Here is a 132,029-nt window from a genome sequence, read left to right as displayed (position 1 = left end):
CAAAACCTCAAGACTTTCTTAAAGTTAGATTCTGGGCACCAGCTGTAATTTACAAATAGACACAGACCACCACACCTTGTCTTACCCAGTGCCGCTGTTCTATCTTACCGATGGACCGAAAACCCAGCCAGCTGTATGTTATCCATGTCATTGGTAGAATAGTCTTGATCGGAGCTCATCCATTTTGTTATCCAATGATTGCACGTTGGCTAATAGGACTGCATACACTTTACTCAAAGCCAGTGTCATGTCATTAGTAAAGATTTTAAAAAGTAAGGGGTCTAGACAACTGCCCTGGTGAATTCCTGATTCTACCTGGATTATGTTAAAGAGGCTTCCATTAAAGAACACCCTCTGTGTTCTGATAGACAGGTAACTCAGGGGGTGTAAAGCCATAACACATACCTTTTTCCAGCAGCAGACTATGATCGATAATGTCAAAAGCCACACTGAAGTCTAACAAAAAATGTTATCATCAATTTCTCTCAGCCAATCATCAGTCATGTGTGTAAGTGCTGTGCTTGTTGAATGTCCTTCCCTATAAGCATGCTGAAAGTTTGTTGTCAATTTGTTTACTGTAAAATAGCATTGTATCTGGTCAAACACCCTTTTTTCCAAAAGTTTACTAAGGGTTGGTAACAGGCTGATTGGTCAGCTATTTGAGCCAGTAAACAGGGCTTTACTATTCTTAGGTAACGGAATGACTTTTGCTCCCTCCAGGCCTGGGGGCACATTCTTTCTAGTAGGCTTAAATTGAAAATATGGCAAATAGGAGTGGCAATATCGTCCGCTATTATCCTCAGTCATTTTTTCATCCAAGTTGTCAGACCTCGTTGGTTTGTCATTGTTGATAGACAACAATCCTTTTTTTTCATCTTTTCCACACTCACTTTACGGAATTCAAAATTACAATGCTTGTCTTTCATAATTTGATCAGATATACTTGGATGTCTAGTGTCAGCATTTGTTGCTGGCAAGTCATGCCGTAGTTTGCTAATATTGGCAATGTAAAAATCATTAAAGTAGTTGGCAATATCATGGTTTTGTGATGAATGAGTCATCTTATTCAATGAACAATGGAGCTGAGTTTGCCTTTTTTCCAAAAAATATAATTTAAGGTAATTCAAAGCTTTTTACTACCATTCTTTATGAAATGTATCTTTGTGTCATAGTGTAGTTTCTTCTTATTTTTATTCAGTTTAGTCACATGATTTATCAATTTGCAATACGTTTGACAATCGGTTGTGCAGACAGACTTATTTGCCATTCCTTTTGCCTCATCCCTCTCATCCATACCATTTTTTAATTCCTCATCAATCCACTGGGATTTAACAGTTTTTACAGTCATTTTCTTAACAGGTGAATGCTTATTAGTAACTGGAATAGTTACGTTCTAACTATTTCATCGAGATTTGTGTCATATTGATTTAGATATGTCGGTAGGGATATTTGAAGTTAACATTGAGTTTCACTTCTTATGAGTGGCAGCATGGTACAAGCAGCTGTGTTGTTGCCGAACAACCAACCCGGTGTTAAGACTCGAGTTTTGGGTAAAAAATGCACAAAAAAAAGGTAGCACATGGTTGGTTCTTAACGGATAGAAATTAGAATGTGAGAGTGATAAATAATAAATGCAATAAAAACTGCTGCATCTACAAATTTAGTCAATTCTGCTTTTTTAAAATCCAATGGTCACTGTATGGACGCTACAGTCTCTGTTTAAACCAGCGTTTAGAATTTGAGCTTGGTCGGCGCCAGAAGACGCTACAGTCTCTGTTTAAACCAACGTTTAGAATTTGAGCTTGGTCGGCGCCAGAAATATTCTTAAAAATATTGAATCAGGGTTAGTTTGGCAGCTGGGCTGATAGAGGAGCGATTACGATAGAGTAAACCAAGTCTATATTTAACCTTAACCTGCAGCTATGATATGTGCTGAGAGAAGGACAGTGCACCATCTAGCCATACACCCAAGTACCTGTATGAGGTGACTTCCTCAAGCTCTAATCCCTCAAAGGTAGTAATCACACCAGTGGGGAGAGGGGCATTCGTTGGGCCAGTAACTGAAAGGTTGCTGGATCGAATCCCCAAGCTGACAAGGTAAAAATCTGTTGTTTTGCCCCTGAACAAGGCAGTTAATCCACTGTTCCCCAGTAGGCCATCACTGTAAATAATAATTTGTTCTTAACTGACTTGCCTAGTTAAATAAAGATTACATTTTTTTTTAAATCATCGGCTAGTGCTATCAGGGATCCTTGGGACGGCCCTTCCTTACTTTAATCATTTTAAATGTCAACTTCAATGGGGTAGGGACATCCCAAGGACTCCGGACCAATATTCATCCAGTGCCCACAGACTTCTAATTCTGAAAAGTGAAAGCATACCTGTGAGAGGGGTTACCCTGGTAGTAGTTGTAGGTTTTTATACAGTACCCAAGAGTTAATTTGACCAGAGCTACTGCGTAAATACTGCAATGCGGGTTGGATTGAGCACTTAATCTTCATTTTCAAGGTGATTATTGCACTTTTCTTAGATGTCAGGAACTTGGCGCCTTACCACAGTGAACTAACTGTCCAGAGCCGTATTCACTTGCGATGCACATCATTTTATTACTAGAGCATGCTAGTGGACTTCTGGTAGGTATGCTTTGGTGAGAAAGTGATGGGATCAGATACAACTGTGTTTACCCACCCCCAAAATGAATATTTATGAGCAATTCCTTACACCCACAATTTCTCAACTGAATGCATTTTTACTTTATTTGAAGGGGTTGGACAAAGGCTGAAACTGGGGTTGAGTGTTACCCTTTAAAAACAGCAGGCTGGTTTATCCCTGTTTTCAACGCTTTCCGGGTATCCTGGAAGGATAGAGGATGCCTGGTTATTCTTTAAAAGTGCCTTCCTCACCATCTTAAATAAGCATGCCCATTTCAAAAAATGTAGAACAAGGAACAGATATAGCCCTTGGTTCTCTCCAGACCTGACTGCCCTTGACCAGCACAAAAACATGCTGTTAGGCAGTTAGGAAAGCTAAGGCTAGCTTTTTCAAGCAGAAATTTTCATCCTGTAGCACAAACTCAAAAAAGTTCTGGGACACTGTAAAGTCCATGGAGAATAAGAGCACCTCCTCCCAACTGCCCACTGCACTGAGGCTAGGAAACACTGTCACCACCGATAAATCCACTATAATTGAGAATTTGAATAAGCATTTTTCTACGGCTGGCCATGCTTTCCACATGGCTACCCCTACCCCGATCAACATCCCTGCACCCCCCACAGCAACTCGCCCAAGCCTCCCCCATTTCTCCTTCACCCAAATCCAGACAGCTGATGTTCTGAAAGAGCTGCAAAATCTCAACCCCTACAAATCAGCCGGACTAGACAATCTGGACCCTCTTTTTCTAAAATGATCTGCCAAAATTGTTTCAACCTCTATTACTAGCCTGTTCAAACTCTCTTTCGTATCGTCTGAGATTCCCAAAGATTGGAAAGCTACTGCAGTCATCCCCCTCTTCAAACGGGGAGACACTCGAGACCCAAACTGCTATAGACCTATATCTATCCTACCCTGCCTTTCTAAGGTCTTCGAAAGCCAAGTTAACAAACAGATTACCGACCATTTCGAATCCCACCGTACCTTCTCCACTATGCAATCTGGTTTCAGAGCTGGTCATGGGTGCACCTCAGCCACGCTCAAGGTCCTAAACGATATCATAACCGTCATCGATAAGAGACATTACTGTGCAGCCGTATTCATCAACTTGGCCAAGGCTTTCAACTCTGTCAATCACCACATTCTTATCGGCAGACTCAACAGCCTTGGTTTCTCAAATGATTGCCTCGCCTGGTTCACCAACTACTTCTCTGATAGAGTTCAGTGTGTCAAATCGGAGGGCCTGTTGTCCGGACCTCTGGCAGTCTCTATGGGGGTGCCAAAGGGTTCAATTCTAGGGCTGACTCTCTTCTCTGTATACATCAATGATGTCACTCTTGCTGCTGGTGATTCTCTGATCCACCTCTATGCAGACGACACCATTCTGTATACCTCTGGCCATTCTTTGGACACTGTGTTTACTAACCTCCAGACGAGCTTCAATGCCATACAACTCTCCTACCGTTGCCTCCAACTGCTCTTAAATGCAAGTAAAACTAAATGCATGCTCTTCAACTGATCACTGCCCACACCTGCACGTCCGTCCAGCATCACTACTCTGGACGGTTCTGACTTAGAATATGTGGACAACTACAAATACCTAGGTGTCTGGTTAGACTGTAAACTCTCCTTCCAGACTCACATTAAGCAAAAAAAATAAAATCTAGAATCAGCTTCCTATTTCGCAACAAAGCATCCTTCACTCATGCTGCCAAACATACCCTCGTAAAACTGACCATCCTACTGATCCTCAACTTTGATCCTCAACCCATACTGTATTTATTTATTTATCTTGCTCCTTTGCACCCCAGTATCTCTACTTGCACATTCATCTCCTGCACATCTACCATTCCAATGCTTAATTGGTATATTGTAATTACTTCGCCACCATGGCCTATTTATTGCCTTACCTCCCTTATCCTACCCCATTTGCACACACTGTATATAGACTGTTTCTACTGTATTATTAACTGTATGTTTGTTTACTCCATGTGTAACTCTGTGTTGTTGTATGTGTCAAACTGCTTTGCTTTATCTTGGCCAGGTCGCAGTTGTAAATGAGAACTTGTTCTCAACTAGCCTACCTGGTTAAATAAAGGTGAAAATAAATAAATGTTTCTCAGAATTTGATTTTGTTTTTGTTGATCATGGATTTTAGAACACATGCTGATCTCTTATGACGTAAAAGAGAATGCTGTGCTTCACAATACCAACCAAAATTCTGAATTCCAGAGAATGGTTCAATTCTAAAATACGAGTGATTACTTTGCTACACCATGACAACCAGGGCGCTACAGTCTAGTAGCATTATCATGGCAATGTGATGTAATCGTACTGTAATGTTTCCATCATATGAGTTAGGCCTTAAAATAACTTTATCCTTTATTAATCTTGTTTAGGCTACAGAACAAAAGTGATCAAATGAGATTTTAAAGTACATTTTTCAAAGGACAGCTCCCTAGCAAATACAACAGTTTGCTCAAGTCAGACTTTGGTCTACATTTTACCCAAGAAAAGTTATAGGAGTCTCTCTGGTGTCAATTCCTTCACTAGCCCGATGGCTACGCTACTCGATCGCGCCTAAACGTCTGGATTAAGGCTTTGTAATGCGAGGATGCCGTCAATTATTGTTGGGCTACAGTTGAGTGATTCATGTTCTCTTGGTACATTTCTTTCACACACACACACACACACACACACACACACACACACACACACACACACACACACACACACACACACACACACACACACACACACACACACACACACACTAGAGGCTTTAGAATGAATACCGTGCAAGGAGAACATTACTTCTGACTTGAGCTGTTTTTGTTAACATGTTTTGCCTCATGTAATGTTGTGCCAGTAGAAGCCTTTGAAGTGAATGTTGTCTTATTCAGTACCATGTTGTCTTCTTCAGTACCGTGTTGTCTTCTATAGTACCGTGTTGTCTTCTACAGTACCGTGTTGTCTTCTACAGTACCGTGTTGTCTCCTACAGTACCGAGTCTTCTATGTGTTTCTTCCATTCTTGGTGGGCGACTAGAGGTGAGCTGATTTTAATAATCCAGTCTGTCATTAACTATCAAAGTGGATGGGCTGGGCACACCTTTAGACCTCCTAGCAAATCCCCCACTCTCAGGCAATCTAAGAGATCCCTCTTTGTGTGAATAATATCCCTAATCGCACACCAGTCTACTTACTGTTACGCCATTTCTTTTAAACCAAACAATAATGCCTAACATTAGTCAGTTACTTCAAACATGCCTTTTATGTTCAAACATGCCTCCATCTATGTTGATATGCTGCAAGGACCAGACGGTCTACTCTACTGTATACAATAAAACAACATCACTATCTTGAATATGTATAGCCAGAGAGACAAGAGGGCTAGTGATCCCAGAGGTTCAAGTCCCAGATGAGGAACACATACTTGAGGATCAAAAGGGCATTTGAGGCCCCAATAATCTCTCCAGATGTTGAGTGCTCTCTGGGCCCTGGTCAAAACTAGTTCACTATATAGGGAATAGGGTGCCATTTAGGACACAAGCCTTAGTCTGCTGCCTGTGCCATTGTGTTGACATGCATGGTAGCTATCTGTGAGCTACTCATTACCCCTGTGACCAGAACTCAAAAGGCCTCTCTGTGACTCACCCTCAGTTACCCATTAGTCACTCCAGATACCCATTACCAACACCTCACTCAGATAATCACCAGTAGAAATGCTCAATAAACGTTAAAACAGGGAAGAAATCAAAGAAGTGCGAAGTATCAGGATAAAATGACAAGGAGTGGTTGAACCTTTGGATACAGTATCATTACAATATGCCAATTCTTCACAATTGTGTCCTTTTCTTTTCTCTTTACTCCTCCCTTCTTAGTATCACTGTGAGAAAAGTATTTTTGGCCTGGCATCAAAGTGTACATAGAGGCAGTGCCATCAGGGTAACTGAGATTATGTCCACACCTCTAGACTTCAATTCCTGGCAGCCCACTAGATAGCTGTTGTGTTAAAAGCTGTTTTAGGGAGGAGAGCAGTGGCCAGTCTGGATGTGCCTTGTGCCAATACTACAATGGTGGAAAAAGTACCCAATTGTCATACTTGAGTAAAAGTAAAGATACCTTAATAGAAAATGACTCAAGTAAAAGTGAAAGTCACCCAGTAAAATCCTAAAAAAGTCTAACAGTTTTTGGTTTTAAATATACTTAAGTACCAAAAGTAAATGTAATTGCTAAAATATACTTAAGTATCAAAAGTCAAAGAATAAATCATTTCAAATTCCTTATATTAAGCAAACCAGACGGCACCATTTTCTTGTTTATTTATTTATTTACGGATAGCCAGGGGCACGCTCCAACACCCAGACATAATTTACAAACTAAGCATATGTTTAGTCCGCTAGATCAGAGGCAGTAGGGATTACCAGGGATGTTCTCCCCTCAGGGGTGTGTACTAAGTCCCCTCCTGTACTCCCTGTTCACCCACAACTGCATGGCCAAACACGACTCCAACACCATCATTATGTTTGCTGAAAACACAACAGTGGTAGGCCTGATCACCGACAACGACAAGACAGCCTATAGGGAGGAGGTCAGGACAACAACCTGTCCCTCAATTTGAGCAAGACAAAGGAGCTGATCGTGGACTCTAGGAAAAGGCGGGCCAAACAGGCCCCCATTAACATCGACGGTGCTAGAGTGGAGCAGGTCGAGAGTTTCAAGTTCCTTGGTGTCCACATCACCAACAAACAATCATGGTCCAATCACACCAAGACAGTCGTGAAGAGGGCACAACAACACCTTTTCCACCTCAGGAGACTGAAAAGGTTTGGCATGGGTCCCCAGATCCTCAAAAAGTTCTACAGCTGCACCATCGAGAGCATCCTGACCGGTTGCATCACCGCCTGGTATGGTAACTGCTCGGCATCTGACCGTAAGGCGCTACAGAGGGTAGAGCGTACGGCCGAGTACATCACTGGGTCCAAGCTTCCTGCCATCCAGGACCTAAATAATAGGCTGTGTCAGAGGAAGGCCCAAAAAATTGTCAGAGACTCCAGCCACCCTAGTCATAGACTGTTTTCTCTGCTACCACACGGCAAGCGGTACCGGAGCGCCAAGGACCAAAAGGCTCCTTAATTGTTTCTACCCCCAAGCCATTAGACTGCTGAACAATTAAACAAATGACATTCCCCCCCCCCCCCCCCCATTTGTTTTGTTCACTGCTGTTACTCGCTGTTTATTATCTATGCATAGTCACTTCATCCCTACCTACATGTACAAATTACCTCGACTAACCTGTACCCCCGCACATTGACTTCCTCAAGCATTCCTCATGAAGCTGGTTGAGAGAATGCCAAGAGTGTACAAAGCTGTCATCAAGGCAAAGGGTGGCTACTTTGAAGAATCTCAAATATAAAATATATTTTGATTTGTTTAACACTTTTTTTGTTACTATATGATTCAATATGTGTTATTTCATAGTTTTGGTGTCTTCACTATTATTCTACAATGTAGAAAATAATACAAATAAAGAAAAATCCTTGAATTAGCAGGTGTGTCCAAACTTTTGACTGGTACTGTATGTCTGGCAGATTGAAGCCTGGAATATTCCGGAAAAAATGGGTGCAAAGAGTGATACATCCACATGTGTACGTACCACTGCCAACCTAAACTCTGGAATACAGTTATATCCAACCCATCTTCTAATTAGTCTTGTTTACTTTATACCAGGGGCAGTCTGAGTCTGCGCCAAATGGCACCCTATTCCCCGTACAGTGCACTGCTTTTGACCAGAGCTCTATGGGGCCTGGTCAAAAGTAGTGCACTATATAGGAAATAGGGTGCCATTTGGGACACAGATGCTATTCGGCTCATGTCTGGGGTTGAGTTGGACGACCTTGATGCAGAATGTGTGTGGAGGGAGGAATGTTTGATGCAGGCCAAGATCCATCAGCCTGTAGGTATCATCTGAGATGTGTTCATCTACAGAGTGACCTCCAAGTTCTTGAATTATAGATAAAGGTGTTGAAGTTCACCTAATCTCATCCAAATGTAGAACCTAGGAATTGTGAAATATATTGGGGAAATTGCCGGTGCTATAGAAGAGGCTTTCTTCTCTTATGAAAATGGTCTTAGACAAAACATGTGTGTGTTAATTCATTTATACATTAGGTTGGCAAATCAGCAGAAAATAATAATGGTTCTTTAGCTGCAAGAGTGGCAGAGTACCAATAGGGGGCATCTATACCCCAAAAACTCACATCTCAAGCGAGTTGTTCTGTACTGATTTATCAGATTCAATAATCAGAATAATTTACATACCTCCAAAAGAAAAACAGCGTAAAGTATTAGAACTATGAGTGATTGGTTGATAATGAATAGAAGGAGTTGTGTACCTTTAAATATATCTCCTAAATCTCTCTCTTGCCAATGCTCTTTGCCAAAGCACATTAGTGGCTTAATGAGAGTGTGTTGACTCAGTAGGTCAGAATGGGTGCTGAGGAGAGGTTGGGATAGGTTCATTATCAGTTGGCATGGGGTTGGGGGGAGGTCGAGAGTTTCAAGTTCCTTGGTGTCCACATCACCAACAAACAATCATGGTCCAATCACACCAAGACAGTCGTGAAGAGGGCACAACAACACCTTTTCCACCTCAGGAGACTAGTGGGGGGGGGGGGGTACTAGTGCAGTGTGTCCAGCATTGCATTCCAAAGGTGCTGAATCATCCGATGACATATATACCTGAACTGAGCTGTGCCCACCTAACATACACCTGTTCTTTCTTTGTGTATGTGTGTCGAAAAGAGAAAGATAAAGAAATACAAAAGGATAGAGAGAGAGAGAGAGAGTAAGAAAGAGAATGAGAGAAACAGGGTGCAGGCTCCAGCCTTTACAGAGTAACTGATTAGTACATAACTGAAGAGCACTGGCACTCAGAGGTCCTCTCCTTTATCTATCAACCATATGATGACCTTTTAACTAAGACCAGTGTGGCATGATTAGGCTATAGGCAAAGACAGATCATTCTCAAACAAGGTCTTGTTCAGTAAGCACGAATAGGAAGAAAGCGTCTTTAAACTGACTGAAACGAGGAGGCTATATCTGAACTTGCCCAATTAGAAACATTCGTTTTTTGTTTTCCGTTGCTACGGTGTGCTGTCGTGAAAACAACTCAGATCCAGGGTCACCAAGCAACTCTGAGAGGATGACCTGTAATGAAAGCTTTGGTCACGGCCAGGCTATACAGAGGGAAACTCCAGGCTCGTCTAGACAGCAATACAAAAGAGAAGAGGGTAAAGAAAGGTGAGGGGTCAGAGGTCACCACTAGCCAATGAGAGCAGAGAAGGCTGAAGGAGTGAGAACAAAGCTAACATGACAGAGACAAAAGGTACGGGTCGTAAATGTATACTCCTACATGTTATCCAAACAAGAGTTCCAATCAGTCAAACTCAGTGTCCACTACCATTCAAATGTTACTTTTTTTAAACACTTTGTTAACATAGGGTCATAAAACCCAGTATCCTGGGCACCTATAATTGCGGACTCCGACCGCACCTAAACAAAACAACAACAAACCCCCCCCCCCAATAAAAACAAAAAACAAAAGGGAGGGTAGGGTGGGTAACTACTGTCTATGGCGGCTCTGGTGCAGTACACATAACCTTCTTATCCCGCGGATCCTCCAACAGAGGAGGTGGCTCCGGTTCGGGGCGTAACCCCCGCTCCACCTGCTGATCACTCTGCTTCTGTGCCACCGGACCGTGGATCATCGCCGGAGGCTCTGTACTGCAGACCGCCGCTGGAGGTTCCGGGCTGCAGGCCGTCTCAGGAGGTTCCGGGCTGGGAACTGTCGCCAGAAGCTCTGGACTGGGAACTGTCACCCGGAAGCTCCGGACTGGGAATGCGCACTGGAGGCCTGATGCGTGGGGCTGGCACAGGTGGCGCCAGACTGGTAACACGCACCTCAGGGCGAGTGCGAGGAGCAGGAACAGGACGTACCAGGCTGGATAGACTCACTTGAGGCCGGGTACGTGGGACAGGCACAGGATATACTGGACCGTGGAGGCGCACTGGAGGTCTTGAGCGTATAGCTGGCACAACCCGTCCTGGCTGGATGCTTACTTTCGCCCGGCAAACGCGGGGAGCTGGCACAGGACGAACTGGGCTGTGAATACGCACTGGCGACACAGTGCGCATCACCGCATAACACGGTGCTTGCTTCTTCACTCGCTCCCCACGGTAAGCACAGGGAGTTGGCTCAGGTCTCCACCCTGACTCCGCCAATCTCCCCGTGTGCTCCCCACCCCAATTTATTTTGGGGGTGCCTCTCGTGCTTCCGTCGTTACCGTGCTAGTTCCTCGTAACGTTGCCGTTCCTCCCTCGCTGTCTCCACCTGCTTCCATGGCAGGGTCTTGTCCCCTGCCATTACCTCCTCCCAGGTCCAGGACGTCCTCCATTCTTTCCTCTCCCGGGTCCAGGATCCCTGCTCCTCCTGGGCACGCTGCTTGGTCCTTTTGTGGTGGGAGATTCTGTCACGCTTGTCGAAAGGAGGAGCGGACTAAAGTGCAGCGTGTGTGTCGTTCCACATTTTATTTACACTGTGAAACTATGCAATACATATAAACTTGAATAACAAAAAACAACAAACCGTGATGCAAAGGTGAAACATACACTGACTCAAAAACAATCTCCCACAAACCCAGGTGGAAAAAAAAACCTACATAAGTATGATCTCCAATTAGAGACAACGAGGACCAGCTGCCTCTAATTGGAGATCATCCCAAACAACCCCAACATAGAAATACAAAACTAGAACCTGAACATAGAAATCGAAAACATAGAAAAACACCCCCTGTCATGCCCTGACCTACTCTACCATAGAAAATAACATCTTACTATGGTCAGGACGTGACACCTCCAGGTTTTTCTATATTTCGGTTCTCTCCCTCAGGAGATGTCTTGATTAAATAAATGAATTTGAAACTGAAGCCACTGGTTAAATAAATGTTAAATAAATGAATTTGAAACTGAAGACACTTGACTCCTTGGTGGACAGATATTAAGCCATCCACCCATCCACCCAGTGGATACTCTGAAGCTATCAGTAGGTAGAGGAGGCAATGAGTAGAATGACTGAGGCAGCATATGTAACATACAGTGCCTTCGGAAAGTATTCAGACCCCTTGTCTTTTTCCAAATGTTGTTGTTACAGGCTTATTCTAAAATTGATTAAATACATTTTTTTAACTGAAATATCACATTTACTAAGTACTTTGTTGAAGCACCTTTGGCAGCGATTACAGCATCGATTGTTCTTGGGTGTGACGCTACAAGCTTGGCACACCTGTATTTGGGGAGTTTCTCCCATTCTTCTCTGCAGACCCTCTCAAGCTCTGTCAGGTTGGATGGGGAGAGTTGCTGCACAGCTATTTTCAGGTCTCTCCAGAGATGTTAGATAGGGTTCAAGTCCAGGCTCTGGCTGGGCCGCTCAAGGACATTCAGAGACTTCACCCGAAGCCACTCCTGCGTTGTATTGGTTGTGTGCTTACGGTTGTTGTCCTGTTGGAAGGTGAACCTTCACCCCAGTCTGAGGTCCTGAGCGCTCTGGAGCAGGATTTCATCAAGGATCTCTGTGTACTTTGCTCCGTTTATCTTAGCCTCGATCCTGACTAGTCTCCCAGTCCCTGCCACTGAAAAACATCCCCACAGCATGATGCTGCCACCACCATGCTTCACCATAGGTATGGTGCCAGGTTTCTTCCAGACATGAGGCTTGGCATTCAGGCCAAAGAGTTCAATCTAGGCTTCATCAGACCAGAGAATCTTGTTTCTCCTGGTCTGAGAGTCTTTAGGTGCCTTTTGTCAAACTCCAAGCAGGCTGTCATGTGCCTTTGACTAAGGAGTGGCTTCCGTCTGGCCACTCTACCATAAAGGCCTGATTGGTTGAGTGCTGCAGAGATGGTTGTCCTTCTGGAAGGTTCTCCCATCCCCGCAGAGGAAATCTAGAGCTCTGCCAGAGTGACCATCAGGTTCTTGGTCACCTTCAACTGTGGAACCTTATATAGACAGGTGTGTGCCTTTCCAAATCATGTCCAATCAATTGAATTTACCACAGGTTGACTCCAATCAAGTTGTAAAAACATCTCAACGATGATCACTGGAAAAGCTCAAAAGCTCAAATTCGAGTCTCATTGCAAGGGTCTGAATACTTATATAAATGAGGTATTTAAGTTTTTTATTTATAATATATTTGCAAAAATACAAAAAACCTGTTTTTACTTTGTCATTATAGGCTATTGTGTGTAGACTGCTGATGATTAAAAAAAAAAAGTAATCAATTTTAGAATAAGTCTGTAATGTAACAAAATGTGGGAAAAGGCAAGGAGTCTGAATACTTTCCGAAGGCCTTTGCCTGGTCAAATAAAGAATGTACAGACAATGATAATAAGCTACAGTATTTGACATGTCCACACTGATAATATAGTTTTATTACACTGAGTCAGTCAGATGACATAACATAGTAACAACATATGTACCATCACTATTTTCATGGACGATCCCTAAACAGTGGTTCATATATACGCTCACACTGCACTGACAGTGAGGTCAATGGCATATTAATGGCCAAAAGTCATGGATTTACAAGCCATTTAGTTACCAATAGGAACATCTAGAACACTCTAATAGTTAAGGACGTGAACTTGCTAGCTCCAGGTGTTCAATGACTGTACAGTATCTATTGTTTGTACTGTGCTGTACCTAGAACGATCACCTGTCATACAGTATACATACACACACATTTACCACAGTTAAATCCTACATATAGAAGACACATCCACAGAGGTGTTAACCTTTATCATTTTTGTACAAAAGGCAGTGGTTCAGTCACTGAAGTTGATTGGTCGTTGTTGTGGCACCACTGCTCAGTTCGGGCATTATTCTATTGGACCGACCATTTATTTAGGCTCATTTTCATAATAAAAGGCATCATAAAAAATATAGTACAGCTCTTATAACATTTATTTGAGCAAACATTCATATCTGTCCATTGCTGGCCTGATCATTTATAACATAACAGCAGCCATAGTAAAAAAGACAAACGCTTCACAAAGGAGAGGCAAAATGGTCCCGTTTTAACTTGAAGTGGTCTTTCAAAATGTCGACGTAGCAGTATGCACCAATGCCATGATGAAGTCATGATTGACAGTAAAAACACTTGTTCCAACTGACGTAGTACTATGATGCCAAAAACCATCAAATGTTCCAACATGTCTCCAATTTCCCCCGCTTGACTCTCTGAAGTCTAAAACATGATTACGTCAGTTGTTTTCAGGCTGAGCTTGCATGAACTGTTACGACACATGCTATGTAGACATTATGACAGGCCGGTTCGGGTCAAAGTGTTACCAACCGAAAGGCAAAAAAAAACACCTTACAACTGGGAAACATCTGCAGATTCCTAAAAGGTGAGTCACTCACAGCAATGAAGCAGCGAGATGTTTTGAAAGAAGCACATCAAAAGAGAATCGTCAAAGATAATTACACACATAAAGAAGTATCCAGTGTAGCCTACTGCACACGGGCAGCAAATTGTTCCTTCTGCCAGCCAATCTGCACTGCCACCTCGGTTAGTGAGAACATCACCTGGAGGCTGGAGCTGGGACTTTCTTCATTCAGTCCTAGTGCTTAGGGATGCATGCGAGGAGAGGTGGGAAGAGAGGGGAATTCAGTGGCAGTGCGGATGATGGTGTAAAGAATTTTATGCCGAGGGGGAAAAAAACCTGGAGGCCCTTCACCATATCGCCATAAACATGCTACCCATTAACAAGCGGAAATGTCTCCAAAAATCATCCGGTCTCTCTTTGGCACGGGAGTTGTTGAAATGTTGGGCGAGTCACAATGTGCTTCTATAGAATTCTATAGGCTTTGTTCATTGAAAAGGTTCTCCTATTTCTCCAAATTGTATGTGGTAGAGAGAGACGAGAAGCCTGACCTCCTGAAGTCAGGCTCCAAGGGCATACCAGGGTAAAAGGTCATGGGAGGGTCTAGAGCAAGTTCTAGGTTTAAGAGCAGAGGGAGGCCAAGATCGACCTAACAGTTCATACAGGCCTCAGGCGTACAGTGATGTTTGTTTGGTTGGTCATTGGTCAGTATACATACATTACACACACGTGAAGTAGGCACGGCACGAGTCAGTGTCCTTAAACTGTCTTTTCTCAGCCAGCGTACACAGAGTTTGTCCAGTGTCTATCTGTCAGTCACATACAGTTCCCAAGCGACCCAACGTCTTCGCCGCCTCAAGCCCACTCTTTTCTCCCTCTTTCTTACTCTGTCAACCTCATTCTTTTCCTACCCTCCTTTCACCCCCTTGTCTTCAATCTCTCCCCATTCCCTCTCCTTTTCTACTTAACTATTTTTCTTTCATCTCTCCCTCTCTCTCTCTTTCTTTCCCTCCATCGCTCCCTCTCTCTCAGGTGCAGCAGTCTCGCTCCAGGGGGTGGTCCTGAGGGGTGGAGCAGGAAGAGGAGGATGAGGAGATGAGGGAGGGGTAGGGGCTCATCTTGTCTATGTTGACATAGGTGGTGTTGAGAAGGATGTAGTGCTCTCCGCTGAAGCTGGAGAAGATGGCGTTGATAAGGGACACCAGCTCTGAGAAGGTGGGCCTCCTCTCCGGCTTGGGGTGCCAGCACTCGACCATCACGTTATACCTGGGGTGGGAGATAAGGGAGGGGAGGTGGTTAGGATTAAATGTTGATGCATGGATAAGCCTATATGCAGGTGAAATACAGTTATGTACATAGGTTTTGCTCACTTAGATATTTAGTAGCCAAATTTATTCTGAACAAAAATATAATGTCATATGCAACAATTTCAACAATTTTACTGAGTTACAGTTCATATAACATTTTGTTACACCCGCAATTACATGTGCTAAATATGTGTATGTGACAAATCAAATTTGATTTGATATAAGGATATCAGCCAATTGAAATTAATAAATTAGGCCCTTATCTGTGGATTTCACATGACTGGGCAGGGGCACAGCCATGGGTGGGCCTGGGAGGGCATAAGCCCACCCACATGAGAGCGAGGCCCGCCCACTGGGGAGCCAAGCCAAGCTAATCGGAATGAGCTTTTTTTCCCACAAAAAGGCTTTATTACAGACAGAAATACTCCTCAGTTTCATCAGCTGTCCGGGTGGCTGGTCTCGATCCCGCAGGTGAAGAAGCCGGATTTGGAGGTCCTGGACTGGCATGGTTACACGTGGTCTGTGGTTGTGAGGCTGGTTGGACATACTGCCAAATTCTCTAAAACGATGTTGGAGGCGGCTTATCGTAGAGAAATGAACATTCAATTCTCTGGCAACAGCTCTGGTGGACATTCCTGCAGTCAGCATGCCAATTGAACGCTCCTTCAAAACTTGAGACATCTGTGGCATTGTGTTGTGTGACAAAACTGCACATGTTAAAGTGGTCTTTTAATTTTCCCCAGCACAAGGTGCACCTGTGTTATGATCATGCTGTTTAATCAGCTTCTTGATAAGCCACATCTGTCAGGTGGATGGATTATCTTGGCAAAGGAGAAGTGCATACTAATAGGGATGTAAACCCATTTGTGCACAACATTTGAGAGAAATACATTTTTTGTGCATGTAGAACATTTCGGGGATATTTTATTTCAGCTCATGAAACATGGGACCAACACTTCACATTGCGTTTATATTTTTGTTCAGTGTAGTTTTGACCGTTTTGCCACAGGGCCCCTTTCATTCTGGAAATACTGTATGTCAGTGAATGTTCATGAATAAAGACTCATATGAATGGTTATGGATCATTCCGTTTTGCTCTCCGCTTGGCTGAATCTATACTATGATTTACCCCTCACCTGAAATCTCCCCCTGACTTGCGGAGATTAATAGGGAGATAGTATTTTATTTTCACTTATTTTCACGAAATAATCGTAGTTCGTATTTGGAAACGTGTTGTTTTACAGATTGGGGGAGATTAAGGAGGATCTCATGTCTGTAGTGACCTGATTGATTCAGTAGTTATATATGCTTTATAGTTTACTCCCTCCCCTCCCTCCCTCCCTCCCTCCCTCCCTCCCTCCCTCCCTCCCTCCCTCCCTCCCTCCCTCCCTCCCTCCCTCCCTGTCTGCATGTCTGTCTGCATGTCTGTCTGCATGTCTGTCTGTCTCAGTCTTTTTCTTCAAGCAGATCATGCAGTATGTAAGGGTAGTGTTAACAATGGGCCTATGTTCATCTCAATGTCTCTGTCAAGGACAAGCAGCACTGAGCCATCCCTATGTACATTGGTCAAGGTGAAAGACACAGGAGTGTGAGTGGGCATATGTGTGCGTATGAATACACTTTTATTAGTAATGAAAGCATCTGTCTGCACATTATATTTGGGAGTGGTTGGGTATTAGCTTGATGGGTGTAAGTATATATGTGTGTTTGTTTATGAGTGTGTGTGTGTGACCAGGACACACACACACATACACACTTTCCACTCACAGTGTGTGTGTGTGCACTACCTGTGTGTTTGTGTGTGTGTCTGTGTGTGTGTGTACAAGCGTGCATGCGTGATGTGCGTGCGTACTGTATATGTATGTGTGTTTGTGTGTGTGTTCACTCACAGTGGGTCAGGGCAGAACTCTGGCTGCAGCAGCCGTCTCCCTTGCAGTAGGAACACAGTGATGTCGAAAGAGTTGACGTCAGAATACGGCGGGGCTCCCCGGGTCATCAGTTCCCATAGCAACACGCCAAATGACCACTGAAACATTGAACACCAGCTGGACCAATTACACATCAGATCACATCACAGTACATCACAGGCTGCATCTGAAATGGCACTCTGTTCCCTATGGGTCCTGGTCAAAAGAAGCGCACCATATAGGGAATAGGGTGTCATTTCGAACACAGGCCAAGTCAGTCCTAATGAGATTATTTCTGGCCTTCAGTGAAGAGAGCAGCCAGCCAGGAGGAGTGTTAAAATCAGCTAACCTTAGTGAGATAACAGACAGATACTGTAGCAGAGAGAGACAAGCTAAACCTATATACCTCAACCAGAGAGGGAACAGTACAGTGGTGGTTTGTTAAGGTAGAGTGCAGTTCGAGGGGTTGAGAGGATGGAGCTCTGATTAAGTTCCAAAGAATTAAGTTTGCTACTTATTTATCACAGGTTATCATCGTGTGTGTGTTAGAATAGACGGGAGAGTGATTACGTAATACTGTAAGTGAATGAAGGAGTGAGTAGTAGCGTATATACAGTACCAGTCAAAAGTTTGGACACAACTACCCATTCATTTTTTTCTTTATTTTTTACTATTTTCTACAAGTGAAGACATCAACACTATGAAATAACACATATGGAATCATGTACTAACCAAAAAAGTGTTAAACAAATCAAAATATATTTTAATTTTAGATTCTTCAAAGTAGCCACCCTTTGCCTTGATGACAGCTTTGCACACTCTTGGCATTCTCTCAACCAGCTTCACCTGGAATGCATTTCAAACAGTCTTGAAGAAGTTCCCACATATGATGAGCACTTGTTGGCTGCTTTTCCTTCATTCTGCAGTCCATCTCATCCCGAACTGTCTCAATTGGTTTGAGGTCGGGTGATTGTGGAGGCCAGGTCATCTGATGCAGCACTCCATCACTCTCCTTCTTGTTCAAATAGCCCTTATACAGCCTGGAGGTGTGTTGCGTCATTGGCCTGTTGAAAAACAAATTGTCCCACTAACCGCAAACCAGATGGGATGGCGAATCACTGCAGAATGCTGTGGTAGCCATGCTGGTTAAGTGTGCCTTTAATTCTAAATAAATCCCTGACAGTGTCACCAGCAAAGCACCCCCACACCATCACACTTCCTCCTCCATGCTTCACGGTGGGAACCACACATAGGAGATAATCCGTTCACCTACTCTGCGTCTCACAAAGACACAGAGGTTGGAACCAAAAATCTCAAATTTGGACTCATCAGACCAAAAGACAGATTTCCACCAGTCTAATGTACATTGCTCGTGTGTCTTGGCCCAAGCAAGTCTCTTCCTATTGGTGTCCTTTAGTAATGGTTTCTTTGCAGCAATTCGACCATGAAGGGCTGATTCACACAGTCTCCTCTGAACAGTTGATGTTGAGATGTGTCTGTTACTTGAACTCTGTGAAGCATTTATTTGGGCTGCAATCTGACGTGCAGTTAACTCTCATGAATTTATCCTCTGCAGCATAGATAACTCTGGGTCTTCCTTTCCTGTGGCAGTCCTCATGAGCACCAGTTTCATCATTGTGCTTGATGGTTTTTGCAACTGTTCTTGATGGTTTTTGCAAAAGTTCTTGAAATGTTCTTGATTGACTGACCTTCATGTCTTAAAGTAATGATGGACTGTCGTTTCTCTTTGCTTATTTGAGCTGTTCTTTCCATAATATGAACATGGCCTTTTACCAAATAGGGCTATATTCTATATACCACCCCTACCCTGTCAGAACACAACTGACTGGCTCAAACGCAAAAAGAAGGAAAGAAATTCCTCAAATTTACGTTTTACAAGGCACACCTGTTAATTGAAATGCATTCCAGGTAACTACCTCATTAAGCTTGTTGAGAAAATCCAAAGTCTGCAAAGCTGTCATCAAGTCAAAAAGGGTGGCTACTTTGAAGAATCTCAAATATAAAATATATTTTAATTTGTTAAAAAAAGTGGGTTACTACATGATTTATTATGTTATTTCATAATTTTGATGTCTTCACTATTATTCTACAATGAAGAAAATAGTAAAAATAAAGAAAACCTTTGAATGAGTAGGTGTGTCCAAACCTTTGACTGGTATGGTACATGCATGTGTGTGCCTGAGTGTGTGTGCCTGAGTGTGTGTGCATGACTATCGCCTCGTAGCACTCACCTCTGTCATCATGAATTGCTTTGAGAGGCTGTTTAAGGATCATATCACCTCTACCTTACCTGACACCCTAGACCCACTTCAATTTGCTTACCGCCCCAATAGCTCTACAGACGATGCAATCGCCATTGCACTGCACGCTGCCCTATCCCACCTGGACACGAGGAATACCTATGTAAGAATGCTGTTCATTGACTATAGCTCAACCTTCAACACCATAGTACCCTCTAAGCTTATAATCAAGCTTGGGGCCCTGGGTCTGAACCTCGTCCTTTGCAACTGGGTCTTGGACTTCCTGACGGGCTACACCCAGGTGGTGAAGGTAGGCAACAACACCTCCACTACGCTGATCCTCAACACTGGGCCCCACAAGGTTGCGTACTCAGATTCCTGTTCACCCATGACTGCATGGCCACACGCACCTCCAACTCAATTGTCAAGTTTGCAGACGACACAACTATAGTAGGCCTGATTACCAACAACGACGAGACAGCCTACAGGCAGGAGGTCAGTGCCCTGGCGGAGTGGTGCCAGGAAAATAACGTCTCCCTCAACGTCAACAAAACGAAGGAGCTGATTGTGGACATATAAAAGCAGAGGGAACACGCCCCTATCCACATTGACGGGCCGCAGTGGAGAATATGGAAAGCTTCAAGTTCCTTTGCATACACATCACTGATGATCTGAAATGGTCCACCCACACAGACAGTGGGGTGAAGAAGGCGCAATAGCGCCTTTTCAACCTCAGGAGGCTGAAGAAATTTGGCTTGGCCCCTAAGACCCTCACAAACTTTTACAGATGCACAATTGAGAGCATCCTGGTGGGCTGCATCACCGCCTGGTACGGCAACTGCACCGCCCACAACTGCAGGGCTCTCCAGAGGGTGGTGCGATCTGCCCAACGCATCACCAGGGGGAAAACTACCTGCCCTCCAGGACACCTACAGCACCCGATGTCACAGGAAGGCCATAAAGATCATCAAGGACATCAACCACCCGAGTCAGAGCCTGTTCACCCCGCTATCATCCAGAAGGCAAGGTCAGTACAGCTGCATCAAAGCTGGGACCGAGAGACTGAAAAACAGCTTCTATCTCAAGGCCATCAGACTGTTAAATAGCCATCACTAGCCGGCTACCACCCGGTTACTCAACCTTGCACCTTGCTCTTGCTGCCCTATATACATAGACATGGAATCACTGGTCACTTTAATAATGGAACACTAGTCACTTTAATAATGTTTACATACTGCTTTACTCATTTCATATGTATGTACTGTATTCTATTCTACTGTAATTTAGTCATTGCACGTCTTAATATTTATATATTTCTTAATTCCATGATTTTACTTTTGGATTTATGTGTATTTCGCCACACCCGCAATAACATCTGCTAAATATGTGTATGTGACCAATAACATTTGATTTTATTTTGATTTGATGTGTGTGCTTGGGTAGTCTCTCACCACATCTGACTTTGGGGTGAACTTGTGTGTCTGCAGGCTCTCCAGGGCCATCCACTTGACAGGTAGTTTGACTCCACTCTTGTTGTGGATGCTGTAGTACTCCTTATCGTACACATCCCTGGCCAGGCCAAAGTCTGCCACCTTCACTGTGAAGCTTTCATCCAGCCTAGGAGAGAGAGGGATGGGGTCAACAACAGCTTTACAGTATACAAACAGCGCTAGGGAAACTGACAGCCATGTTGGATCCGAACATTCTTATATTATCTTGTAATGGTTGGAGCCAAAGTGGCGTCTTTTACAATGCGGAATCTCAAAGTATGCATGACTGTATGCCTCTCTCACTACAAAGATGAGTACACTTTCACACACTGACTGTTTGAGATTGCATTTGACAGTTGGTTCCAGATCTTACATGCAGTTCCTTGCGGCTAGGTCTCTGTGGACAAACTTCTTGCTGGCCAGATACTCCATGCCCCGGGCCACCTGAAGACCAAAGCCCATCAGGTCCTTCACTGTGGGGTTCTAAAGAAACAAGGAAGAGGGTGGAGGTGAGATACACATCCCAAATGTATCCACTGGTGTTGGGGGAAAAAATACTTAATATAGGAAGTAAAACACACAAATACAGAAAGAAAAGCTCACACACGGAAAATACTGCTTCTGCGCTTTATTCCTGTGTGTGTGTGTGTGTGTGTGTGTGTGTGTGTGTATCGTACATGTGTCTCGTCCCGTATGAAGTTCCTGAGGTCTCCGTGCTTCATGTATGGCAGCACCACCAGAGGAGAGCCCTCAGTGGGCAGACAGATCCCCAGGAGAGACAACACGTTGGGGTGGCTGAAGTCCTTCATGATGATCCCCTCCTTCAGGAACTGAGACACCTCCTCCAGGTCAGTGATCCCTGACAACCGGCAAGATATTACAGAATGACTTGTTTACTTATTGCCTTTATTTAACCAAGTTACTGAAAAGAGAACACATTCTCTTTTACAAAATCCTGACATTAAAGTCTGTATTATAATCATGCATTGCTTGATGGGCCACCAACAAAAATGCAAATAAAACAGGCCCTGAAGCCATCAACCTAAATCTCTTTACCGTGCCATCTAAACCTTAGTTATCTACCGCTGTTAGCAGCCCATGAGGAGCCAGTCTTCAGGCTGTCTGAGCATTGGGACTGTGACCCTAAACCAAACCTATAGGCAACCACTACGCAACACTCCCATTACCCAATCGAATCAGTGCTCCTGGTGTCACTGCTCTTTCCCCCTCCCCTCTCTTCTAATCTCGTTTAAAACGGAATCTCATTTAGCTAAGATAAAACAGCTGATTGCCCTTTCACTGGAACTACCAGATGACGACACACTCAAACGGAGAAAGAAGACTTGCCATTTAATGCGGAGTTAAAAAAAGAGGACAATAAGGCTGTTAAGCTGCAAGAGTTTAATCTACACTTTTATGTATTGCAGAAACAACATGGTGACATCACCTACAATATTCACCGAAAGCACTGTGTCTTTGCCATGACAGTGACAAAGTTCCCCAGGGAACTTCTTTTACTTTAAAGTTCCCTGGGGAACTTTAGGTCACTGTAAACTCAATGAGAAGGCCAAGGCTCAGAGAACAACGTCTAAACGAAAGGCAGAGGCAACTCTATCGCTATGGGTTACCAGCCGAGTGCCCTCAATCGCTATGGGTTACCACCAGTCCAGCGGCAGATCTCACCAAAGCCTTATCAAGGACATTAATCTCTCAGGGTAAAGTGACAGGTTACACGATTAGAGACAGGGGGACCCTAATGTCATCCTCGTCGCCAGGAGCCCATTCATCTCAATCATCCTTCCACAGGCCACACCGCTGTGGCTGTGTGTGTCATTGTGTGTGTCATTGTGTGTGTGTGTGTGTGTGTGTGTGTGTGTGTGTGTGTGTGTGTGTTGTGTGTCAGCCCAGCTGGAATGAGATAAGGCCCTCTAATGTTATTGTGGCATTGCGTTGTTGCTATGATATCATATCATATCACATCATAGCTATGAGATTTGAATGAATGAATAGGGGATGGCTGAGGTTGGATTCTGCTTAGATGGTTGAATTGTGGACATGGTTAGTCAGGTGTGTTTCAAATGGAATCCATGGTGTAGCTCCTCTTAGCATTATTAATGTATCTTCGGCCATGTTCAAGACAAAGATCTGGCCTTTCTTGTTTTTTATCATCCAACCACGTCCAAGTCGGAACCCCTTAGCTTCAAAAGGTTTTCTCTCGTTTTGTGTCTAAACACAACCTGGTCAAGTGACTTTGTGATGTGGTTCTTTTGGCCATGCTGTGGTCTGTACTCACGGTTGAGGGACTTGATGGCACAGTGCTGTTTCTGACCGTCAGCCTCTAACAAGGTCCCATGGAACACACAGCCAAAGTGACCTGTGAAGAAAAAAGAGAGAGAAACATAAGAATAGATGAAGCTCAATTGGGGGTCAAAAATAAGCTAGAAAAAGAGTACCCGCTGTTAAAGGAATGCTTGATGCTGAAACCCTTGTTTGTTTATGGACATATTTCTTTAGACCAGTAAGTCAATGGAGCAATTTTTATTTATTTAATTTAACCTTTATTTAACTGGGCAAGTCAGTTAAGAACAAATTATTGTTTACAATGACGGCCTAGGAACAGTGGGTTAACTGCCTTGTTCAGGGGAGTCAGGCAGGCTGAAAAGCTAGATTCCCCTTTGTTGAAGTCTAGATTACTTCTATAAACCTCTACTTGAGGTGCCCATTCATTCAGTTTAGCTCAGTAGGGTTCATTAGAGGCTATATCTCCCCATATCTGAGTTACTGTGGCCTTTATTATATGTGGTCTGGAGGGCTCAGTGCAGCTTTGCAGGGGTGTTGGGCTATTAAAGCTAGGGAGTGTAGAGAACTCTGAGGTGTTCTCCCATCACGATCCTTGCAGATGCACTGAGGGCTCGGGTTACACCACACGGATAAACAATGGTGCTCGGAATTCTACCCGGGAATAAATCATCCCACGCCACCCCATAATCCTGCTTCGGAATCTCCAGGCTTCCCTGAGGGCCGAGTCAAGGGGGAGGGGGGATTTTTTGGGGAGCATTGTCCTTGAACATTGTGCGGATGTTAATAACAGAGAAAGGCCTTTCTCCTTTTTCTGTTTTTATATCTGAATGTCAAACCTGGTGGTTTGATAATGTTGGTCAATAAGCTCTAACATGGTGAATACTGTATTTAGGTGTATGCCCTATGGGGATGGATTCTGATATTACCATGGTTGAGACCTACAGATCCGCTAAAGTCTTTATAAGTGTGTCTGAGTATACACTACTTGGCCAAAAGTATGTGGACACTGGCTTGTCGAACATTCCAAAATCATGGGCATACATTTGGAGTTGGTCCGCCCTTTGCTGCTATAACAGCCTCCACTCCTCTTCTGGGAAGGCTTTCCACTACATGTTGGAACATTGCTGCGGGGACTTGCTTCCATTCGGCCACAAGAGCATTAGTGAAGTCTGGGACCGATGTTGGGCGATTAGGCCTGGCACACAGTCAGTGTTCCAATTCATCCCAAAGGTGTTCGATGGGGTTGAGATCAGGGCTCTGTTCAGGCCAGTCAAGTTCTTCCACACAGATCGCGACTAACCATTTCTGTATGGACCTCGCTTTGTGCACAGGGGCATTGTCCTGCTGAAACAGGAAAGGGCCTTCCTCAAACTGTTGCCACAAAGTTGGAAGAACAGAATCGTCTAGAATGTCATTGTATGCTGAAGCGTTAAGATTTCCCTTCACTGGAACTAAGGGGCCTAGCCCAAACCATGAAAAACATTATTCCTCCTCCATCAAATGTTACGGTTGGCACAATGCATTCGGGCAGGTAGCGTTCTACTGGCATCCGCCAAACCCAGATTTGTTAGTCGGACTGCCAGATGGTGAAGCGTGATTCATCCCTCCAGAGAACGCGTTTCCACTGCTCCAGAGTCCAATGGCGGCGAGCTTTACACCACTCCAACCGACGCTTGGCATTGCGCATGGTGATCTTAGGCTTGTGTGGGGCTGCTCGGCCATGGAAACACATTTCATGAAGCTTCCGACGAACAGTTCTTGTGCTGACCTTGCTTCCTGAGGCAGTTTGGAACTCGGCAGTGAGTGTTGCAACTGAGGACAGACAGATTTTTACACGCTATGATCTTCACCGCTCGGTGGTCCCATTCTGTGAGCTTGTGTGGCCAACCACTTCACGGCTGAGCCGTTGATGTTCCTAGACATTTCCACTTCACAATAACAGCACTTACAGTTGACCGGGGCAGCTCTAGCAGGGCAGAAATTTGATTTGACAAACTGACTTGTTGGAAAGGTGGCATCCTATGACGGTGCCACGTTGAAAGTCACTGAGCTCTCCAGTAAGGCCACTCTGCTGCCAATATTTGTCTATGGAGACTGCATGGCTGTGTGCTCTATTTTATACACGTGTCAGCAACAGGTGTGGCTAAAATAGCCGAATCCACTCATTTGAAGGGTTGTCCACATACTTTTGTATATCTAGTGTACTTTGACTTAAACTATGACTTATTGCCTTAAATCGTTGGGCAACATCATGGGTAAGCTCAGGGAATCTTTCAGCTGAAAACATTTGAAGGGGTGACCAGATACTTTTGGCCATTTGGTGTACGTTAAGGTAATGTGTGTGTGTTCATGGATGTGGGCGTCTTTTCATGTATCAAAGGTATGTATAGTAGACACAGTTCCAACCCCATCATCAAGTTCGCTGACGACATGACAGTAGTAGGCCTGATTCCCCAAAATGATGACACGCCTACAGGGAAGAGGTAGGACCCCAGCCACCTGAGCCATGGCCTGTTCTCCCCATTTCCATCACTCAGACGTTGGCAGTATAGGAGAATCATGACAAAAACTGTCAGAGTGGCCAATAGTTTCTACCCCCAGACCATCAGACTGCTGAATAGCCACCACTAGGCAGCTACCTGCTCCCCCTGTCCCCTTCCTGCCCCCTGGACTATCCATCCATCCATCCATCCATCCATCCATCCATCCATCCATCCATGTATCCCTGTACATGTCTATCCATGTATCCCAGACACATGTATGATCATCCCACTCACCTCTGCCTATGACCTGGTTTAGGTGTAACAGCAGGTGTTCCCTGGCGATGACCACATGTTGAACCTCCTTCAGCAGGTCAGGGTGCAGCTGGGACGTGTCGATGTGGACCGAGGCCGACAGGAGAGGGGACACCAGCTCCCTCTCCACCCCCAGACCTATCCCCATCCCCATTCCACCCAGCCCCAGCCTGGGGGACAGGAGTTCCCCATGGCCCCCGTAGATGGGGGGAGCCCCCCTGCACGACTCTGGCCTCTCCACGCCCTGGTCTGAAACAATATAGCCAAAGGTCAATTACTACAGGGGTCGGGGGTTAGAGGTCAACGTTAGGTCATATGATCACAGAGTGATGCCAGAGAGAGTCATGGTTACAGAACGGACGAGGGAGAACTTGAGCCCTGCCCATTACATGCAGAGGAAAGTGAGAAAGGTAGTTACGTTACTTTTTTCCCTTTATGTCAGTGTTGCTCGAATGAGTGGAAACAGTTAGGGTTATACTGAAAGAGGTTCATGCAGGGATGGACAACTCTAGTCCTTAGAGGTTGCAGCCCATCTCTGGGTTATGAACTTACGAGTTAGAAGTTAAAGGGGCAATCTGCAGTTGCTACATCACATTTGTTTTGTTATAAATGAATGATATGTACCTATTGATTCTTGAAGAATATAATGTATAAATACTTCATAAGCTTTGCTCAACTGTCATAACCCAAAATAGAAACTTGTTTTACTCCAGTGTTTATAAGCAAAGCAAATGTAAACAAACACTGTACAGCCTCAAAACATGGTTACATCTGTAACGTTGAGATCATGGATGGTCTGCCAATGCATCCATAGCTCTGACTATGAACTTGAGAGTCGTTACATTCCTCCAGCCCCATTCCTCAACTTTTTACCGAAACAATGGCAGTCGAGTACAATTTGGAATTGTTTCAAACACAAATTGCCACTTTAAGTTTAGGAAAGGAAAGCGGGCATTGTTAGTACAGGGTTATAAGGTCAGCGGTAGTGTTAGGACAGGGTTAGTGTTAGGATTAGGACCATGGTGTTTTGTTCGGGAAACGTACCCTCCAGCAGAGTGGTTCTATAGTCCACCGACTCGTGGGACACCATTTCGTTAGTAGGGCTGACGCTTCGGGCGTTTGCCAACATGTCCAAGTGCTGAATGTGAGCCCGGCCATCATACCAAACCTTACCCTCAGCCAGATCTAGAGACCAGAGAGATGGAGAGGGGGAGAGGAGGGGGTGGGGGGGTGAGAGAGAGAGGGAGGGAGGTAGGTAGAGGATTGGATGTAGGGAATGTGATGGGATGTAGGGAAGAGAGGGGTGGCAGAGAGAGGTGAGAGATAGGGAAAGATGGGGTAAAGGTAGAGGGAGAAGGTAGGACCAGAGAAAGGGAGAGAGGGAGTGGTGGAGGGAGAGAGAGAGAGAGAACACAGTCATTGAAGGAGAAGGACAGAGCGCTCCACCATTTCTCCCATCATGACCAGCCAGTCAGCACATCTCCAACAACCCCACAGCCATCCCAACCCCAAAGCCCAACACAGCTGGTAGGAGGTGGACACACATGCAAACGTACACGCGCACACAAAACCCACGCAAACAAAAACACAGTAAATCCTGTATATCACATTTATATAATTACACACGTACCGTCAATGTGCTTGTTCCTCCTTTTCCAGATGAATAGAGCGAGCAGCAGAAGAAGTAACAGGCTGACACAAACACAGCCAGCTATCAGACCTCTGTAATCCTGTTCATGGGCCAACATCACTCTTCCCAGACTCACTGAAGACGATGCCTGACGCCACTACACACATAATACACACACACAGAAAGGAGAGGAGAACAGTGAGTGAGATGTACAACTATTATTTTCGAAAGCAAAGATAAGAAACTCTTATCACCAACGGCAAATGTTTGCATTTTGTTATTATATTTAACTAGGCTACCTGTTTTGATTATGAGCGATACATGAGTCATATATTACCCATTTGCACAAAGCTACTACTGCGAGACTTCAACCATTAGAAACTGTTAGTGTGCACACAATGTTTACAAATGAGGCCCCAGCTCAATGTTGCTGTAACGTTTAAGGGTTAAATCATGTGGAAAGTCAAACGTTTATGGTTAACAATCTATTGTTATTACATTCATAAGCATTTTATATGTGAAATAAATAGTATTTGAGTGAGATCCACTTTTTGTGAGATACTGGAAGTCTGAGTTGAACATTCCAGTAAAAGTTGAGGTGTTGATAGAATGCCAGGAGAAATGCAGAGATATCCGTGGATTTACCCGCCTAGTGGTAATAAAATGCCAGACAGCAGAACGATAAAAATGACTGTATGATCTATCAAAGCAGGGACTGTCAATACAAACACTCAGGATGCACACACGACACACACACATGCTTCAAGCACACACGCTTGCACGCACAACGCCGTCGTCATGGACACATACACAAATGCACGCATGCACGCACGCACACACCACACACAGAGCCCTCTCTATGGATGCAGTGGCAGCCCAACCGAGGCCTTTATTGAGCTGTGGAGTGGGGGCTGCTAGACTGGGGGGGGGGGGTCTGTGGTGGTCTGAAGTGGTCTCTGTAGACAAGGGGCTGTTTCAAGTGAAGGGTTGAAGTGGAGGGCTCAGCGATCCAAGGGAAGGTAGGGGGGGGGGGGGGGGGGGTCTCACTAATGTTTAACTAGGGGTGATGAGGGGACTCAGTGGAAACCTAATGGAACCAGTTTGGAAATGTTCACTGAGAGTTTAGCTGGAAGGGAGTGTATTTTTGTCCATGTGTCTGTACTGGGTCTCTCTCTTTCTCTCTGTCTCTCTCTGTCTATGTGTGTGTGTGTGTGTGTGTGTGTGTGTGTGCCTGTCCTCACCTCCACCTCCAGTTCATTGGTGGCATCCCGTAGCTCCATGGGGACAGTACACTCCAGGGTGTTACCCACCACAGTCACACTCTCACAGGTCCTGTTCGACACCTTCAGCAACTCCCCCTTCATCGCCTCCACATCCACACGACCTGGCACCTGGAAATGGGGATATGGAGATTTAGAAAGAAGGGGAAAGGGATAAATGGAGTCAGTATAAAATCCTATGTACTACATTATCCCCAGTGAGTCCTACAATATCCACACAGAGACATGCATGCAGGCTTGCTCAAAAACTGGTTCCAGTGGAAGTGACTGAGGCACTGGTTGTGGTGTCACTACTGTTATTGTGACCCCTCTCTCCAGGACAGGGACAACAGCCTCTCTGCATCTGCATACAAAATAACTAACCCTTTTGTCGATGAGGGCTCTTCAGACGGGAAGAGAGGATTTTTGAAGGAAGGAATCTCACCCTCACCCGGACTGCCTTGGCTACTCTCACATGCTCTGACACTCCCTCCCTCACACACATTTCACTTGGCTCTAGGACTGTAAAATGGTCTGGTTCCTTCAGTCTCTAATGTTACTGTCTCAACTTCAACACTGTCGCCTGATGGTTTATTCTCAAACTGCTTGGTTGACACACACACACACACACACACACACACACACACACACACACACACACACACACACACACACACACACACACACACACACACACACACACACACACACACACACACACACACACACACACACACACACACACCTCAGTTGCCTCTCACTCTGCCTGGTTGTGCTGTATGAGTATAGCAGAAGGCAATAAAAAGAATGATCACATTCCTCGCGTGACAGCCTGGGATTTTCAGATTTGACACAGAGTGGAGGGCCGCACCTGTTCCCAAACCTCACTGTGTATATGCGTCAACTAGTGCAGTGCATGTGAACACACACACGCACACACGCACACACGCATGTTCTTTTATCCTCGTGGGGACATAAAATGTATTTCCATTCAAAATCCTATTTTCTCTAACCCTTAACCCTAAACTTAACCCTTACTACAACCCTAACCCGTAACCAAAACCCTAAACCTAACTCCTAACCCCAACCACTAACCCTTACCCTAATCCTAAACTTAAAATAGCCTTTGTCCTCATGGGGATGTGGGAAATGTCACCACGAGGGAAAAGGTCCTTGTTTCACAATCCCCCCGCATACGCACACACGACCACTGAGACAATAACAAACTCTAATATCAACAGTATTTTAACATATACAAAGCATATTGCATAATATGTACAATCTCTCATCTCATCTCAACACGTGTCATCTCATGTCTGTACTCTGAGGTTGTGTGTGACATTTAATGTGTGGTTACGAGTCATTGAAAGCAACATATCCCATAAAGAGAACAACTATACAATTTCTGCCAGGCATCAAACAGTCTATCAAAACAAACAGAGTGTGTGGTGCTAATCTGGGCTAAGATGCTTGTTACCTTCCCATGGAATGATCTGTAGGGATAAGAGCTCTACACCAGCCAAGACTAATAACATTATCAGTAGCCTTTACTGATTGGCTGACATTTTGGGGTAAAGATATCAGATGGCCCCCAAATGTACCCTATAACAGTGCAACCCAGGGCCTTCGGTGTCCCTGGGGTAATGGGGGCTCATGGGAGCTCATCTGGGACCTAGATGGGGGTTGGAAGGTTACTGAGAGGGAAAGGAGGGGCAGGGGCTGGATTAAGCCATGGGGCCAAGGTCATGCCTGGGAAAAAAGCCGACCCAGGATCCTGTGAGACCTGTTCCACACAGCTGTCACTAACCATCGGGCCGCCTCAGTAAAAAAAAAAAAAAAAGCTATAATTGTTTTCATTGTAAAAAAAAATATATGTTTTTCTACCCAGAAAAATTAGGTTGCACATTTGAAACACGCCATTAATATGTCAAGGGCTTTGACCTCGGGAACCTGAGACAATGCAGTGAGATGGAGAGAATACACAGAGGAGAGGGATCGGAGGAGTGAGTGAGGGAAATGTAGGGGGTGAGCGATGGGAAACGGACTCCTTTTCCTGTTTTCTTTCAGTATACAACCCCCCCCCCCCGCCCCCAGTATTGTTTCCTTCCCACCTCAGACGGCGAGGGTGAGTCAGTGGAAGGGTGTCGAGGAGAGCAAAGTACAACAAGCTACAATCAGGGTTCAATTCCATTTCCATTCAGGAGGTCAACTGAAACTCTCTTCCAGAAGAGAAACTGCAAGCGCCATTTGTTTTAAATGAGGAATTCTCCAATTTTAATTCATTTTCTGAATGGATGCATTGGTAATTGCACTGACCCCAACCTTAATAATTATTATCATGGCAGGGCTTTACAGTGCGACCCTTTTACTTGCATATGCGCCTTCATATTGTTCTGTGCTTTATTACCTCAAATTTTTTTCATTGAGCTCTTACATTTCTTTGTGTGCAACTACTGTACATTTTTCAACTTAGGCACACACGTGGTCCTTGTCAAAAAGGTAATCATAGAGCCTTGCATGGAGAGGTGGTGGTGGGGAAAGGGACGAGGGGGAATGGGGATGTGGGAGAAAGGACCTCACGTCTCACCTTAATATTGTCCGAGTCAATTCCCCTTAAATTCAGCCAGTTCAGGAGCTCAATTGAAACCCAGTTGGGGAACAAAAAGGTGCCATGACTTTTAATGATCTGACATCTCTCACCTTAATCTCTAGGATGCTCTTGTTGCCTTTGGATGTGACGGTGGGTCTCTGGAAGTCCTCGAAGCGAGGGTCCTCTACATAGAGTAGGTCAAACTGGGGCACGGTGAAACCATCCAGGACGAACGCCACCTTGGTGACCACAGGAGGCTGCAGGCCCAGGTCCTTCAGGGAGGGAGTGGTACACAGGATGGTCAGCCTGTCCTCACCCTGCGTACAGCTCTGGAGAGAGAGCGCGCACATAGCGTAAGTAACACACACACACACACACACACACACATAAGACATTGTCCTTTACTGCATTAACGATGGCAGTTACAACGTGCACACACATGTACGTATGTACACATGCTCGCACACACCGCAATTGTGTTTTAAGGAGAAACGCTCCTTACAAATTCCTTCAGCATTTCCCTTGTTCCCCTGTCACATGACAAGGACACATACTAATCCGTCACATGGCAGATGCTTTCATCCCAGGGCTAATTATACGCTTTCTAATTGTACACACTATCCATTTATTGCTCCATACAGCTTCAGTGGGGTTTAAGTGCCTTGCTCCGGGCACAACAGCAGTGTGTGTATACCACCCTGGATTCAAACTAAAAAGCCTCCCATCACTAGTGCTTTAACATAAGTGCTATTGAGCTAGACGCCAACTTGAGAAACACATAAGAGAAAGCATTATATGAGTCTCTTTTCACCTCTTATTTTTGAAATGTATTATTTAAAAAAAAAATATATATATATATATCCAGCACCTGCTCAGAGACAATGAATGTGCACATGTAATCATTTCCTGAAACATTCCCTTCCATGCAGATGATTAGTTCCAGATTCCAGCAGGTCATAATAAGCCAAAGTATTGACAGAACATCAAATACTGTATAGAATCCAAACCAGCATCTGCTGCAATACCAGTGCCTGTTACTATTATATTGACTGTTTCAAATGTAAGAGTCTATCCAGTAAGATATACCGGCGTGCTGAGTGGAACAAACTATACCGACCAGAACTTATTTTAAAAAGAATGTCAAAAGCTGGCTGATGACTGAACCATATAACCATTTTCAAGTCTGAATCTCCACTGAACAAAAATATAAAACGCAACATGAAACAATTTCAATGATTTTACTGAGTTACAATTCATATAAGGAAATTAGTCAATTGAAATAAATAAATTAGGCCCTAATCTAAGGAATTCACATGAATGGTTAGGGGTGGGCCTGAGAGGGCATAGGTCCACCCACTTGGGAGCCAGGTCCACCCAATGGGGAGGCAGGCCTAGCCAATCAGAATGAGTTTTCCCCCACAAAAGAGCTTTATTGTACACAGAAATACTCCTCAGTTTCATCAGTTGTTCAGGTGGCTGGTCTTAGATGATCCCACAAGTGTGGAGGACCTGGGCTGGCGAGGTAACATGTGGTCTGTGGTTGTGAGGCCAGTTGGACGTACTGCCAAATTCTCTAAAACGACTTTGGCATATGGTAGAGAAATGAACATTACATTTTCTGGCAACAGATCTGGTGGACATTCCTGCAGTCAGCATGCCAATTGCACGCTCCATCAAAACTTGAGCATTGTGTTGTGTGACAAAACTGCACATTTTAGAGTGGCCTTTTATTGTCCCCAGCACAAGGCGCACCTGTGTAATGATCATGCTGTTTAATCAGCTTCTTAATATGCCACACCCATCAGGTAGATGGATTATCTTGGCAAAGGAGAAATACTCACTTAACAGGGATGTAAACAAATTTGTGTACAACATTTGAGAGAAATAAGCTTTTTGTGCGTATGGAATATTTATGGGATCTTTTATTTCAGCTCATGAAACATGGGACCAACATTTTACATGATTTTTGTTCAGTATATGTAATGTAATGTAACATGCACTTTAACTTTTTAAGGTATAGGGGGCAGTATTTTCACTTTCGGATGAAAAGCGTGCCCAGAGTAAACTGCCTAATACTCGGGCCCAGAGTCAAATATTTGCATATTATTAGTAGATTTAGATAGAAAACACTCGGACGTTTCTAAAACTGTTTGAATGATGTCTGTGAGTATAACAGAACTCATATGGCAGGCAAAAACCTGAGAGAAATCCAACCAGGAAGTGTGAAATCTGATGCTTGTAGTCTTTTCAAGTCATTGCCTATCTAACACACAGTGACTTAGGGTTCATTTTACACTTCCTAAGGCTTCCACTAGATGTCAACAGTCTTTAGAACCTTGTTTCAGGCTTTTGCAGTGAACAGAGAGCAAACAAGAAGGCCGGGAAGTTGGTGACTGAAATGAGTTCAGTGGCGCGCGTTCACGTGATGAGGTAGCTGTGTTCCATAACATTTTTCAAGACATTGGAATCGTCTGGTTGGAATATTATTGAAGTTTTATGTTAAAAAGGCCCTAAAGATTGATGCTATACAACGTTTGACATGTTTCTACGAACGTAAATATAACTTTTTTTGACTTTTCGTCGTGAAATTTTTGGCGCACTTCCTACATTTGGAGTAGCTTACTGAACGTGCAAACAACAAGGAGGTATTTGGACATAAATTATGGACTTTATCGAACAAAACAACATTTATTGTGGACCTGGGATTCCTGAGAGTGCATTCTGATGAAGATCATCAAAGGTACGTGAATATTTATAATGCTATTTATGATTTTAGATGACTCCAAAATGGCGGGTATCTGTATTGCTGGTTTGGTTTTCTGAGCGCTGTACTCAGATAATTGCAAAGTGTGCTTTCCCCGTGAAGCTTTTTTGAAATCTGTCACAGCGGTTGCATTAAGGAGATGTTTATCTATAATTCTTTGAATAACAGTTTAATATTTTATCAACGTTTATGATGAGTATTTTTGTCAATTGTTGTGCTCATTCACCGGAAGTTTTGGAGGCAAAATATTTTATGAACATCACGCGCCAATGTAAAATGGGGATTTTGGATATAATTATGAACTTTATCGAACAAAACATACATGTATTGTGTAACATTGAGTCCTAGGAGTGTCATCTGATGAAGATCGTCAAAGGTTAGTGCTTCATTTTAGCTGTATTTCTGGTTTTTGTGACGCCTCTCCTGCTTGGAAAATGTCTGTGTGGTTTTTCTTGTTTAGGCTCTGTCCTAACATAATCTAACTTTATGCTTTCGCCGTAAAGCCTTTTGAAATCGGACAATGTGGTTGGATTAAGGAGAAGTGTATCTTTAAAATGGTGTAAAATAGTTCTATGTTTGAGAAATTTGAATTATGAGATTTTGTTGTTTTGAATTTGCCGCCCTGATATTTCACTGGCTGTTGATAGTGTGTACCGCGGGTGGTACGCTAGCGTCCCACGTAGCCCATAGAAGTTAAGGAAGTACCAGTGATGTGCTCAATTCGGAAGTGGTCCGATGAAGTGGATGCTAAGTTACAGGACTTTTTTACTAGCACAGACTGGAATATGTTCAGGGATTCATCTAATAACATTGAGGAGTTTACCACATCGGTCACCGGCTTCATTAATAAGTGCATCGACGTCGTCATCCCCACAGTGCTCGTACATTTCCCAACCAGAAGCAACATCCGCACTGAGCTAAAGGCTAGAGCTGCCGCTTTCAAGGAGCGGGACACTAACCTGGACACTTATAACAAATCCCACTATGCCCTCCGACGTACCATAAAACAGGCAAAGCAACAATACAGGACTAAGATCGAATCCTATTACACCAGCTCTGACGCTTGTCGGATGTGGCAGGTCTAGCAAACTATCACTGATTACAAAGGGAAACCCAGCCACAAGCTGCCCAGTGACACAAGCCTACCAGATGAGCTAAATGCCTTCTATGCTTGCATCGAGGCAAGCAACACTGAACCATGCGTGAGAGCACCAGCTATTCCGGAGGACTGTGTGATCACGCTCTCCGTAGCCGAAGTGAGTAAGACCTTTAAACAGGTTAACATTCACAAGACGGCAAGGCCAGACGGATTACCAGGATGCCTACTCAGAGCATGCACTGACCAGCTGTCAAGTGTCTTCACTGACATTTTCAACCTCTCTCTGACCCAGTCTATAATACCTACAGTGGATATAAAAAGTCTATACACCCCTGTTAAAATGCCAGGTTTTTGTGATGTAAAAGAATGAGACAAAGATAAATCATGTCAGAACTTTTTCTACTGTTAATGTGACCTATAATGTGAACAATTCAATTGAAAAACAAACTGAAATCTTTGAGGGGGAAAAATGAAAAATAAAAACCTTACAATAACCTGGTTGCATAAGTGTGCACACCCTCTTATAACTGGGGATGTGGCTGTGTTCAGAATTAACCAATCACATTCAAACTCATGTTAAAATAGAAGTCATTACACACCTGCCATCATTTAAAGTGACTCTGATTAATCACAAATAAAGTTCAGCTGTTCTAGTAGGATTTTCCTGACATTTTCTTAGTTGCATCTCAGAGCAAAAGCCATGGTCCGCAGAGATCTTCCAAAGCATCAGAGGGATCTCATTGTTGAAAGATATCAGTCAGGAGAAGGGTACAAAATAATTTCCAAAGCATTACATATACCATGGAACACAGTGAAGACAGTCATCATCAAGTGGAGAAAATATGGCACCACAGAGACATTACCAAGAACTGGACGTCCCTCCAAAATGTATGAAAAGATGAGAAGAAAACTGGTCAGGGAGGCTTCCAAGAGGCCTACAGCAACATTAAAGGAACTGCAGGAATTTCTGGCAAGTACTGGCTGTGTGCTACATGTGACAACAGTCTCCCGTATTCTTCATATGAATGGGGTAGGGTGGCAAGACGGAAGCCTTTTCTTACAATGAAAAACATCCAAGCCCGGCTGAAGTTTGCAAAAACAAACAAGTCCCCCAAAAGCACGTGGGAAAATGTGTTATGGTCTGATGAAACCAAGGTTGAACTTTTTGGCCATAATTCCAAAAGGTATGTTTGGCGCCAAAACAACACTGCACATCACCCAAAGAACACCATACCCACAGTGAAGCATGGTGGTGGCAGCATCATACTTTGGGGCTGTTTTTCTTCAGCTGGAACCGGGGCCTTAGTCAGGGTGAAGGGAATTATGAACAGTTCCAAATACCAGGCAATTTTGGCACAAAACCTTCAGGCGTCCGTTAGAAAGCTGACGATGAGGAGGAAGTTCACCTTTCAGCACGACAACAACTCAACGCACACATCCAAATCCACGAAAGCATGGCTTCACCAGAAGAAGATTAACGTTTTGGAATGGCCCAGCCAGAGCCCAGACCTGAATCCAATTGAACATCTCTGGGGTGATCTGAAGAGGGCTGTGCACAGGAGATGTCCTCGCAATCTGACAGATTTGGAGCGCTTTTGCAAAGAAGAGTGGGCAAATATTGCCACATCAAGATGTGCCATGCTAATAGACTCCTACCCAAAAAGACTGAGTGCTGTAATAAAATCAAAAGGTGCTTCAACAAAGTATTAGTTTAAGGGTGTGCACACTTATGCAACCAGGCTATTGTGAGTTTTATTTTTTATTTTCCCCCTCAAAGATTTCAGTTTGTTTTTCAATTGAATTGTTGACGTTATAGGTCACATTAAATGTGGAAAAAGTTCTGACATGATTTCTCTTTCTCATTATTTTACATCACAAAAACCTGGCATTTTAACAGGGGTGTGTAGACTTTTTAAATCCACTGTACATGTTTCAACCAGACCAGCTCGCCCTGTAGCACTCACATCTGTAGCCATGAAATGCTTTGAAAGGCTGGTCATGGCTCACATCAACACCATCATCCTAGACACCCTGGACCCATTCCAATTTGCATACCACCCCAACAGATCCACAGATTACGCGATCTCTATTGCACTCCACACTGCCCTTTCCCACTTGGACAAAAGGAACACCTACGTGAGAATGCTGTTCATTGACTTCAGCTCAACGTTCAACACCATAGTGCCCTCAAAGCTCATCACTAAGCTAAGGTTCCTGGGACTGAACACCTGCCTCTGCAACTGGATCCTGGACTTCTTGACGGGATGACCCCAGGTGGTGAGGGAAGGCAACAACATATCCGCCACGCTGTCCTTCAACCCAGGGGCCCCTCAGGGGTGTGTGCTTAGTCCCCTCCTGTACTCCCTGTTCACCCACGACTGCATGGCTGCACATGTCTCCAACACCATCATTAAGTTTGTAGACGACACGACGGTGGTAGGCCTGATCACTTACTACGATGAGACAGCCTATAGGGAGGAGGTCAGTGACCTGGCAGGACAACAACCTCTCCCTCAACACCAGTAAGACAAAGGAGCTGATCGTTGACTATGGAAAACGGAGGGCCGAGCACGCCCCCATTCACATCAACAGGGCTGTAGTGGAGTGGGTTGAGAGCTTCAAGCTCCTCGGTGTCCACATTACCAAGGAAGAATCATGGTCCAAACACACCAACACAGTTCGTGAAGGGGGCTTGACAACGACTCTTCCCCCTCAGGTGGCTGAAAAGATTTGGCACGGGCCCTCAGATCCTCAAAAAGTTTTACGGCTGCACCATCAGGACCATCTTGACTGGCTGCATCACCACTTGGTACTGCTTGGCATCCGACCACAAGGCACTACAGAGGGTAGTGCATACGGCACAGCACATCACTGGAGCCAAGCTCCCTGCCATCCAGGACCTCTATAACAGGCGGTGTCAGAGGAAGGCAAAACAAATTGTCAAAGACTCCAACCCCCCCAAGCCAAAGACGGTTCTCTTTGCTATTGCATGGCAAGTGGTATCAATGCACTAAATCTGGAACCAACAGGACCCTGAACAGCTTCTACCCCCAAGTCATAAGTCTTCTAAACAAGACTGCTAAATATATAATCAAATGGCTACCTGGACTACCTGCACTGACCCTTTTTTGCACTAACTAATGCAAACACACAGGACTCTACACACAATCCCACACATACCCTGCAGGCCTCGTTTACACACACACACACACACACACACACACACACACACACACACACACACACACACACACACACACACACACACACACACACACACACACACACACACACACACACACACACACAGAGCTTCTACTGTCTATTATCTATCCTGTTGCCTAGTCACTTTACCTATATGTACAGTACATAGCTACCTCAATGACCTCGTACCCCAGCATATTGACTCGGTACTGGTACTCCCTGTATATAGCCATGTTATTTTCTACTCCCTATATACTGTACATAGCCATGTAATTTTTACTCATTATTTTTATTTGTTATTCAATGTGTATTTATTCCTCGTGTCACTATTTATATTATTATTATATATTTTTTTAATCCTATCTTTAACTCTTAATTGTTGGAAATTGTAAGCATTTCACTGTTAGTCTACAACTGTTGTCTACGAATCATGTGACAAATAAAATTGGATTTGATTTGGAAGGGACCACAATTGAAATAAGTCCTTGACTTTATTGTGTTATCCCTGACAAGTTTTGAAAATGCTGTACTGTGTGTATGTCTTTTTTTTTACTGTCAAATAAAATCAATCAATCTACAGTGGCTTGCGAAAGTATTCACCCCCTTGCCTTACAACCTGGAATAAAAATGTATTTTTGGGGGGTTTGTATCATTTGATTTACACAACATGCCTACCACAATATTTTTTATTGTTAAACAAACAAGAAATAAGACAAAAAAACGGAAAACTTAAGCGTGCATATCTATTCATCCCCCCAAAGTCAATACTTTGTACAGCCACCTTTTAAAGCAATTACAGCTGCAAGTCTCTTGGGGTATGCCTCTATAAGCTTGGCACATCTAGCTACTGGATTTTTGGGCAAAACTGCTCCAGCTCCTTCAGTTGGATGGGTTCTGCTGGTGTACAGCAATCTTTAAGTCACACGAGAGATTCTCAATTGAATTGAGGTCTGGACTTTGACTAGGCCAAACCACTTGAGTGTTGCTTTAGCATTATGCTTAGGGTCATTGTCCTGCTGGAAGGTAAACCTCCATCCCAGTCTCAAATCTTTTGAAGACTGAAACAGGTTTCCCTCAAGAATTTCCGTGTATTAAGCGCCATCCATCATTCCTTCAATTCTGATTAGTTTCCCAGTCCCTGCCAATGAAAAACATCCCCACAGCATGATGCTGCCACCACCATGCTTCACTGTGGGGATGGTATTCTCGGGGTGATGAGAGGTGTTGGGTTTGCGCCAGCCATAGCGTTTTTCTTGATGGCCAAAAAACACAATTTTAGTCTCATCTGACCAGAGTACCTTCTTCCATATGTTTGGGGAGTCTCACACATGCCTTTTGGTGAATACCAAACATGTTTGCTTATTTTTTTCTATAAGCAATGTCTTTTTTTCTGGCCACTCTTCCATAAAGCCCAGCTCTGTGGAGTGTACAGCTTAAAGTGATCCTATGGACAGATACTCCAATCTCCGCTGTGGAGCTTTGCAGCTCCTTCAGGGTTATCTTTGGTCTCTTTGTTGACTCTCTGATTAATGCCCTCCGTGCCTGGTCCGTGAGATTTGGTGGGTGGCCCTCTCTTGGCAGGTTTGTTGTGGTGCCATATTCTTTCCATTTTTTAATAATGGATTTAATGGTGCTCTGTGGGATGTTCAAAGTGTTGTATATTTTTTTATAACCCAACCACAACTTTGTCCCTGACCTGTTTGGAGAGCTCCTTGGTCTTCATGGCGCTGCTTGCTTGGTGGTGCCACTTGCTTAGTGGTTTCAGAACAGGTGTATATATACTGAGATCATGTGACAGTTCATGTGACACTTAGATTGCACACAGGTGGACTTCATTTAACTAATTATGTGACTTCTGAAGGTAATTGGTTGCACCAGATCTTATTTAGGGGCTTCATAGAAAAGGGCAAAGGGGGTGAATACATATGCATGCACCACTTTTCTGTTTTATATTTGTTCTAAGATATTTTTTGCATTTCACTTCACCAATTCGGACTATTTTGTGTATGTCCATTACGTGAAATCCAAATAAAAATCAATTTAAATTACAGGTTGTAATGCAACAAAATTGGAAAAACGCCAAGGAGATGAATACTTTCGCAAGGCACTGTATCCAACCCAGTAATGAATATGGTACAAAGGGTGGTTGAGTGACAGTTTTACACCATTCCATACTGAGAGATAACATTTTTGTCCAGCCTACTCATGATAGTTCAACCAGTCTGTGAAGGCAGGGTCAGGTGCAACACCTGTAACTTTTCCTCCTGTAATTTCTCCATTTGTTTGTTATCCTCTCTGGGGTATGTGGGACGCTAGCGTTTTAAAGATACACTTCTCGTTAATCCAACCACAGTGTCCGATTTCAAAAAGGCTTTACGGCGAAAGCATAACATTAGATTATGTTAGGTCAGCGCCGAGACAAGAAAAACCACACAGCCATTTTCCAAGCAAGGAGAGGCGTCACAAAAACCAGAAATACAGCTAAAATGAATCACTAACCTTTGATGATCTTCATCAGATGGCACTCATAGGACATCATGTTACACAATACATGTATGTTTTGCTCGATAAAGTTCATATGTATATCCAATTTTTTTTTTACATTGGCGTGTAATGTTCAGAAATGTTTTTCCTCCCAAAACTTCCGGTGAATGAGCACATCAATTTACAGAAATACTCATCATAAACGTTGATAAAATAAACAACTGTTTTTCAAAGAATTATAGATACACTTCTCCTTAATGCAACCGCTGTGTCAGATTTCAAAAAAGTTTTACTACAGATACCCGCCATTTTGGAGTCAACAGAAGTCACAAATAACATTATAAATATTCACTTACCTTTGATGATCTTCATCGGAATGCACTCCCAGGAATCCCAGTTCCACAATAAATGTTTGTTTTGTTTCGATAAAGTCCATATTTATGTCGAAATACCTCCTTTTTGTTCGCGCGTTCAGTCCAGCATTCCAAATGCACTGTGCTCTCGCAGTAAGTTCAGACGAAAAGTCCAAAAAGTTATATTACAGTTCGTAGAAACATGTCAAACGATGTATAGCATCAATCTTTAGGATGTTTTTATCATAAATCTTCGATAATATTCCAACCGGACAATTCCATTGTCTTCAGAAATGAAAAGGAACACACCTAACTCTCACGGGCGCGCGCCTGTCTGAGCTCATGTCATTTTCTCAGTCATCTGATTCCAATGGCTCTTATTCTCTCCCCATTCACAGTAGAAGCATGAAACAACATTCTAAAGACTGTTGACATCTAGTGGAAGCCTTAGGAAGTGCAAAATGACCCCACAGACACTGTATACTGGATAGGCAATCACTTGAAAAACTACAAACCTCAGATTTCCCACTTCCTGGTTGGATTGTTTCTCAGGTTTTTAATATATAAGTTCTGTTATACTCACAGACATCATTGAAACAGTTTTAGAAACTTCAGAGTGTTTTCTGTCCAAATCTACTAATAATTTACATTTACATTTAAGTCATTTAGCAGACGCTCTTATCCAGAGCGACTTACAAATTGGTGCATTCACCTTATGATATGCAGTGGAACAACCACTTTACAATAGTGCATCTAAATCTTTTTTTTGGGGGGGGGGGGTTAGAAGGATTACTAATAATTACTAATAATATGCATATCCTTCCTTCTGGGCCTGAGTAGCAGGCAGTTTACTACGGGCACGCTTTTCATCCGGACGTCAAAATACTGCCCCCTACCCCGATGAAGATTTAAACAATATCGGATTTCATGGCACGTCCCTTTCACATGTTGAGCTTAAATTTCACACGTGAAACTATATTTTCACATGTATAAAACCACCGGAAAACAGAACAATCAATAAATGGGTACAAAACCCGACGCACACCAGACATAACATGCACAAGCACTTACAATAAACAATACCGGACAAGGGCATGGGGGGGAACAGAGGGTTAAATACACAACATGTAATTGATGGAATTGAAACCAGGTGTGTGGGAAGACAAGACAAAACAAATGGAAAATGAAAGGTGGATCGGCGATGGTTAGAAGACCAGTGACGTCGACCGCCGAACGTCGCCTGAACACGGAGAGGGACCAACTTCGGAGGAAGTCGTGACAGTGAATTGCATTTTCACGTGTGCAATTTGCGGTTTCACATGTTAAAAACTTTGACATGTGAAAATCACATTTTCCGTTTCACATTTAAGAAAAATCCACATGTGAAAATCTAATTTAAACATGTCGAATTGCAAGTTAACATGTGAAAAACAATCACGTGAAAATGTAATTACCAGTTTCACATGTACGAAAACACCAACTGTAAAAATCTCACTTTCACATGTGGAATTGCAGATTCAAATGTGGGGTTGAAATAATGTTAATGGATTACGTTCAAATGGCGACATAATGTAGTTCTGCTGTATGAAGGTCACTGGGGGAAATCCTTAGTTGCTACATCCATTTTTGGACTTATAAATGAATGATATGTATTTATTATTGAAGAATATAATGTATAAATGTCTCATGAGCTTAATTCAAACTGTCGTACCCCATCAGAACCCAAAATATAATCTTGTTTTACTCCAATGTTTGTAAAGAAAGTAAATAGGAACAACCACTAAAAACATGGTTAAAACTTTAATTTGATATCATGGATGGTCAGTCCTTGCATCCAGCGTTGTCTATAGATTTGAGAATGGTTGCATTTCTCCAGCTTGAGAGTGGCTGCATTTGTCCATCCCCATCCCCATCCCTCAAATCTTTACTGAAACTGTGGCAGGGAATAACAGTGTAAGAGAGTAAGTGTATTTATGTGTTGTAATCCTCTAGTGAGTGAGGTACTTTTGTGCCATAAATATCAAGAAAAACTTCTGACGTCAAGAATAAAATTGTTAGTATTGCAAACAAAAAGAATAATAATGATATTGAAAGCAAAACATAAACCCAAAGGTATTGATAGCAAAACCAAATAATGCAAGGAAACAATTTCAAAATGTTATTTATTTTTCAGTGAAACATTTATGATAAATAAAACGCCTCCCTCTTTCCTGCAATTTTCCCTATCTTTGGTTATGTTAGCCTGGCCTTTGCTTTCGCTGCCTTTTTTCCAGTTGCAGGTTTTGGAACATTTATTCAAGCAACATACTGTAGCACCCTGCATCCCACTGCTAGTTTGCCTCTGAAGCCTCTGAAGCTAAGCAGGGATGGGATAAACATGTTCAAATTAAGCATGTGTCCGAAAACCAGATGTGTTTCTTTTCACATTTTATTTTGTAAGGGTACCACTACCCTAAAAACAAACTTAAATACATTTAGCTGACAAGGTAAAAATCTGTCGTTCTGCCCCTGAACAAGGCAGGGGCAGTTCCCCCTGTAGGCTGTCATTGTAAATAAGAATTTGTTCTTAATTGACTTGCCTTGTTAAATGTAAAAACAATTAAAATACCTGAACTAACTTCCACCACTTTAGCTCTTAGACTGTGTCCCAAATGGCACCCTATTCCCTATATAACTGTTGTGAAATGGTTAGTGGGGTGCATGCTAAAAGCGCTTCAATTGGTGACTTCACTTGCTCTAAGACCTTGAAGTAGTTGTTTCCGCGGCGTTTGTGGAGCGATAGGTGACGGTGCTTTGAGGGTGACTGTTGTCAATGTGTGCAGAGGGTCCCTGGTTTGAGCCCAGGTAGGGGTGAGGAGAGGGACGGAAGCTATACTGTTACATTGATGCTGTTGACCCAGATCACTGGTTGCTGTGGAAAGGGAGGAGGTCAAAAGGGGGGTGAGTGTAACCGGTGTGAAATGGCTAGCTAGTTAGCGGGGTGCGTGCTAATAGTGTTTCAATCGGTGACGTCACTTGCTTTGAGACCTTGAAGGGCCGTGGCTTTTGTGGAGCGATGGGTAACGGTGCTTCGAGGGTGATTGTTGTCAATGTGTGCAGAGGGTCCCTGGTTCGAGCCCAGGTAGGGGCGAGGAGAGGGACGGAAGTAGAACTGTTACACCTATATAGTGCGCTATGGGCCCTGGTCAAATGTAGTGCACTACAGTAGATAGGGAATAGGGTGTCATTTGGGACTTTACCTTTATTCTTCTGTTCTGGATGAGGGCCCTTGTTTCACTCCTACTAGAATGCAGCCCCTTCTTTTCTCTCTGTTTACCATTATGTCAGACTAGAAAAGATGGAGGATGCATTTCCAGAAAAGTGATTGAGTGTGCTCGGGGATTCAATCCAGCAACCTTTCGGTTACTGGGCCAACGCTCTAACCACTTGGCTACATGCCGTCCCTGTATCCTCCGGCATCTCTTCTTTTTCTCTCCTCTTTCCCCTCTCGGCGTCGACATGGCACTTCTGTCCTCTAACACAACTAGCGTAGAGAGAAACTGGCCCAGATTTCTGCTATGGTTGTCATTTCCGGCTCTTCACGTCTAACTGGAGATTTGGGAAGTGGTGCGAACGAGTTCTAGAAGTGTTTCTTGATGTGATAATGGAGTCAGTCAGTCCCCATGCTTCCTATATATAGCAATCTGGTGTTCCTTACGGAACTTTTTGTGTGTTTTCAACAAAGGCCTCCTGAAAGTGCACCGGCAGCAGATACTTCGAAGCCTCCTGGTGCACACACAGCTGTGGCATGGACAAAACCAGTTTAACTCTGCCCAGAGTTGACAGCCAAGTGTAAATGTCTGTTGTGTGTTTAGGGGCCATTGATATTGTATATTTATCTAGTTGGCCACTAAAGCAAACACATCCTTGAGTAAAGACATCCTACACAGACAGACATCAAGCCCAAAGTACCCATGGCCCCCAAAAATGACCCTAAACACATGTTTCTAGTGGCCTTTCTGCACCACAGTCACATGTCCTTTCTGCTAAAGCATTTTATTAGGTGGCAGGTTTTTACATATCACGGCAGGAGTGGAATATATATCAATCAATGAAATGTATTCATAAAGCCCATTTTCATCGGCAGTTTCAAGTGGTATTAGTTGTATGTACGGGGGTACAGATGGAATACATCGTACAGTTGTCACAACGTGCATTTACAGTAACCTGGTCTGGACCCCAAAGGGCAAGCAGGAGCAGAGGCAGACGCACAGTGGCCAGACTATTTTGCTCCACGCTCAACTTTTATGGAACTTGGAAGTGTTTTAATAAACCTTTCAATGACTCGTTAGTACTTTGGCTCTAACAAAGTGATTGAACTCCAATTCCCATGAGCATCATTGTTGCTAATCACAGTAGCCATGGGTGGAATAGCAGGGCTGGTTTTAAGTGTTACAGAAACTTCCTGTTAGCAGTTCAGTTCCCCTGGACAGACTTCCAAACTCTAGTCCGTGTTGAGCAATAACCCAGATGGAGTGCAAACACACACACACACTCTGGCCCTGCAGGCCTCGTTTACACACACACACACACACACACACACACACACACACACACACACACACACACACACACACACACACACACACACACACACACACACACACACACACACACACACACACACACACACACACACACACACACACACACACACACACACACTCTGACCCTGCAGGCCTTGTTTACACACACGCAAGCATGTACACACACACAAATGCACGTTTGCATGCAGTCACGCACACACAGGCACACACACACACACACACTCTGACCCTGCAGGCCTTGTTTACACACACACGCAAGCATGCACACACACACAAATGCACATTCGCATGCAGTCACGCACACACAGGCACACACACACACACACACACTCTGACCCTGCAGGCCTTGTTTACACACACGCAAGCATGTACACACACACAAATGCACGTTTGCATGCAGTCACGCACACACAGGCACACACACACACACACTCTGACCCTGCAGGCCTTGTTTACACACACAAATGCATGTTCGCATGCAGTCACGCACACACAGGCACACACATACACAGGCCCTGTTCACTCACACACAACCTGCACTTGATGATCGAACAAAAGCAAGCAATCACAATTGAGTCTGGCGAGTGTGTCTCTGTGTGTGTGTGTGTGTGTATGTGTGTATGTGTGTGTGTGTGTGTGTGTGTGTGTGTGTGTGTGTGTGTGTGTGTGTGTGTGTGTGTGTGTGTGTGTGTGTGTGTGTGTGTGTGTGTGTGTGTGTGTGTGTGTGTGTGTGTGTGTTCACTTTTCGACAGGGAGCAACTAAATGGGTCTAGAAGGTAAAATGGTGCCCTGGAGAGGTTAGACAAATATCCTGTGAATTAGGGGAAACCTCAGTCAACCACTACTCATTATATGGCAAAGATTCATTGTTTCATAAATGTCTCCTCTCGCTTGGCCTGTGTTGGTAGACTTATCTGAATGACCGTGGGTTGGGAGGGAGCAACTGTGAATACAATTACTTGTTAGTTGATATGGTAGCAGAAGAGGTGGGTAGTTATTCTGATTATCACTGAACTGGCAACCCTGTACTCCCAAGATGGAGACAGCAACCATAGTGCAATTGTACAATTGTAAACTCTCTGGAACGTGTTCAGTATCCTGACCAAGGGCTAACAATGCCAAACAAAGCTGTCTTATAAGATACTAAGTGTTACCAAGAAGCTAAGGACTCAAGCTGTACATACATGTTAGCTAAGATAGAAAGATAACACCGACAAGTGTAGCTGTATTGGGTCACAAAAAAATCTTTAACTAGCCAGGTGGAAACGGAAGGCCTCATACTTGCCCCTCTCAGGCATCCCCTCAAGCTGGGCTTTGGCCATGCTGCTAAAAGGGTAAGAGATGGGAAAGGCAGACCAGACCAGGTCTTCAGTTGACATGGAGCACCCCCGTGTATGAATTCCTCCAACATGTGTCTGGCTGGTTTATGGATCGGTAACACTTTCTATGAGGCGCACACACATAACACCGTAGTGTATTTATAATGATACTTATGATACACGTATACTGCATTATAACACAGGGGATGGGAAAGGCAGACCTGGGCTGTGTTGACATGGAACTTTATGAATCCTTACCAACCGGTGTCTGGCTAGTCTAGTGGATCCTCTAGTCAAGCTAACCCTGTCCAACCGCAAACGCCACTTCCCCATCAACCTCTCCACACAAACACTTGGCAATCTCACTCGGCTCCCTGGCCCCCTGTACTGGATGTGAATGGGCCCTGGACGTAGTAATGTGAAAATTCACACTAACTCAGATCTATTGCTCCATCCCTCTTTTTTCTCGGCTCCTTTGGCTTTCTGACCATGCCAGCTTTTCCCTGCAGATCGTAAAAGAAAAAAAAACATTCCTTTCATGTTTGTGGGAAAGCTGAGATTACTTGAGCCTCGGCTTTACTCCAGATCTGAGAAACAGATATCAAGTCAATTCTGGACATTTTTTTTCTTCTCTGTCTCCTTTCTCTCATGCTGTTGTCGAGGCCCCAAATCACATTGTTGGTCTATGGAAGATTTGTTTTTCTTCTCTTCTAGACCTTGTTGGTATGAAATCTATGGAAAGAGGATCACGAGTGTGTGTGTTTGTACTGTACGTGCCTGCAAGTGTGTGGTTGTGCATGTGTGCATGTCAGCATGCGTACTGTATGTGTACAGTATACTGCATATGTGGAGTATATTATGGACTCCTATTTCAACCACAGTCCTACTATATTTTACTGGCTGACAGTCAGCTAGGGGTCTGTGCAGTCAGGTTACCCAAAGTCAGGAGATGAAATTGTACACGGATCAAAGTTTTATTTTCCTCTTTCCCTTTTCTCTACTGAACAAACACAGAGCTGCTGTGGTGGTGGATGATGACAGGCCCGCTCAAATTACTGCTCGGGCATTCATATATCCAGGGGTGTTCTCTTTGGAAACAGTGATCCCTCTCTCTCTATCTCCCTCTCTTCTCCGGCGACCCCATGTTGTGGGTCAAGATAATACTGTGCCTCATACTGTCTCTTCCTAGAGAATGCCTCATCTCATCCTGGTTACTGTAAAGAATTTAAGAGGCAACAGCTGGAGCATTAGGGGACTAGAGCATTATCCCCTATACTAAATCATTAGAAATTATACCCCATGTGGTTAAACACAGTACAAGTCCCTGTCTTGTCTTGCCTGGTGCACTGTCATCCAGTCAGTATTCTCTGGGGCTTTAGGTATTAGATTAATGGTTGGAATGGAAAGGAAATAAGATTGTTTGAAAAGGGACAAACTCAGTGCATGCGTTGAACCATGCTTATTTGATCTATAGTTGTACCAAGGTGGATCCCATTTCTATGCAAGTCTATTGAGAAAATGCGCTGAAATTCTAAGCACAATAAATTCCATGGAACATTTTCAAAGTCTCCAAATCGAAACCTTCAAATCATAAACGTATAACAATGTTATTGGTAGTTGAATTGATACTGAGGCATATTATGAGGACACCTTCTACATGTGTCCTTTTTCCTTCCTCATCCCCATCTGATCCCTCCTCTCCTGTTGTCTCTTCTAACCCTAGCCCTCCCTGAGGCTCTATAGAGCACCAACCTCATCACAGGTCACACCAGGAGGGGGTCAGTGAAAGGGAAACTGAAAGGCGAGCTGGTGTGTGTGTGTGTGCGTGAGTGCGCTTGATGTCAGGGGGTAGGGGTTGGTTGTAGCTTAGCTGATACAGATACAGTGGTCTGGTGTAGAGGGGGTGGAGAGGGATAGAGAGGGATTTTGTTTGGTTGAGATATGAGATAAAGTGTTAGAGCAGTGTGTGTTTTGCTTGAGTGTGCGTTTCTCCAAAGGGAGTCATGACTAAACCTCTGTGCCTTGCTATCACGTTGAAAGATAACACCATAACAAAGCACTACCTGTCCACATAACATCAGAGGCCACTTGTGTGTAAAACATATTTGTTGTGGTTCATAGAGATGACAAGATGGCGCCGATAAAGATGGAAGCTTCGCTTCAAGTCCTTAGGAAACTGTGCAGTATTTAGTTTTTTTAAATGTATTATTTCTTACATTGTTAACTCAGAAAACCAACACTACGACCAGGAATGCGACTTTCCCAAAGCGGATCCTTTATCTGCACCTCCCAGGGCATTTGAACTGATTCCAGAGGCCGACTCAAAACAACGCCGTCGGAGGAGAGGGTGCCGGAGCAGTCTTCTAGGCTTCGGATGCTCGCACACCACCCACCACTTCTGAGTATATTACTCGCTAATGTCCAGTCCCTAGTTAACAAAGTCAACAAAATTAGGGCAAGGGTTGCTTTCCAAAGAGATATCCGGGATTGTAACATACTCTGTTTCACAGAGACATGGCTAGCTGGGGACATGCTGTCGGAATCTGTACAGCCAACGGGATTTTCAGTGCATCGCACCGACAGGAACACACATCTCTCTGTTAGAAGATGGGCGGGGGACAATCAAATGCCGACCGTATTATCTCCCAAGGGAACTCTCCTTGGGTTATTGTCACAGCCGTGTGTATCCCCCCGCAAGCGGATACCAAGATAGCCATCAAGGCTGTCTTGGTATCTTTATGCACACTGGAAACCATATATCCTGAGGCTGCATTTATTGTAGCTAGGGATTTTAACTAAGCTAATCTGAGAACAAGGCTACTTCAATTCTATCAGCATATCGATTGCAGTACACGAGCGAGTAACACACTCGACCACTGCTACTCTAACTTCCGCGATGCATACAAGGCCCTCCCCCACACTCCTTTTGGCAAATCTGACCATGACTCCATCTTGTTGCTCCCCTCCTATAGGCAGAAACTAAAACAGGAAGTGCCCGTGCTTAGGTCTATCCAACGCTGGTCTGACCAATCGGATTCCACGCTTTAAGATTGCTTTGATCAAGTGGACTGGGATATGTTCCGGGTAGCCTCAGACAATAACATTGACATATACGCTGACTCGGTGAGCAAGTTTATAAGGAAGTGTATAGGAGATGTTGTACCTACTGTGACTATTAAAACCTTCCCTAACCAGAAACCGTGGATTGATGGCAGCATTCGCGCAAAACTGAAAGCACGTACCACTGCATTTAATCATGACAAGGCGACTGGAAACAAGACCAAATACAAACAGTGTAGTTATTCCCTGCGTAAGGCAATCAAACAAGCAAAGCATCAGTGTAGAGACAAAGTGGAATCGCAAATCAATGGCTAAAACACGAGACATATGTGGCAGGGTCTACAGACAATCACGCATTACAAAAAGAAAACCAGCCCCATCGCGAACATTGACGCCTTGCTCCCAGACAAATTAAACAACTTCTTTGCACGCTTTGGGGACAATACAGTGCCACCGACACAGCCCGCTACCAAAGACTGTGGGATCTCCTTCTCCATGGCTGACGTGAGTAAAACATTTAAACGTGTTAACCCTCGCAAGGCTGCCGGCCCAGACGGCATCCCTTGCCGCGTCCTCAGAGCATGCGCAGACCAGCTGGCTGGTGTGTTTATAGACATATTCAATCAAACCCTATTCCAGTCTGCTGTCCCCACATGCTTCAAGATGGCCACCATTGTTCCTGTTCCCAAGAAAGCTAAGGTAACTGAACAAAATGACTATCGCCCTGTAGCACTCACTTCTGTCATCATGAAGTGCTTTAAGAGACTAGTCCAGGAACATATCGCCTCCACCCTACCTGTTATCCTAGTCCAACTTAAATTTGCTTACAGCCCCAATAGGTCCACAGATGAGGCAATCACCATCACAGGTATGAAACATCTCCACTCTGCTGATCCTCAACACTGAGGCCCCACAAGAGTGCGTTCTCAGCCCTCTCCTGTACTCCCTGTTCACCCATGACTGAGTGGCCACGCATGCCTCCAACTCAATCATCAAGTTTGCAGACGACACTACAGTGGTAGGCTTGATTATCAACATTGACGAGACAGCCTACAGGGAGGAGGTGAGGGCCCTCGGAGTGTGGTGTCAGGAAAATAACCTCTCACTCAATGTCAGCAAAACAAAAGAGATTATCGTGGACTTCAGGAAACAGCAAAGGGAGCACCCCCCTATCCACATCGACGGGACAGCAGTGTAGAAAGTGGAATGTTTTAAGTTCCTCTGTGTACATATCACCGACAAACTGAAAATGGTCCACGCACACAGACAGTGTGGTGAAGAAGGCGCAACAGCGCCTCTTCAACCTCAGGAGGCTGAAACAATTTGGCTTGTCACCAAAACCCTCACTAATTTTTACAGGTGCACAATTGAGAGCATCCTGTCGGGCTGTATCGCCGCCTGGTACGGCAACTGCACCACCCATAACCGTAAGTATCTCCAGAGGGTGGTACGGTCTGCACAACGCATCATCGGGGGCAAACTACCTGCCCTCCAGGACACCTACAGAACCCGATGTCACAGGAAGGCAAAAAAGATAATCAAGGACAATAACCACCCAAGCCACTACCTGTTCACCTGACTTCCATCCAGAAGGCGAGGTCAGTACAGGTGCATCAAAGCTGAGACAAAGAGATTGAAAAACAGCTTCTATCTCAAGAACATCAGATTGTTAAACAGCCACCACTATCACAGAGAGGCGGCTGCCTACCTACAGACTTGATATCATTGGCCACTTTAATAAATGGAACCCTAATCACTTTAATAATGCCACTTTAAGAATGTTTACATCTCGCATTACTCATCTCATATGTATATACTGTATACTGTATCCTTCACCATCTATTCTTTATCTATTGCATCTTAGCCGCTCTGTCACTGCTCATCCATATATTTTATACTTATATATTCTCATCCCATTCCTTTACTAGATTGTGTCTGTTTTGGTTTTGTTATGGAATTGTTACATACTGTATTACCTGTTACATACTGCTGCACTGTCGGACCTAGAAGCACAAGCATATCTCTACACTCGCAATATCATCTGCTAACCATGTGTATGTGACCAATAACATTTGATTTGATTTGGGAACAACATGTCACAATGTGGGCCAACTCAAAGTCAAGCAACCACCAACCCCAACACTAAGGTGTACCAGTTTGTTTCAAGACAGAGGGTAACATTAAAAAACAACTGCAATGAAACCTACATTTCTATCTAGTTATCAAGGGTTCCTTATAAAAGTGGAACGAACGGAGAGTCAGGTCAGGGTTTCTTTAGTGCTGTGGTAACCATGATAGTGCCTGAATACATGTGTATGCACCACAGCTTTCTTAGAATAAGGAGAATCAACACAGATTGAAGAGATTGAGGCAATGGTTGTGTCCCAAATGTTACCCTATTCCCTTTGTAGTGCATAATAAACCATGGTTGTGTCCCATAGAGTTTTGGTCAAAAGTAGTGCACTAAATAGGGATTATGGTGCTATTTGGGATGCAGAAAAGATAATCAACCCAGATTGAGCAGATTGAAGCCAGATAATAAACCAAGTCAGCTACCGTAACATTACTGTGTGACTCAGAGGTGATGACTCTATCGCATATGGAGCGTAGATTTTCCATTTCCCCTCCATCCATTCGTACAAATCTATCTAGCACTGTTCCCCTAATATTTCACTTATTTCTCCTCTTTTCAGGGGGGCTTAATGACAATAACAGCCACACGGTTTGTGTGACGGGCGCCTGGAGGTATTTCGTTTTTGCACAGGCTGGAAGATCTCCGGTTGGTCGCCTCAACAGACGGACAGACACTCAGTGGGAAAGAGGTCTTCCTAAACCTCAATCCTAGTTCAATAAAGGTTCAGACACTCACCACAGTGAAGACCTTGCCGTCCTGGGCTGTGGGGATGAGCACCATCTGAGGCGGGGAAGCCGAGTGAAGGTAGAAGCCCTGGGCCACCACCGTGCTGCCTCCACTATTGGTGACACAGAGAAAGTAGGCATGAATAATGACAAAGTGTGGTCTCCATGGAAAAAATGGATGCTAGGGATTAGTCACTATCAATAAAACATCACAATAAGGCGCAGAGTGTTAGATTTGCCTGCTGCAAACATCTAAAACAATTTTCAACTGCATGCCGTTTTCAAGGGATTGTTAAATAAATGTTAACTGTCCTACAAAAATCATCACCTCTTGAAGAACACAGTCATAACTACAAATGCATTAGTATTCCATGCAAAACAATTGCGCACATTTGGCTCTATAATCAGCGTTATACAGCAAGTACCTGCATGCTTTTAATGATCATTAAAAATCAATTCATCCTGTAATATTGGCCACCATTAATTGGATATTTGAGTGATATACAGTCAAATAAAAGTGAACTAATGTATAAGTGACAAGTAGGCTATGAGTGTTTTACGTTCATTTCCCATCTTTTGTGAGATCTGCCTGTCAAGCAGCAGAAGGGCGTATTTGACGATATAAACTGTAAAGGTTGGCTAGACATAGACGTAAGTAGACCTAATGTACTTTTCCCCCCCAACCAACGTAGGCCTTCCTAGTGAAGTTAGCTAACAAGATCCCCTTTTCAATTTTGTTTTTAAGAGTGTTTAATCACGATTGCTGCTGACAGACATTTTAGGCTCCATTTATTGATGGACCACGTCAAATTGGCTAGCTAGCTAATAACAGTTAACAAAGCTAGAAGGCTCTATCCAAATATTGTTTGATTTGCTTGCTATACTGGTGATGATAGTAATCCGACTGACAATGTTACTAAGTCAAAGAAATGCCGATGTCAAGCTCTTTCCAAAAGCCTAGTCTCTGACGAAGCAAGCTAAATGGCACATGTTGTTTGCTTAGCTAGCTACATGCCAAATCGATAGGCTACCCTCACCTGTCTGAAAATACACGCTCAATCGATGTTTTCTGATCATAAAAAGTATGCAGTTACTTACTGTATAACTCTGATGATTGATGTGGAATAATCGGAAATGTGTAGTTCTGACTATGCTCTTCGAGAGGTGATGATATTCCAACCAAATAGTTAGAACATTTATTTAACAATACCTTGACAACGAAACATAGTTGTCAATGGTTTTAGCGGAGCTGGGGGTCTCTTTGCCCACCAGCAGCCAAACAGATTTTTATTTAATGTGTCCCTCTTCACCCACTTATCTTTTATGAATGTCTCTCTCACTTTCTCTTCTCCTCTATATACCACACACTGCTACTTGTTCTTTCTCTCTGTGACTTCTCTGTTTCCATAAACTCCCCCTACAATCTTTCATTCTCTTCTCTGACACCTGTGTCCTATGGAACCTCTTCCTATGGATAATAATAGCGATATCTATTTCCCTAGCTGCCTCTGTCGACACCTCCTTATTACTCCTGTTATTGCTCTACGGCCTGCCTTCCTCCTAACTAACGGACGAACTAGCAAACGAATATCAAGTACCTGATGAAGGATCGTGTGGGCTGGATGCTGGAGATGAGAGGGTCCTCGTTGTAGGTGAAGAGTACAGGAGCCTCTCGGACCACAGAGTCCACCCTCACATACACCGCCTGGAGGGACGGGGCCGACTGGGGAGGGGTTCTGCACATCAGCATGGTAACTGACATACTGGAGAGAGACAGAATACACATCGGCATATTAATGAGAGTACACACACACACAACACAATTCCTCACATTTGGATAATTACCCAAACATGTTAAATACAGTGTGTATTGTCCGCATGTACAGTGGGGGGAAAAAGTATTTGATCCCCTGCTGATTTTGTACGTTTGCCCACTGATAAAGAAAGGATCAGTCTATAATTTTAATGGTAGGTTTATTTGAACAGTGAGAGCCAGAATAACAACAAAAAATCCAGAAAAACGCATGTCAAAAATGTTATAAATTGATTTGCATTTTAATGAGGGAAATAAGTACTTGACCCCCTCTTAATCAGAAAGATTTCTGGCTCCCAGGTGTCTTTTATACAGGTAAGGAGCTGAGATTAGGAGCACACTCTTAAAGGGAGTGCTCCTAACCGCAGCTTGTTACCTGTAAAAAAGACATCTGTCCACAGAAGCAATCAATCAATCAGATTCCAAACTCTCCACCATGGCCAAGACCAAAGAGCTCTCCAAGGATGTCAGGGACAAGATTGTAGACCTACACAAGGCTGGAATGGGCTACAAGACCAACGCCAAGCAGCTTGGTGAGAAAGTGACAACATTTGGTGTGATTATTCGCAAATGGAAGAAACACAAAAGAACTGTCAATATCCCTCGGCCTGGGGCTCCATGCAAGTTCTCACCTCGTGGGGTTGCAATGATCATGAGAACGGTGAGGAATCAGCCGAGAACTACACAGGAGGATCTTGTCAATGATCTGAAGGCAGATGGGACCATAGTCACCAAGAAAATAATTGGTAACACACTACGCCGTGAAGGACTGAAATCCTGCAGCGCCTGCAAGGTCCCAAGGCTCAAGAATACATTTACATGCCCATCTGAAGTTTGCCAATGAACATCTGAATGATTCAGAGGACAACTGGTGAAAGTGTTGTGGTCAGATGAGACCAAAATGGAGCTCCTTGGCATCAACTCAACTCGCCGTGTTTGGAGGAGGAGGAATGCTGCCTATGACCCCAAGAACACCATCTCCACCGTCAAATATGGAGGTGGAAACATTATGCTTTGCGGGCATTTTTCTGCTAAGGGGACAGGACAACTTCACCGCATCAAAGGGATAATGGACGGGGCCATGTACCGTCAAATCTTGGGTGAGAACATCCTTCCCTCAGCCAGGGCATTGAAAATGGGTTGTGGATGGGTATTCCAGCATGACAATGACCCCAAACACACAGTCAAGGCAACAAAGGAGTGGCTCAAGAAGAAGCACATTAAGGTCCTGGAGTGGCCTAGCCAGTCTCCAGACCTTAATCCCATAGAAAATCTGTGGAGGGAGCTGAAGGTTCGAGTTGCCAAACGTCAGCCTTGAAACCTTAATGACTTGGAGAAGATCTGCAAAGAGGAGTGGGACAAAATCCCTCCTGAGATGTGTGCAAACCTGGTGGCCAACTACAAGAAACGTCTGACCTCTGTGATTGCCAACAAGGGTTTTGCCACCAAGTACTAAGTCATGTTTTGCAGAGGGGTCAAATACTTATTTCCCTCATTAAAATGCAAATCATTTTATAACATTTTTGACATGCGTTTTTCTGGATTTTTGTTGTTGTTATTCTGTCTCTCACTGTTCAAATTAACCTACCATTAAAATTATAGACTGATCATTTCTTTGTAAGTGGGCAAACGTACAAAATCAGCAGGGGATCAAATACTTTTTCCCCCCACTGTACACACACACACACAAGCATTTTTACTCGAAGCAGAAACATTATGTACTCACCTCAGGATCTCACAGGTTGCGTTCCCAACAGTGACCTGTCTGGTGTTGCCACTGTCTAAGAAAGAGCCTCTGATGGTGAGCACGGTGCCTCCTGACTTAGGACCGAATGCAGGGAAGATCTCCCTGATTACTGGGATCTGTGTGAGCGAGGCAGGAGGGGAGTAGAAACCACTTCAAACCCAACAACAACCATAATTACAGTTCATATGTAAATCAGTCAGTTACTGTAAGTAATCAATCTGTCCATCCATCTGACATACTGTACCTACAGTGCCTATGACAGTGGGCACCAACTGTAGTCGTGGAGAGCTAGAGAGAGAACCAAAGCCTGCATTTTTAGCTCTCCAGGACCAGGGTTAATGACTACTGTCTACTGAGTTCATATTGTGATTGTGAGTGGAGACAGCATTCAGTTCTTACCACAAAGGTGAATCCCTGTGCTTGGGACATCTCCTTGCCACTGTGGACCTTCACCACACTACTAGCCAGAGACGAGTTCACAGGAGACGCCGGAACACACACCAACCTACACACACAGAGACGTGTACACACACACAATTCAATAAAACATGATTTATCCCACAAGAGAGGCACAAGAACACCAACAACAAACATTGTGTGCTCGCTCTTGTTGGGGTAAGCAAGAGGTTAACCTAATTTGATGATGACTTTACTACGCTGCAGAAAAGCACAAAGAGGCCATCTTTCGGGGGGTTCAATCTTCTACACAATGAGTTGACTATAAGAGGGGGGGATGTTTGGTAACATGGGCTTTTGAGTTAAACGCTGCTGTCTGGCATGGCCTCTTGGATTGGAAAGAGTGAAATTCTGTACACAGCCATTCTCCCACCAATTTAACACTTAGTGAAATCATGAGCAGAATGCAATGCAATGTGCGAATGCGCCCCGGCACTTGGAGTCCTCATTCTATGGCGCCATTTCCTTAACATTCTTCATTCAACTGTCTAACCCTCTCACCCTTATCCCAACGCATGATTAAACAGTACACACACAAACACAACCCCACACCCCCCACCCACTGACTCAACCACAAGCATGCATGCACTATTCCCCCCCCCCCCCCCCCCCCCCGCCTACACACACACCCCAATCCCAGTTCGTCCTCCCTCACCTGTTGCTGTTGCTCTCTCGTTTCAGTAGTTTACAGGGTGCTCCGGCCACGTCCAGGCTGATGAGCGTGTGGTCAAACCTCTCCGTCTTGTTGAAGCCAAAGTTCCTCCCACACACCGTCACCTTGGTGCTCCCTCCCAGGGGGCCGTTGGCTGGGGAGATCTACACGAACACAATAACAACCCGAAGACAACCTTCAAACAACCTCCAAACTAATCAGATAACAAAGACAGAGAAAACCCTGTACTTCTAGTTTCAGGTGCTGGTTTTAGCAGAGACAACTAGTATCCAAAAACAAGTGTAAAAACCACACACGAGAAACGACAGGCGACCATACAGACAACCTTTAAACTATCCTTAGACAACCTTTAAACAACAATGGAGGAGTCGCTTACAAGCTCTCCAGTAAAAACATGACTAGCTTGTTCACAGCCAAATCCCACTCTGTCACTGTGTAATGTATCCAGGTTACTGGTGGGAGCTTTGTTTCTATACTTGCCAAAAGGGTATATGGCATATAGTATACTGTACAATTAGCTACAGGTAACTGCCAAAATAATTGTACAAATTTGTGTAAATGAGGGATACAAAGTATATTGAAAGTAGGTGCTTCCACACAGGTGTGGTTCCTGAGTTAATTAAGCAAGTAACATCCCATAATGCTTAGGGTCATGTCTAAAAACGCTGCATAGGCCATTATTTTTGACATTATTCTGGTTACCATGGCTATGCCCCCATAGGATGACAATGCGCTCATCCACAGGGTCACTGAATGGTTTGATTAGCATGAAAACGATGTAAACCACATGCCAAGGCTGTCTCAGTCACCAGATCTCAACCAAATTGAACACTTATCGGAGATTCTGAAGCGGTGCCTCAGACAGCGTTTTCTACTACCATCAACAAAACACCAAATTATGGAATTTATTGTGGAAGAATGGTGTTGCATCCCTCCAATAGATTTCCAGACACTTGTAGAATCTGTGCCAAAGTGCATTGAAGCTGTTTTGGCAATTGGTGGCCCAACGCCCTATTAAGACACTTTATGTTGGTGTTTCCTTTATTTTGGGAGTTAAAGGTATGGCCTCAGATGACACTAGTCACTAGCAGCTTGTCTTTGTTTATGTATACACTCTCACAGTATCGCAATAAAGACCAAAACAACAACACAGTCCCAGTATTTTGGTCAGAGGGAGTGACATAGGGGGTGTTGTGAAATGTTGTGCTTGTGGACAACAAAGCTTTTTTTTAACTTGAACTGGCTAGTTACCGTGGTGATGACGGGAGGGCAGGAGTCCTGGGTCCAGAGGGATGCTGGGTGACACTGGGCTGCCCTGGTGCAGCGACCGTCACACCAGCCACATCCCATAAAACCTGGCGCCAGCAGGCAGGAACTACACATCCACTGCTGCTCACAGCCAGGACCAATCAGAGGGACCTTGGTGATCTGGGCGTACACATGACAGCCAATCAGAATACAGACTAAACAAAAATAAGTTTGTTTTGTACATAAGAATGCTGTGGGTTTGATTCCTGCATTGATCACATAACAATATGACACTTTGGATAAAAGCATCTGCTAAGCTAAAATACCATATCATTACTATTATAATATTATATAGTTATGCATTACTTCATTGTAAAAACATCATACTGTACAGTGCCTTCGGGAAGTATTCGTACCCTTGACTTATTCCACATTGTGTTGTGTTACAGCCTGAATTCAACATTGATTAAGTAATTTTTTTCTCACCTATCTACACAATGACAAAGTGAAAACATGTTTTTTGAAAAATGTTGCAAATCAATACATATTAGAACCATCTTTGGTAGCGATTACAGCTGTGAGTCTTTCTGCATGTCTCTAAGAGCTTTGCACACCTGGATTGTACATTATTTCTATCTACTAAACGGACATATGGAATTGTTTTAAGATGGTCTTACCATGGATCATTTAGCTATTTGATTTAGAATTTTAGGACCCCTTTAGGTATCAATTAATATTATTTTTATTTGGCCTTTACTACTATAGCCCATAGAAACACATTGAATAACACATTCATAAATGTAAAAAAAAAGTCAAATAGTTAAAAAATAAACAATAGAGAATAAGGTTATGAAGTATCTGTCTTATATCTACGAGATAGAAGAAAGCTCAGGAAATATATATATATTTTTTTGACAAATATTTATCCTCTTATTTTTGGTGGCACAAAACTACATCCAAAACAGAGAACATCATGTTCGTGAGAGTCTACCCTTTCCACAGTGGGGTCATACTCGTTTGTAGGCTAAACCATTCGGAAGCTACAGACATTTTCATAAGAATAACTATTTTCGGAATTTCAAGGTCTGACAAACACCGCAGATGTGGAAGGCCGACATAGGCGGATGTCCATGCTACTTATTATGTGACTTGTTAAGCAATGTTTTACTCCTGAGAGTATTTAGGCTTGCCATAACAAAGGGCAATACTTATTGACTCGAGACATTTCAGCTTTTCATTTAAAAAAAAAAAATAATTGTAAAAACGTTGAAAGAAAGAGAATTCCACTTTCACATTATGGGGTATTGTACGTAGGCCAGTGACAAAAAAAATCTAAATGAAATCCATTTTTTTATTTCTCTGATCAATGTGGGAATACGGGGAAAACATTTATTTTCAACTGTTGGCTGAACTGTTGTGGGACATTGATGTCAAGCTTTCAGGACATCGTTTCCAACTATTTGTTGGCTCTGGTCAGTGTTGAACACTGTGTCTTAGTGCCAGGGGGCTGTTGTTTCCATCAAACCAGTAATGTAAAGAATGTCTGCTATGAATATAAAGTATGTGTGTGTCGATACAGTGTGCGTGTGTGTGTGTCTTTGAGTGTATCATTACACACTGTGTGTCTTTGTGTGTGTGTGTGTGTGTGTGTGTGTGTCTTTGAGTGTATCATTACACACTGTGTGTCTTTGTGTGTGTGTGTGTGTGTGTGTGTGTGTGTGTGTGTGTGTGTGTGTGTGTGTGTGTGTGTGTGTGTGTGTGTGTGTGTGTGTGTGTTTCTTCATGTCTTTTGATACTCCCTCCCCTGTGTCTACTGTCTACCCACCTTATTTCCTGTCACCAACAATAGTGAGCCGTCCTGGCTGCGCTGGGGGGAGCCGTCGTGGCGCTGGGGGGACAGGAGAGCCACCTCGGGGGACACGGGGCGCGAGTCATCCAGACGGAAGTCCACATGGGGCGTGCTGCGTTTGGAACGGGAAACTACCACCTGGGTATGACAGAGGCCTGGCCAGCTCAGTAAAACACAGAGTTAAACCATTTAATAGAAGAAAAAAACACATCCCTGTCTACCGGAGATGCCACACATACCTCAGTTATTAAGAAAGCAATGTAATAATGTCGAAAGGCACTGTGGGGTGCTGTACTTGGGCAGACTGCCTAAGCGTTTCTTCGGGTTGCGTAAGTCCATAGAGTGTAGAAAGACATTTTCGTGAAAAACTCTGTCAGTGTAAACTTAAACGGCGAAAACCAAATATAAAGTAAGTAGAAAAGATAATGGACCTAGATATTTTTGAAGGTCCAACGCAGAAGTTTTTATCTCAATATCAAATCATTTCTGGGTAACACTGAAGTACCTTACTGTGATTGTTTTCAATCAAAATTGTCAAAAATAAACAAACATAGCTTGTTAGCTAAGAGCAATTTTGAAAGCAAGAATGTTGATAGGACTGTCTGGGAGTGGTCTGAGTGGGGAGGGGAAAACTGAAAAGTATCTGTTATTGGGAGAGGTTTGGAACTCTCTTTCTTTTTGGTCAATTAACTAATCTACCACCTGGTGATGTCCTCAGGCAGGCTAAAACTCCATCCCACCAAAACAGGCAGACATTTTCTCTCAGCAGCACAGCAGAATGTGTAGAATTGCAGGAAATTAGCTTTCAAACTGCAAACATTTCTCTCAGCTCCATGGAGAAATTAGTAAAATTGCAGGAAATTGGCTTAAAAATTCGAAAACGTCTCTACACCACCAAGATAACGGCCTCTAAAATGTTATCTGAAATTCAGCCAGGCTGCCAGGCCGACCGCGCCCCTACTACAGACCCTACCACGGCCCCTTCCAAGCCTTTTTGATCCAGAAAAAAACTTGACATGAACTTGGACATGGTGATTTCGTAGGACCTTTTAGTGCTGAGTCAATCTTCTGTTGTTTCTACTAATCGGGTGCCGTACAAGATTGAAGGTTGCAATAGAATAGAATACGGTAACGTCCTGGAATCTCGTGCTGCAGACCAGGTTATCTAGTTGTGAAAAGGGACTATTAACACAGTAACACTGAACTATATCTCACTTCACATGCAAAGTGTGTTTTTTTCCATTGGCATTGTATGGGCCCGGCGAGCCACTCCCACTACTGTGTGGAGGGTAATAATGCTGCTATATTGAGAGTGAGATGACAGATTGGCAGATTAGAGCTTAACCACCATTGAGGTGGAGGGAGCTACAGTGAGACAAAAGACATTGCCCGCAGGCAGAAAGAGCAGCAAGAGAGCATCTTGTACCTGGACATGTCAGGAGGTGTTTCAGAAGTTTTATTCACACACACACACACACACACACACACACACACACACACACACACACACACACACACACCACACACACACACACACACACACACACACACACACACACACACACGCCGACGTAGGCACGCATTCATACACATACACACACACGCGCGTACGCACACACATACACACACATAAACGCATGCACGGACATACACACTCCTACACACAGACGCAGTGCAGCGCACGCCTGGAGTAACATACATCATCGGTGGTTACGCTGCAATTACAGGCTTGGAGCTCAGAACCGGTTGGGTTGGGGTGAAACATAACAGTGGGCTGTAATAGAGCGTGGTTATGTCCTGGTGGACATAGGAACACTTTGGTTATATCATCCACTGTATCACCCACCCACCCCTCCTTCTATCTCCCCTTATCTCTTCATTGACTATGGTCCTCCGCCAGGTATGTGACTGCAAGGTGTGTACATGCGTGTCAGCTTTACTCACTTTAAATGACCATTGCATTTCCGTAAAGAGTATGAGGGGGGCTGCTACCCTCTTAGTCTTAAGTAATGTCAGATAGTCAGATGAGGACACTAACGCCTGCTTTCAAGGTCCTTTGTTGACAAGGCACCTTGGAGCATTGAAACACTGACGCTGAAAACCAATGTCTTCTTTGTGACAGACTTCAGCCAGTCAATGAATGGCATGTCTCCTTTCTCATAGGGAACACTATTTCCTGCTCCACTCTTCAGCTACAACCAAAGACTGAATGGCCTAGTCTCTTTCTCCAGAGGTAATAGTGGTGTGAATTACAGCTTATTGTATTAGACAGGGGAAGTTAGCCTATAAACACAGCCACTGTGCTATATTCTCAGTGATATTGAACCATTGGGAGAGATTTCCTGAGCCAGAATGGAGAGACCACGGGGACACAGCACAACACAGCACAGCGTTCTCTTTCTTTCTCCTATCCTCTCTCTTTTGTTCTCTCCATTGGGGCTAAGAGCATTTTTCCTTGGGAACAAAGGGTAAACAGAAAGAAAGGCAGTTGACAGAGGCCTTTCCTAGGATTCTAATAAGCTAGAAGCAATCGTTCAACCTTACAACCTCTCTCCCTCCCTCTTTTTTCTACACTCGGTTCCATATTTCTCTCTCATGCTACAACTCTTCCATTCTACCAATCTTTCCCTACCTTCACCTTGTCTCTTAGTCTCTCTCTCTCTCTCTCTCTCTCCCCCCATGAGGTCCACTGCATCCCTCTCTCAGGACAGCTGGTCTCCTGCTCTCTCCTTCCCAGACCCCCATCCCGAGACAATGAGGTTAGAAATTTCACCACCAACAAAAAAAGAGTGAGAAAAAAAACATGCCAACAGCTGCGGGGACTCGGTGGAGAGAGAGAGAGAGAAATGCTGTGTGAGGGAACGTGTCATCGAAGCTCGGCGCTTGCCATTAACGGGCAGTTCGGCTCATAACCCTGCTTCCGCGCAGCTGTCGTCGCCTTTTCGCCCATTCCCATCGTTCTTCCGTGACTTTTTTAACACAGTTTTTCTGAAAGTACTCATAAAACATCAGAGAGAGTTTGAGGCCAAACAGAGCTTCCTTTACAGGGACATGCAAGACAGAGCAACACTCAAAAGCTCTTATCCGTCAGTGTTCCACTTCCACCTGACCTGACTCAACCTAGCCTGGTCCAAGATCGGTTATGCATTATGCATGTAATTGGGCAGGATGTTGGCTGATCTGGGACCAGGCTAGACTGAGCCATCTCCTGAGTAAATCCTGTCTCTATAGGAGACAGTGAGACCGCTGCTGAGGGCCTACAAACACAAATGGGAAGCGGAAAGTGAAATCCACCATTGGCTGTACTTGTCATTGATAGGCAAAACCAGACGTGGTTTGTTTGCTCAGATGGTACATACGGCGGAACGCAGCAGGAGGGTTTGTGGAAGCATGGCGAGGCAAGGTCAGGGGTCATGTGTTGAGCAAATAGGAAGGAAGCCGCCCTCCTCCCAGCTGTGGTGTTTCCTAACCTGCCCCTGTACTGGTTGCCACCTGTGTCTCGGCTCCTTGTGTTCCCAAAATGTCTGGTTTTACTGGTCACGTACCAACATCCTGCCCCATTTACATGCACAATAAGAAAGGGAGACTGTGCTGCCTGGCCACGGCACCAACAGGCAGTTTTGCAGGTTTGAGCCTTCTGTATACACTCAGGAGCTCAATTGACTTTTTGTTTATGAATAATTCAAAGTTAGGTTTGGTTTCTTCCTCTTCCTTTTTCTTGGGTAAGCAGGTTACAGCACCAACCCTTTGCTGTTCATGGAACTTTTTGGACTAAAAGGGCTCATTCATGCTCCCTCCTTTGCATTGAGTGAGTGTGTGATTTCACACTCACACTGCTCTCCCTCTCGTAAGACGGTTTAAGTAAAGTGTTACAGTTCCCCTTTCTTTGCCAGTACTCCCTCTTGCCCCCTGTCCCCCTACCTGTATGAGGCGTCCGTCTGCGGTGCCCAGGCTGGCCACGGTCTGCTCCTGTGCGGTCGCCACGACAATGGAGGTGAGCAGGACGTTGCTGAACTGACCGCTGAAGTAGTCTAGTCTGGCCATGGTACTGGTCACCTCCAGACGGTAGCCCTCCTCATGCTTCCCACAGCCAAACGAGTCGTCTGACGAACTCTACACGAGGAGGAAAACACATACAACATAAGATATGTGGATCACATGAAATACGTCATATACAGCCAGTGGTTTTTAACTTATTACATTCAGAATGTCACAGTACTTCCCAAGACCCCTAACCTCCCCCAATGCCCCTGTCAGATGAGGGTAAATGGGAGGGAGAGGGATGGAGAGCAGGGCTCCCTAAGCCTCCTCATCTGCTCTTTCATCGGACCCTGCTCGTAATGGAGAGCTGAGTTGTGGCTGGCACAGTGTGTGTGTGTGTTTGTGTGCGTGGCAGGAATTCATGGGAAACACATTGGGAATGCATGCCAGTGTGGCTGCCATAACGTTACACACGCTCCCTGCTCTCTCTCTCTCTCTCTCTCCTTTTGCTTTTCTCTCTCCCTATTTGTCTCCCTCTCTCTAGCTCGCCCAATAGGCATGCAAGAGTCTTCTCCATTAGTAATAGAGTAAAAGTCCACCCTGTAAGTGTGTTTTCGCCTGGCCTATTTTCACTCGGCCACTCTCCAGAACCACTGTCTGGCAATGGCAACCCTGTGCAGGTGTTCACTTGGCCACCCTACTCTCTGCTTTGAAAGTAACCTAAGTCGTCATCATTAAACCATTAGAAGAGGTCACCAGCCATTAAAGTGGAAAAAGCTTGGGGTAGGGTGAGAGGGGATGGAGTGGTCAAGCTAGACAAGCTCCCCCCAGTCGGTCATCAATAGTTTATGAAACCCGAGGCTGGCAGGCGGGGGCCGTGACTAAACAGGCGGGGCCAGCTACAGAGTTTAGGGTGCCAGCTACAGACTACAGAGGCAGAGGGTTACTGATTAAGAGATCCAGGCTGGGGCCCCTAACACTAACTCCACTTGGCCGGGCCTGGCAGCATCTACTGTTTCACTGTACGCTCCAAAGGGCCCAGACACAACACTCAGTAAGGAACACAACACTGGCCCAAAACCCATATGGGAGGAGAGGGAGAGGAAGAGAGAGAGAATGAGAGAGAGGGAGAGAGAGAGAGAGAGTAGTGTATACAATGATGCAGGTCAAGAGGGTCATTTATTTTCAAATGATCTTAAAACCTGGTTGGAATTAGTGTCAACTGACTCACCACACTGACTGATGGTAGCTGTGTATCAGGGAGGGATAGCCAACTAACTAAGCACCCAAAGAGAGACTCTCTGTAAATGAAGTACTACATGTGAGGACTATGTCAGGGTGACTTGCTTGCGATGTGTAACACTGAAATGTCTGGGGTAAACCTCAAAGGTGAGCTTTGAAGCTGAGGAGAACAATGGGAGAGTAATAAATCAAGCAAGCAGCTTTTCTCTAGCAGCCATTACAGACAAAGTAGAGTAGACCAAGGTTTAGCTCCAAGGTGAAAAGACAGTCCTGGCTGGTAGACAAACAAATAATAGTACAGCTTCAAAGCTACGATATACCTGTATGTATCATAAGCCAAACCAGGTTGGACTGGCTACAACTAGCTCCAAGGCTATAGCAAGGGTAGAATAGATAGAGAGACAACTACAGAGGGAAATCCAGGGTAAAAAACCCCACAAAATCTTCAAGGCTCAGGCTGGCCAACATCTCTGGATGTACGTAATGCCAAAAGCCACAGCTGTACTGCAGAGGGCCAGCGGTGCTGAGCTGTCATGCCGGAGTTGATTCACTCTACAAGAACCTCATCTTTCTTTCAGAAGAGAAGAATAATATCTGACGTCTGAGAAGGAGAGAGGACTGAATACCTAGAGTGAAAATAGATCAGCTGGGTAAGATATAGTGTGCGTGTGTGTGTGTGGGGGGGGGGGGGGACACAGATGACGGATGGACCGTCTTTCATGTGTCTACAGTGTGTGTGTGTGTGTGTGTGTGTGTGTGTGTGTGTGTGTTTACTTTTGCCCGGAATCTCCAGGCCAACAACTTTGATCCATCATAACTCCCGCTGTCCGCACCTCTAGATACGAGTCTCACGCAAGTAAACCACATGAGATACAGTCCATGGGAAGTGGTCCGAAGTCTGGGACCTCTCTCTCTTACTATTCCCCGAGATTGAGGTGTCATCAAGCCAGGATACTATGGAGATTACCACAGAACCGCTGCAAAAACAGGTCCAGGGGAGATTATTTTGATAGCAAACAAACAGGGTCCTATGGAGTGTTTGTAAAAGCAACGCTGAGCGGGAGGAAGGAGAGACGAAGAAAGAGAAAGGGTTCTGGAGCATTCCATGGAACTCTGTGAAGGTAACGCTGAGGATCAAGGGGACGTAATTGGACAGTGGAAGGGTGTTTTGACAAGTCGTGTTTGAAGCCCCATTGCTATTATCCTAGAGAACTAGGGATTTTCTTTGGCACACAGTAAGACAGTCTTGAAGAATAGTCACGCTGTTGTCATGGCAAACCATTTCCTTAGCGAGGTTAACTATGTTCTCTACTCTCTCTCTAGCTCTCGTTTTTTTTGTTGCTCTGATTTGAAATTGAAAGAGACATTTTAAAAGGTAGGTGAACTCCCAACTGGTTTCTGGTCTCCAAACTTTTCCCAAGTTTTAGGAAGATGTTTTTGTCCAGTAAAACAGAAGCCGAGGGGATATGTGAGACACTGTACACCTTTCCCCCCCCCCCCACACTTAACCACCGGCCATTGTCTGCAACACAACGGCCAGGCGATAGAGTTACTATGGCAGCAGCGGCTCAGTGTTTAGCTGCTCCGCGGGGCCCGCTAGCGACCCATGTGAGTGTGTGTGTGTCTACATGAGTGTGTATGTGTGTGTGAGGCCTGCCAGAGTCAAGAGGGGTGTGTAATCTGCATGCTGGGTACAGACAAGGTGCAGAGAGAGGTCCAATGTCCTTTTCATACTCCTACTCTGACCCTCGGGCCACGCTCCCATAGAGTAGACACACCGGTGGCTCTAGCAACACAAAACCACTGGGCTGGGGCTGTGTTACTATTTATTATTTTAGTTTATTATTTAAAAAAATGTATCCCCTTTTTCGTAATATCCAATTGGTAGTTACAGTCTTGTCCCATCGCCGCAACTCCCGTAGGTACTCGGGAGAGGCGAAGGTCGAGAGCCGATCGTCCTCTGAAACACAACCCCGCCAAGCCGCACTGCTTCTTGATACAATGCACACTTAACCCGGAAGCCAGCCGCACCAATGTGTCGGAGGAAACACCGTACACCTGTCAACCGTGTCAGCGTGCATGCGCCCGGCCGCGATGGGACAAGGACATCCCGGCCGGCCAAATCCTCCCCTAACCCGGAAAGACGCTGGGTCAATTGTGCGTCGCCTCATGGGTCTCCCTAACGCGGCCGGCTGAGACATAGCCCGGTATCGAACTCGGATCTGTAGTAATGCAGCAAGTACAGCGATGCAGTGCCTCAGACCGCTGCGCCACTCGGGAGGCCCAGGGCTGTGTTACTATTAATAGTAGACACACACCTACACACTTACTTCACTCAGTCATTAAAATACACTGGGGGCTACTGCTTAGAGTAGGCAGAGACACACACACACACACACACACACACACACACACACACACACACACACACACACACACACACACACACACACACACACACACACACACACACACACACACACACACACAGACTTTGTTATTGCTGATTTCTTGAGTGGGGCAGCAAAGCTCTCCACAAAGTCAGCTGGCCTTTTACTAGAATAGCACAACTCTGCCCACTGACAGCTTGCACTGACTGTTGCTTGTGTGTGTACTTATTAGGGAGCAAGTGTGGTTGGGTTGTAATGGGGGTGTGTGTATATGTATGTTTTGTAGAGTCTGGAAGGGGTGTTGATGGGTTATGTGCGAGTAATTACGCATGTACGTATATGTGTGTTTGTGTGTGTGTGGAGGCCCCCCACACAATATACGTAGCTTGTTTATATTATATTTGTATGCATGGGGTAGGGGCACATACTTATGTTCTGAGAGTCCCACGGAGGACACCTGGGCTAAGGGAAGGCACGTGTGTGTGTTTGTGTATGTGTGTATGGGTATGTGTGTGTGTGTCAGGGGAATTAGAGAAGCTGACAATAATGTTGGATTAGACCCTGGCGCTCCGAGGGCAGCTGGTCTGGGGGCGACGCGTGCCCTCCAGATGCCAGGCAGAGTTAGGGGTTAGTGTGTGAGTGTGTGTGTATGGGTTAGGTATGGTGACCCAGGCTGGCATGGGTGCATTGAGCACGGACAGATAACAGCTTCACACGTCATATAAACAGACGCCAGAGGAACTCAGTCAGGCTGAATAATATTCACCTCTGTTTCGGAGTGTAAACCCACCCTTCGTTGGGAACGAGCGTTTCAGTTCATTGAGGGAGAAAAGTACAGGGTCTAAAAGCCCCTGTTGGTAAGAGGGCCCACTCTAAACTTCTCTCTAACCCTCTCTCCCTTTACCCCGCTTTCCTCTTTCCCTTCCTCCCTCTCTCACCCCCCCTCCTCTTTCCCGTCAGTCTCTCCCCACTCTCTTCACCCTTAACATTCCCATTGTTTCTTCCTCCCCTCTCGCTCCCTGTCCACACTCTTCTCCACCTGTCACCCTTCCCTTCCCTTCTCTCTCTCCTCTCATTCCACTCACTCACTCACTCACTCACTCACTCACTCACTCACTCACTCACTCACTCACTCACTCACTCACTCACTCACTCACTCACTCACTCACTCACTCACTCACTCACTCACTCACTCACTCACCCTTCTCTCTTTCTTTCTTTCTTTCTTTCTTTCTCTCTCTTTCTCTTCCTCTCTCTATCTCTCTGTCACTGAGGCACAACTTGGTGTCTGTGGCTCATTTGAATAGTCAAATGATCTGTCAACGCAGACCGGGCAGCTGTGGGGGCCTTTGTGAATCCTGCTGGGGAACAATGCAGCTACCCTTGGGTACCACACTCTATATAGTCACACACAACACACTGGCTGAATGAATGATGAGTGAACGATGACCCAGCACCTCTCTCCCGCTCTCCCTAAGCTGAAGAATGCAGTTACTAATAATTTGCTCCTTAAGCTTGATCTCGTATAGCAAGAGGAGTGCAGTGTAGAGATGTAGAGAGTTTGGGCCAAAGATATTATTTGTGGTCGTACTGTGATGAACTTCTATCCTCAGAGCTCTTTTTCCAGCACGTAGCTACGCTCCATCATCTAAACAATGACTGATATCTGACGATGGGAGGGAAACAGGGAACATCATGGACCTATAGAACATTCTTCACTAGCCCAAGACTTTCTCTTTTCTGTGACCGATAGTCCAGCCAGTCCATACAACATATTTACTGTTGCATGGCAGGCAGCCGCCAGCTTAGCATGTTAATTCAATTAGACCAAACAGACCAACGCAAATTGAGGATAATTTAGTGTTGGGGCAGCGGGACGTGCGGAGTTAGCGCCCATCATTTACCCGCCATGCATTATTAGCATTACCGCTTATCCACTCGTATTCATTACCAACCACCGACAGACAGAAGGGGCTTCGAGGGGGAATCCTTTCCACCATGAACCACCCCCCTGTCTCCTACTACATTACAGTAATGGACTCTGGTATAAGGAAAAGGAAATGCCCAGAGCAGAGTGCACTGGAGAGGAGTTGTCAATGGCCAATGCTCCCTGATGAGTAATAAGGAAACATATCCAACTTGGAATAGGGAACATGCACGATTCCAAAGGAGCGTAACTGCTTTTCAAAGATCCAAGATCCAAACTGACATGCTTTAAAGCCCTTTCCTGCCAAACTAATTGAAACGGAATTCCTGGTTCTCAGTCAGTAGTAGTCTGGACTAATCAATTCCACCCGGGCCAGCGAGCAGCAAAACCTTTGGCAGAGCCTTTTTAGTGACGACTTCACAGTGAGTGAAGTTAAAAGTCTGAAATCCTGCTCCTTCCTTCAGGCCATTCCGCTACCACTTGCATGGTGTGTTTAGGGCTCTCAGTGTGTGTCTGTCTGTCTGGTCTCTCTCGCTCTCTCTTTTTATTTTTTTGGAGGACCAACGCAGAGCAAAGGGAGAAGGATTTTCCACACACCGAACCATTAAGACCTTAGCTAACTGTATATGAGACAAGGTGGGGAAACACAGAAGGACCACAGTACCAGTAGCAGTTCCAACAGTAGGGACTTTTAGATGAACCAGATAACCAAAGGTTGTAAACAGGGCCAGGAAACTATACACTGTATCTTGGCTCTGGGTCTGACAGCGTTGCTTATCAGTGTACATTGACGCAGGGCCTGGGGAGCACTGGGGAGCATCAATATTCTGTGTGCATGCCTAATTTATTTATCTTAAAGGCCCAGTGGACTCAAAAACATGTTTTTCCACACTATGAGGTTGGAATAATACTGTGAAATTATAAAAATTATGATAATGCCCTTTTAGTGTAAGAGCTGTTTGAAAAGAATGCCTGAAATGTCAGGCTGTTTTGGTGGGATGGAGCTTTGGCCTTCCATGGTGACATCACCATGCAATACATTAGTTAATAGACCAATAAGAATGAGTTTGAAACCTCTCTGCTAATAACAGCTAATAAATGTTTTTTCTGCTCCCCACTCAGACCACTCCCAGACAGTCATAACAAAATTCTTGCTTGAGAAATTGCTCTTAGCTAAGAAGCTATTTTTGTTTCTAATTTTACCATTTTAATTGAAAACAATCACAGTAAGGTACTTAATTGTTACCAAGAAATGATTTGATATTGAGATTTAAAAAAAACATCTGCATTGGACCTTTAAAGTATTATTTTTTCCCAGCATTGGTTATCTTATCTTAAGTATGGGATGTGCATATCACCTTTGTTTTCTTAATTGACACAGGATCTGAACATAGCTAGTTCTTCCCTTCTTTCGTCTGTCGTACTGCCAGATGGTGAAGCGTGATTCATCACTCCATAGAACGTGTTTCCACTGCTCCAGCGTCCAGTTGTGGCGTGCTTTGCACCACTCCAGCATACGCGTGGCATTGTGCATGGTGATCTTAGGCTTGTGTGTGGCTGCTTGACCATGGAAACCAATTTCATGAAACTCCAGATGAACAGTTCTTGTGCTGACGTTGCTTCCTGAGGCAGTTTGGAACTCGGTAGTGAGTGTTGCAACCGAGGACAGACGATTTTTACGCGCTACGTGCTTCAGCACTCGGCGGTTCCCTTCTGTGAGCTTGTGTGGCCTACCACTTTGCGGCTGAGCCATTGTTGCTCCTAGATGTTTCCACTTCACAATAACAGCACTTACAGTTGACAGGAGCAGCTCTAGCAGGGCAGAAATTTGACAAACTGACTTGTTGGAAAGGTGACATCCAATGACAGTGCCACTTTGAAAGTCACTGAGCTCTTCAGTAAGACTGCCAATGTTTGTCTATGGAGATTGCATGGCTGTGTGCTCAATTTTATACACCTGTCAGCAACGGGTGTGGCTGAAATAGCCCGAATCCAGTCATTTGAAGGGGTGTTGACATACTTTTGTATATATAGTGTACTTTTGTTTTAACGAGAACGCAGGTTTAAAAATCAACACAAACTTGGAGAGAAGAAACACAACCTTATCATACGTATGATATTCCGATATATTTCATGACAACTTGCAGGTGGTGGTGGCTTTTAGTATTTTTTTGTTGTAACGATTTCTGCACCAGCTGAATACTATAATGTCTGTAAAACAAAAAACACACAACAAAAGGCAAACTAACAATGGGCATAGCCCCAGTCCAGAGAAATGGGCGGCAGTGCAACAATGCATCATTGTACTGCCTTTTCGCACTCATAAACTCCTGGAAGTTGGCATCTCCACACACACACACACACACACACACACACACACACACACACACACACACACACACACACACACACACACACACACACACACACACACACACACACACACACACACACACACACACACACACACACACACAGATTATGTGAGAATAATTCATGATGATCTAAATACTGTACATCTGGTTGATTTCTCCAGGGCACAGATCCAGGAACACAGTTAATGCTGATCTTGGATCCGTTTTGCCTTGAATCAAAATGAATAAGGGGGGACGTGATCCTAAATCAGCACTTCTCTGGGACACTTTGTGACCGGCAGTACTGTTAATGCCAGAGGAGAAATCTTCAAACAGGATAGGTTTTTGTATTAGACTGTAAATGTATTATAGCAACATATAAACAGGAAATTGTGTGTAATGAATCACCTACCTTCTTACTCTTCTTCTGAAACATGACTGAACATTGTCACAGTCCCGGTATGACGACTGCCAAAAAAAAGCTCAAGGGTTCATTGTCGGAGAATATTGTAGGATACGTCAAGCCAGTCATTGCTGGTTGTTTTTATTTGTTATTTAACCTTTATTTAACTAGGCAAGTCTGTTAAGAACTAATTCTTATTTACAACGACGGCCTACCCCGGCCAAACCCTAACACGGGAGCCAACTTTAAAAACAAAATCTTTCTCTTTTGACACAATCCCTGATGCACAAAGACTAAGTTTCCTTGGCAGTGAATTGGGATAGTCCATTAGATTGCATGGCCAAATACTGGGCTTTCTGACCGTAAAATACACCATTCAATTCCAAGAAAAACAGCTCATGCTCACTCAGGTGTGAGCTTGCCCTCCCTTCCTTTTCCTCCTCCGACAACAATATGATTCAGCCAGAGATCACCAATCCCCAGTGGGGTGGATAACATCAAAGCCTTCTGCCCCAATCTGAATGGTGTCCTGGGGATTTGGCTAGATAGCCTAGGTCTCTGTTTGTTGGTGCATTGTATGGGAGCGCGACAGGGTGATAAAAACCACACAAGCGTTGAGAGGATAGGGATTGAGACGTTGGAGTAGGAGGGTGGGGGGTGTCTTTCTATTCTATCCCCTCCATACTTGAGTACACATTCAGACACAATCTCTTGGCTCCATTGTGTGTGCCTTAGTATAGCCGAATGGAATGGCCGGGGGTTTAGCATCAGCTGATGCCAGAGTCAGATCATGCCTTGGCCCGGAAGGACTTTAAATCCCCTTCCACTTCATCAAGTTATCTCAACTAAGGTTTAGATGTATTCAAGATTCATCTAAACCTAACCCTGAAACAGAAAATCTCTCACATTCTGTCAATGTATCATCAGTTCACTGTTGACCGGTCTGGATGTGCATGGACACTTCTGTCAATTTATCCTCTGCATGGTGGACTGGCTCAAGGCCTGCTTTTGTCCATATGGCTAACGGCAGGACCAACTATACGGACACAAACCTTTTATAAGGCATTTATAATGCATTTACAAACAGTTTGCTCACCATTTATTAATCCTTATTCCCATATTTGTAAATGTTAGTAAGCTATTTATTCACACTGAGTACCACTCCTCATATTTTCAAGCATGGGGGTGGCTGCATCATGTTATGTGTATGCTTGCCATCAGCAAGGACTAGGGATTTTTTTTTTTACATTTACATTTTAGTCATTTAGCAGACGCTCTTATCCAGAGCGACTTACACTAGTGAATGCATACATTTCATACATATTTTTTTTTCTGTGCTGGCCCCCCATGGGAATCAAACCCACAACCCTGGCGTTGCACACACCATACGCTACCAACTGAGCTACAGGGAAGGATAAAAATAAAGTACAGGAAAGATCCTAGAGGAAAACCTGGTTCAGTCTGCTTTCCAACAGACACTGGGAGACAAATTCAACTTCAGCAGGACAATAACCTAAAACACAAGTATCAGCCCTGATCTGTTTCACCTGTCCTTGTGCTTGTCTCCATCCCCTCCAGGTGTCGTCCATCTTCCCCACTTATCCTCTGGGTATTTATACCTGTGTTTTCTGTCTGTCTGTGCCAGTTCGTCTTGTTTGTCAAGCTTACCAGCGTTTGTCATGTCAGCTCTTTTCCCAGCCTCTCTTTTTCTCGTCCTCCTGGTTTTTGACCCTTGCCTGTCCTGACCCTGTACCCGCCCATCTGACCACTCTGCCTGTCCCTGATCCTGAGCCTGCCTGCCATCCTGTACCTTTGCTCCACCTCTGGATTACTGAACTCTGCCTCTCCCTGACCCTGAGCCTGCCTGCCGTCCTGTACCTTTGCTCCGACTCTGGATTATCGACCCCTGCCTGCCTTGACCTGTCGTTTGCCTGCCCCCGTTGTTACATTAAAACATTGTTACTTCACACGGGCTGCACTTGAGTCTTACCTCGATTGCTGATAAAGGCCAGATCTACACTGGAGTTGCTTACCACAACGACATTGAATGTTCTTTGTGGTAAGTGGCCTACTTACAGTTTTGACTTAAATCGGCTTGAAAATAAATGGCAAGACTTGAAAATGTCTGTCTAGCAATGACCAACAACCAACTTGACAGATCTTGGAGAATAAAACAATAAAAAAATAGCAAACACTGTACAATCCAGGTGTGTAAAAACTCTTAGAGACACCCAGAAAGACTCACAGCTGTAATCACTGCCAAAGGTGATTCTAACATGTATTGACTCAGGGGTGTGAATAATTATGTAAATAAGATATTTCATTTTCATTTTCCAAAAAATTATAACAAAACCAAAAAACATGTTGTCACTCATTATGGGATATTGTGTGTAGATGGGTGACATCTATTTAATTCCATTTTGAATTCAGGCTGTAACACAATATCTCAAAGAGTATGAATACTTTCTTAAGGCACTGGATATTGATACCTTGACTAGTAGTTTAGACTTGGTAGCGCTTTCCTGCAGTCCAATGTTACGTTTTGTATGGTTACATAAGACAGATGGTTACTTAAGACAAAAAAAAAAAAAAAAAGTAGGGTGGTTGGTCGGGGTGGATGGTGGATGGGTCGTCTTGGATTTATGTACGGAATAATACGAAATGCTCTGAGACCAGGTTGCATAACTATGTGTGTGAGGTGTATACATTTGTTTCTAATTAAATGTATTTAAGACTTCCATGAAACACTCTGTGTGACCCTGATTTAGTCGTCTGCAGTAAAAGGTACCAAAAAAATATATGGAGAGATTTTTTGTTGCTAGGTAGTGTTAGCTAGTGCTAGTTGGTTGTAACTGCGCCAAAACTCTGGTATTGTTCATCCTATAGCTTGTTCTCCATCTTCTTTTTAAATAGTGAGCCAACGTGTTTCTCTGGAGCAGACATTTCTTCTCTCTCTGGAGGAGACATATAAGTGAGAAATATTTTTGGAACATGAAATCGCAATAAAATCTGAGTATCGACTCACAATACATGTAGAATCGTGAGAATTGCAATACATATTGTATTGGCTCCTAAGTATTGTGATAATATCGTATCAGGAGGTCCCTGGCAATTCCCAGAACCTAATATATTTCCACATACTGCGTGGCACGCTTATTCTTTTACTCAAAACATGTATAAAGTATAAAGTATATACTTTATTGTTCACTGTTATTGTATTGTTCACTGTTATTGTTTACTGCTCACTCAAAACATGTATAAAGTATAAATAGTGCTCACTTTAGACTGGGGACTGCAAAAAGACTTAGTGAATGTTTTTTAAATGTGGGAGTTATTATTAATAAATGGTGAACAAACAATTTCTAAATGCCTTTATAAATGGTTTATTACGGACCCCTAAAATCAAGTGCTAGAGACATATGCAACTGCATGGCGAAGTCCAGAAGTCCATAGGTCTGTAGAGTCCACCATGTTAGTCTGTCTGAGGTCCATGCTGGGGCGCTGGCCTGGGCTCCCGTGTCCACAGGGTGGAGTAGACCGGCTGGCCTAACACATAGGGTTGTTTCTGCTCCACTGCTCCACCCCTACACTGACCTTGTTGATTAAAACCTGGGCCATCCATGAAGCCAGCTCAGACTGGTAGCGAGACAACGCTTTAAGAAGGGATGAGGGGGGAGGCGGGGGGGGGTTTGAGGTAAGGGCACTGGTCAGGAGGGTGCCTCGTGTATGTGTGTGCATGCTGAAAGACGAGTGTGTACACATAGCACCTATTCCACCAGGAAGCAGGATGTCACTGTGTGGAGGTCGAGGCAGAGAAGTAAAGGAGTAGGGGGAACGGCAAGTGACTGATTAGAAAACCGCTCTGGGCCCTTGACTCATAACTAAGCTCAACTGAGCAAAGCTCCTTTACTCCACATCACACACTAAACAAGTGTATCATGTGGAGTCTTAGGGACTATTGGCAAAGACCTCTTAGAAGCATTAAAGTAGCCAAGTTTTTGTAAAATCCCTGCTTAGATGTGTGGAAGACAAAATGGAAGATATGTGATTTGAAGAGAATGTATATAATTTGTAACAGCATGTCGAAAAGAGAAATTGACGAGGACAGGAGCGGTGGACAGCAGAGATCAGTGTCAGGGCTATGGCAATTCCAGTATGTGCTTTCCCTCTGGGAGACAGACAGGTTGCAAGCGGAGGGAGACGTTTCCACTAGTTACTGCTCTTAGATAAGGTAAGGTGTGCACACAATTCCAACCTCACAAACAGACAAGAAGCACACACCTATACTACGCAATGTTGTTTTTTCCCAGAGAACTGGGACTGGAGACCCCTCACTAATGATTAACTTAATGCTAAATATAAACTATCATTTACCATAGAAAACAACCCGATTATTACCAGGAAATACCTGCATATGTAAACTGAGAAAACACACCAGCCCTGGAGAATTTCTAACAAACAGCAAACACGCTAACCCTGGCAAATTTTGAACAAACAGCCGGAGGCGGCTCGCCCATTAGGGAGTTAGGGGCAGCGCCACACTTGTGATTGGTCAAAAAAAGACCTTATATGGATTATGTTTTAAATGCTCATAAAAGTGCAGTAAATGTGTAATTTGCCTGTTTCAAAAGTATATTGTTAAAAACGAGATGTTCAGTTACTTGCCCCACAGTGACTGCCAACATTGTGCGAACATTGCTTGGATTGTGTTGCCAGCTATTTTCTATGAGGGGGAACAGCCCCAATGAAATAGAAGGATTTCATAGCATGAATTATAACAGCACAAAGTAAATAGACCGTCCTGGGGTGTTCAAATGTGCGTCCGTTCAGTCAGATCTTCTGGGTCTGCTCTAGTCTCCTCCTCCCAAAAAGTATCTTGCGCCAGACAGCTTGTGAGACTACAGTAGAACTTCTCTATCAGGTACAGATGGCTCTAAAGTAAAAAGCTAATTGTAATTAACTTGCAAATAAATAATCGTAACAGTCACAGGAGCCTGGGACCTGATAAACCGGACAACTATATCCAACAAGAGTTGAAGGACAGAGGGATACACTAGCTAGAACCTTCTCATCGCGGATCTGGTAGGACATAAAAGCGTGGGCAATTTGATTGTTTGCCCCTAATGTTGTTTATCAGGTTCTATTTTAGGTGACAGGGCGACATGTTGTGTGGACTAAAACAGCATAAAACCGGGTGTATCACAAAGCATGATCAAATTATTTAGCCAGGTACAGTAATTTTGAGAAACGTTGAGAAATAGATTGGTACATTTTTAGCTAAAACTAACCAGTTATCTACCTTTTGATATAGCTAGCTGGGTGCCTGCTAGCTAGTTAGCTCCCATGCCAATTTCAAGTCTTTCTAAACTCATATCTGACTTACTCGGAAATATGAAGTTATTTCAGAATGAACGTTTACTAGCTAGCACATCATACTTTGTCACATTATGTTAGCCAGCTATCCTCAGTTAGATCATGTGTTTTCACTTATTGCATTTGTATGTTTGTTGCATTCTTCCTGGTGCACTTGTTCGTTCATGAGCTGGCTGCTTATTCTAAATAGTAGAATCTGATCTGCTCAAAACAGAGGCAGCATGTGCAGCATTGGTCATTTGGTTTTTGACATGCAAAAGTGACAAAGGTGTATTTATGCTGTTGTTCAAATGCACAGATCGCTTTATATATATTCTCAAAGAAACTACCGGTAGTTTCTGTCATGCTGCTTTGTTGACAACTCCAACTATCTCACGCCCCAGGTATTCACCAATCAACGGACAATGCTGCAAACTGCAAACACACCAGCTTTGGAGAATTTCTAACTAACAGAAAACATACCCGCCTTGAAGAATGTCTTAAATAATCAGCTTTTTAAACATATCTGTTTTCATTCATTGAGAATCAAAGTCCAGTTTGATAATGTCATCATCGATTGACCAAAAGGACAATCTTATGTAATCACGACTCAGTCGCAGAATATTGACCCACTGCTCTTCTCTGTATATTGCACAGTTAGTGTTGGTCAATGCAAGTTTATAAGCCTACAGCCTGGTAAAGTAAGTAAGGTTTTCCATTACTTTCTATGGGCAAGGACCTAATACATCATGTGAAATAGTGAACTGTGCCATTATAACATAGTGTTTACGTGACATAGTGTTTCTATTTTGTTTCTATTATTTTCTTCTCTATTTCTATAACATTTATTCTACCCCACAGACAAGTGCTGAAGGCAATCAGTCAGCAGCTGGATGCCAGGTGGCCAGCGTGCCAGTCAGTCAGTCTCTGGTGCCTGGTGGTATCTAGCTGCTGTTGCTCAGCCTTTCCTCAAGCATGGAGCCTGTCTGGGCACGGACAATTCATGACACACTGTACTGGTCTGAGCTCATACTGGGATGGAGTCACTGAGCTGAGGGGGTGGAGGTGGAGGTGCCTGAGAGAGTATGCAGCTGCAAGGTCTCTCACCCAACTCTTACCACATATTCATAGGGGTTAGGCTGGTGAGTGTGTGTGGTTTTGTGAAACAGATGCAGGTTGAGGAAAACAACCACAAAATCTCAAGCTAAACCTCACACAGTTCTTGACTTATCTGATACCTTTCTCAGTTCCTCTTACTATCACTAGCACACTCACACATACAGCAGGCATACACACCTATCCTACCTTATCAAAACCCAATATTGTGAGATTATTATGGATTTGAACAGGACAGGGCAGGAACAATCCTGTATTTCATTATTTTGTTCATTTCACCAGTAAAGTGATGTTGAGCCTCTCCCTCCCACCAGGCGAGCTGTGACCTAAAACACCGGGGCATATTCAGTAGTTAAAATGGAAAACATTTTGCAACAAAAACTAGAGATTTGCAACAAAAACTAGAAATTCTTATTGGACAATTTTGGTTAGTCCCTCAATGTTTTGGTCCGTTTTCTTCTGTTTGGTGTCTGGTGAATACAACCCTGGGTTGGTTCTACCACAACATCCTAGTGACAGCAGGCAGGCAGGGCACCAACATGCTCTGGCACGTGGGACCATTGAGATCCTATTAAATTAAATACAGTTTATACAGGTTTTATACGCATTTACTGTATAAATAGCCTATAACATATATGTAAACAGACCATAAAAGTCCAAATGTTAGTTTTCTTAGAAAGCTGTGAGTGCTATTACAACCAGGTAAAAACAATGCGACCTACGAAGAGCCCTAGCTTAATGGCTATTTGGCGTGGGAGAGTGAGAAATTGTGGGGAGCCGGTGTCCAAGTAGGGTACACGTAGCTAGCTACAGTTGAAGTCGGAAGTTTACATACACTTATGTTGGAGTCATTAAAACTTGTTTTTCAACCACTCCACAAATTTCTTGTTAACAAACTATAGTTTTGGCAAGTTGGTTAGGACATCTACTTTGTGCATGACACAAGTAATTTTTCCAACAATTGTTTACAGACAGATTATTTCACTTATAATTCACTGTATCACAATTCCAGTGAGTCAGAAGTTTACATACACTAAGTTGACTGTGCCTTTAAACAGCTTGGAAAATTCCAGAAAATGATTTCAGAAGCTTCTGATAGGCTAATTGACATAATTTGAGTCAATTGGAGATGTACCTGTGGATGTATTTCAAGGCCTACCTCCAAATGCAGTGCCTCTTTGCTTGACATCATGGGAAAATCAAAAGAAATCAGCCAAGACCTCAGAAAAAATATTGTAGACCTCCACAAGTCTGGTTCATCCTTGGGACGTGGTCCTTGGGAGTACCACGTTCATCTGTACAAACAATAGTACGCAAGTATAAACACCATGGGACCACGCAGCCGTCAGTCTCCTAGTGATGAACGTACTTTGGTACAAAAAGTGAAAATCAATCCCAGAACAACAGCAAAGGACCTTGTGAAGATGCTGGAGGTAACAGGGACAAAAGTATCTATATCCACAGTAAAACGAGTCCTATATCGACATAACCTTAAAGGCCGCTCAGCAAGGAAGAAGCCACTGCTCCAAAACCGCCATAAGAAAGCCAGACTACGGTTTGCAACTGCACATAGGGACAAAGATCATACTTTTGGAGAAATGTCCTCTGGTCTGATGAAACAAAAATAGAACTGTTTGGCCATAATGACCATTGTTATGTTTGGAAGAAAAGGGGGGATGCTTGCAAGCCAAAGAACACCATCCCAACCGTGAAGCATGGGGGGTGGCAGCATCATGTTGTGAGGGTGCTTTGCTGCAGGAGGGACTGGTGCACTTCACAAAATAGATGGTACCATGAGGGGGGAAGATTATGTGGATATATTGAAGCAACATCTCAAGACATCAGTCAGGAAGTTAAACCTTGGTCGCAAATGGGTTTTCCAAATGGACAATGACCCCATGCATACTTCCAAAGTTGTGGCAAAATTACTTAAGGACCTCAAAGTCAAGGTATTGGAGTGGCCAACACAAATCCCTGACTTCAATCCTATAGAAAATTTGTGGGCAAAACTGAAAAAGCGTGTGCGAGCAAGGAGGCCTACAAACCTGACTCAGTTACACCAGCTCTGTCAGGAGGAATGGGCCAAAATTCACCCAACTTATTGTGGGAAGCTTGTGGAAGGCTTTTTACTAGGATTCAATGTCAGGAATTGTGAAAAACTGAATTTAAATGTATTTGGCCAAGGTGAATGTAAACTTCAAACTTCAACTGTATGTGTGTGGAAAACATTTTATATGTGCCTTCTCGAAAATAGAATTAGAATCTATAAGAAAGACTAAGATATTTGGGGGTTGGAATTGGAGTATGTATTACATTTAAAAATGTAGAGGTGAGGTAGCAACTTTTGACAGACTGGTTTCGTCCGGACAAACAAAAAATGGTTGTGGAGTGAAAAAAGTCCCAAAATGTGCATAATCGTTGTGAGTAGAGGATAGCTGTGAGGGTGATCGAATAAGGATCAAATCCACTATTATCCTTAAGCACCTTAATGATAGAATGTTCATATTTGAAGAGGAAAGGCCAGTCTCTTTGGCACACAACATGGAGTACATGGAGTGGGTTAGCTAAAGAGACTGGTTTCCAGGCGAACAAACATACAGTTCAGATAAATTCTTCAAATTCATTATTTTACACCATATCTTATGACAGCACTGGCAAACAATGGTTGACCAACTCCCTGAACAAAATGGCTGACCTTTATACAATCATAAGAAGGTTAATGGCCATTCTAGTATTCTAATTCCAAATTCTGTGTGGAAACACAGTGCGTGCATCTCAAACAGCAGCAGGAGCCCCTTACCGTAGCACTCACTCAACTGTTGAATGGACACTTTTTAAAAGTATATAGTGATGTGTTCAATGCTGGATATATAAGGACATATATCCTTGTTGCATTTCATAATCAGAAATTATTATTTATTTTTTGTTCTTAAGGCCACCCTTTAAAACCTGTTCATTTAAACAGTACTGCTAATTACAATGACTGTCAATCAAAAGGCTCTTCCATTGGAATTATATTACATACGTACAATCAATCAGGCTTCAGATTAAATTTAAAAGCAATCAGCGTCGGGTGGGTTTTCACAGATCAATGGTAATCTAATAATAATTTTGACTTTAAATGTGGCTGTTTGTTATTTTTAGAGCCCAATTGTCCCCCTTGCCTCTCTCTCTCTCTCTCTCTTTCTCTCTCTCTCTTTCTCTCTCTCTCGACTCAACTTATGATAATGGTCACAAAGCCTGTTGGTGACGTTCCAAGTCTGAACCATCTCTCACTCTCTTCCATTACACAGCAAAATGTGTAGTGTTTCTTTTTGTTGCCAATAACATTGTCAAGCCAAAATCTCCTGTCTAATCCAATCAATAGTTTCCAGAGGCTCGTTGAACTTTGTGTGTATACAGTAAGTCTATTGAGGGGACAAGTTATTAGTCTTTCATTAGTATTCTAGATGATTTGTGTTTCTGGTAACTAACAAACGGCCCCCATGAGACCCATAATAAGCCTGCAGTGAGAGAGGCAATGAGCAGCTACTGAAAAGAGACTGGCTCTAGCCTATAGCACATGAACGAGACGACAGAGACACCATTGTATCATTTATCATATCTGGCTCCCTACACTACTTGGGCACATCCTAAATGGCCCCCTATGCCCTACATAGTCCACTACTTTTGACCAGAGCCCTATGGGCCCATAGCCAGGAGTTAAGAGGCTCGGTGGAATTGACAACCACCATTTACATCATCAAACATGCTCTTGCATCGGCTCACTTCTCCAACCCTCCTTTAAATTCATATTCCAGGTGAACTACAGGAGTTTAGTTGACCAGATGATAAAGAATTATGTAAAGTGCGCTGAAGCATGCCTCATACGTTTACAACTTTTTACTGTAGTTTTATGGCCTAGATTATCTGGTTCTCTAACTATGCGATAAGAGAGAGGGCCTACTTGACATATGCCACTGAATACGACCCACACATTCATTAGACAACAACTGGGATGAGATCCTTCTTCAGGCTTTAAAACAAAAACAGGGTAAAACATTGGGACGGTTGGTCATTTATTGTACGTTCATGCTCATTAGTTCTTTACTGCCTTTCCCGAGATAAAAAAAAATGTGGTGCTTTAAAGTTTAAATGACTCGTTGTTTAGACTCGAAAGCACAACGGAATATGTTTGAATGACTGTTAAAGTCATACGTAAAAAGAGAAACCCTTTTAGCGTTTACCTGTCGCGTAACGTTAAAAGCTCTTTTGGCTGCAGCAAATCAACACAACATTTGATAATCGACTAGATGGATTCAACTGTATGACATTGTCTGAAGCAGATACACGCACAAAACCAAAATATTTGAAATAGCAGATTTGAGTGATGAATGTTTGAGAGTGTTCAGAGTCAGTGAAAGAGAGACTGAGAACAAGAGCAGGGGAGACTGTACACCACTAAACCCAAAACAATAATAATGGGGTTTCTGACACGCAACAGCTGCCAAGAAAGATGATGTAGGCTATAAAAATGTAGCCTACTTACTTCTGACTGTGGAATTATTAAAAGGTGTTACACATTATTACACTTTATAAGTGTAGAGAACCCTGCACCTCAAGGCATCTGACGTCGCTCTCTTGTCTGTCAGTAGTGTACTTAGTCAAGGAAAAATATTATCTGATAAGATTGTGCACCGCAGTGCTAGCTGCATTACTACAGATCCTGGTTCGATACCAGGGGCAGATACCGGGCTGTGTTGCAGCCGGCTGAGACCGGGAGACCCATGAGGCAACGCACAATTGGCCAGAGTCGTCTAGGGTGGGGGGGTTGGCCGGCCGGCCGGGAAGTCCTTGTCTCATCGCGCTCTAGCGACTCCTGTGGCGGGCCGGACGCATGCACGCTGACACAGTCGCCAGGTGTACTGTGTTTCCTCCGACACATTGGTGCGGCTGGCTTCCGGGTTAAGCGTGCATTGTGTCAAGAAGCAGTGCGGCTTGGCGGGGTTGTGTTTCAGTGTAGAATAGAATAGAAATATAACTTTAGAAGTAGCTTGATGTGCACTGTTATTGATTGGCTTCATGCTATATCTAGACTAACACAGTTTTCTCTTTCCCACAGATGGAATCAGATGTAGGTGGGCATGTAAAGGGAAAGCAAAGAGATAACATTGACCATCAGTAGTCCAGAGTTCTGATTCTCTATTTTAAGACACTTGGGGGTATCACAGAAAAATAGATACAATCCTTGTGATGGAGAGGAAATTTACCCTCATGCAAAACTATTTTCAAGAGCGAGTGAGAGAGAGAAAGAGAGAGAGAGATTCTCATTAGCTGCCTCTGCTCTGACAGGCATAGGGATGGGATCCTCTTCCTCCCAGCAGCTGCTGAGACCCTGTTATTCTACCACAGATTCATCGTGGCTCACTAAGAGTCAGAAATGCATTCCATGATTCCATTTGTCCCCTCTGCATTCTTCTCTGCAGCCCCCTCCCCTTCTCTCCTCCCTCTGTATCTGCACTGTAGCTACATAATCGTTAAAACCTATTAACATCCTTATTCTGTGGGAGTGGACCTGAGTTATATACTGACGCAACATTACATGGTGACCAGACCTATAGGTTATATGGCTGCAGGTTAGGTAATGATTCAGTCAGGCCTACCTGGAATCAAATACTACTTGAAATCTTTCAAATATACATTGAATGTTTGCTTAAGCAATTCTTTTAAATTGTATTTGAACCCAGGTATTGATGAAGTCAAGGGAGGATTTTTAGTGCTGCTACATATATTGACAGGACTATGGACAGGACCTCTGGAGAGGTCGTCAGCAGTTAAACTCATGTCACTATTGATCAGATGATTTAACCGATTGATCCCATCAATGATGACGGATGGATGGAGAAGACAGAGAAGAGGAGAGGCGTGAGGCCAGTGAGGCCAGACAGTTGACTCCCTCCCATAATGATTTATCCCTGAATTATTGTGCCTCGCTAGATCTCCTTAATCCATGTTTAATTCAAGTCAACTTCATACCATATTTACTGCAGTAGCTAATTCTCTAACTCTAAAATCCCGAAAATAACCTAATAACTGTAATACCCTTGAAGAGTACTCTCACTACATCTACAGTGCAGTCAGTTCTATAACACGGAACTTTTATAGTGCATTGTTGTTCAGTTCTTACCCCGTTGTAGCAGCGCTTCTCCTCGGAGCCGGTGAAATGGTATGGCTGCTTGGTGTGGCACTTCTGGATGAAGTCCTTGAAGAAGTTGTTGACATCTGCCAGTGAGATGACGCAGACGGCCGAGTTTGTACTGGGTTCCGGGGAGTCTGGCTTGGACCGGGCAAAGGCGGCGAACAGCACGTCCTCCCCTTCCTTCAGCCCCATCTCCTGCCTCAGCTCGCGGCCCGCCTTGGCCACATGGGCTGCCTGGAGGACATTAAACACCTCGATGCTGGCTGAGCGCCGCCGCCTCCTCCTCTCCGTCAGGATGCACTCGAATGGCATCTCCACATAGCGCCGCAGCTCCGGATCCGTGCCGCACATGCGGACGATGCGGGTGTGGTAAACCTGCGAGCTGTGGCCCTCGCGCTGCACGGTGAGGAAGTAGGCGTGGTAGCCACTCTGGAAGGAATAGACATACTGGAGGTGGTGGTCGCCGCGGAGGGCCGGGGCCAAATTCATGTAGGACTGGTCGGAGAAGAAGCGGAAACCATCTTGGGTTTCTTTCATCTGACGCACTGAGATGGTGTGGTATTGTGGCTGCTGGGCCTGGGGGCTGGAGATCATCCGGGATGGGCTTCCAGGGATCTCCGAGTTTCCTACGAAGAATCGCACCACGCCTCCGCTCTCCACGTTGAGCACACGGGACCCCAGGGGGCTAGTCACGCAGTCGGGGCAGCCGTGCCGTCCTCCATTATCTGTCTTGGGTGAATACATGCACTGTACCTCCCCATCCACCTTCTTTCTCTCCTCCAGCAGGTGGCGACGGCAGACACCGGCATCCGCTGAGCCGCAGCTGAACAGCTCATCATCATAATAACGCTCCACTAGCAGGGCCATGTTATAGTTGTCCACCACAGCGTTGGTCTTACCACAGGCTCCATGCTGACAACTAGGACCACACCGCCTTCTGACAGCGTCTTCAGTCACGGGCCCGGTCCGGTACTCTGACAGCTTGGTCAGGTTCTCTGACAGCGCGTAGATTCGGTTCACGGCACCAATGTAGACGGTCCCCTCGAAGGTTACCAGGTTCTGAATGGCGGAGTTGGCCTCAAAGCTGGGCAGGTCGTAGGTCACAGACAGGTTGAGCTTGGAGTTCTCAGCTGCCTCATTACACTGACCCATCACCATTGACCCAGAGAAACACAGAGCCCAGCCGATGATCACAATATGAGCGATGTCCAACAAGCAGATATTCTTCATCCTGTTCCAAAAATAAGTAAAACAATGAGTTAAAAATTAGGAATGACTTATTCAGAACAGTCACTAACACAAAGAAAACACCATCCATTTTTTAAATGTCTTCCTCGATTGCCATACTTGATCAGACAGAGCTACAGTTGAAGTCGGACATTTACATACAATTAGGTTGGAGTCATTAAAACTCGTTTTTCAACCACTCCACAAATTTCTCATTAACAAACTATAGTTTTGACAAGTCGGTTAGGACATCTACTTTGTGCATGGCACAAGTAGTTTTTCCAACAATTGTTTACAGACAGATTACTTCACTTATAATGCACTGTATCACAATTCCAGTGGGTCAGAAGTTTACATACACTAAGTTGACTGTGCCTTTAAACAGCTTGGAAAATTCCAGAAAATGATGTCATGGCTTTAGAAGCTTCTGATAGGCTAATTGACATCATTTGAGTCAATTGGAGGTGTACCTGTGGATGTATTTCAAGGCCTATCTTCAAACGCAGTGCCTCTTTGCTTGACATCATGGGAAAATCAAAAGAAATCAGCCAAGACCTCAGAAAGAAAAGTCTGGTTCATCCTTGGGAGCAATTTCCAAACGCCTGAAGGTACCACGTTCATCTGTACAAACAATAGTACGCAAGTATAAACACCATGGAACCACGCAGCCATCATACCGCTCAGGAAGGAGATTCGTTCTGTCTCCTAGAGATGAACGTACTCTGGTGCTAAAAGTGAAAATCAATCCCAGAACAACAGCAAAGGACCTTGTGAAGATGCTGGAGGAAACAGGTACAAAAGTATCTATTTCCACAGTAAAACAAGTCCTATATCGACATAACCTGAAAGGCTGCTCAACAAGGAAGAAGCCACTGCTCCAAAACCGCCATAGAAAAGCCAGACTACGGTTTGCAACTGCACATCGTGACAAATATCGTACTTTTTGGAGAAATGTCCTCTGGTCTGATGAAACAAAAATAGAACTGTTTGGCCATTATGACCATCGTTATGTTTGAAGGAAAAGAACACCTTTGCTGCAGGAGGGACTGATGCACTTCACCAAATAGATGGCATCAGGAGGATGGAAAATTATGTGGATATATTGAAGCAACATCTCAAGACATCAGTCAGGAAGTTAAAGCTTGGTCGCAAATGGGTCTTCCAAATGGACAATGACCCCAAGCATACTTCCAAAGTTGTGGCAAAATGGCTTAAGGACAACAAAGTCAAGGTATTGGAGTGGCCATCACAAAGCCCTGACCTCAATCCTATAGAAGATTTGTGGGCAGAACTGAAAAAGCGTGTGCGAGCAAGGAGGCCTACAAACCTGACTCAGTTACACCAGCTCTGTCTGGAGGAATGGGCCAAAATCCACCCAACTTATTGTGGGAAGTTTGTGGAAGGCTACCCGAAAAGTTTGACCCAAGGTAAACAATTTAAAGACAATGTTACCAAATACTAATTGAGTGTATGTAAACTTCTGACCCACTGGGAATGTGCTGAAAGAAATAAAAGCTGAAATAAATCATTCTCTCTACTATTATTCTGACATCTCACATTATTAAAATAAAGTGGTGATGCTAACTGACCTAAGACAGGGAATTTTTACTAGGATTAAATGTCAGGAATTGTGAAAAACTGAGTTCAAATGTGTTTGGCAAAGGTGTATGTCAACTTCTGACTTCAACTGTATATGGAGAAAAAGGACCATTCTCTTGCTAAAAATAGAGACCATTAGAAACACAAGAGAGAGGGACAAATTGCTTGCCAGCTCGGCATACATATGGAACTATGTGTTGGGGTTTAAAGCCATGGTTTACTCACTCCACCACAGCATCACATTAGTAATATCACTGTTGCTGAAAGCTGATATAGGAGCATTACAGAGCCCCATTTCAATATCAAACACATCAGCACTTCTACTATGACTCGTTATTATTGTGAACAAGCCAATCAGTGACACTCATGAGGGACTGGAGTATTGTTGCTGATGTGCTGACTGAGGGACAATAAAGTTGTAGGCTATTGAAGTAGCGTGCTGCTGTGTTGACCGAGCACCACCAAACACTGTTGAACACCACTTCTGTGGTTCCAAATTCCATCCACAGTGCGACCCAACATGGTGAATCATGGTGGAGTCGTGGACACAGCAGCCCTCCCTCTCTGCAGGGCGATGCAACCAACCACGGCGCTAAGTTTAGAAAATGCCTCCAAGGGAGTGGTAGATAGAACTCAATTAAAACAATGCAGGGGGACTGTGAGTGGTGCGCTGTACAAAATGATAAATAGTTGGTGCAGGCCACTTAAATGGCAATCCACTGGGGAATGCTTTTAGGGTCTGTCAGAGTGTCAGAGAAAGAGGGAGTGTGGAAGAGAGAGAGAGAGAGAAATGGAGAGAGAGAAATATAGAGAGAGAAATAGAGAGAGATTTTAGACCCCATGCATGATAGTCATCAGATCATTTGCAAGTATGATCCATATCATATCTGAGATGGTGGTTCAGCACATTTTTAACAAGACAACAAAAACAGCAGGAGAGAAAGCCCAACAGAACCCCTCAGCATTCACTTAATGTCCTCAGAGTACTATTTTTTTTAGCTTATATTGTCGATTCTCAGAAAACCTAATAAATGTAACTGGTATAGAAAGTTATGTTGTTGATATTTTCAGACAATTTATCCAACTCATTGTCATATAAAATGGTTGATTCCCCAGACATCATGTAATGGGCTATGGAAATGATGTTTCTATTATATGATGAATGATACAGTATGTGCTTAATTACTGCAAACAAGTTATTGGTTAACCCTCTGGGATTTCTTTAGGATATTAACTGCCCTAAAACATAGAATCATTACAAGATTGTAAAAAAACGAAACAATAATAATGTTTTCTTGTCACATACACCAGATAGGTGCAGTGAAATATGTTGTTTTACGGGGTCAGCCATAGTCGTGCAAATTACAATCTAAATAAATCAGTGGGAAGTGCAAAATTAAGCAATTAACATGGACCATCACCAGTCCAGTTCTGACTACTATACTATTTTCAAGGATGGATGGGAGCCAAAGTGGCAGGTGTGCATTCTGGTCAAGTGACTAGTTTGTTTTTTACTTAAAATGATGAGTAAGAGTGAGGAACAAAAACACATTTTCTTGACTCCCCATTCTACCACGCACCTGCTCCAGTCTAATTCATCCCCTATAAGAGGTGTTATTGCAAGGAACAATTACTTATCCTAAGTAAATACAGCTTTGAGAAACAGAATACTTGACGATATATTTTGATTTAAAGAGAGGGAAATGACTCATGGGAGAAATTGCTCTGTGACGGAAACACGCGGACATTTCTGTGAGACTATTCTGGAGATTTTGGTTAACGTAGGCTATAAATTCTTAGCATATTATAATGCATGTATTGCAAAACATAGGCTATTTGGACAATCTTATTTTCTTTAATCATTGAAAGTATTCAGCAATGGCCATTGTGCGCAATTGTTTTGTTTTTGCATGGAAAAATCTGACATGTGTAGGTCTGATTATGCTCTACAAGAGGTGATGATATTTCAACCAAATAACCAAATAACCATTTATTTATCAATCCCTTGAAAACGGCACGCAATGGTGTCAATGGTATTAGCGGAGCTGTGGGTCTTGCCCCAAAGAAGGTAAATCGAACGCTCTACACCTTATTGCGACGTTGTACTGAAAACGACCTATAAAGCATTGACGAGTGTTTCGTGAATGAGTCAAAGGCTACAAAGTCATTCAAAGTAAAGCAAACATAAATAATAGAAAGGCAAAAATAGAACTTACCTGTCAGTTAGGCAACTATCTCAGTTATGTTTTGGTTTCTTCTTTCAAATCATAGTAGCCTACAAAACTCAGGATTCCTCACGCATGCATCAACGTTTGACGGCTAAAGAACAAATTGATGCGCAGAAGATGTTTGACTTTGAATACTCTTATCGGACGTTTTCCCTTTCTTTTCACAAAGAACACAGCCGTTTTCCCGTTTCTCATACAAAGTTCGACTCTTTCTGACTCCGATTCACAAGCTGCGGACCTGTGTGACTCAGGAGACACTGTAGATGTGTAGGTCACACACACTGGCATTCAAACCCCCTGCGTATGTTTGTCCCCTTTAGCGCGCAGCGCTCCTCCTCTCGACTACTGTACTGCGGGAGGTTGGAAGGCGCGCGATTACACTCAGGTGAGTTTACAGGTTTCATCGATAGCAACGCTAACCTTTATCAGTATCGTTCAGTCTTTAGCTTAGTCCCAACATTGAATGTTAATTCAAAATTATCTGTGTCATAACAAGTAAATGAAATAGCCTATAACTCGCTATAGAACCACCTTTCCTTCACACTAGAAAAACTATCCAACATTCCACCTGACTTCCCCCAAGAAAGACCACTGACTCAGTATATTCTTAATTATTGGTTGTCAAGTTAAAAAGGCTCCCTTAGCCATAAATAAAGAGGCAAGTTCTAGCAACAGCTCTGGTGGACATTCCTGCAGTCAACATGCCAGTTGCACACTCCTTCAAAACTTGAGACATCTGTAGCATTGTGTTGTGTGACAAAACTGCACATTTTAGAGTGGCCTTTTATTGTCCTCAGCACAAGGGGCACCTGTGTAATGATCATGCTGTTTAATCGGCTTCTTGATATGCTACACCTGTCAGGTGGATTCATTATTTTGGCAAAGGAGAAATGCTCACTAACAGGGATGTAAAGACATTTGTGCAAAGATGTTTTAAAGTGACTGGGATCGCACAATAAAGTTGGGGACTTATTTCCATTGTGGTCTCTATTTTTTTTTTTTTACATAAATAGATTTATGATTACATAGATACAGACACATTACATAGATACAGACACATTACATAGATACAGACACATTACAGAGATACAGACACATTACAGAGATATAGACACATTACATAGATACAGACACATTACAGAGATACAGACACATTACATAGATACAGACACATTACATAGATACAGACACATTACATAGGTACAGACACATTACATAGAAACAGACACATTACATAGATACAGACACATTACATAGAAACAGACACATTACATAGATACAGACACATTACATAGGTACAGACACATTACATAGATACAGACACATTACATAGGTACAGACACATTACATAGAAACAGACACATTACATAGATACAGACACATTACATAGATACAGACACATTACATAGGTACAGACACATTACATAGAAACAGACACATTACATAGAAACAGACACATTACAGAGATACAGACACATTACATAGAAACAGACACATTACAGAGATATAGACACATTACATAGATACAGACACATTACATAGGTACAGACACATTACATAGATACAGACACATTACATAGATACAGACACATTACATAGAAACAGACACATTACAGAGATATAGACACATTATATAGATACAGACACATTACATAGATACAGACACATTACATAGGTACAGACACATTACATAGAAACAGACACATTACATAGATACAGAGACATTACATAGATACAGACACATTACATAGAAACAGACACATTACATAGATACAGACACATTACATAGATACAGACACATTACAGAGATATAGACACATTACAGAGATACAGACACATTACAGAGATACAGACACATTACATAGATACAGACACATTACATAGATACAGACACATTACATAGGTACAGACACATTACATAGAAACAGACACATTACATAGATACAGACACATTACATAGATACAGACACATTACATAGAAACAGACACATTACAGAGACATAGACACATTATATAGATACAGACACATTACAGAGATACAGACACATTACATAGATACAGATACAATAACATAGATAGAGACACATTACATAGATACAGACACATTACATAGATACAGACACATTACATAGATACAGACACATTACATAGAAACAGACACATTACATAGATACAGACACATTACATAGATACAGACACATTACATAGAGAGAGACACATTACATAGATACAGACACATTACATAGATAGAGACAGATTACATAGATACAGACACATTACAGAGATACAGACACATTACAGAAATACAGACACATTATATAGATACAGACACATTACATAGATACAGACACATTACATAGATACAGACACATTACATAGATACAGACCCATCCTCCTCCATGCTTCACGGTGGGAACCACACATGCAGAGATCATCCGTTCAACTACTCTGCGTCTCACTAAGACACGGTGGTTGGAACTTAAAATCTCAAATGTGTCCATTGCTCGTGCTTCTTGTCCCAATCAAGTCTCTCCTTCTTATTTGTGTCCTTTAGTAGTGGTTTCTTTGCAGCAATTCAACCATGAAGGGCTGATTCACACAGTCTTCTCTGAACAGTTGATGTTGAGATGTGTCTGTTACTTGAACTCTGTGAAGTCATTTATTTGGGCTGCAATCTGACGTGCAGTTAACTCTCATGAATTTATCCTCTGCAGCAGAGGTAACTCTGGGTCTTCCTTTCCTGTGGCGGTCCTCATGAGAGTCAGTTTCATCATAGCGGTTGATGGTTTTTGCGACTGCACTTGAAGAAAAAAGTTATTGATATGTTCCGTATTGACTGACCTTCATGTCTTAAAGTAATGATGGACAGTTGTTTCTCTTTGCTTGTTTGAGCTGTTCTTGCCATAATATGGACTTGGTCTTTTACCAAATAGGGCTGTCTTCTGTATACCACCACTACCTTGTCACAACACAACTGACTGTCTCAAATGCATTAAGAAGGAAAGAAATTCCACAAAGAACTTTTAACAAGGCACACCTGTTAATTGAAATGCATTCCAGGTTACCTCATGAAGCTGGTTGAGAGAATGCCAAGAGTGTGCAACGCTGTCGTCAAGGCAAAGGGTGGCTACTTTGAAGAATGTCAAACATAAAATATATTTCTATTTATTTATCACTTTTTTTACCTACTACATGATTCCATATGTGTTGTTTCATAGTGTTGATGTATTCACTATTATTCTACAATGTAGAAAATATTAAAAATAAAGAAAAACCCTGCAATGAGTAGGTGTGTCCAAGCTTTTGACTGGTACTGTAAAAATGTGTTCTTACCAGATAGACTCATATTTAAAACAGTGAATATTAGAGTCTCTGGCTCTGGTATTATGCTGGTGGACATCTTAAACAAATGAAAAATTGTTGGATAGGTACCTGGGGGCTGAGTCCGTGATAATTCTGTGGACCAGACTAAGTTGAATTAATATGACTATATTTTCCAAAGATAGCAAGGCTAGCTGCTTAAAATGCTCGACCTCTAGACGAGTATGCAAGGGGAAATTTAAGTACAATTCTCATAAGCTGGTCTGTAGCTTATTCTTTCGATGCTTTGGGCTTCTGGTGAACCATGATGTGCAGGCATAATCAAGGTGACACTGGACTAGCGCACTTGCCAGAGTCCTTAGGGTGTCTATAGCTAGGTTTCCATCCAATTGCCAGATTTTCATGCAAATATAAAAAACTGCATAAAAACAAAATGCGCATTTTCCCGTCAGAGTTGTGTTTCCATCAAATTCTATGGGTAAAATACGTAAATACATAGTTAAATGGGTTTCCATTCATTTTCAACTCTAGGCCTACTGATGGTTTTGTCACAAAAAACATTTGCTAGGCATAGCGAATTAGTGCACTCTGGTATTGGTACTTGCGCTCTAGCCAAATGCTTGGAGATACAGTCAAGGTATAGCCTACACGATGAGATTATTATGGACAAAAAGCGAGAGAGTATTTTTATTTGTCAAACGGCAGCCAAGTATTGATCGTCATGTCACCAGAATAAGACCCTCAGAATGTATTGAAAGGACCATCAAGCTCATCACTGTGCACTTTCACCACCCTGTGAACTTCATCATAACATATTTCATCTGGCCTAATAAAGTAAATGCTTTGCCATGATGTCATGTAATTTTTTTACCCAACATGTATCTTTACTCGCATAAAAAGGTCGGATGGAAACATGGTTAATGTCAAGCCATTTTGAGGATGCTGGAATTCTATTTTCGGCAAACGTGTGAATGCCTACAGGATACTTTAGAAGTAGCCTAATCAGATTCAAACCATTGTGACATATAAAAGGTAATTTTAAAGTTAAATGACAAATATTTAGGCTATATTGAAGCGTTCCTTGCCGCTCGGATTGGAGAGGAGGCAGAGCATGTTAAGCTTTCCTGAATACCTGGGCCTGCCGAGAGCATATGTGGCTCCATTATTATAGGACGATTTGGGAGAATGATAAAATGCAACAGAAAGCGCATCTCAGTATCAGACGTAAAATTACAGCCAGACTGGCCTGCTACTGTGCTTTTCTAGACCTTATAAACTGTTGAGAGTGGATCCACAACTGATCCAAATGGAATGAAACATTCAAATCACAGGGCACAAATCACTTTTTCGCCATTATTCAAATGACACTTTCACTGCAGCCTAGGATAGAATGTTGTACTCACTTGAAAACAATAACGCAATTATTCATTGCGTTGTGGTGTTGTAGGCTAGTTTAGGTAGATAATTGTATTGTCCCTAAATAAGATCAAGAGGGGAGCTTTTTAAGCTGAGTGCCTCATGTTTTCACTGTTCTTTCATGAGCAATGATGCACCTGGCTTCTCTGCTGCCTATCAGCCTGTCCTATTGGTTCTTGTGGATTCATATTGAAAATGAATGCTCATTTGAATGGTTTTATGTGTGATATGATTCTTAGTTAGCCTAAGATCTGTACAAACTATCCACCCACCACTATTGTCACTATGAATGGTGGATAGAGGACAGGTTAGACAGTTAGACTGGTAGACTCTACTATATATATACCTGTGGTATAGTTAGCACATGGAAAAGCGTAGTGCGTAAGGGAAGTAACAAAACACATTTATAATGGGGAGGCACATTCAAGCAGTTGAGGAAATGTGGCTAGGATGAAAGAAATTATATAGTAAAACCTGCAAAAGAGCAAATGTAAAACAGGGATAAAACACACTACCCTCCCTTGTGCCCAATAAAACACCACACAACTCTCCCCTATTTTGGACTCCCCCCCCACCACAGTAAATTTCAAACTGGTCCTAACCCAGCTGAGTGTGTCACCTATGAATCACAGTGTTCAGCACAATAATCACTTTGTCCCACTTCCTGAAACCAGGCTATTGAAGTGAAAGGGAGTTGGAAATCAAGATAATAGTGTAACGTTGGAGAACATAAAATGAGCAGGCACGCTGGTCAGTAGGAGACTATTCACTTTCTACAGTGACTGCAAAAGTGACTGTAACCTTTGAATTCTGAGGGAGGTAGACTTCTTTGAGACTGTTGAGTGAGTTGGAACAAGTGACAACAGTACGCGAGAACAAGTAACATAAGTGCCCTTCGTATGACTTGAATCTAGCGACTGGTGAACTGGTGAATGTAACATGCGAATCAGGTGCCATGTGTTTGGGCGATGTGCACCCTTACCATAGTAACCCACTTGGCAACAGTGGTTGTAATAATCTGTCACAAGAGACATTATCTGGTTGTAGCCTATTTGAGAGTGTTCTGTTCAAGTGCACATAGATCCTGCTCATGTTTCTGTGAGTCAAAGCTCTACCCTTATTCTGTCAACAACCGTTACGTAGTGTGGAGGATCCTCGCCTGTTACTCCTCCCTGGTTGGTTTTATAGTGCGTGTCTCATGTCTGTTTGCTCTGTTTTGCAGTACCTCAGGGCATCTACAGTATGTCTAATGCAGTAACCAAGGGGTGCGTCTGCTCTGACAGAACGGTGTGTGTGTGTGTGTGCCTGAAGGGTGGAGGTGGTGGCTCGTGGCTCTTGTGGCGGTGGACTCCATTCCAACTGGGGCATTTTTCCTCAACAGCAGCTGAGGAGGGAAAGTTCAGTTGGGTGGTGGTCGGGTTGGTTAAGCTTACATCCTCGCGCTGTAGTCACTGTTGTTGTTGGTATGTGAAAAACTCACTGTATGACTCGCTACAAGAATGATCTTCATCCACCACTACACCACAGTTCTGATAAACAGAGATATTTGTAGTGCCGTCCTGTATGTATAGCAATGATCCGATTTCCACAGATTTCATGGGTTACGGCATAAACATTTTACGTTCATTGAACATAATGTGTCCCAAAAGTAATCCGGACCAGCGTAGGCTTGACTGTTCCATGAATGTTCTATAACTGTTGTTGCCATCTAGTGGAGAAGAGTTTGAACAACTAGGCACTGTTTCCTCCTGGAATTTGAACAGAGATTGTGGCAGTCAGAATAAACCGAGGCTAATGAATGACAGGCAGAAAAGAGAAAGGCAAAACAAAAAAAACGGGAGAAATAAACAGAGAGAGTGACTTACTTGACTTAATCCTCTGAGCCACCATGACTCTTTTTTTACCTCACAGAGTGGAGTGGAGTGGAGAGTGGAACAGTGATAATCCTCATCTCCTCAATCTTCATTTAGCAGTCCCCAAGTCATCAAGCAGTGGTAAGTCCAGTAGAGATAGTGTATTTATCACCTGGCAGGTCAATAGAAACCTGAAGTAACCGCGGACCATAGAGATCTATCCTCCATTCTGTTACTGTAAACTCTGATTGATGCTTGACCCTGCTGTGGCCCTGACCCTGCTGTGGCCTGGGCTGGGGGAGGGGGGGGGGGGGGGTCGCTCCATAAGTTGATCACTGTAACAGACAAACCGATAGACAGGGATTTAGTGATCCCCTCTCCTCTCAATCAATCAGTCACTAACCACATATCCTCAATGAATTGGATGGAGATGGAGGCCTGTAGGCCAGTGACCGAGAGTCATGTCCAATAATAAAGCATCTTGGCGATAAAAACACAATGTTTGGTTGGTAACAAGAGAGACATAAATGTGTCATATCACAAGATGGAGGTCAGAGGAAGAGTACATTGTGTCAAGATGAGTGAGGGTCAGGTGGACGTGCTCGTCTCAGAGACAGTCTGTTTGTAGCGTCATCAGCGTGATCGTAATAAAATAGGAAATCAAAAGATCCCAATCTGGGAGTTGTACTATAAGATAACTACATCTGAGAGTGAAAAAGTGTCAATCAATAAGACTCTGGCATCCTCTAATCTCTCCTTGTGTGGCCATTATCGGATGAAATCTCATTGTCATTGTTCATATTTGCGGCACAGCGTCTGTAACAAAAGCAATATGAAACAAAATGGTGTCATCTGTGGAATATTGGAAACATGAACTGAATCCAAATTCAGAAAGGCATACTATAACATTTAGCTGTGGTAGATAAATCCTCACTTAGCGTTTAAATAAAACCTTCTCTTAAACTTTTCTTGAATTTGTTTCAGGGGGAGCAATAGATCCAGATTCCCATTCTCTAATCAACCGTCCCAAATTAAAACATTTACTACAATATGTTGAATTTTAAATTACATTTTTTAGCGGAATGCTCTCAAGTCTAGTTAAAACGTTTACATGGTTTCTTGAAAGAGCTATTAAAAATCCTCTTGGCTTGTTTACCCGAGGAAGCGGACACAAAACAAATCACGCTCAAGTGGAGCCTGGTTCTTCAGACTCAGAGCAGCTCTAGTACTATTCTACCGGCTCACTTGCCCATCTGGGAGAAGCCAGGTCATGGTTCGGATTACAGGGCGGCTAGAGGGGACTGGGCACGACCGTAACAATTCAGGACCTGCCTGCAATGAGAATTTCATATTTGTAAGGTATGGAACTCTTCCTCCTTCCTTTCTGGCTTCTCTCCCCAAGCTGTGGATTAACAGCATATATGTTATAGAGAGGAGGACTGCTCTGTTTAATGGATGACAAATCCATACATACAGTATGTACAATTGAACATGTGGACGTCAGTACTTCTCTGAATATATATCTTTCCTGACTCGTTTTCCACCATGCAGTAAAATTGTGTTGTCAAAAAGACAAAACTGGAACGCTTAAAGACAAATAGCTATGTGAGAGGATGACTGGTGGTGTGGAGAAGAGAAACCTGGTGTGCTACAGGGAACATCTGTAAGGGGTGTAGTTCTTAGACACTGGGGCTGGAGGAGATGGCCCACCGCCAGTCTTCCTGTGTGATGTCAGTGTCATCACCATCATCACTATTCATGGTGGATCAAGCCAAGATATCTAGACTGGACTGTGCCCCCAAAAAGCATGGGTCCAAGACCTGTTCTCCCTGACCCATTGTAGAGGTGTAGAAGAGAGGAAGAGAAAAAAGAGAGAGAGAAAAAGAGAATAAAATGGAAACAGGTCTATGTCACCTTACCTTATCTTTCCATTGTGTATGATGACTAATCCATCATTGGATGAATCATCCCAGGGAGAAGGAAGGACACCTCCAAGGCACCAACTTATTGTCTTGTTCAATGAAATGAGGACGTAACAAGTATTTTTTTCCCCCAGAAATGGAATATGTCATTGAGTTGAGTGGATTTACTCAGAAACCATTTGTAGCCAAGGAGAGATGTGTGTACTCTATGCAGGTTTAATCTATTATCACCTGATGGCGCCACTGTACTGTTTCATTGGTAGGCTACATGACCAATCACCTAACAGTCACTCCAACAGAAAAATGTGTTTAACGTCACATTTTCTTAACTTTATCCAAACTCTAGTACTAGATGTCTGATTCTCTATGTATGCCAGAGGGCTATGGCGTGAGGACTGTTGGTCATTGTGCCAAGGTAACACTGATGTCTTTGTGTTCTGTCATCCTCCTGTTATATCTCCTTTGGGCTTGCTGTGTGAAGCTCTGGATGGAAATTTCCCCCCTGGAGGAGTCTGAGAGGTTTTCCCCCTCACTACTGTAACCTACCTGCGGCTTGGAGTCTGGACCGACTGAAGCCTTCTCCACCTCTCCACAGCTCTAGTAGTAGTTTTCTGGGTCGTGTATTCATTAGGTCACACCGTAGCAAGACGTAATAAAACGTTTTGCAATGGAAATGGAAAATGAGCATTTCTTATTGGACATGTTCAAGTAGTTCCTCCCTGTTTCATTCAGTTGTCTTCCGTTTGGTGCCTAGTGAAAATGACAGTGTTGTGCTTAATGGACCATGGTCCAGTCAGGCCTGGCCTGCTGTGTTTATGCTGTGTGTGCTTCAGTGGTTCCACACCCTCTCTGAAAGGTCCAGGGAGGTCCGTTGGCTTGTCCTGGCCATAGAATTAGAATCGCTAGAAGGGACAGACCACACTATCACAGAACGTTGCATTGAATGTGAATGTCTGTGTGTTCTAGTCATTCTAATGGTTGCTTAGCGGATTTGGCAACTAACAGACAATAAGCATGATGGACAATGTGAAAGAGGAAGCTAGCCTTAGTGCAACTTTAAATCCCTTTAAACTGTAATTAGGCTACTGATATTGAGGCAGTGAATCAAGATACTGTTTAAACAGATACACTACATGACCAAAAGTATGTGGACACCTGCTTGTCAAACATCTCATTCCAAAATCATGGGTGTTAATATGGAGTTGCCCTCCCCCACTATGCTACTATAACAGCCTCCACTCTTCTGGGAAGGCTTTCCATTAGATGTTGGAACATTGCTGTGGGGACTTGCTTCCATTCAGCCACATGAGCATTAGTGAGGTCGGGCACAGATGTTGGACAATTAGGCCTGACTTGCAGTCTGCGTTCCAATTCATCCCAAAGGTGTTCGATGGGGTTGAGGTCAGAGCTCTGTGCAGACCAGTCAAGTTCTTCCACACCGATGTAGCAATTAGATTTCCCTTCACTGGAACTAAGGTGCCTAGCTAGAACCATGAAAAACAACCACTGACCATTATTCCTCCTCCACAAAGGGGTGTCCACATACTTTTGTATATATAGTGCGTATGGAGTTGCTTGCCTCAACCTGTAATTACTGTAAATTACGTGTTTTTTGTATAAATCAAGACTGAGATAGATCCTGTTTTCTCAAACATTATAGTGTATTACTCAACTGTTTGTTTCACTGTTTCTGGTTACCATGGTGATGTTGTGCAACCTACAGGGGAAAAATAAGCAACGTTGAAGAGATGGGCATAAGGCCTCATTGATAAATAACGCTTGTAATATAGTATGACTCGCTTACCACATTCAAGTCAGGGTGGAGACAGATGGCACTGTGGCAAAAATGTTTACTCTCCTGTCTACTCTCGTTAAATAGTAGAATGGAATTCCCTTAGCTTTTCGTATGATTTAACCTTCTACTGCAGTGGGTTAAATCAGGGTCACACAGAGGGTTTCTTGGTAGTCTTAAACAAATCTACTTTGAAGCAAAAGTATACACCTCACATTTTCAGCTTGGACACCTTGAATAGGAAGGATTCTAATAATGGCGCCGGAGGAGATGGCTGCCATTTTACGGTCCCCTAACCAATTGTGCTATTGTGTGTTTTTTTTTGCATTATAGATATTAGGACAGCGATTGCTAATCCCATAGTGGAAGAAGATTTTTTCTTTAACAAGTTGGACACTAAGGATTTACTCCAGACACCCGACAAGGCCCTCATCCCCGTCATTCATAGGAGAAAGAGTTGGAGATATCAGGGATGTAGGTCTGGGTGCCTTGTAAGGATCCGACGGCGAGTGGGTAATCTGCCCTTACCATCGGTCCTATTAGCCAACGTGCAATCATTGGATAATAAAATAGACGAACTATGAGCACGTATATCCTACCAACGAACATTAAAAACTGTAATATCTTATGTTTCACCGAGTCGAGGCTGAACAACGACATGAATAACATACTGTACAGCTGGCGGGATTTACACTTTTTCGGCAGGATAGAACCCCTCTGGTAAGACAAGGGGTGAGGGTCTATGTATATTTGTAAACAAAAGCTGGTGCACGAAATCTAAGGAAGTCTAGAGGTTTTGCTCACCTGATGTAGAGTATCTCATGATAAGCTGTATACCACACTATTTACCAAGAGAGTTTACATCTATATTCTTCATAGCTGTCTATTTACCTCCACAAACCGATGCTTATAAGACCGCACTCAATGAGCTGTATACAGCCATAAGCAAACAGGAAGACGCTCATCCAGAGGCACCGCTCCTAGTGGCTGAAAACTTTAATGCAGGGAAACCTAAATCCTTTTAACCTAATTTCGACCAGAGTGTTAAATGTGCAACCAGAGGGAAAAAACTCTAGACCACCTTTACTCCACACACTAAACACGTACAAAGCTCTCCCTCGCCCTCCATTTGGCAAATCTGACCATAACTCTATCCTCTTGATTCCTGCTTACAAGCAAAAACTAAAGCAGGAAGCACCAGTGACTCGGTCAAAAAAAAGTGGTCAGATGAAGCAGATGCTAAGCTACAGGACTATTTTGCTAGCACAGACTGGAATATGTCCCGGGATTCTTCCGATGGCATTGAGGAGTATACCACATCAGTAACTGGCTTCATCAATAAATGCATCGATGATGTCGTCCCCGCAGTGACTGTACGTACATAACCCCACCAGAAACCATGGATTACAGGCAACATCCACACTGAGCTAAAGGGTAGAGCTGCCACTTTCCCGGAAGCTTATAAGAAATCCCGCTATGCCCTCTGACAAACTATCAAACAGGCAAAGCATCAATACATGACAAAGATTGAGTCGTACTATACGGGCTCCGACGCTTGTCAGATGTGGCAGGGCTTGCAAACTATTACAGACTACACAGGGAAGCACAGCCGCGAGCTGCCCAGTGACACAAGCCTACCAGACGAGCTAAATTACTTCTATGCTTGCTTCCAGGCAAGTAACACTGAAACATGCATGACAGCATCAGCTGTTCCGGACGACTGTGTGATCACGCTCTCCGTAGCCGATGTGAGTAAGAACAGGTCAACATTCACAAGGCCGCAGGGCCAGACGGATTACCATGACGTGTACTCCGAGCATGCGCTGACAAGTGTCTTCACTGACATTTTCAACCTGTTCCTGACTGAGTCTGTAATACCAACAGGTTTCAAGTAGACCACCATAGTCCCTGTGCCCAAGAACACTAAGAGAACCTGCCAAATGACTACCGACCCGTAGCACTCACGTCTGTAGCCATGAAGTGATTTCAAAGGCTGGTCATGGCTCACATCAACACCATTATCCCAGAAACCCTAGACCCACTCCAATTTGCATACCGCCCCAATAGATCCACAGATGATGCAATCTCTATTGCACTCCACACCGCCCGTTTCCACCTGGACAAAAGAAACATCTATTTGAGAATGCTATTCATTCACTACAGCTCAGCGTTCAACACCATAGTGCCCTCAAAGCTCATCACTAAGCTAAGGACCCTGGGACTAAACACCTCCCTCTGCAACTGGATCCTGGACTTCCTAATGGGCTGCCCCCAGGTGGTAAGGGTAGAAAACAACACATCCCCCACGCTGATCCATCCTCAACACGGGCCCCTCAGGGGTGTGTGCTCAGTCCCCTCCTGTACTCCTTGTTCACTCATGACTGCATGGCCAGGCATGTCTCCAACACCATCGTTAAGTTTGCCTATGACACAACAGTGGTAGGCCTGATCACCGACAACGATGAGACAGCCTATAGGGAGGAGGTCAGAGAGCTGGCCGTGTGGTGCCAGAACAACAATCTCTCCCTCGGCGTGATCAAGACAAAGGAGATTATTGTGGACTACAGGAAAAGGAGGACCAAGCACGCCCCCATTCTCATTGATGGGGCTGTGGTGGAGCAGGTTGAGAGCTTCAAGTTTCTTGGTGTCCAAATCACCAACAAACTATCATGGTCCAAAAACAGCAAGAGAGTGGTGAAGGGGGCACGACAAAGCCTATTCCACCTCAGGAGACTGAAAAGATTTGTCATGGGTCCTCAGATCCTCAAAAAGTTATACAGCTGCACCATCGAGAGCATCCTGACTGGTTGCATCACTGCCTAGTATGACTGATCGGCCTCCGACCGCAAGGCACTACAGAGGGTAGTGTGTATGGCTCAGTCCAGTACATCACTGGGTCCAAGCTTCCTGCCATCCAGGACCTCTATACCAGGCGGTGTCAGAGGAAGGCCCTAAAAATTGTCAAAGACTCCAGTGACCCTAGTCATAGACTGTTCTCTCTGGCGAGTCGTACCGGAGCACCAAGTCTAGGTCCAAAATACTCCTGAACAGCTAATCAAATGGCTACCCAGACTATTTGCATTGTCCCCCCTCCCCTCTTTTACGCTGCTGCTACTCTCTGTTATTATCTTTGCATAGCCACTTTAACTCTACCTACATGTACATATTACCTCAATTTCCTTGACAAACCGGTGCCCCCACACATTGACTCTGTGTATATAGACCCCATATATATAGCCTTGCTTTTGTTATTTTACTGCTGCGCTGTAACGGCCGTCGTTGAAGAGAGAAGGGGACCAAGGCGCAGCGGGTTGCGTGCTCATCATTATTTTATTTAATTAAAGTGAACACGAAAACAAGAAACAAAGAACGACAGACCGACAGTTTCACAGGCTATAATAACAGCAGTGCAAAATACAAAACCTAGAAAACGTCGAAACCCAAAACAAGAACATACACCAAAAACCCCGGAACACATAAATACAAAACCCCTCTACATACACATAAGCCCCGAACCATATAAAACAAATACCCTCTGCCACGTCCTGACCAAACTACCATAACCAATAACCCCTCTTTAATTATTTGTTACTTGAATTTTACATTTTTTAGTTATCTATTTTTTCCTTAACACTTATTTTTTCTTAAAACTGCATTGTTGGTTTAGGGCTTGTATGTAAGGTCTGTTGTGTTCAGCGCAGGTGACAAATACAATTTGATTTGATTTGATTGTGCAGAAACTTAGACTAGCTACACTACTGGTCAAAAGTTTTAGAACACCTCATTCAATGGTTTTTCTTTATTTTTACTATTTTCTACATTGTAGAATAATAGTGAAGACATCAAAACTATTAAATAACACATATGGAATCATGTAGTAACCTGTCAAGTGTCAGTGTGCAGCAGGTAGGACGGAGTCTGGAGCAGGACACAGAATGCGCGGCTCCAGCAGTGCGCCGACACCGGCCTCGGGGACGACCCGGAGGACGAGGGGCAGGACGACCCGGGTGAAGATGGTGAAATTCCTGCAGTAACGACGGGTCCAGGATGTCCTCCACCGGCAATGGAGGACTGGGTGCACCTGCTGACTCCATAATTAGGTGCGTGTTTCTGTCAAGTGTCAGTGTGCAGCGGGTAGGAGGGAGTCAGGCGCAGGACACAGAACTGAGTAAAAAACGTCCTTTACTCGAATAAAACAACAAAATCATTCCACGCAGGGAGAACACACCAGCTCACAGAAATCTTGACCACTTAACAATGAACAAACACGCACAAAAACCATGGGGAAAACAGAGGGTTAAATAATGAACATGTAATTGGGGAATTGAAACCAGGTGTGTAAAACAAAGACAAAACAAAAGGAAAATGAAAAGTGGATCGGCAATGGCTAGAAGACCTGTGACGTTGACCGCCGAACGCCGCCCGAACAAGGAGAGGGACCAACTTCGGCGGAAGTCGTGACATAACCAAAAAAGTGTTAAACAAATGGGAGGCCCCGGTGCACAACTGTGCAAGAGGACAAGTACATTAGAGTGTCTAGTTTGAGAAACAGATGCCACACAAGTCCTCAACTGGCAACTTCATTAAATGTACCCGCAAAACACCTGTCTCAATGTCAACAGTGAAGAGGCAACTGACTCTGGGATGCTGGCCTTCTAGGCAGAGTTGCAAAGAAAAAGCCATATCTAAGACTGGCCAATAAAAAGAAAATATTAAAATGGGCAAAAGAACACAGACACTGGACAGAGGAACTCTGCCTAGAAGGCCGGCATCCCGTAGTCGTCTCTTCACTGTTGACGTTGAGACTGGTGTTTTGCGGGTACTATTTAATGAAGCTGCCAGTTGAGGACTTGTGAGGGGTCTGTTTCTCAAACTAGACACTCTAATGTACTTGTCCTCTTGCTCAGTTGTGCACCGGGGCCTCCCACTTCTCTTTCTATTCTGTTTAGAGCCAGTTTGCGCTGTTCTGTGAAGGGAGTAGTACACAGAGTTGTACGAGATCTTCAGTTCCTTGGAAATTTCTCACATGGAATAGCCTTCATTGCTCAGAACAAGAATAGACTGACAAGTTTCAGAAGAAAGGTTTGTTTCTGGCCATTTTGAGCCTGTTATTGAACCCACAATTTCTGAGGCTCCAGATACTCAACTAGTCTAAAGAAGGCCAGTTTTATTGCTTCCTTAATCAGTACAACAGTTTTCAGCTGTGCTAACATAATTGCAAAAGGGTTTTCTAATGATCAGTTAGCCTTTTAAAATGATAAACTTGGATTAGCTAACACAACGTGCCATTGGAACACAGGAGTGATGGTTGCTGATAATGGGCCTCTGTACACCTATGTAGATATTCCATAAAAAATCTGCCGTTTCCAGCTACAATAGTCATTTACAACATTAACAATGTCTACACTGTATTTCTGATCAATTTGATGTTATTTTAATGGACAAAAAATGTGCTTTTCTTTCAAAAACAAGGACATTTCTAAGTGACCCCAAACTTTTGAATGGTAGTGTACATCACAAAATACTGAAATATAGCAAAACCATTTGACAGAAGGACCAGATTTTCTGCAAGTTTTTGGTAATTTCACTGCAGGAAAGGGCTATTGCTTTATTGTGAAGGATTGAAAGGTAGAGATAGATCAGAGAGAGAGAGAGGCAGAATTCTTTGAGTGCATAATGACCCCAGCACATAGCTACTATACTTGAACATCTCTATTCCCAGTACTTTCCTGTCCAATATGGCTGAGTTGTATCAGAGAGAGGGCCAGGAACAGCTCAGCATATATATGCATCATGTTCAATTAGTCCCTGGCATCCAGCCATTTGAAGTGAACCTCTGTATGCATTGTTGTTGACAATTTCTGATTCCTAGTAATGTCAGTGTTGTTCCTAGAACTGTCAGTGGTTACATAAGATGTAAGCAGTGAGGCCAGCCCCAATATGAATTGCTTTGCCGTGATTATTATGAATAGATATCTGAAATCATAGTTCTGAAAAGAATGGTATGTCTTTGAATGCAAACAAACTGAAGGAGGACGGTTCATGTCTGGATTTTTTATTTTATTACAATGATGATGAAAACTAAATATTAGGATTCTTTGTGAGTAAAATCTTGTAATGGGGAATTATTTGATTCATTCTGTCACGTCCTGACCAGCAGATGGAGCTGTTGTTGTAGTTTTGGGGTCAGGACGTGGCAGTCTTGTGTGTGTGATTGTTCTGTGTTGGTCTTGTGACTCCTGATCAGGAACAGCTGGGGATCGTTGTTCCTGATTGGGAGTATGTTTGTCACTTGGTTTTGTGGGTAGTTGTTTTTGCACTGCGTGTTGCGTGCCTGCAAAACTGTTCCTGTCTTATATATTGTTTGAATTATTAAGTGGATGCTCTACTCCTTTATTTTAATTAAAGATGAGTATTCACATACCTGCTGCGCCTTGGTCCATTTTTACAGAAGACAGCCGTTACACATTCCTCCTCTGTAATTTCTGCCCGTGTTGAATGTTATGGTTAGAGTTTGCAGCCACACTGAGCCGAAGGGCATGCTGATAATGTATCTGTGACACTGTGTTATTCTGTAACCAACCGAGGATGTTATGTCTTCCTCCCAGCCTCTCGGGCTGGTATTTACTGCTCTGCTCTTTTGTTCCCCATGAAAAACCCCTTCACAGTTTGGCAACGAGGACGGGGTGCTAAGGTTTTCAGCCGTGTTCGTTGAGCGAAGCTTCAGAATCATCTCTCTGGAGGTGAGGCAAACACACGTGTGTACTCCTCTGTTGGGGAGCCTTCTGTGGTTTCTCTCACTGAGAGGTTGCCTTCCCTTGGTATCTAAAGATTACCACGTGTTTTGGTGAAAGGAGCGTTGCTGTATTGTCAACAGATCCATCTTGGTTGCATTGTGGTCAACATAATAAAATGGGATACTAGTATATGCCACTTCTGAGTCAGTACAACAGCCTGGCCTGTGAATACGGTGCCTGCGGGGTGGGAAAAGCATGTCTCTCAGGGAGAGTCAAGTCAGCTGTGTGTGTGGTCCATATTTTGAGAGGCGCTAAGTGTGCATTCGGGCGAGCCTGTCTGTAAGGGATCTGCAGTGTCAAGCACTTGTAAAGCTGTACAGCAGTGTAGTCTGTCGATACGGGGTCTGCATGGTATCAGGTACTTGTAAAGCTGTACAGCAGTGTAGTCTGTCGATACGGGGTCTGCATGGTATCAGGTACTTGTAAAGCTGTACAGCAGTGTAGTCTGTCGATACGGGGTCTGCATGGTATCAGGTACTTGTAAAGCTGTACAGCAGTGTAGTCTGTCGATACGGGGTCTGCATGGTATCAGGTACTTGTAAAGCTGTACGACAGCATAGTTGAGGCACGTGTGCTCCCAGTTAAGACCATATAAAATCAAATCTCGAGTGGCATCTGCTTCGGCGGTTTTGGCTAGGTGGAAAAGTAACCACCTGGTCGACACCGGGCCAGTGTAGTAAGTAAACTGTATTACTTACCACACAATTGTGGGAGCTCTCCGGACCAGGGATTAGCAACCCATTTCATTTTTTTTTATATACCAGTGTGTAGCAGGGTAGTGAAATCTTGTTCAGATTAGTTTGAACAAGTAAGGCATAAACCTCTGGTGGGTAGAGCCTTTGTTGAGTGTCATGCTGTTGGTTCACTTTGTGACTAAGGTTTAGAAGCCCCGGGGCGGCGCGACCACTCGATCTGGTTCTGTGAAACCAGACGAGGGGGAGCACCAGCACTGAGCAAGGTAGAATTGTGATTACCCACAACTAATTTACATCTCTAGAGCTGGAATCTCTGCTGGGTTCTTTCTCTAATCTCATGACTGAGGGTCACAATTGTGAATTCGGTGACTTTCGCTCTCCAGGACCAGGGATTACCAACCACGGATCTTCTTGTTGATACCGCTATATACAATAGTGTTACTGTGTGTATTGTGTATAACAGGGTGGTGAAAACTTGTTCAGATTGAACAAGTCAGGAATAACCTTTGGTGGGTAGAGCCTGTGTTGTGTTTGTTCATGTTGTCCTCATTTGTGCCTGTGTCATGCTTTTGTTGGTCTGTCCATTTTTGTAACTATGGTACTATATTTGTGAATTGCCTCTCAGTCTTCCGTATTAGATGTCTGCTCCTTTTGGCACGGTAGAAAAACACGACTTACACATATGCCAAAATGGAGAAAGGACAGTGGGATGTGAATGGCCAGCTGGGCGAATGGCTGAAGCTTTTGGTCGAAAGAATAAGAAGGCATCCTGTTGATATGTGAAATTTATTTGACAGCGCAATGCTCTTGGCTGTTTTTAATGTGAAGCTCTTGAGTTGTCTGACAAATTGCATGACTGTGATTGGTTTTGAAAAGTTATATGGAGTAGTTCAAGCAATACAGTTACTATGTTTTAATTTCGTGATCATTGGTATAAGGCAAATGTATTTCATAATTTGGACACATTACATATTAATCTTAAAATAATAGACATTAAGGAGCGTAAAGCAAGTTAAGAATATCCAACGGAGATTAGTAATAAATATAGTACAACTTTAGAGTAAGACTAAAAAACAAACGATGCCTTCCAATAAGGAGAAAGTATAATTTTTGTTAAAAAATAAGATAACAATTTGGGGGAGCCACACTTGGGGCTCCACATTATAGAATAAATAAAAATAGGAGTATGTGTAATTTGAAACACTGATTGGATAATCCTTGTCACGTCCTGATCCTAGTAAGATGTCATTTTCTATAGTAGAGCAGGTCAGGGCGTGACAGGGTGTTTCTGTGCTTTTCTATGTTTTCTATTTCTATGTTTAAGTTCTAGTTTTTCTATTTCTATGTTGGGATTGTTTGGGTTGATCTCTAATTGGAGGCAGCTGATCCTCGTTGCCTCTGATTAGAGATCATATTTAAGTAGGGTTTTTTCTTCCTGGGTTTTGTGGGTAGTTGTTTTCTGTTTAGTGTATGTCACCTGACGGAACTGTTGTCGGTTGTTTTGTTCTAGTGTCTTCATAATAAAAGTGAATATGAGCACTATACACACTGCGCCTTGGTCCCCTTTATACGACCCGCGTTACAATCCTGGGGTACGGAATGTTTAATCTTTTAAGAATATCGATAATTAAATCAAAGTAGCCTACAGTTTTGATCAAGTTTTGAAACATATCAAAGCCAGGATTGTAGATAATACTTTTTGTTTGGTAAAATACAGATGACAGCTCAGCGCTGCATACTTAAAGGGTAATATACAGTGAGGGAAAAAAGTATTTAATCCCCTGCTGATTTTGTATGTTTGCCCACTGACAAAGAAATGATCAGTCTATAATTTTAATGTTAGGTTTATTTGAACAGTGAGAGACAGAATAACAACAAAAAAATCCAGAAAAACGCATGTTAAAAATGTTATAAATTGATTTGCATTTTAATGAGGGAAATAAGTATTTGACCCCCTCTCAATCAGAAAGATTTCTGGCTCTGTCACGTCCTGACCAGTCATAGGGGTTATTTGTTATTGTAGTTTGGTCAGGACGTGGCAGAGGGTATTTGTTTTATGTGGTTCGGGCTGGTTGTGTCAGTATGGGGTGGTTGATTTATTATTTCCGGGTTTTGGTTTATGTTCTATGTTTTGTATTTCTAGGTTCATTCTAGTTCTTTGTATTTCTATGTCTAGGTAATTGGGTGTTGGACTCTCAATTGGAGGCAGGTGTTTTTAGTTGCCTCTGATTGAGAGTCCTATATATAGGTATGTGTTTGTTTGTAGTTGGTGGGTAGTTGTATTTCGCACTGCTGTGAGTATTAGCCTGTGAAACTGTCGGTCTGTCGTTCTTTGTTTTTTCTGTGTTCACATTTATTTAATAAAATATAATGATGAACATGCAACCCGCTGCGCCTTGGTCCTCTCTACAATACGACAGCCGTGACAGGCTCCCAGGTGTCTTTTATACAGGTAATGAGCTGAGATCAGGAGCACACTCTTAAAGGGAGTGCTCCTAACCACAGCTTGTTACCTGTATAAAAGACACCTGTCCACAGAAGTAATCAATCACTCAATCAGATTCCAAACTCTCCACCATGGCCAAGACCAAAGAGCTCTCCAATGATGTCAGGGACAAGATTGTAGACCTACACAAGGCTGGAATGGGCTACAAGACCATCGCCAAGCAGCTTGGTGAGAAAGTGACAACATTTGGTGCGATTATTCGCAAATGGAAGAAACACAAAAGAACTGTCAATATCCCTCGGCCTGGGTCTCCATGCAAGATCTCACCTCGTGGAGTTGCAATGATCATGAGAACAGTGAGGAATCAGCCCAGAACTACACGGGAGGATCTTGTCAATGATCTCAAGGCAACTGGGACCATAGTCACCAAGAAAACAATTGGTAACACACTACGCAGTGAAGGACTGAAATCCTGCAGCGCCCGCAAGGTCCCCCTGCTCAAGAATACATATACATGCCCATTTGAAGTTTGCCAATGAACATCTGAATGATTCAGAGGACAACTGGTGAAATTGTTGTGGTCAGATGAGACCAAAATGGAGCTCTTTGACATCAACTCAACTCGCCGTGTTTGGAGGAGGAGGAATGCTGCCTATGACCCCAAGAACACCATCTCCACCGTCAAACATGGAGGTGGAAACATTATGCTTTGGGGGTGTTTTTCTGCTAAGGGGACAGGACAACTTCACCGCATCATTTGACGGGGCCATGTGCCGTCAAATCTTGGGTGAGAACCTCCTTCCCTCAGCCAGGGCATTGAAAATGGGTCGTGGATGGGTATTCCAGCATGACAATGACCCAAAACACACGGCCAAGGCAACAAAGGAGTGGCTCAAGAAGACGCACATTAAGGTCCTGGAGTGGCCTAGCCAGTCTCCAGACCTTAATCCCATAGAAAATCTGTGGAGGGAGATGAAGGTTCAAGTTGCCAAACGTCAGCCTCGAAACCTTAATGACTTGGAGAAGATCTGCAAAGAGGAGTGGGACAAAATCCCTCCTGAGATGTGTGCAAACCTGGTGGCCAACTACAAGAAACGTCTGACCTCTGTGATTGCCAACAAGGGTTTTGCCTCCAAGTACTAAGTCATGTTTTGCAGAGGGGTCAAATACTTATTTCCCTCATTAAAATGCAAATCATTTTATAACATTTTTGACATGCGTTTTTCTGGATTTTTGTTGTTGTTATTCTGTCTCTCACTGTTCAAATAAACCTACCATTAAAATTATAGACTGATCATTTCTTTGTAAGTGGGCAAACGAACAAAATCAGCAGGGGATCAAATACTTTTTTTCCCCCACTGTATGGTCCATAGTGTAATCCTGAAGTAGATATACAAATACAACATCTAATGAAAAGGGGGTTTAAGCTGGTTCTAAATCAGGGGAAAAAGCAAATCAATAATATCAAACGTAGAGATAAGATACAACAGCTGTGAAATGGTCTCCTTTCTTTAGCTTAGGTTGGTAAAAAAAGACTAAGGCGTATAGCCCAGAAAAATGTCTAGCTAAATGTTTTTATAGAGACATGATTCAAGGTACTCATTGTCCATCAGTTGACGTTTTGAAAATACACTTTGGAAGTTTAGTTAGTAATTGCTAACCCCAAAACTTTTGGCAAGAGTGTTGACGGTATAGTTCTTAATACAAATACGGTATATCTTTAAATGGGTGTCTTGGTAAATAATTTATGAAAATAAACAGTTCGATATTGCTGTGGAAGGACTCTACTTTAAAAGTACAAATGGATTACATACCAAGGACAATTTCTTTTTTAGAGAAGTCTCTACTTTTAAAAGGTAAATCATTCTGAAGCCAAGCAAACGCTTGTAAAATAATTGAAATACATAGAGCTCTCAACTCTATGTGTGCGCGACAAATCGATGGTCTTAATGCATTCCTTAGTCATTTGAAACTAATGTTTAAAATGTGGTCACACAATGAGTGTGAGAGTTGAACCGAGGTAAAGACAGATTCAGGTTAGATATTCAACGAATATTCACCTGTAGTTTTCCTTACGTCCACCAACAGCAGTTAGGGACCATCAACATAGTGACAAATCAAATGTTTCAAATTTCAATAGCTCTTTAACCATTACTGTTAAAACTTTCAAAACTGGTTCTAGCTAACCCGATGGCATAGACACACATTGCACACACTTTTTTTTGTCGATTTACTTCTTGCACTATATTAAATTATTATTTTGAATTTAAATAGCTCCTTGGTCATGTAATCTACTGACTTCAAACATTTTCAGAATGTACAACCAGTGGCCATATACATTGAACACTCTTTAATGTGTCCATTTTCATCTCACACATTTTTACATGATTTTTTCAAACTTTCAAAATGCAATAGCTCTTTGGTCGTGTAACCTACTGGCTTCAAACAAGGTTCAGAATGTACACTCAGTGGGCCTACACATACACACCCTTTAGTTTGTCCATTTTCGTCTCACACAATTTTACATGAATTTTCTGTTTTCAATGTTTCTAATTTCAGTAGCTCCTTGGCCATGTGACCTACTGACCTCAAACAAGGCTCAGAATGTTCACTGACTAGCCTTCTATATTGCACACCCTTTAGTTTGTCCATTTTCATCACACGTTTTTACATACATTTTTTAACTTTCCAATTTCAATAGCTCCTTGGTCATGTGACCTACTGACCTCAAACCAATTTCAGAATGTCCACGGGCTGGCGGAGACGGGCGCCGCGAGGCATCCAGTGCGGTAACGCGACCGATCCCGGAGAAGTTAGCAGGAGCCCCAGGGAGTGTTCTCTTTTCTTTGTGAAGGGCATATTTCAAATTGAAATCTTGTGATATGAAAATTTTACGTTGCATGTATTTGAAAATATCTACAGTACATTGTTCAGTCCAAAATTGCTTTTTGATTCTTTCATGGTGTCACGTTCGTCGTTAGAAATGGAGGACCAAAACGCAGCAGGTATGTGTATACTCATTTTCTTTATTTACCGGAAAAGAAGGAAAAAACGCAAACAAACACGTATACAAAAATAAACAAAACGATGAACGACAAAATGAAGGCACCACAGCAATCCAAGAACAATCTCCCACAACAGACAAACACAAACACACCCTCATATATGGGACTCTCAATCAAAGGCAAATAGACAACACCTGCCTTCAATTGAGAGCCCCAACCCCAATGAACCCAAACATAGAAACAGACACACTAGACTCAACATAGAATTACATAAACATAGATCATAAACCAAAACCCGGAAATACTAAATCAAACGCCCTCTTACCAACACACCACCCTGAACCACATAAAACAAATACCCTCTGCCACGTCCTGACCAAACTACAATAACAATGAACCCTTATACTGGCCAGGACATGACAGTACCCCCCCCCTTAAAGGTGCTAACCCCTGAAGCACCTTTAAAAAAAAAAAACATAACCGCAAACAACAAAACAAAATTTCCCCTCTACTAAAAGGGAGGGAAGGGAGGGTGGCTGCCGTCAACGACGGCACTGTGCTACACCCCCCCCTCCCCAACCCACCTATATCAGGAGGTGGCTCCGGTTCTGGCCGTTCCAGGCAGTCGGGCCACTCTGGCAGCTCGGGGCAGCCTGGCCAGTCCGGCAGTTCAGGGCAGACTGGCCACTCCGGCAGTTCAGGGCAGACTGGCCACTCCGGCAGTTCAGGGCAGACTGGCCACTCCGGCAGTTCAGGGCAGACTGGCCACTCCGGCAGTTCAGGGCAGACTGGCCGCTCGGGGCAGTTCAGGGCAGACTGGCCGCTCGGGGCAGTTCTGGGCAGACTGGCCGCTCTGGGCAGTTCTGGGCAGACTGGCCGCTCGGGGCAGTTCAGGGCAGACTGGCCGATCGGGGCAGTTCAGGGCGGACTGGCAGCTCGGGGCAGACTGGCAGCTCGGGGCAGTTCAGGGCGGTCTGGCCGCTCCGGCAGTTCAGGGCGGTCTGGCCGCTCCGGCAGTTCAGGGCGGTCTGGCCGCTCCGGCAGTTCAGGGCGGTCTGGCCGCTCCGGCAGTTCAGGGCGGTCTGGCCGCTCCGGCAGATCAGGGCGGTCGGGCTGCTCCGGCAGTTCAGGGCGGTCGGGCAGCTCCGGCGACTGTTGACTGGCGGGCAGCTCGGCGCGGCGGGCAGCTCCGGCGCTTGACTGGCGGGCAGCTCCGGCGACTGTTGACTGGCGGGCAGCTCCGGCGACTGTTGACTGGCGGGCAGCTCCGGCGACTGTTGACTGGCGGGCAGCTCCGGCGACTGTTGACTGGCGGGCAGCTCTGGTGACTGTTGACTGGCGAGGCTGGGTTTACGCACTTGAAGCCTGGTGCGTGGTGCTGGTACTGGGCGTACCAGATTGTGAACACGCACCTCCGGGCTAGTGCGGGGAGCGGGAACAGGACGAGTCGGACTGGGTTGATGCACTTCCGGGTCCGCACGAGAGACAGGAGTTGGAAACCCAGGGCTATGGAGGCGCACAGTCGGTCTTGATCTTACCTCCTGCACAACCCGTCTTGGCTGGATGGAACTAGTAGCCCTGTACGAGCGGGGTGCTTGTACAGGGCAGACTGGGCTGTGCAGGGGCCTGATGGTAGCCGTGCGTAGAGCGGGAGTTGGGTAGCCTGGTCCTCGGAGGCGTACCGGCGACCAGATGCGCTGCGCAGGCATCCTCCTACCAGGCTGGATGCCCGCTCTAGCATGGCACCTGCGAGGGGCTGGAATAACGCGCACCGGACTGTGCGTGCGTATGGGTGAGATAGTGCGCTCCTCAGCGAAACATGGCGCTCTCCACCTCATACGCTCCTCCATATAACCACGGGTAGCTGGCTTCCGGCTCTTCCTAGGCCTAGCCAAACTACCCGTGTGCCCCCCCCAAAAAAATTATTGGGGGTGCCTCTCGTGCTTCTCCCTCAGCGCGTCCATGGCCTCGTACCTCCGCCTCTCTGCCTTGGCTGCCTCAATTTCCCACTGCGGGCGGCGATAATCCCCAGCCTGGTGCCAAGGTCCAGCCCCGTCCAGAACTTCCTCCCAGGTCCATTTCTCCCGCCAGTCCAACTCGAAGTCCCCTTTCTTCTGCTGCTTGGTCCTTAGTTGGTGGGAGATTCTGTCACGTTCGTCGTTAGAAATGGAGGACCAAAACGCAGCAGGTATGTGTATACTCATCTTCTTTATTTACCGGAAAAGAAGGAAAAAAACAAACAAACACGTATACAAAAATAAACAAAACGATGAACGACAAAATGACAGCCTTGAAGGCACCACAGCAATCCAAGAACAATCTCCCACAACAGACAAACACAAACACACCCTCATATATGGGACTCTCAATCAAAGGCAAATAGACAACACCTGCCTTCAATTGAGAGTCCCAACCCCAATGAACCCAAACATAGAAACAGACACACTAGACTCAACATAGAATTACATAAACATAGATCATAAACCAAAACCCGGAAATACTAAATCAAACGCCCTCTTACCAACACACCACCCTGAACCACATAAAACAAATACCCTCTGCCACGTCCTGACCAAACTACAATAACAATTAACCCTTATACTGGCCAGGACGTGACACATGGAAATAAATGTATTTCCTATTACCAAGTCATTTACGGTTTCTATGCCTTTCGTTTTACATGTGCACCAATTTATCTGTGAATTCTGAAAAGTTATCCAAGGATTGTTTCATAGGATTGTGTTTTTAGGGAGTGATATTGGTTCTTGTAGAATAGATTTCATTTTCTTCCATATTGTTACAGTGTTTGGAACTACGAAGTTGTTAATGTTCTTAGCTTTATCCTTTGAAAATAGCCACGTGAAAAGATTCTGGGGATGAACATGTGCATCTTCAAAATGTTCCCATTGTTCCATTGTAGGAAAATTAAAATAAAAATTAAAAATATGAAATGTATGCATTCACTACTGTAAGTCGCTCTGGATAAGAGCGTCTGCTAAATTACTAAAATGTAAAATGTTCCTCTTTAGCGCATTTAATTACTGTATATGTCGCAAGTGAAGGCCTTAGGTGGCGAGTTGATACAATTCCAAGTCTGGAAGGTTCAAACCACCCTCAGATTTAGGAAGATGTAAAACTTTTCTTTTTATCTTGTACGTTTTATTTGCCCATATAAAGTCTGTTATGACCGAGCATACTTTTTTAAAGAATGTCTTCGGTGTATTACTTACGGTGTATTATTCTCTGTAATTGGTATTGCAGAGAATAAATATACAAACTTTGGGAGCCATCCCATTCCGAAGAGGTTTATTCCATCTGTAAGATTTCTGGGATGTTTGTTCCATTTAATTAGATCTGCTTTCATATTGTTGAGTAATGGGATCAAGTTATCTTTATATATTTGTTGTTTGTTGTCACTGATTAAACATCCTAAGTTTTTTTTTTGTGGTCCACTTTATTGATTGCTGTAGATCAGGAGTTACTGTATTCCCATTATTAAATTTTTGACCACTTTAATTGTATATCCTGAGATTTTAGAGTATTTGGAAAATACTTTCAGCAAGTAGAGCATTTAGTTTTCAATATTGGTTAGGTATATCAGGAGATCGTATGCAAATAAGTTTAGTTTCTATTCATGTTTACCAAACCTGTTACGTTTGGGTCTTGTCTAATTCTTTCTGCAAGCGGTTCAATTGCCAGTGCAAACAGGAGGTGGCAGAGAGGACATTCCTGTCTTGTGCCCCTATTCTAAAGCAATTTCATCAGTTAATGTATTACTTGTGTATATTGTTTGCTTTAGGACATTTATATACGTTTTTTATTAAATGTATTACTTCAACTGGAAAGTTGAAAGCTTCCAAAGTTTTGAATAGAAAAGACCATTCAAGATGATTTGAAGCCTTTTCGGCATCAACAGCCATTATTGATAAATCCATATCTTGTTTTTTAGCATATTGTATTAAACTGAAACATGTTCTTGTAAGTGTCTATTTTTATATGATTGATATGTGTCAAGTCTGGTAAGACTTTTGCAATGACATTGCTTATGAGCTTTATTATTATTTTATTGTCACAATTTATTAAACATATGTGTCTGTAGTCAGCAGGGGACTCTCCAGATTTTCCTGGTTTTAATATAACTGAAATCACTATTTGATACATGGAACTAGGAAGCACTGAATTGAGTGATGTGTGTTGTCATTTGTATAAATAGGGGTGATACTTTGTCCCAAAATGTTAAATAGAATTCTATGGGAAGGCCGTCCATTCCTGGTGCCTTTCTCCGTGCTAATGTTTTACCAGTGTCTAACATTTCTTTTTTGGTGATCTCTTTTTTTAGTTATTTTTTTTGTCTGCTGATAATTGCTTCAGGGTTGATAATTGCGTTGTTTCTAATTAACGCATTTGTGTCTTTATCTTTAAAAAATGATAACTGTTTTGACGTGTATTCATTTTGTGAGGACTGCGAGATGTTTACCAGGTTTATTTGCCATTAAGTAGTATGCTTTAGTTGAGTTTAACCTGTATTTGTTGGCTCTTCAAAAGTAAAAGATCATATTCCATCTTAAACTCAGGGATTGTATTTTCTTCTTAACCTTGTAAAGATTTTTCTTTTTCTAAGATAAATAAATACAAATAAATCACTAACTCAGATTTAACTTTTGCTGAGTATGAGATTATCATTCCCCTAATGTACGCCTTAAAAGAATCCCAAATCATATCGGGGTTGGCTTTTCTCTGTCTTCTATGTCTATGTGACGGACACAAATACTGTATGTATGGTCAATTTTTTTATGTTTTATTTTGTTTGTTATTTTATGGAGCTATCCCTTGTGTCATTATCTAGGCCTCCCAGGTATTTGCATTGAAAGTAATGTATATGATTACTGCCGCTAGGGGGAGCTGTGACATCAATGGGGAGTGTTAGTGGGATCGTGAGGTCTTTTATGTTGCTTCTTCAATCATGGAGAATGCCTAATACTGAACACTACTAGCTAACTTTTCTCCGTCTCATCATTCCACCCTGTTAATTCAGGTATGTAATATGCAAAAGTGCAATATGACTCACAAAATATTGAGATAACATGGTTAACTACATAGTACATGAGTTTGGTGATGTTTGAAGGCAATCGAAGGGAGTTTTAACCGAGTGAGAAACTGGGTTGTATTTTCCCCATTGTAAGTAATGGAGGTTCGCTAGGTTGCTAATGGTTTATATGTAAGAAAAGAGAATAAGATGGCATCCAAACTTTTTGTACTTTTTTCAACAATGTTTTTAGATCCTATTAGTTGATTTGGGCTTGCCAATTTTTTTAACACGGTGTCTTATACCTTTTTTAAACGGTCTACACACTGAAATTTGTTGTAATCTTAGATTTTAAAATGCATAGATACATGGTCATTTGCATGCCACTTTTGATGGGTATGTCAAATAACCATAATGAGGTACTGTAATAGGGAATTATTTGATTGATTCCTCTCCTGTATTTGATTTAATGTAACTAAGTACTGATGTTCCTACCTTTGATGTGTTTAATTGCCAGCGTCAATGTCTGCCAGTGTTGAATGTTATGGTTAAAGTTTGACGCCACACTGAGCTGAGGGCATGCTGATAATGTATCTGTGACACTGTGTTATTCTGTAACCGGACGCTGATGTTGTGTCTTCCTCCCAGCCTCTCGGACTGGTCTTTACAGAACATTAGGTACTGTCAGATTAGAATATAAAGGGCCTGTCTCCAAGGGGCCTGTTAGACATTTTTCTATGCTTCTGTGTGAGAGGTGTCTCCCTGTTTGCAAACTTTTTTTAACGTAATTGATGTATGACTGACTAACATCCTCTTTACAAAACATATCTGTCAATGCAAAGGTCAGTAAATGGCCAAATACTGCAGCTTTTTGAAAGGTATTGTCAACACAAGTGGGGTGATAGAGTGGAAGTCTGTGTGTATATCCTATTCATAAACACTGCTCAATCTTACAGTACAGGTGAAGAATTATGTTGTAGCCAGGCTACAACAGCACTTAGTGACTTGGAGGCCCCAGGCAGAGGCCAGTCTGTGTACTTAGTGTGCAGCCCTTGGTCTGAGCTGATTCCCAATTTCACTGGGTTATGGTTTTGGGTCATCATGGCAATGCGGGTGAACGCCTCCCCATCTAGCTGGAAGTACTCCATCCATGCATCCCTTGTATTATTTAAAAAATCATGCCCAGTTCATGAGGCCCCTGATGGTAAGTCTGCCACTGGTAACCTCAACATGCATTGTTTTTACCTTAGGGATAGTCTTCTGACCCAGACAAAGCTCCTCTTTGGAACAGTCTGCAAGTTTGAGCAGCAAGGAGGTCTACATAAAATGGTTGTCTTTTTAAAAGTACCCGCAAAACACCAGTCTCAACGTCAACAGTGAAGAGGCGACTACGGGATGCTGGCCTTCTAGACAGAGCTGCAAAGAAAAAGCCATATCTCAGACTGGCCAATACAAATAAAATATTAAGATGGGCAAAAGAACACAGACACTGGACAGAGGAACTCTGCCTAGAAGGCCAGTATCCCGGAGTCGCCGCTTCCCTGTTGACATTGAGAATGGTGTTTTGCGGATACTATTTAATGAAGCTGCCAGTTGAGGACTTGTGAGGCGTCGGTTTCTCAAACTAGAAACTAATGTACTTGTCCTCTTGCTCAGTTGTGCACCGGGGCCTCCCACTCCTCTTTATATTCTTGTTCGAGCCACTTTGCGCTGTTCTGTGAAGGGAGTACACAGTACACAGCGTTGTATGAGATCTTCAGTTTCTTGACAATTTCTCGCTTGGAATAGCTTTCATTTCTCAGAACAAGAATAGACTGATGAGTTTCAGGAGAAAGTTATTTGTTTCTGGCCATATTAAGCCTGTTATCGAACCCACAAATTATGATGCTCCAGATACTCAACTAGTCTAAAGAAGGCCAGTTTTATTGCTTCTTTAATCAGAACAATAGTTTTCAGTTGTGCTAACATAATTGCAAAAGGGTTTTCTAATGATCAAGTAGTCTTTTAAAATCATAAACTTGGATTAGCTAACACAACGTGGCATTGGAACACAGGAGTGATGGTTGATGATAATGGGCCTCTGTACGCCTATGTAGATATTCCATAAAAAATGATCCCTTTCCAGCTACAATAGTCGTTTACAACATTAACAATGTCTACACTGTATTTCTGATGAATTTGATGTTATTTTAATGGACAAAAGAAGGTGCTTTTCTTTCAAAAACAAGAACATTTCTAAGTGACACAACTTTTGAACGGTAGTGTAGGTGCATTTGCACAATGTAGTCTAAATATCACATTCTATCTATGGACAAATGAAGGTCAGAGTCATATGACAACAAATCACCTCTCCCAAATGAGAGACTGATTTACAAACCAAACCAAAACAAACCTAACAAGCAAGCATCACTAGCAGATGGGATTATATTACATTTTAATGTGCACAGCGTGATGTGAGATTGTACAGTAAAAGCAAGGGAAGGAAAATGTCATTTTAATATAAAAATACATATGACCTTTTTCATTCAATCAAGCAACGTGCTAATATTTACCATCCTCACAGAGAGCAGGTAGGAAAAAGGTGACAGTCAGAATGTGCTTATAGGGAATAGGGGGCATTTGGGACACAGACAAAATGTGTGCTTCGTGTCAGTATATTAAAAAACATGCCCCCATTCGCTATCAAACAGCAGTGATTTCAGGGGTGGGAGACCTACAGTGCATTCGGAAAGTATTCAGACCACTTGACTTTTTCCACATTTTGTTATTGTTACAGCGTTATTATAAGATTTATTAAATAGTTTGTTCCCCTCATCAATCTACACACCCATAATGACCAAGCAAAAACAGTTTTTTATAAATTTTTGCTAATTTATAAAAAATACAATCAAAATTAATTATCACATTCACATAAGTATTTAGACACTTTACTCAGGTCTTTGTTGAAGCACCTTAGGCAGTGATTACAGTGTCGAGTCTTCTTGGGTATGCCGCTACAAGCTTGGCACACCTGTATTTGGGGAGATCCTCCCATTCTTCTCTGCAGATCCACAAGATCTGTCAGGTTGGATGGGAAGCGTCGCTGCACAGCTATTTTCAGGTCTCTCCAGAGATGTTCGTTTGGGTACTAGAAGTGTCTCTGGCTGGGCCACTCAAGGACATCCAAATACTTGTCCCAAAGCCACTTCTGCATTGTCTTGGCTGTGTGCTTAGGGTCGTTGTCCTGTTGGAAGGTGAACCTTCGCCCCTGCTCCAGAGTCCTGAGCACTCTGGAGCAGGATTTCATCAAAGATCTCTGTACTTTGCTCCATTCATCTTTCCATCAATCCTGACTAGTCTCCCACAGTCCCTGTTGCTGAAAAACATCCCCACAGCATGATGCTACCACCACCATGCTTCACCGTAGGGATGGTGCCAAGTTTCCTCCAGACATGATGCTTGGCATTCAGGCCACAGAGTTCAATCTTGCTTTCATCAGACCAGAGAATCTTGTTTGGTCTGAGAGTATTTAGGTGTCTTTTGGCAAACTCCAAGAGGACGGTCATGTGCCTTTTACTGAGGAGTGGCTTCCATCTGGCCACTCTACCATAAAGGCCTGATAGGTGGAGTGCTGCAGAGATGGTTGTCCTCCCATCTCCACAGTGGAACTCTGGAGCTCTGTCAGAGTGACGATCGGGTTCTTGGTCACCTCGCTGACCAAGACCCTTCTCCCCCGATTGCTCAGTTTGGCTGGGCGGCCAGCTCTAGGAAGAGTCTTGCTGGTTCCAAACTTCTTCCCTTTAAGAATGATGGAGGTCACTGTGTTCTTGGTGACCTTCAATGCTGTAGAAATGATTTGGTGCCCTTCCCAGATCTGTGCCTCGATACAATCCTGTCTCGGAGCTCTAAGGACAATTCCTTCAACCTCATGGCTTGGTTTTTGCTCTGACATGCACTGTCAACTGTGGGAACTTATATATACAGGTGTGTGCCTTTCCAAATCGTGTCCAATCAATTGAATTTACCACAGGTGGACTCCAATCAAGTTGTAGAAACATCTCAAGGATGATCAATGGAAACAGGATGCACCTGAGCTCAATTTCGAGTCTCATAGCAAAGGGTCTGAATACTTATTTAAATAAGGTGTTTCTGTTTTTTATTTTTAATACATTTGCAAAAATGTCAAACAACCTGTATTCGCTTTGTCCTTATGGGGTATTTTGTGTTGATTGATGAGGACATTTTGATGATTGATGAGGTTTTTTAAATAATTTAATCCATTTTAGAATAATGCTGTAATGTAACAAAATGTGGAAAAAGTTAAGAGGTCTGAATACTTTCCGAGGGGACTGTATTAGCTGATAGTCCTTGGTTGGAGCTACCGACAGCACAGGTGGCTGGTGGTACTTTAATTAGGGAGGACGGGCTCATAGTAATGGCTGGAACGGATTAAATGGTATCGAACACATTAAACACATGCTTTCCATGTGTTTGATACCATTCCATTTACTCCATTCCAGCCATTATGAGCTGTCCTCCCCTAAGCAGCCTCCTGTGGTCGACAGTCAATAAGCAGAACTCTACACCAGACCAAACTATTCAATCAGGGAATAAACTCAAAACTCATTGGGGAGTAAAAAAAATTAAAATAAAAAGACAATGCAACTCAAAAGTTGCATACATTGGGCAAACAAAGCTCAAAACAAAAGTTCTTCATCTTCATAAAGTGTAGAAAAAGCATGGTTATTTAGCTACGGCTACAGCAAATGTGCATCAACATCCTCCCTCTACAGGGAAGAGACCTCAAATGGTCTAAAAGAAGATCCCTAGGTGTGAATGTAATGAGACAAAGTTCAAGTGATATTTTTTTGAGATTCAAAGGCAAACATAAAAAAACATTCTCTGTCACATAGAAAAATGGTATATACCATGAAGGCTGTATTGTTCGTAGACTTGGTTGTTGTCATAGAATTTCATCTCTCTTGCTTGGATTGGAGCTGGAACAAAACAGAGTGTTGATGGACAGAGTGATTATGATGTCATCATGTGGTTGTCTTATACCTGTGTGTCTGCCTGTCTGTCTGTCTGTCAGGGCATGCAGACTGACAGCAGCGTGTTGGTTGGCTCGGTGGCTTTGTAGAGGTGGTGGTGCATGCAGAAACAAGGGCAGGTTCAGTGTTTCAGACTAGGAGTCATGGCAGGCATAGTGGGGTGGAGGGTGTGTGAGGGGGTCAGGTGGGGGTAGTGGGACTGAGACGGGTGTTGAGAGGGTTTTGGCTCTCGGATTTTGTGCTGTGTCAGCTGGGATTTGTCAACTCTCTCCAAACAACGCAATGGGACAGGCACAGGGATATCCCTTCCCCGCACCCAAAGCATTACCCTCCCAAAAATAGGAACACAAACCCAGCAGAGAGGACACCAACATCTATCATATGAGCCTGTCAATCAATTAACTAACTAATCAATCAATCAATAATTCAATCAATCATACCCTTCATTCAACAAGCTATAATCAGAGAGAGGATCACACAACATTTCGGGACAATGTTAGGAATAATGGAGTGGGAGTGGGGGTAGGGAGGCTAGCGTGGTGGTGCTCCTGCAATGATAAACAACACTAACAAAAAATAAAATCAAAGACCCCAAGGAATGACTTGACATAATCATGTGCCCCTGTTGGTTAAACCAGCACTGGAGAGAGAAACGATTGTCGTCGAGGGAGACGGAGAAAGAGAGGCGGGGCAAGGTACTCTCTGTGTCTCCGCCCCCTCACCGCCAACATCCCGCCCACAGCTCTAGAAATGTCTCACCTCTTCTTTCATCAAAAAAGGTTGCTCCCTCTCTTTTCTTTCAGTTTCTTCAGGTGTCTTCTCTCCCTTTAAAATCGGTTATGGTTTCCAGCCCTCACCTCATTCCCACCATCCTCCCTCATCCTCCATTAATTTTCCTCTTCTTCCTCCTCTTTTCTACACCCCCTTGGCGGTGCTGATGTGGACGCTGCTGAAGCACTTGCCCATGGCTTCAAACAGAGGATCGCAGAAGGTGTGGATGCAGATGGAGTAAACACGGCTGACACAGTGGATCTCGATCAGATAGCTCTTGATGCACGGCACCACCGCCCAGATGTGGATGAAGGACAGGATGGCGAAGAAGATGCCCCAGACCAGTGCCAGCGGGATTCCCACCAGGGCGGTAAGGAGACGGTAGCACCAGTACTTGGTCACCGTGAAGGTGGTGAAGCTAGCCTTCCACATGCCGTCGAAGCTGTATGTCCCTGGAGGCTCCGCGATCACATCCTCGAATTCCACCTGACGGGAGAAGAGAATCACTGAATCAATAATGGTTCATTAGACAGCCAAAGCAACTAACATAGATAAAGAATATAACCTATTTCTAAAAATGTGCATTTGAGTTCATAAGGTACAAGTATTACAAGAGATTTATGTCTCTTCATAGTGACTGGTACGGAAGGTCAAACCAGCAAACATTTTATTGATGCTCTCCTTATCCTCCGTACTCTCTCTACCCTCCTAAACTATCTTTTCACAATTCCTGACAGACAGAGCTGATACAAAAGACAGAGCCACAGTGCCAGAAATGTCTGAGTCAGAGGGCAAATAGGCAGCGCCATATTCCCAAGATGGTGCAACACTAACCAATTTCTCACTGCAGGAAATTAATAAAAGGAAATGTGAATTATTGTGTGGATTATAAATCATGGACATTTTTATAGGGGTTGATCATTTTCAAATCAAATCAAGAAATGTCCTGCCTCAACAGGGTGATCAAATGAAGATCCTACATCTTTACATGAAGACTAGTCAAGAGTTGCCGGATGGGCCACAGGTAAACGATGAAATGTATTTATTTTCAGTGTAAAAAAGACTTCTCAGGTGATCGATGGGTTTCCTACGTGCCTCCAAAGTACCCATGACCACATAGACATTTTAGTGCAGACTGAAGTGGAAAAACACACGCATGCTAGCACGCTTGCTCTCTCTCGCAACCTCACTACCCCTCTCTCGCTACCTCTCTTTCCCTTTCACTCTCCCCTTCGCTACCAGGCCCATGATAGAGCAAATATTTATTTAACAGTTACTTAATTGCGTGTGTGTTTTGTCTGCGAGAGACGTGTTGCTCTCAGAGGGTTTAACAACACCTGTATCTAGTGCAGAGTAAAAGTGCATTTTTGATATCAAATTGAACGTTTTATTCAGAAGACATTCCTACCAGCTCTTATTGTGTACACAAAAGGGTTCCTAAACTGAACATGCTAAACTTATAGCATAAAATAAAAGTTGGTGGTACAGCCCTGTAATATAAATCATATTATTATTTTAAGCCACAAAACCCAGTAACGTCCATTTAATTTTCCAGAGGCGTACATCTTGAGTACAGTGCTGTATGTACCCTTACAATTTTTTTGTTGCAGTTTCACATGTGAAATGGTTGTTTTCAAAAAGGTTACTTAGACTACCTGAGTATGATAATTGAAGTGTGTTAAAAATAATTATGTATTATTTATGAGCCATCCACTCCATTATTATGGTGTTGCATTGACATATATGCATACTTGGCACTACTACTAGGTGGAGGCATTCAGAGTGTTACTGCTGCAGACGCGTGCCTCTCTTCTTTGTATGTCGCTCCGTGACTGTTGGAAGAAGCCCATTGAAAAGAACAGAGAAGCTAGCTCTTTATGTCTCCTTAATTTTATATTTTTTTTCCAGGTTGTACACATGGTTACATTTTCAAACCCTAGAGATAACAGTTTAACTAAACTGTTTTGTTTTTTGGGTTATTTTGATGAATAATTTAATTGTTTTGACTGAGTGAAAAACAAGTGAGATTTTACCATTTACATGACTGTATCCAAGCTAAGTATACAAGTCAATGAGAACAAGATGGCGTTTTGTAAGATTTTTTTTATTTCCGTTATAAATGTTTTGGCTATTAAATAGTTTCATTTTTGCAAACAACGGCTCATATCAAGTGTATTTACATGTAGATATGAACCACATTAATGGTATGTATTTTAGAAGGTTACTTTTTATGAAATTTGTATCTAATGTTCGCATGACAATTGTTAAATCGCTAGCTAGCTTAATGATAGGCGATAGCTAGCCTTCCATTTTGTCCTAGCTAGCTATTTTTAGTTTCTCTTATTGTTAGCTGTCCATTGGTTTTTGTTACATTTAATACACAGCCCCCCCCCCCCAAAAAAAGTGTTTTCATGTATTTGAAAATATGTAAATGTGTTTGCTATTGGAATGAATGTAAACAGATACTTTTCTTTTCTACAAAGAGATTATTTTGAATTAGAGCTGTCAGAGTTAATCAGTTAACTTGAGTTAACTTTTAAAAATTTGAGCTAACGTGATTGGCATGAGGTTATAAGTAACAAAAAAGAATACCCAGGACATATCTGATATGGGCAGAAAGCTTAAATTCTTGTTAATCTTACTGCACTGTCTAATTTACATTTTACATTTTAGTCATTTAGCAGACGCTCTCATCCAGAGCGACTTACAGTAGTGAATGCATACATTTCATACGTTTTTTTTTTATGTACTGGTCCCCCGTGGGAATCGAACCCACAACCCTGCCATTGCAAACACCATGTTCTACCAACTGAGCCACACAGTAGCTATTACAATGAAATAATTCAATGCTATTATTTGAGGACAGTGCACAATTATGAACTTGAAAATGTATTAATAAACCAATTAGGGACATTTGAGCAGTCTTGATACAACATTTTGAACAGAAATACAATGGTTCATTGGATCAGTCTAAAACTTTGCACATACACTGCTGCCATGTAGTGGCCAAAATCGAAATTGCGCTTGGGCTGGAATAATACATTATGGCCTTTCTCTTACATTTCAAAGATGGCACAAAAATAGAACTGTTTGACCATAATGACCATCTTTATGTTTGGAGGAAAAAGTGGGAGGCTTGCAAGCCGAAGAACCCCATCCCAACCGTGAAGCACCGGGGATGGCAGCATCATGTTGTGGGGGTGCTTTGCTGCAGAAGGGACTGGTGCACTTCACAAAATAGATGGCATCATTAGGTAGGAAAATTTTGTGGATATATTGAAGCAACATCTCAAGACATCAGTCAAGAAGTTAAAGCTTGGTTGCAAATGGGTCTTCCAAATCGACAATGACCCCAAGCTTACTTCCAAAGTTGTGGCAAAATGGCTTAAGGACAACAAAGTCAAGGTATTGGAGTGGCCATCACAAAGCCCTGACCTCAATCCTATAGACAATTTGTGGGCAGAACTGTAAAAGCGTGTGCGAGCAAGGAGGCCTACAAACCTGACTGTTACACCAGCTCTGTCAGGAGGAATGGGCCAAAATTCACCCAACTTATTGTGGGAAGCTTGTGGAAGGCTACCCGAAAAGTTTGACCCAAGTTAAACAATTTAAAGGCAATGTTACCAAATACTAATTGAGTGCATGTAAACTTCTGACCCACTGGGAATGTGATGAAAGAAATAAAAGCTAAAATAAATAATTCTCTCTACTATTATTCTGACATTTCACATTCTTAAAATAAAGTGGTGATCCTAACTGACCTAAGACAGGGAATGTTTACTAGGATTAAATGTAAGGAATTGTGAAAAACTAAGTTTAAATGTATTTGGCTAAGGTGTATGTAAACTTCCGACTTCAACTGTACGTCTCAGTACCTGTCGCCCCTTTAGGGATTGGACATACAGTAAAACAAACATTACCCATTCTCAGGTTCAACATGTGACCAGTCTGGTTGGCTTCAATCTGGAGTGACAACTGTAATGTATTTTTTTTCATTTTGTCCCTAGATTGCAGAATGCCTCAGTCCAGTGTTTCCTGTACTATTGTATAGGTGTGGCGGACAACCCCTGCCTAGCTCTGTTTCCTCCCACCTAAAGGGGTTTCATGTGTCTTTCATTTATTTAATTGAATTTGTTACTTAATAAATCATGTTGATTTGGGGCCTTTGTTTGCACCCCGCCTGGACAAGTTAAGGGAATCCCTGCCTCAGCTACTCCATTGAGCCTGAACATATTAATTTCCTACTATAATGTGCCTCCCGCCTCCCAGGATACTGGAGCATTTGGTAGAGAGATGTTAGCTAGCGGCTAGTTAGCGAGCCGATCACTGCTGTGATGCCCATGCGGCGTGGCTGTGGGTGTGTCTACTCTGCCCAGTTTAGCTCCATTGTGGTTTAACAGAAGGCTGCGTGGCTTTGGGGCCACTGCTAGAGCCATTCCACTCCACTGACTGGGCTATATAAAGAACTCAGCTTTACAAGAGGAAAATATATTCACAAGGCAAACTCTGCATGGATGTTGATTCTCTGATGTGGCCAATTGAATGCAGCTGTTGAAATTCTAACTATAAGATCACTGCTAAAGAAAGTCAACAGTCTACTGGTTCTGCAGAAAGAGAGAGAGTAGTGTATGTTGTTTGTGTGTGTTGTGTGTGTTTGTGACTGTATGTCTGTATGTATGTATGCAGGTCTGGTGTGTGTGTGTGTCCCTTACAAAAAAAAACATGTGAAATAGCTGTTTTCACATGTTGAGCTTAACTTTCACACGTGAAACCATATTTTCACGTGTATTTAATTTAGAATTAACATGTTAACATCACCTTTTCACGTGAGCAGAATAACATGTTTTCACCTCACATGTGAAATGCAGTTTCACAAATGTGCGGTTTCACATGTGAAAAACTTTGAAAATCAATCATGTGAAAATCGAATTTGCAGGTTCACATGTAAGAAAACTCCACGGTTGGAATAATGTTATTCTCCTCACATGAGTTGGGTTCCCTGTTATAATATTTCCATATGATTCTATTTTCATATGACTGAACCCATTGTAATAAAATAGAAAATACTGCACACAAGGCATAAGACTAGTAGGAGAGAGGGTTTTGATTTGATTTATTAGGATCCCCATTAGCCGACGCCAATGGCGACAGCTAGTCTTACTGGGGTCCGACACATAATGAAAAAGACATTACAGACAAAACGACTTTACAATTGACATACATTTAAAAGACATGAATGTGTGTGTGTGTGTGTGTGTGTGTGTGTGTGTGTGTGTGTGTGTGTGTGTGTGTGTGTGTGTGTGTGTGTGTGTGTGTGTGGTGCCAAAGTGTGCAAAGCTGTCATCAAGGCAAAGGGTGGCTACTTGAAGAATCTCAAGTATAAAATATATTTTGATTTGTTTAACACTTTTGGTTACTACATGATTCCATATGTGTTATTTCATAGTTTTGACGTCTTCACTATTATTCTACAAAAAAAAACCTTGAATCAGTAGGTGTTCTAAAACTTTTGACCAGTAGTGTGCATGTCAGTTCTTACACACAACAAGTAGGTCCGCTGAGGAAGAGGGTTTGTGCTGTGAGGTGTTGCTTTATTTGTTTTCTGAAACCAGGTTTGTTGTTCACTTGTGCTGTATAAGATGGAAGGGAGATCCGTGCTCTCATGGCTGTGTATAATACTATACTTCCTTGAATTTGTTCTGGACCTGGGGACTGTGAAAAGACCCTTGGTGGCATGTCTGGTGGGTTAAGTGTGTGTGTGTCAGTGCTGTGTGTAAGTTTTCTCTGTGTCCTTGCTCGCAAAGCTCTCCCCGAAAAGCTCCTTCATGGCCAAATGATTTTGTGGAGGAGATGCCTCTGAGTCTGCTCCTGTCAGCTCTGTGGCTTGATCCTGCTGAAAAAATTACTTGATCTATTAAACTAATTATTTATTTTCATATTTCATAGAACTATAATTGTGGCAATAAAAAAATGGATGATTCTAATAGCAATAGCATAGACTAAGATTAGACTGCAGTATATTTATTATTTAAGTAATTCACTGTTATTTATTTTTTTACCTCTTCAGTGGCCACAATGTCAGTGGTGAGATCACTGTATGTCCTCCGGCGTAGGGCAGGGTCTAGGTGAACCTTGGATCCAGTGCAGTAGATCTATGAAGGTAGTCCTGTACATTATGGGGGTATCTGGGGTTCAAGTCCTCTCTAATGGCAGCCTTGACATCTCTAGTGATGGTTCTGTCTTCCTCACTTGGGGCCATGGATTGTAGAATCCTTGTTTTCAGAGGTAGGATCACGGACACAGACGGTGCAGTTTCAGTGCTCAATAGGGTTGTAACCGTTTTGAGGGGTTTTAGCACCTGGAGGACCTCCTCTGCCACTTTCACGTCATCATCAGACAAGGTGATGATGTCTTTATATTTTTTCAGGGTCTTGGCTGTCAGTGCAGAGTATACAGCTGCATGCTGCTCAAGATAGCTCTCCAACATGTCATAAGTGGAGTTCCATCTTGTTGTGACATGGTTTATGAGCTTGTGGGTCGGTAGCTGTAACATTTCTTGCTTGGTCTTAAGCACATGAGCGACTGTTGGGCTTCGGTGGAAAAAGCAAACTACCTTCCTGATCCTCCCAAGGAGGCGGTCCATCTGGTTCACTGAGATTCCCCTTTGGGATGCTAAATTGATCCCATGTGCAAAGCAAGCTATCTGTGGCCCCAGTCCAGCTTCTATCACTTCATTTACTTGGCATTATCTGTGGTGATTGGGATATTGCTTTTGGGCCTCTAGCTTCCACTCTGCTACTGCTCCTAGCAGT

The 132,029-nt window shown here is 43.4% G+C and overlaps 2 protein-coding genes across 2 annotated transcripts in view; both read right to left on the bottom strand.

The window, feature by feature from the left end:
- Nucleotides 1-13,118: 13,118 nt before the first annotated feature.
- Nucleotides 13,119-91,443, bottom strand: LOC106573120 (hepatocyte growth factor receptor). The gene is made up of 21 exons (XM_014147829.3): nucleotides 91,132-91,443; nucleotides 86,078-87,320; nucleotides 65,068-65,259; nucleotides 61,123-61,284; nucleotides 59,301-59,477; nucleotides 58,032-58,192; nucleotides 57,320-57,425; nucleotides 56,900-57,036; nucleotides 54,959-55,123; nucleotides 53,371-53,473; nucleotides 31,743-31,961; nucleotides 29,025-29,174; nucleotides 27,784-27,940; nucleotides 27,198-27,338; nucleotides 26,136-26,402; nucleotides 23,351-23,431; nucleotides 21,735-21,916; nucleotides 21,431-21,540; nucleotides 21,019-21,184; nucleotides 17,289-17,425; nucleotides 13,119-15,358 (listed from the first exon to the last, which is right to left on the bottom strand). The coding sequence occupies exons 2-21, from the start codon at nucleotides 87,317-87,319 to the stop codon at nucleotides 15,121-15,123; spliced, it is 4,293 nt and encodes a 1,430-aa protein (XP_014003304.1). The 5' UTR covers nucleotide 87,320; nucleotides 91,132-91,443; the 3' UTR covers nucleotides 13,119-15,120.
- A 30,139-nt stretch (nucleotides 91,444-121,582) lies between these two features.
- The window catches only part of LOC106573119 (caveolin-1), a 17,151-nt gene continuing 6,704 nt past the window's right edge, over nucleotides 121,583-132,029 (bottom strand). Inside the window, exon 3 of the mRNA XM_014147828.3 lies at nucleotides 121,583-125,703. Coding sequence (XP_014003303.2) covers nucleotides 125,362-125,703 — 342 coding nt within the window. The 3' untranslated portion in view covers nucleotides 121,583-125,361. The remainder of the gene's footprint in view (nucleotides 125,704-132,029) is intronic.

This window comes from Salmo salar, chromosome 16 (assembly GCF_965601325.2).
Source record: "Salmo salar chromosome 16, fSalSal1, whole genome shotgun sequence".
NCBI classification, from domain to species: Eukaryota; Metazoa; Chordata; class Actinopteri; order Salmoniformes; family Salmonidae; genus Salmo; species Salmo salar.
Note: the sequence above shows the minus strand (reverse complement) of the source record. Positions and strands in the feature narration are given on the sequence as shown.

Coding starts and splice junctions, on each gene's coding strand:
- LOC106573120 (XM_014147829.3), bottom strand. CDS start 87,319: ATGAAGAATATCTGCTTGTTGGACATCGCTCATATTGTGATCATCGGC. Junction 53,474..54,958: donor CCCACACGATCCTTCATCAG/GTACTTGATATT, acceptor TGTCACCAATAG/TGGAGGCAGCACGGTGGTGG. Junction 27,941..29,024: donor CCAATGAACTGGAGGTGGAG/GTGAGGACAGGC, acceptor TTATGTGTGTAG/TGGCGTCAGGCATCGTCTTC.